Here is a 144179-nt window from a genome sequence, read left to right on the forward strand (position 1 = left end):
CTCAAAAAAGGGGAGTCCACCCCCAACCCCACCAACCCACCGCAGTACATCAAGTCCCATCAGGACTGAGCATGTCCTCATCCACTGAGGCCAGGCCAGGTAAACAAAGGAACTCTACTAGGTTTGGAACTTGATGGGCCTTTAATGGCTTTGCTTTCTAAAGGCAGGTCAGTACTGTACTGAGCTTTAAAAATATATAGCTGTATGTGATGGTGCACACCTGTAATCCCAGCACAGAGGCTACATCAGGAGTCTATATTTTTGTCGTTTTGTTTTGTCTTTGTTTTTCGAGACAGGGTTTCTCTATGCCACAGAAGCCTGGCTGTCCTGGACTTGCTTTGTAGATCAGGCTGGGCTCAGAGATTCCCTCTTAGTCACTGCCTCCCTCTGCTGGGACTAAAGGCTTGCACCACCACGGCCACCAAAGGGGGGCAAGACAGACCGTATTTATCATCTTTAGCACCAAATAATCAAGTTTTAGAGGGTACATTTGAGTAGAACTCTTGTCTAGCATAGAAAAGGCTGCAAGAAAGAGGGAGGGGGATGGGCAAAAGGGTGGGAGAGAGACAGGGGGAGAGGTTGTGTACCTAGGATTACAAAGCTAGGCACAAAATGGGTTCTAACCATTTAAATTCTACATACCCAAACACACCACTTAAAAGGCCCAGGTAACATTCAAACTTACAGATTTTTACGTTGATATATAAGAAAGAACAAATTGGCTTGATAACACGGGTGGATTTATTTCATAAGATTCAAGTGCAAACTTAAAAATCAGAACAAAGCTTTTCAAGAGTAAACACAAAAATCTAAGTAACAATCCTACAATCGTGCATTCTAACAGAAAGTACAAATATGAATACAAAATTTGTAACTACATTCAAAATTAAAATATATCTCTCCAGTTCCCAAACGCCACACAATCTTTAACCTGTTCTTAGTTTGTCACTGTAGAAACGTTTGTCATCTGCTACCAGGAAAATATAGGCAAAGATTACTAATAAGTCTCTATGAACAAAGAAATGGGACTCTCCCTCACTTGGAACTCTATGAATCATTCACCTGTATTTCATTTCTTTAAAGGTCATACAATCATACCTTCAGTCTACATAAAAAAGAATGAGTACAAACAGCAAGGAAACAAGACCCTTTCATGTAATTAAAGCAAAAATCATGAGTGTTCAACTTAGAGTCAATATTAAGCACAGCTTTATTTGATGGCTGACATGTAATAACTGTGAACAATTTAAACAGGTATAAAAATGGAGATCAAAATCTTTAGGCTCAAATACTTAAAAAGTCACTATGAATATGGAAAAGATTTCTGCTTACATAAACATGTATATTTCAGATGAAAAGTCAGGGGGCAGTGGTATCTCCCTGGTCCCTTAACATGTTTGGATTTTCATGAAGAATTAGCAGCACCCAACCTTAAGTGTTAATCACATGATTCTTAAGGACCTAGTCAACAGATAGGTTGGCAGTGTTCCAGCTTTCGGGAGATGGGAGTGGGTGGGGTGCAAGTATCGGAAATAAGATAGTATGCATGCACTCACATTTTAAAATCACCATTCCAAATGGGAAGCACATATTGGAAAAGCCTAAGAAAACCACCCTTAAAGGATAAACAGTGGGCCAGGAGTAAATAGAAGCTCAATAGTAGTCTACTTGAAAATGTCTTTTCACGCTTCAAAGGCAAGTTGGGAAGCATGAGAAATCACATATAACTTCAGGGGAAACTTGCCTCAAATTTTATTTTGCAGAACACTGAAAAGAAATGTTTACAAAAAAAACTTCGCTGTTGCTTATAATACCAGATGATTTTTTTCCTTATTACCACCATATACAGAACATTTAAATAATTTCTTTATAAATATTTTAGAGCACAAAGAACTCACTTTGTTGCAGTTGTGGCCCACATCTGTACAACGCAATGTAAGCAACATATATATATATATATATACATATATATATGTACACATGTGTATGTGTGTATAAAATGATTACGAAAAAGTGCAAAGAATAACAGTATTAAGAATTTTTGCTTTTTACAGTAACTATGGTTCAAGTGCGAATATCTATCAAGAATATATAATCCCACACTTTAACTGAAGATTTAAAAAGAAACCCACACTCCAAGTTACTGCACAGACAGTCCTTAATCAAGTAACTCTGCCCTTCTCCCAAATCTAGCATTTCCAGTTTCTAAACTCTTCACAAACAGGAAAAGTGGTAACAGTGTTTTCTTCCCGTTAACTTCCCCAGGCTCATCCAAAACATTTAATCACCCGTAGGTTTGAACAAGATTTTGAGGAAGTCGTTTATCATGACCCGCTTTGCTGAAATTAAAGCAAAATGAAAGGCTTTCTGAAATGCATACAACTGATCAAGAATCAATCAGCAACAGCAAACAGACCATAAATTACAAATGTAATTTAATACAAGCACATTTTAAAATCAAGCCCTGTTATCAAAGATAAATTCAGAGTTTAAATCTCTTTCCCAGGTTCAGTGCTATGCAAGGATCCTAATTCTGAGTATTCATGATTCCACGAGCTTTCTAACAGAAAAACAATGCATCTTGTTGAGTTCTGATTGACTTTCCATCATGTTCCTCCTGGTCTCAGGCTTTCACTAGATCACACAGAGAAAGGTCACTTTTTATAAAGTAGACTTTCCTCTTAGGACATTTAAATAATTACAGTTGCTGATTTTTAGTTCTCCAACACCCAAAGGAGCAGTTCATCTTCCCTTCAAATATATTACTAGATATTTTTTGGTATATGTATGTTGTTTTATTCTTAACTTCAGGGCACTGTAATTATTCACAATATTGCAATGACTCTATGTCTAACCTACATGACAATTATGATCTTAAAATACCTTCTAAGATACTGATTCCATATTACATTACAACTGATTTTTCCCCCTTCAAGATATGTGGTTGGAAGAGAATTTTAAAGCCCTGCGGCACTTAGGCTTTGAGTAGTGTTACTACATAATTCTGTCATGATTACTATGGAAACTTCTGAACTAGGAAGACAATAGACACCGGAAGCTGTAAATTTCCTCAACTATATCTACTCCAACTCCAATTTATTTTCTTTAGCATGAAGTATCTTTTCTTTATTAAAAAAAAAGAAAACAAGTGTATCTAAGGCTAAGTTTTAAAAAACAATTTCTGCTCTAAAATTAGTAACACAGCTAAAGGGGAAATGTCTTTTCAATATCAGCTTCACTAGACCTTTGTGAAACTAAGTTAAAGTAGACTCAACTATTTCAACCAATTTGGGTTGTTTTTTTTTTTTAAATATATCTTTAGAAGATACACCTTACATTCTAACAGAGAGATCAACAAAGGCTTAAAACTCTAGAACTGAAAAACCATCAGGCCACCTCCTGGGCAAATGTAAATAGGAGAGTTGCCCCCATACATTTTATTTGCCCCCATACATTCGCTCAATGTCCTTGAGATAATGGTTCTTCAGCTCCTTCCTCTTCAGCTTGAAGGCATCTGTTACCAAACCAGTCTCAGGGGTCCATGGCTCTGGGCTTAAGCGAACCTTGATTGGAATTTCAAATCGCTCCCAATTTCACTGAAAAAAGAAAGAAAGAAAGAAAGAAAGAAAGAAAGAAAGAAAGAAAGAAAGAAAGAAAGAAAAAAGAAAAGAAAGAGAAGGGCAGAAGAAAGGCAAGGAGAAAGTATAAAAAATGGGAGAAATGAACAGTAAAAGAGTTTTCATAATTGACTAGATGATGCAATAAAATGAAAGCTTTATTTATTGGTATATCAAACAGTTATTAATAACATGACTACCTTTCTCAGGTCCTGCAGAGGCAGTTTTGCTCATACAGACACACACCACACCTTTCTCTTCAGAACCTTTATACTGCTGTTCTTCTGCCTGGGATGTTTTCCATCCAAATGTCTACTAACAGCCAGATTTCCTCTAACTACTCATAACAAAAAAGAAAACTAGTCTGAAATTCTCTTTCTTTGTTGAGTCTTTGTGAGGTTTAGGTATCAATGTGACTATGGCCTCATAGAATGAATTTGGCAATATTCCATCCATTTCTATCTTTTGGAGTAGCTTGAAGAGTATCGGTATTAGCTCACCCTTGAAGGTCTGGTAGAATTCTGCACTGAAACCATCTGGCCCTGGGCTTTTTTTGGTTGGGAGACTATCAAAGATTGCTTCCTATTGGGACTCTAGATGAGAGAAGCATGGGAGAATAGCAAAGTAGAAGGATCCAGAGGGTCCTAGAAACCTACAAGTGGAACATTATGATAGGCAGATTTGGGCCCAGGGGTCCTGCTCAAACTAAGGCACCAGCCAAGGACAATACAGGCGGTAAACTTTAAACCCCTTCCCAGATCTAGCCAATGGTAAGAATATTCTCCACACTTGAGTGGAGAGTGGGATATGACTTTCTCACGTACTCTGGTGCCTCACATTTGACCATGTCCCCTGGAGGGGGAGACCTGGTGGCACTCAGAGGAAGGACAGCAGGTTGCCAAGAAGAGACTTGATACCCTATGAGAATATACAGGGGGAGGAAATCCCCCTCAGTCACAGTCAAAGGGGAGGGGAATAATGGGAAAATGGGGGGGGGGGAATGGGAGGATACAAGGGATGGGATAAACATTGAGATGTAACAAGAATAAATTAATAATAAAAAAATTGACAAAAAGAAAAAAAAGAAAACTAGGTGTTTTATCTTTGCTCTCTCTATATATTCATATATCATGACCACATTTCATTCAATATCTATATTTCCCTCCAAACAAATTATGTAATTATGAAATTAGGGCCTTTGTTTTACTGACTGTCACCCATAGACTAGACCAAGAGCCCTCAATAAATACATTAAACTATTCCATTAAAAATGAAACTTCTAGAAAAATATTCCTTAGAAGTTGTTTTATATCATCAAATGTAAACCAAGATGATATTTATTTGGTATAATGATAGTGTTTAAATGGTATAAGACCAGACACAGTACATGTACACACTGTGTAGGAGTTAGACAACTCAATATATGTTGGGAGAAATATAAGAAATTAAGAACATAAAAGCGGCTGCAGGTGGCATATACCTCTAATCCCAGCACTCAGGAGGCAGAAGCAGATGGATCTCTGTGAGTTCCAGGCTAGCCCAGGCCAAGGCTACACAACAAGTGTAAAGAATTTTTTAAAAAGCATAGAGTACTGGATCACATTAGCCTATTACAATAAGCTCATTCTTAAAACTCTGAAGGGCAGATGTGTTACTCTGCATGTGAGCTTCATTTTTCCATGGAATGACATAAATTAACGCTGTGCATATTTCCAAAGCTACGATCTAGCAGCCTTGGTGACATTAGAAACACCTTTGAAAGAATATAATGCTGTATATAAAAAATAATCTCTCATACTACTTAGTATAATGTTACCCCAAGTAAGGCCTAAACAGGAAGCAAAATACCATAAAGCTTGCTTGAGTTAACAATATCTACCGTAGTCTCACATTGTGACTCAGGTACAGAAAGGTACCTGAAATATCTGTTCTCTGCCTCACATCTGGACCTCAAGGAAAATCTCAAGTACAGATTTGCTTCCAAAAACTTTTGTCTCGTTTTACTTTCCCTACTTACAAAGGTCTAACTCTGGAAACACTGACAAAATTGATGCACCATTTCAGCTTTCCAATATCTCATCGTTACTAGCTACATTACTATTTAAAGTATAACAAAAAGAGATGCTTTGGGGGTTTCATTCTGAGAACTCCCCATCATTATTTCATAGTAAGGAGAGAAAAGGATAATCACAGCTTCATACAAGAATGAAGTAACCTCCAGGAATTGAGAAAGAAGAGAAATGAAGAACAAATAATTTTCCATGTCTGCTTTCTCTGAATAAACCTAAAAATTACACAGTATCACCTGCAGGTGGCAGCATATCAGTGTTTTTGTTTTTGCTGTTTTTAAATGTGTGTGTGTGTGAGAGAGAGAGAGAGAGAGAGAGAGAGAGAGAGAGAGAGAGAGACAGACAGACAGACAGACAGACAGACAGACAGACAGACATATATATGCAACCCATGAAAGCTAGTACAGGGAACTGGGTTCCCTAGATCTGGAGCTCCAGGCTCATGATTATCATCCAGTATCCAAATCATTTATATTTTAATTATGTATCTCACTCTAAGAACAGGAAAGTTATGGGGGGCTAGTGTGTCCTGGGATTTTTCTTCTGCTTTGTCTATTCGCGATTACAATGCAGCTTGGCTTTCCTTAGTTATCTTCATATAATTAAATACACAGTGATAAGTATTCAGGTAATCTACTTTATTAGCACCTCAAGAGAATGGCTAAGGATAACTGGAGAGACACCTCAAGTGCGCAAATTATTGGTTGAAATAGTTTATGAAATACTCTATTAAAGGACAAATCAGAGCTGGGCGGTGGTGGCGCACTCCGGGAGGCAGAGGCATGTGGATCTCTGTGAGTTCCAGGCCAGCCTGGTCTACAAAGTGAGTCCAGGACAGTCAAGACTACAAGAGAAACCCTGTCTCAAAAATTATATATATCAGAATATGTATCAAAGAAAGTTCTGGGAGCCTGGTGACAGTGACATAAAACTTACTTATAATTTATCAATAAAATTACCTTGAAGAAGGCATCAACACACATTTATATACATATGTACTTTTATAATGTGATTAATAAAAAATAAATTTAAAACTTTACATTTTACAGGGCTCAGGGTTCAGAAAGTTCTTGGGGGAAAATATATTGAGGTTGAAAAAGTATTATTATAAACTTTTAAAAACTGGAGTGAAATCTAAGTTGTCTTTTAAAATAAAAGAGGAATTTGGCTTCACTACTGAGGAAATGTCTGTGACAGAAATAAAAGCCACTTTGGCAAAGAAGGAAAAAACCTTCAAAAATGTCCATTCCTTTTGACTCTGAAATTCCACGTCTAAGAATTCACCACCAAGAAGAGAGCAACACCCAGGCTGATTAGATGGCTCAGTTGTTAAACTGCTTGCCTTGTGCGCATGAAGGCCTGAGTCAGATCCCTAACATCTACTTGAAAAGCTGGGGCCTGAGAGATGGGTCAGTGGTTAAGAGCACTGGCTGCACTTTCAGAGGTCCTGAGTTCAATTCCCAGCAACCACATGGCAGCTCACAACCATCTATAATGTGACCTGATGCCCTCTTCTGGCCTGCAGGTGTACATGCGGGCAAAGCACTGTATATAATAAATAAATTAATTAATAAATCTTTAGAAAAGTTGGGCATGCTGGTATGTACTTACAGTTTCAGAGTTGGGGAATAAGAGTGAGGGAGTCCGGGGAGTTCCCAGCCTAGCCCACTAAGGGAGTCCCAGGTGTCTCTCACTATGAGACTCCCTCCCTCCCTCCCTCCCTCCCTCCCTCCCCCCCTCTCTCTCTCTCTCTCCCCTCCCTGTTTTTCAAGACAGGGTTTTTCTGTGTAGTCTTGGCTGTCCTGGACTCACTTTGTAGATCAGGCTTGCCTCGACCTCACAGCAATCTACCTGCCTCTGCCTCCCGAGTGCTGGGTTTAAAGGCATGTGTAAGGTAGATGGTTTCCAAGGAATGAGCTCTGTCCTCCACATGCATAAATGCACTCACCTGAACATGCATGCATGCATGCATACATACATATAAAGCAAAACTGCCACACAAGAAAATAATTTTGTAGAAAAGATGTTACATTTCATTGAGTGGGGAAAAGTACTACTCACCTAAAAAATAGAACAGATTAAATACTTATATACTGAAAAAACTTAGACTTAAAGCTGATAATGAAATTAGGTAGCTACTGATTTAGAATTTGCTGGTGATATTGGCAAGTGAAGTGGATACATCAGAAGGCAATCACCAGAGTAACTACTTCTTTATAAATTTCTGTATTGTCCAATATTTCATAATTATAGCCAATTGATAATTAGGAAAATATTACTTTCATCTTTAAAATAAAACAATAGATTAAAAACAGGCCAATAGCTTTAAACTGAACAGAGGAAGTACAAGGTTCCTCTCTACTGTTCCTGGGAAACAAATCACCTAAAATAACTTCTTTTCTCGGGAGGCAGAGGTAAGAGGATCACTCCAAGTTTCGGGCTATCCTGATTTAATTGGTAAGCACTAGGCTAGTCAGGAACATATAATGAGATATTGTCTCAAGTAATAATTTTTAATGAAAACACTTATTAACTACAATGAAGTAAATGAAATGAGGAAAAGGCTAAAACAACTGCCAACCAGAAAGGATGCCAAGATGCATCTTCAATGGAAAGCCTAGGGCAGGGAGCCCGGAGCACTGCATGTCTCTGAAGACAAAGGAAGAAAGGTGACACAAAAAACAATACATTGATACTCAAGTCCTTTCTCACCCTGTGCTGCCCCTCCAGCACCATCCTGTTAAGTAGTTTACTTTTTGGACTCAAGCACATGAGACACAACTGAGATTGACAATAAGACTGCCAAAAAGGATTCAGTGAGGTTTTGCTCACTACATCTCCCCCACAATACTATGCTCTCTTTGGCTATCAGAATGTTGGCAGTCAAACCAAGAGCATCTACATAACAGATTAGAGAGGCTTCATTAGAGAAATGGAGTGGTCCAGGGTGGGAGGTGATGAACATGGGTAGCTTTTCAGTGAATCCTATGAAGCTTTGCCAAGTGTTTTTAGGTAGCCCTTTTAAAAATATGAATAAACACACAAGGAACAGCAGAAACTAAGAAATAGGAGATGTCACTGTTCTAATGACTATTCATTGCCCAATTCTTGACATCTTGACAAGTATATTAGGTAAACAAACCCTTTGGAATATATAAAAAGACTCATAGCCTTCACCAAGCCAAAGGCTAAGAATGTCATCAGGCCTCTAGCAGAGATTCCCCACTTGGCCAGATTCCCCACTTGGCCATAAACCTGTCTGATGTCCTCACTAACATGTTTGACAAGTGTTTTAAAATATGACTTTTTTATTTTATTTTTTTGCTCTATTACTATAGAACTTCAGCAAAGTGTTACCTCATTTGAACATATCTGAGGTAACCTAAATCTATGATCCAGGACCATGACCATTCTTGTTTTCCTCCAGAATAAACAATTCTCTATTCTCCTTGGGGGGCGGGAGACTTCAAACACAAACTAGTGAAAAAAGATACTGTCACTTTATACTGACTAAGCAAATAACCCAACAAGAGGACATTGCAATTCTAAGCATGCATGCCCGAAATATACATGGACCCGATTTCGTAAAATTCTAGTAGGTGCAAAGTGAGATTTACCCAAGCACTATAGTCGTCAGTGACTTCAGGACCTGACTCTCATTAAGTGACAGGTCATTCTAACAAAAATAAGCAGAGAAACAAATTAAGTGACATAATATATCAAAAGACACACTGTTTTTCCTCAGAAGTCCATGGAATGCCAAGATGTATTAAGACACAAAGAAAGTCTTTAAAAATATGGGGAGATTGAAATAATCCCCCAAATTCTATCTATCTGATCACAACAAAAAAAGACCACAAATCAACAAAGAGAGACTCCAGAGAACTCACAGAATCACCAAGATTAAACAATACAGAAAAAAAAGAACCATATGCTCTACTAAATTGGAAAATCTAAAAGAAATCAATGAGTTCTAAGTGTATATAACCTAGAAAAATTCATCCAAGATGAGATAAAAAATTTAAGCAGATCTATCTAATCTATCTATAAGATTCAATCAGTGACATTGAAGCAGTAACTAAAACTCTCCCAAGTAAAAATGTCCAGGTCCAGATAGATTCACTGATGGCTTTTACTAGATCTTCAAGAACTAACGCTGATGCTTCTCAAACTGGTCCATAAAATAGAAAGGGAGCATAGCATTACAAAATGCTATGAAGCAATTACCCTAATATAAAAATCAAGAATACAACAAAATAGAAAATTATAGACCAATCCAATAAACACAAATGAAAAAAAAATTATTAACACAAATGAAAAAAAATTATTAACAAGACTTGCTAACAAAATTCAAGATACATCAAAACATTCACCATGATCAAGTTAGCTTTATTTCAGAGATGCACTGTTATAAATGCATAACTGAACTCAAGGACACAAATTACTTTGTCCTCTTGATAGATGCAAAAATGCTTTGGGTGCTGCAGTGCACACCTTTAATCCTAGCACTCTGGAGGCAGAGGCTAGCAGATCTCTGTGATTTCGAGGCCAGCCTGGTATACAGAGTCAGTTTCAGGATGGCCAGGGCTATACAGAGAAACCTTGTCTAAAAAAACAAAACAAAACAAAAACAAAAACAAAAAAACAAAAACAAAAACAAAAACAAAAAACCCAAAAACCAAAACCAACCCAAACAGCTGGGCGTAGTGGCACATACCTTTAATCCCAGCACTCGAAAGGCAGAGGCAGGTGGATCACTGTGAGTTCAAGGCCAGCCTGGTCTACAAAGGGAATCCAGCACAGTCAAGGCTACACAGAGAAACCCTGTCTCGAAAAACAAAAACACCAACCCAAACCAAAGAAAAATTCTAACATGACTTAATGTTAAAAGGCCCTGAAGAACACTGGCTGCACTTCCAAAGGTCTTGAGTTCAATTCCCAAGCAGCACAGGGTGGCTCACAACCATCTATATTGTGATCTGATGCCCTCTTCTGGCCTACAGGTGTAAATGCAGCTAGAACATTGTAAGTACCAATAAATACATCTTTTTTTAAGGCTCTAAAGAAATTCACAATAGAAGAAATATATCTCAAAATAATAAAGAAATGCTTCAAAACTGAACTAACAGGCAAGATGTGTCCACCAGAGCAATAGTGGCCATAGGGGGAGAGTAAACAACTATCTTCTAAATGGATCTTAGGACAGCTCATTAGAAAGAATTCACTCCCAGCACTGTAAATCTGGTCAAAAACTTGTGCCTGGGCATGTCACAGGCTGTTGTTTTGCTAAACAGGCATGCAGACCAATTGCTTTCTAAATAGTTATGTCTCCATCCATAGACCTGAATTGCTCTTAACCTTACTCAGAGAAGTTCCTTTTTTCTAGTAGGCAGTGATAAAGGTACAGATTCAAAACTGGTCAAGGAACTGAGAAGTAACAATGAGTATTCAGCCCTAAAAGGGATGACTATCTCAAAATGCCATCCTCCCTGCCCAAGGCTCTAGGAACACTGTGGAAGAGAAGGTAGGAAGAATGTAAAAGATGGACGATGTGGTGAGGGGTGCCGTGAAATGTCTTTTGTATAAGAAATAGCTACTGAACAAATGAACTTACAGTAGCTATGGTTATGCCTGCAAAGGCCTATACAAAATCAAACCAGTCAAATCAATGGATGACAGAGGGTCTCACAAGGCCTCACCCTTAGGTTAGGAGGTCCTGGCAGCTAATACCTTTTCTTTGGGGGTGTGGCCACTGGTAGATTGCCCATGCTTCAGTGGTTGGCCCCACACTCAGGTACAACTGGGCAACACTAACTGGACTTAGTGAGTTATTAAAAGAGAAGAGGACATGACGTTGGGAGGGAGACCCATTGCTGGGAATGGTTTCAGGGGAATTGGAAGGGGATATGATTAAAATTCATTGGATATATGAATAAAATTCTCAAAGAACAAAAAAGTATATATCCTTCAATTGGTATGTTGATTTTATATCCACACACATACATGCATAACACTGGAATTGAGATTTTTAGAAAAAGAAAGGCTATTAAGAGTTGGGACAGAAATGTTTTAAGGAGCCTAAAGGGAGTTAGGTGGAAGTAGTAAGGAGTGGATATAACCAAGCATATATGCATGTACGGATTTGCCAAGAGCCGCCCTGTTCAGGAAGCTCACTAGGCATGTAGGCTGTCTAGGAGGTGATCTGGTGTTTGCAAGGTCTTATACCACGATGTACCCCAAAACTGCTTCCAGCCTCTGACATGCTGTCAGGAGCCATTGATTTGGGAAAGTCCAGGAGGCATGAGAGATCTCTGGAGGTGATCCGATATTTGCAAGGTCTGTATTGTGATGCACCCCAGAACTGCTTCCAACCTCTGACTACCCTGTCAATTGTGCACTGCTGCATGTCTCTGAAATCTGGCATTAGAGCCGGGCATGGTGGCGCATGCCTTTAATCCTAGCACCCAGGGAGGCAGAGGCAGGTGGATCACTGTGAGTCTAGGGCCAGCTTGGTCTACAAAGTGAGTCCAGGACAGCCAGGACTACATTCATGGCCAGCCCGGTCTACAAAGCGAGTCCAGGATAGCCAAGATTACACAGAGAAACCCTGTCTCGAAAAACCAAAAGTAAATACATCTGGCATTGGTGTGAATTGTTATTTTCTGTGTACTGACCAGCTCTGATTGAGCAAACTTCCTAGAGGATCTTATTGAAGATGTACTTTTTGTTATCCAGATGAATTAATCCCTGATTATGGAATTGCTGATTTGGCTCAAACAGTTTTAAAAGTTAAAGTTAGTTTATGGCTGCAATAAATACCTTTGTGGACCTCCAGATGCCTCACTAGGATAGCCTACCAGCAGATTTGTGGCTTCAGATAAGCCTCCACCACAGATGGCACCACGAATCCTGGTATTTGACCATAAATGTAGCCAAATTTGTTTAAACTCCATGTGAACCTATGTGGAATGAAGTTACCTATAGATGTCTGAATTTACTCTGTTTCTTAGAGTGAAAGACAGACAAAATTATTGTCCTGAGCTCATAAAGATCTAAGAGATAGCTGGACAATGTATAGTCAGGTCCGTCCTAACTGATAAGTTGTATACTCTTAACCTTAGACCCTGCCAACCTTCGTCATTTTGAACTCACCATGAACTTACGTAATGGATACATGGATAAGAAAGGTTTAGATTTAAAGCATGTAACCTGTTGTATTTTAGAATTCACCTGCTTTTGTGATTAATTGTACTCTTCTGACTATGAGGTAATTCCCTTTTCTCAGAAGTATATATATGGGCTACAATAAACGTGAGCAGGAGAACAAAGGAGAAAAGGAAGGAGAACGAGAGAGAAATGAAGGGGAACAAAGGAGAAAATGAGGGAGAACAGAGAAAAGATTGAGCAGCTTAACTTCAGTTGAAGTTAAGACGCCTGACTTCATCCACCTTTTCTTGTGGTCCTCTTCTCTTGAACGTATGTGTGTGAGTGGTTGATTTTCTATCTCTCTCTCTTACTTCTTATTTCTCTATAGGTTAGCAAATAAGTTAGCAGACTCAGGGGCATCAGCCTTCTACGGCTAATAAGCCTAAGTTTACACCAACTTACTGGAGATCTCCGCAAAGAGGCCTATCTACAGATCAAAGAGCCTCCTTTTACGACCCCGTGCAGTTTCTAGCCAGAAGCCGCTTTTACAGCCTCAGCCATAGGAAAAAAGGTGGTCAGTTTAAGTTCTCCTCAGCCGCAGTACAGCCAGTCCCTAGAGAAGAAACCTTGGGCTCTTTTCCCTTTCCTTCCTTTTTCTTCTTTCAGTCCTGATCAGTTGCCTGAGCCATCAGCTCAGGTCACCCAAGAGATAAAGTAAACTAGAAGGGCATCCACAATCCAATACCAGAGAATCTACCCTGGACCCTCTCCAGAGCACCAGCCGGGCATTAACACGGATTTTAAATGTAACTTACAAAATATTTATTATGTGATTTTTATGGGCTTCAATAGCTTAGCAAATTCTTACTTACTGGCATTTGCAGCTTCTCGGATTTCTTTTAATATTTCAGCTTCCATGGCAGGGTTATTGCAAATGTCAACCCAAGATCCTTCTACCCCCTTCTGTTGTGCCAAAAGGGTCAGCTTTTTCTGGTTAGGAACCACAAAACTGATCACATAGGACTGGTCACTGAAAAATTAGATATGAAAATAGAAATAAAAATGAGCAAAAATTATTCACCAGCCACTCAACTTAACAGTGCATTAGCGGTAACTAAATATACGTGTCATATGATACTAATAGAAAAGGAAAATGGCTCAGTTCTGCAGGCTTTAGAGTTAGAAAAACTTGGACAGAGAATTCATCCCACTGTGTACTACCTATGTGAACTTCTGGAAAAATTATTCATGCGAAATCTCAGTTGTTATGGCTCCTACATGAAGGAACCTGTGACATAGGTTAAGTTAGACACTTAGCAAGACATGGTGAACCACAATACATGAGTTACATTGTTAAATAAATTCAAGAACCGTTCATGTTTATTTTCCTACCCCCAATCAAAGTTCTATGAGAAGTTATATACATGCTTATACACAATCAAATTTATTTAATAATGTTCTTTTTAAAAAAAAACCTGTAAGTAAATGAAACACAAATCACAACTACTGTTTGGCTGGCCAGACAATGACCAAGCCTGATGACGCGAGTTTGACCTCCAGGACCCGAATGGTGATAGGAGAGAACTCCCACAAATTGTCCTACGTGAGTTCTTTCCAACAAACACTAGATAGATAGATAGATAGATAGATAGATAGATAGATAGATAGATAGGTAGACAGACAGACAGACAGACAGGCAGACAGACAGACAGACAGAAAGACAGAAGGATGGATGAACCGACAGAGTTACCTTTTGGCAAAAGCACAGATGTTGTCAATCAGTGGACAATTCTTCAGTGCCGCTTCCACTTTCCCAAGAGATACATATTCTCCTGCTTGTAACTTCACCAGATCTTTCTTACGATCTATAATCACAAAAAAGATGGATCCTCAACTTAAATCAGACCTTGGTTGTTGTCTCTCGGAGGCCTGCTCTTTTCTGAGGGGAGATAGAGGAGCAGGAGTGGATAGGGGGGAAGTGGAAGTTGGGGGTAGCTGGGAGTTGTGGAGGGAGGGAAAACAGTGGTCAGAACGTATTGTATGAGAAGAATCTATTTTCAGTAAGAAAAAAAAAATACAGATCCAGTTTGTTTATTTCATTATGGCATGCATCATTCTGATTTAATTTAAATTTTATTACCTTAGTCTTTAGTTACAAAGATACTTCATCTAAAATCTTGTTATATATACATTATTTTCCCATGCATATTGCTAAAAAATGCATCAAATATCATAAAGGATCCAGCAATCAGGTTTGTACAGCAAGAGCATCAGAAGTTCTGGGCCCGTGTGGTCTCCTAGTGGGTTCAATTTCAGTCTGAGGTATATACCAAGAGTCTGTCTCAAGTCAGTTTTCTCCAATGGAGTGTTACTGCGTATATCCACCAAACACCAGGACAGGTCCCATCCCTAGGAGTAGTTAGCCAACATACACACACACACACTCAACGGTATGGTATTTTTGTTTGTTTTCCCCTCCTTCATTTTTTGTTTCATTTTCATTTTGTTTTGTTTTGTTTTTAAGAGAGAGTGTGTGTGAGTGTGAGAGAGCACAAAGTTGAATGGGTAGGGAGGTAGGTCAGATCTGGGAGGACTTGGGGAGGTGAAAACATGATGAAAATGTAGTGAATGAAAAAAGTTAAATAAAAAGGTACTAGATAAGTATTAGCTAAAGGTTATACACTATACTTAGGCTGTAACACGTTATCATACTCCCAAATAGTACAACGATCTTCTACTCCTGATTACAGTGATGGAAAGGGAAGGAACAGAACTTTGGAGCATTAGATTAGAATGGGAGCTCATTCTCTTCATCCCATACCAGCTCTGTGATGCTTGGCATTGCAGTTAACATTCATATCAGGGATGATAATGGTGCCTACCTCAGAGAAACATGTCATAGTATCTTCCGTAGAAAGCACACTCAACAAATGCTAATTCCCACTTTCCCTACTTGACATTTTCTTTGTAAAGTGACAATGCTATAAGAAAGTACTGTCACAGGATGGCTCAACTTGAGTAATTATCAGCCTATTTAAAATCCTTTGTATGAATGATGTGTTGCCTACCAATAGTAATAGTAGGGAAACTGAGGAGTAGGAGGATGAGGGAGGAGGGTTGTGATCAAAATGGATTGTAGTCGTATGAAAAGAAAATGGTTTTCTAAAAAGGATTATGCTAGGTATTTTTCTAAAAGACCCTTTCTGACATTCTACTAACTCTAACTAATGGCTTCCTTTTCCATTTTAAACCTACAGCAACAGTGTGCACATGCATTGTATGTGTGCATATATGTTAGTGATATTCATATATTTGGAACACAATTGTTTACCTTTTCCAGAATGCACAAATGTATGGCTACATGCATGGCATTAGGCTTATAAAAATAATTCTCTAATACACACACACACACACACACACGGGGGGCGGGGAGGGAAATATACCGATGCTGGTCTATAAAGTGCCTGACATGAAAGCACGATGCCCTGAGTTCAGCTCTCCAGCACCCCCACAAAAGCTGAGCAGTGGCACGTGTGCTTAAGCCCCAGTGCTGGGAGAAGGGCATAAACAGGCAGATTCCTGAAGCTCATTTGCCAGGAAGCCCAGACAAATTGATGAGTTTCAGACTCAGTGGGATACTGTCTCAAAAGAAGCCAGGAAGTGATAAAAAAAGACACACAACACTTCAACCTCTCTCCGTCAGGTTTACCTATGTGCACATATGCATATGAACAAGCACAAATACCCCCCCCACACACACACACACAGGAGGCTTGTGAGTTCAAGGCCAGACTGCACTACATAGTAAGTTTATGGCTACCTTTAGGAATTTAATGGAACCATGTCTCAAAAGCAAGTTGTGCTGGCAGAGAAACAAAAAGGGCTTAGGATGTAGACCCATAATATAATACTCCTCTAACATATACAAAGCCCTAGCTTTGCTCCCCAGCAAGCAGGGATAGGGAGAATTATGAATATGACTATCAGGGGGAAAAAGTTCATCAGTTTGTAAATGAATCAGCAGCGCATTGTTAAAGATGAAGACAGATCTGCCCAGATGCTGTGAAGTCTAGCAGCAGATGAAGTGAGTCACTAGAACTATGACTCAGGGAATATAGCATTAAAAGACAGGCTAGACCCCACAGAGTGGCACTTATAGTGACTCAGGGTTTAAACCTTTACATGTTTACAGTGAACACATTCCTTTGGAGTCCTTTATGGAATTGTGTTTTGAATTAAAAAGTCTACTCCTGTAAGCTCAGTAAAGAAAATACCAAAGCAACACACATTTTCAAAACACTAGTCTGGTGCTGAAGACAAATGATCATTTTCTAACTCTCACAGACAAAAACATAAAAAGGAGTACCAGGAAAAACGTGGATGCATGGTCATCATTAAGAAATCAGGGGGAGGGGCTGGAGAGATGGCTCAGCGGTTAAGGGCACTGCCTGCTCTCCCAGAGGTCCTGAGTTCAATTCCCAGAAACCACATGGAGGCTCATGGCCATCTATAATGAGATCTTCTGCCTTCTTCTGGTGTGCAGGCATTACATGCAGGCAGAACACTGTATGTGTAATATGTAATAAATAAATAATATATTAAAAAAAAGAAATCAGGGGGAGAGCCCCCTATGCACCCACCCCAGCTCAAGTTGCATAAATACTGAGAGCATCTTCTTTCCCTGTGGCCAGGCAAGGCAGACCCGGCAGGCAGAAGTGATCAAAAAGCAGGCAACACAGTCCATAACAAAGACAGCCCCTGCTCCCATCACTAGGGGACCCTCATGAATCCTGAGTTTCCCATTGGCTACATCTATGTAGGGGGCCTAGGCTCAGTCCATTCATGGTACTTGGTTGGTGCTTCAGACTCTGCAGGCCCCTCTGGGCCCTAGTTAGTTGAGTCTGTTGGTCTTCTCTTTCTTACCACTTCCCCACAAGACTCCCTACACTTTGTCAAATGTTTGGCTTTGAGTTTCAGCATCTGGGAGTTAGAGGGAGGGAGGGTGGGACTGGGAGGAGGGAGGGGGCTACAAATTGGGATATAAAGTGAATAAATAAAAAAAGGAGAAGGAGAAGGAGGAGGAAGAGGAGGATGAGGAGAAGAAGAGAGAGAAGAAAAGAAAGAAAGAAAGAAAGAAAGAAAGAAAGAAAGAAAGAAAGAAAGAAAGAAAGAGGGAAGCTAGGTATGGTGACACACGCCTGTGATCTTAGCACTCAAGAAGGCAGAGGGAGGTGGCACAAAGATTCCAAGACAGCCAAGGCTGGGCACGGTGGCACATGCTTTTGATTGCAGCACTCAGGAGGCAGGTGGATCTTCGTGAGTTTGAGGCCAGCTTGGTCTCAGGACAGTCAAGGCTACACAGAGAAACCCTGTCTTGAAAAACCAAAGGGTAAAAAAAGGGAGGGGGAGAGGCAAGGCCTAAAATGGCATGTTTGTCACAGTAAATACTTATACAGAGTCCCATGGAGTTAAGCAAACAGATCTTTGGGGAATTGTTTTGTTATTTTTGTTTTCTCATTACTGAATCTGTTAGTCATTTTCCTAACCTCAAATACTGCTACTAATATTGCTACTGCTTAAAATGGTTTTGTCACTTCTCTGACATTTCACATTTATGAATGCATCTAAGGCTAGCAGCTGCCCTGTGAGGCTGATGCTATCTTTATTTCACAGATGAAGCTCAGACACTTTAGAAAGTTGTCACAAATCAATTTATCGGCCCTGCTGATGAGCTGACTTATACTGTCTTTCGAGTTCACTAAAGTTATAAAATTAAAGGAACTATACACTGACCTATAATCTGTAAGCATCCATCAGGATGGAATTCTCCAATATCACCAGTGCAAAACCACCTTTGTCCATTTTCATCCACAGAATAATCTTCTGCTGTTTTCTCTTCATTTTTAAAATATCCCATGGAGATATTCTGGCCACCAATCACGATTTCACCTCTGGGGTTTGGTTTATCATGCACTGTATAACCACCTAGAAATAATTTAATAATCAGTTATTATCCTAAAACAAAATGTATGTTCTTTTACAAATTCTTTATTACAATGATTTGTGTGTGTGTGTGTGTGTGTGTGTGTGTGTGTGTGCGCGCACGCACACATTCATGCATGTGTCCATATGCCACGGTGCACATAGGTCAGAAAAAAACTTGCAAAAGTTGGTTCTTTCCTTCCACTTTGTGGATCCCAAGGTCAAACTCAGACCATCAGGCTTGGCAACAAATGCACTTAGCTATTGACTCATCTCAACAGCTCATCATTAATTTTTGAAGTCTCTTTGTTACTCTTACTTTTACAGTGTATTTATGGGAAAATCTTAGTTTACATTTAGTCAGTTACACGAGTATAATAAGGGAATGATTTGAGGGACATCAGGGAAAACTCTGTGATCATCACAACTGAAAAGCTCCTACTCAAACCTTCCCATGACACGAAACTTCGCACGGAGGACATAATTAAAGCTTACAGCCCACAGGACTCTTCTGATGTACCTAATCTCAAACAGGAGCACTACTTAAAGCGGTTTTAATAAGTCACCAATGTGTTGTGCTAGCAACACTTCTCAGATTTTATGCTCAAGGAAGCTTCAGTCAAAGACAACAGATCGTTAAGTACTTAAGAAAGGTAATAGCATTAAGTCAGAGAGAAGGGGAGGCCATGGGAAATGGAAAGAAAGTTTACAAACTTCCACAGTGGCCAGACGATTACTCTCCAGTAGTTATTATCAACTCTCTCTGGCATGGTGAGGCTGTTTAATTGTTTGTAAATTTAATAATCCACTTCACTGTAATTAATGACTATTTATTATCTTTTATTATGCCTATCATAGGAAAATTGGTTTACTTTTGCTCCAGCTCTTTGTAAAAAGAATTATCAACAGTGTGTGTATAGCTCTGGTTTCATGTAAATGGCACATAGATGGGTCTTGACTATGGAAATCTGACTTGTCTATGGAAATCTGCTGGAGTCAAGACCTTGAGCGCGCTCCTGCCCACGCCCCCCCCGTGTGTGTGTTTTTCTGCCACCTGAAAATCCAGGGCTTCTCTCTCAGCCCCAATGTTATCACTAGCTGTGCTTCAAAAGGTGTCTCATCTCATCCCAACCCAGGGAAAGCTCCAGTTAGAAACTTTTCCCACCTTGCCATCAAGTATTTCCTAAATTGAAAATCACAATGGAGAAAATCTAGATATTTTCCCCAGTGAGTACAGGGAACAGGCAAAACCAAAGAGTCACTTGTTATGACAGACAGCTCTCACTTCAATGAAATACAAGTCTTGAGGCTCCCAGAGGCTTTCAGTACACCTAGAGTCACAAGAGCTTGTGTGAAACCCTTACCTTCCTGCCAGTCTTTCAGCTTAATTTCACAGCAGATAAGAGGAGCTCCAACTCTTCCAGTAGTATAGTCAGTAACTATGGGAAAAAAGGCAACAAAGCCATTAGTATATGATAACTCCAATGTGTCCACCCAAGACACTAGAAATACTGAGTCTAAAAGAAGACCAGAAGAAGCCATAAGGCCAGTGGAGAGTCTTCATTTTCCAGCATTTGGAGTCCTGTTTCCACAGTTTGCTTTTGCTTTTCAGGGCTGTATTTCAGATATTTACATTTGTTAAAATCTGCTACCAGTGAAGGACTAGGTCCACCATGATTGACCTAGGAGTCTGCCAAGACAGAATGCAATGTGAACTCCTGCTCCCTCACTCACTTTGTATCTCTGACAGATTACTTGTCTTTAGCTGCCACATCCTCGCCTATAAACACACCAACTCCATCTAGGTCCATGCTTGATCCTACTTGCTACAAATAAAATGTTCAAGGAATGACTGTTCTCAGGCATCGGCCCTTCCTTGGCAATCTGTGACTACTCTTAGCAATAATCACATCTCCACGGATGGCTTATTATGAGCCAGTATCATATTAAACATTGTGAGCTAACATACAAAGGGTCATGTGACCCAGCCCCTCAGAGGCTTTACCAACAGACTACCCAAGGAGAAATGTATGTGAAACGGTACAGAGAACACTTCAAAACCTCCTCTGCATGTATACATGATGACAGAAATGAGCTGAGGAGCTAAGAGAAGGGTGTCAGTCCTATCTGAGAGCCTATTACAAAAACCTGGCTCCATTCCTTACAAAGCAGCCTCCATTTGAAAGATTACCACTTGTCTTATCCCACAGGCAGTTATGAAATCAATAACTGAACCTTGAGTAGTCTCTAAGAGGAGTTACATATGAAATAACCAAGAAATATAAGATAAGGAAACTGCCACTGCGTCTTAGACACTGTGTCTCATGATAGTGAGAATATCCTTTATGGTTAAATGTCCTTGAGGCCATCCCCGCTGCATCAAAAACTAAGGTGACAGGGCATCTTCCCACGGTGTGCATGAACAAAGGGTCCTCCGAAAACTTTGGATTCACAAGAGCATTTAAGTTGTGGTTTTGACACCTCACATTGCCATTTTGTGGGCTTTTCTGGGCAATCATAGGGGCCAATTTAAAAAAAAAAGAGAGAGAGATCAGGGAGGGGACATGGGAGGGCGTGGAAGGATTAAAGGGAAGGGGGCAATGTTTAATTAAATTACAGTCTCAAAAAAAAAAAAGAAAAAAAAATATCACTCTACAATGACATGTAGGGAATGCTTACCTTATCTCCATGGATATGCCATTCACCTCAGATAATAGTCACAAAATTTGGGTTGCTAACCCCTCCCTTTTAGGGCTACATCCTCCATTCTGTATTTGGAGTACTTGCATTGCTTTCCTTACCACCTGTGCCTTTCATCTGGAGACTTCTATAACAAGTGCGACAATACTCTAGATACCAGTAAGACCAATGTAAAATGAAGCAGCCAGAAAAGATCTTATAAAAGTTGGGCAATAATGATTGGCTATGAGTAGTAAACAAAATGAATATTCCAAAAGAAGAGAAGAGAAATTACAGTGAGGTTCAGACCCAAGCACTATGTAAAGAGAGATGGTTGTCTTGCCTAGAGAGAAAGACAGGTGTGTAAAATAATGATAGATAGGCATGATTGTGCTAGATTAAGAACATCTTTAAAAATAGGTAAAAGTGTGTTTCGACTCAGCACATCTGTCAAACAGTGAATGGAATAGATGTGCCTTATAAAAGCAGAGTGGATGGGCTAAAGGGTTGTCATGTCAGAGCAACTAAAGTTCAGGTGACAACTTTGGTGCAAAGGGAAAGCTCAACCTCGTGAAAGAATAGGGAGATCTGATTGAAGATAAAGATAGTAAACAGTTTGTGGACTTCAAAGTTGATTAATGCTTGGAATGATTTCAAAGATAGGATAACGCTGGCACACACAAATAATTTAGCAATAGGTAGACAGTTTGGAATAAAGTTATTATTTTTGGACATAACCAATGAGATGCAGCAGTAATCACTTTCAAAACAGTTCCTAGGCTGTAGAGATGGTTTGGAGGTTAAGAGTCCTTGCTATTCTTACAGAGGACTCGATTTAGCTCCCAGCACTGATTTCAGGTGGCTTATATACAACTACCTGTAAATCTAGCCACAAGAGATCCAACATGTTCTTCTGGGCTCTGTGGACGCCTGTGCTAATATATGTGCACACATGGTTATGTCACTTTATTTAAATTTTTGTGCAATATATTTTGATAATACCTTCCCCTCTCAGCTCCTCCTCACCTCCCTATCACCCAATTCCAAAAAGAAAATCAAAACAATCAAAATCCTAGTAAGACAAAGCCCCATGCAAAAAAGCTTGCACCCCCCACTACACACACAAATAAGAGTATGTTTTGTGTTGGTCAAGGACTCCTGGGATGCGTCCTGCATCCTTCCTTGAGTTCAATACTCCACTAAAGAAAACATATTTCCCTTTATCATCTGGTATCAACTGGGTTGATACTCAATAGATATGCATATGAGCCCAGAAAATAGGACAACATGCATAAGACCTATACAAGTTCAAACCAGGAAAAAAAAAAAAAGATTCCTATATAAGCCAGTTGTTTCTCAACTTGGCAGGATTTTTGTGTGCTCAGGAGATATGTGGCAATATTCGGAGATATGTTTCATTGTCACAGTGTGGGTGGGCAAGTTACTACTAGTAATGTGAGTGTTAATACCATTACAGTGCACACGAAAGAACACAAAAGCAAAGAATTACATCGTTCAAAATGTGAAGACGGCCAAGGTTAAGTAAGATACCCTGCCTTTGCGAATTGAAAGTAAAAGACAAAGCAAGAAAAGAGAGATGTAAGAGAGCTACTTCACACCAAGAGTGATTATTATTGAGACCATGCTGTCAAACTGTCTACTTGTGTGCACCCCCTTATATTTGTGTTGCTCTCAATTTTGGTTAGAAAATCTTCTTTTGACAGTAGGTAATGTTTAATGCAGAAAATCATAAATGTTAAGTGCCTAGGAGAAGTCTACAGATGAGCCATCTATAACAGTGGTTCTCAACCCGTGGGTCACAACCCCTTTGACAAACCTCTACCCCCCAAAACATTCTACATTACAGTTCATAACAACAGTAAAATTACATTAACGACAGAGCAATGGAAATAACTTTGTGGTCGGGGGTCACCATAACATGAGGGACTGTATTAGAGGGTCACAGCATTAGGAAGGTTGTGAACCTTCTTTCATCCAATGCACAGAGGAGGGAGTGGAAAGAATATAAGAGCCAGTGGATGGGAATGTGTGTGAAATGCTAACTTCTGAACATGACATGGCTGTTGTACATATCAGTTCACAGCAGCTGTGCTTCCTATACCAGACCTGCACCAAGACTAAGCCAGTCAAAATTCCAAAGAGTCCTCGAGACCCCACCCTTGGCAATGGAGTTACTAGTAATTGACAGCTGCAGAGATAGGGAAATTCATTATCCTTTGGGAACATGGCCATCAATAGGTTGCCTATATCCCAGTGGACAATTCCATACCATATGAGCAACAGTAACTGGATTTAGGATTATCAATAATAAGAAATAGAGGAAGAAAGTGAAGAACCCTAGGGGAAGTTGGAGGTATGTAAGTGCTGAACAAAATCTGTTGCATTAATTATGAAATTTTGAAAGAAAAATTATTTTTAAAGTGCTTAAAGAAAAATTAAACCATCGTGACAGAATTACTAGGCTTAAAAATAAAGAGTATATATGAGATACTTTTAACTAAGTATTTATAAGACTAATGCTAGGAAGGTTTATAACAAACCCTGTATCATAAGATAAGTCCCTATTGCTGAAGACACTGCATTTCAGACACAGGGCCCAGAGTCCTCTAAGTTAGAACTAACCTGAATGTCTCCGTCCCTAAGGACTAGCTTTCATGGTACCAGAAGCTGTCACACTAGCTTCCAAAGGAATGAAGAAACCAATGCTCCGACCTCGCTAGGATGCCTGTGAACTACAGCAATGACCAACATGATAGGATAACTCAGGGAGAAGCACTGGCATGCATATCTTCCTGCTAACCAACAGTTCTCTAAATGAATCCAAGACCTCTCAACAAGAGAGAATCCATGCCTGGTTCTGGAAGCCTAGCCAAGTACCCAGGGCTAGTGAAGTCGTGGACCTTGCAGGACAGTCCACAACCATTCACTTACTAAGCCAGCATAATCCCTGACTACACTCTAAATACCCACAGGTAAGTATGGTTCTCAGCCTTCATCAAGGAAACTTTGCAACAGCCAGAGACTACAACCTACCAAGATGCAGGATTGTGGAGACCAGTCCCAATGTATACATTTACAAAACAATTCTTGCACCTAAGGCTTAAGGAACATGCAGGGGTTGGGTGGGGGGAGTGGCGCTAGAGGGGAGCCAGAAGATCAGGGAGGAAATTTGTTGTGAGATTCTGTCTCCTAGTTATGTCAGAAGCTGCTTCATCCATAAAGTCTCACCAACAAGACGGCCTAAACATGAGCTGAATAAGGATGACAACAGGCATGCCAAAGTGCAGGAAGCCTCAACCCTACACTACAAAGAACTACAGGCAGTTCTGGAACTGAGAGAGGTACTCTTCCCCAGGAAAAGCACACCAGTTAGATATGTAATAACAGATGGTTAGCCCTGCCCGGCATGGTGGAGCACACCTTCAATCTCAGCAGAGGCAGACAGATCTCTGTGTATTCCAAGCCAGCCTGATCTACAGTGCAATTTCCAGAACAATCGGGGCTACACAGAAAAATCCTGTCTTAAAAAAAAAAAAAGACAGTCAGGGTGTGTCTTGAAAAACCAAAAAAGGTGGCAAGCACACCCCTGTAATCCCAGCATTCGGAAGCAAGAGAAGCAGGTGGATCTCTGTGAGTTCGAGGCCAGCCTGGTCTACAAACCATGTCCAGGACAGGCAAGGCTACACAGAAAAACCCTGTCTCAAAAAAAAAAAAAAAGTGGCACATGTCTGTAATCCCAGTATTTGGGAGGCAGAGGCAGGCAGATATCTATCTGTGAGTTTCAAGTCAGCCTTGTCTACAATGCTAGTCCAGGACAGTCAGGACTACAAGAGAAACCTTGTCTTGAAAAACCAGAAGAAAAAAAGAAAGAAAGAAAGAAAGAAAGAAAGAAAGAAAGAAAGAAAGAAAGAAAGAAAGAAAAGAAAAAGAAAGAAAGAAAGAAAGAAAAAAAGAAAGAAAGAAAGAAAGAAAGAAAGAAAGAAAGAAAGAAAGAAAGAAAGAAAGAAAGAGGAAAGAAAAAAGAAGAAGGAGGAGGAGGAGGAGTCAGGCGTGGTGGCGCACGCCTTTAATCCCAGCACTCGGGAGGCAGAGGCAGGCGGATCACTGTGAGTTCGAGGCCAGCCTGGTCTACAATGCGAGTCCAGGACAGCCAAGGCTACACAGAGAAACCCTGTGTAGAAAAACAAAAATAAGGGATCAGCCCTGAAAACATGCATATGAGTAAACAGTATACAAAATAAGCCAGTTCTAATAGGGAATGAATATACATATAATATGCATATAATGAAATTTTTTTAAGCCATGAATTTGAAAGAAAGCAAGGAGAGGTACATGGGAGGGTTTAAAGGAAGCAACGAGATGGGAGAATATATTATAATCTCAAAAAAATAATTCCTCAGAAAGGAGTTATAAAATAACCATTTTGCTCTCCACAATGCTAATAACACATGACTGATGCTTACCTTCAGTGACTGTCCCAGCACCACATGATTCTGTCAGTCCATAGCCCTGACCAATAGGGCAGCAGAAGCAGACATTCATGAAGCGGTGTGTCTGAGGAGACAATGGAGCCCCTCCGGACAGCATCATACGGACATTCCCTCCCAGCAGAGCCTTTACCTTTTTAAAGAGTATCCTTGAAAAGAAAGGAAAACAGAATAGTCATGTTGTCACACATTATTCTTGATACCCGACTAATTTATAAACTGTGATGAAAGTTCTCGACGCTGTGGCTGAGCAAAGACATCTCCAAGTCATGATAGTAATGGGAGGGTGACAGAGCAATAGCAAAGAACACCTTCAAAATCTGCCAGAAAAGCACTCAACAGTTCCCCCAAATCCAAATGTACAATAATTGGGATTGTGCTCTAACACATGCTAAACTAAAAGCATTAGGTCAACTGCCTTATGAACCTTCTAATGAAAAATTCTACTGCTACACTTTCATTGTTATAATCAACTTACTATAATTCTATGAACACAGTAGAATAGAAAGACACACAGATAATAAATCTTGAAAATCACTTTTGCTATGTGTGCATACCCAGTGATGTCACATATCTATTGTACATAGTTTTAAACGTCAATGCTTTTATTCAAAACTGTACTCCAGTTTTTCTTCAAGAGACCCAACAAATAATTATTTACTACATTATTAAAAATAGTTTTAAAAAACTATCGAATTCAGAGTCCATAATCTTTTCACTCTTGTGTAAAAAAAAAAAAAATAGGATGTAGAATAAAGGATACATTGAGGTTGTAATCATTAGAGTCATATTCAAACTTTCAGATTTATAAAACCATAAAAATTTATAGGCACATTGACACATGCTCATGATGCCAGATTTTGAGAAGCTGAGGCACAAGGGCCATTTAGGTCAAGAAGTTTGCAGTCAGACTAGAAACTATCAGAATCTGGAAAATACAGGGCCTCTGAAATGTACTTACATATTACAAAGAGGTGCATCATATCCTTTTTTGATTTGTTCTAATTTATAGTCATAACCTATTTTGAATAGAGTTTTCTGGATATAATTCATCTCTTGAACCTTGCTCATAACATTCTTGTAAATTCTATCCATGATTTCCTGCAAGATAAACAAAGCATTCAATAATTTGAAAAGAATTACAACACTAAAGACAGTCTGAAATTGACGATACCTTGAAACATACAGCCTCTTGGGTCAAGGGTCTCCAACCTTCCTCATGTTGCAAACCTTTAATACAGTTCCTCATGTTGTGGTGACTCCCCAACTATGAAATTATTTTGTTGCTACTTCATAATTAATTTTGCTACTGTTAAGAATGACAATGTAGCGGGTATGGTGGTGCACGCCTTTAATCACAGCACTCGGGAGGCAGAGGCAGGCGGATCGACCTGAGTTTGAGGCCAGCCTGGTCTACAAAGGGAGTTCCAGGACTGCCAAGGCTACACAGAGAAACCTTGTCTGGAAAAACCAAAAAACCAAAAAAAAAAAAAAAAAAAAATCGCAATGTAAATATCTGATATGCAGGATATCTTCTATGCAATCCCTGTGGAGGTTGCAACCTACAGGTTGAGAATCACTGGGACAATGACAATGGACATAGTTATTTCCTCCATTACAGAACTCATGTTATGACTTGTTCACCACTTCTAGGTAACTAAAGATAATACATATTAGCATACTATACCCCATAAACATACACTACCTAAAATAAAATACAAACTTATTTTGAAAATGACTCAGCACAAGTGTTAAGATTTACTTTGGTTCAACATACTAAGTTGATCTAAAATCTTTAAAACATGTAAAGTGATTAACAGACCTCCAACTGGTCACCATGCAGAAAAAGACCATGGAATGCTCAGCTCTAAATGAGACTCTACTGGCTGGTTTTCTTTGCCAACTTGACATAATTAGTCAATTCGTGGCTGATACAATTAGCGATATGGGTGCTGGCATGCCTGGGCTGGTGGTCTGGGGTTTCTAGAAGAAAGCAGGCTGAGTAAGCCATATGAAACAAGCCAGTAAACAGCACTCCTCCATGACCTCTGCATCAGCTCCTGCTTCCAGGTTCCTGCCCTGTTTGAGTTCCTGTCTGGTCTTCTTTCTATGATGGACTACAGTGTAGAAGTTTAAGCCAAATAAGCCCTTTACTCTTCAACTTACTGTTTGGTCATGGTGTTTCATCACAGCAATAGAAAACCTAACTAAGACAGAGATATGCATGTACCACACACAGAGAGATCAGGGATCTTCACAGAAGAAAAGACAGAAAGACCCTAAGAGCCAGATGTAGCCAGTAACTTCAGGAAATCAATTTCCAGACACAACAGGGCAGGTGCATGTATCAACATACAGTGATTGTAACATGCAAAAGATCAGTACATGCTCAAACTAGGCAAAATCACAACAAGGATGCAGGGCACAAAAGCCCACTACCCATGTAGAAAGTATTGGCATGTGATAGCTGCTGGAGAAGGAGGGAGAGTCTGTTTTCTTTCATGGTGTGATCCCTCTTAACTCAACCATATTCCACGGTAGGTCCCATTCCCAAGAACAGGTGGGCAACACAAAATGGACTCAATGGTTTAAAACAAAACAACCAAAATGAATAAAAAATCCTCAAGGTTGGGTGGGTAGAAGAATACAGAAGGTGGCTCTGGAGGAGAGGAAGGGAGCAAGTTTGATGAAAATATATTGAATTATCCTCAAATAAATTAATAATATTTTATGTAAAAATATTAGAATGGAAAGAATTCATTTATCTCTGAGGGACTTTTATTTGTTTGTTTTTCTTTTCTTTTTTTGATTTTTTTTTTTTTTTTGATTTTTCGAGACAGGGTTTCTCTGTGTAGCCTTGACTGTCCTGGACTCACTTTATAGACCAGGCTGGCCTCGAACTCACAACGATCCACCTGCCTCTGCATCCCAAGTGATGGGATTAAAGGCGTGCGCCACCACACCTGGCCCAGTTTTTTGTTTTGTTTTGTTTTTCAAGACAAGGTTTCTCTGTATAGCTTTGGCTATCCTGGACTCAATTTGTAGACCAGGCTGGCCTTGAACTCACAGAGTTCTGGCCCTCATCTCTGAGTTTTTTAAAATAAATTATTTCAAATAAGTTTTCTTATTCTTAGATAGCAGCATAATACCTAACTATGCTAAATCAAATCCTTATACTTTTCTCTTTATGGCAGGGGTCTAAACAGTTTCCTTAAAATCTTATATCCTTGTTATTTAGGCATTTCTATTATACTTTTATTGAAACAAAAAATTTAAATATTAAGATTCTTGGTAACAGTTACTTACAAATTAGAGACAGAGCAAGGCTTGGGATATACTGACTCAGGCTAATATATACAAGATTTAACTAACAGAAAAGAGACTATCCAAAAAGTCTTGGACAGCTGCTGAACTCATAGGCCAGCAGAAAGTGAACAGGAAAAAAATCAATCTTTAAAGAGGGTCTTCAGTTATCCTTATCCAAACAACAATCACGGGGACTGGGAGGCATCTGATGGTCTAGATTTGTCTGTGAAGCTATTTCCAGAAACCACCTTGAATGGATTTCTTTAGGAAGAACTTTAGGAAGATAATAGGTCAGATGCCACCTTGATGAGGTGTGTGAGACTCAGCTCTGTCGCCAACTTGTCCCATAATCTTGGAGATGCTGACTCAGTTCTCTAGGATGGTGGAGGACTTCCTTAATTGCTTTTAATTATAAGATTAAACAAAATGATCTGTAGGGTACATTTCTACTTTAACTCAGTACTTTGAAGGTCATTTTCATCTTGAAGTTTGAACCATTATCAGCAAACACTCACAGGTATACCTTTCAACTTTGGTATTTCTATGATTTTAAGGGTCATCTCTGCCAACATTTCAAAGTAAAATTATTCTTAAGTGGACACATATACCTTAAAGTATTACATTTTAAAAATTGGAAGTTCAAACAAGAACTTGTTTAAGTGACCCTTTGCCTGTTGCATGCCTATTCTGAACTCACCGGAACAGCAGCCATAAGTGTGGGTTTCAGGACAGTACAATCACCCTTGCTTCCCTTCTTGATTTTGCTGGACTGTGTTAGTGAAAAAAAAAAACATATAATCAGGGAAATATTTTAGCAAAAAACGGGGGTAAAAGATCTATTCAAGTAATAACAACAACAGAATTTACACATGGGATTTAATCTTGTATTATTCCATCTATTGCAAATCCAAACAGTACATGGTTTGTATTTTATCCTGTTGGTGTATCTTCAAGCACATCTCAACCTTCCCTGGTAGAGAAACTGATGCAGGATAACAAGAGACTTGGACATTTTGGTGAACTGAAGATTATAATTAATAATGTCTCATCACATATAACAGACTGCACTTCCAAGAAAATAGCTACTTTTTTGCAAAGCTCTATTAAAACTCACTTATCATTAAAACAAAAATGAAAGTTATTTTTTAATTTTCTTTGCTTAATCAGTAGGTAAAGATGTATCTCAAAATGATCACTACAGACATCAATTAACATCACACAGAAATAACTTGACAATATTCTGGTTGGTAGCATAGTAAGGACCATGCCAGTGACCAAATGGCAACATGCACATACACACATCAATGTACACAATTTCATGCATAGCTAACATCTAGGATTTCAAATGTCAGATTAAATAATGTAAGATTGATAAAGTCATTTGCTGAAAAAAGTAGATGAAAATAAGAGTCTCCTACAAAATGATTTACTGGTTTATAAATTTAGATGAAGCATGTGTTAACCAGGCTAATCGGGAAAGAAAATTAGCTCAAGAAACAGCGAGATCCGTAAGAAGTGCCACATGGGTTTTTTTCTCCTCCTTTTCTTTTCTTTTTAAAAAAATTTTTTTAAAGATTTATTTATTTATTATTAACACAGTATTCAGCCTGCATGTGAGCCAGAAGAGGGCACCAGAACTCATTATAGATGGTTGTGAGCCACCATGTGGTTGCTGGGAATTGAACTCAGGACCTTTGGAAGAGCAGACAGTGCTCTTAACCTCTGAGCCATGTCTACAGTCCTCTCCTCCTTTTCTTAAATCAGTTTAAAGTGTGCAGTTTCAAATGTGCTACCTATTGTTGGTCTTTCTGCTATGGACACTAGAGATAAAGGAGAACTCTAGTCTGGTGTAAAGCTGAGGACTATGCTTGGACATGCTGCCCTGCTATCTAACAGCATTTTCTGCAAAGGTGCAAACATCTGGTATCTGTGCTGTGCAGCATGAGAGCAATTGGTTACATAGGTATGTGGAGTCTGAAATGTGGCTAAATAAAACACAGAAACCAAGGATGGTGGTGGTGCACACCCTTCATCCCAGCACTTGTGAGTTTGAGGCCAGTCTGGTCTACAAAGCAAATTCCAGGATAGCCAGGGCTACACAGAGAAACCTTGTCTTGAAAAAAAATTCATTCTAGCAATTTCTACTTAAAGATGTGGCTAGTGGCATGCGTCCAAAATAAATTTGGGGAAAAAAACTAGGCCTAAAAGCCACACCCCTTCCAAAGAACCAGTTGGTCTAGAACAGTATGTCAAGGGTTCAGTGAATATACTTTGTAGTATAAGACTCCAGAGTAAAATCTAATACATAAAGAAGAAAGTAATTATTTCAAAATAATTTTGAAATATGGGCTAAAGTCAATGCTAATACCATATGACCGAGCAAAGCTATGCTGAATACCACAGAGAACTTTTTACTGAATAAATAAACATGAACCAAAGAAAAATGTGTCACCTGGTCAGACAGTGTAAGTGGAGATGAATATCCAATCCTACAGCCATAGGTGAAACATGATATTTCTGCTGTCAGTTCTAGCACATGAGCTAAAGGTAAGTAGCCAATATATGTGTCCTTTGGTCTAAAACAAAAAATAAGGAGGCATATTAACCGCTCCTGAAAAGACAGTTTAAACAAATAATTATGAACTCTGTATTTCTAATAAAGCTCAATGATCCTCTCTTACCCTAGTCCAGGTATTCTTTCACACTGGCCTGTCATTCCAGCTATCAAATTGCTATGATGCATCATCACTCCCTTGGGTCGGCCAGTAGAGCCACTGGTATACATGACAATGGCCATGTCTGAAGGAGTCGGTCTATTTGGAGGAATGCTTGCTAAATAAACGAAAAAGCACATTTTCTTCGGTTTACAACATGAATTACTTGATCAGGAGGTATTTTCACTTTACCCATTGATACAGACTTCAAAATTACTCTGGATTAACAAACAGGAAAGATTGTTATCAAATTCCAGTTGACTGAAATAAAGATTTCAAACCCAATCCTTTTGGACCCTGCTGTTAAGGTCCAAGTCTGACATTGATGGATAGCCCCTGAGTTCAGTGTTAAAATGACAGGCTCCCTTCCTCAGCTGGGTTCCCTCTTCTCTGCCTAAATCGAAGAAACCCCAGATAGCCCTCAGGAAGACTACAGGCCCAATCTTTTCCCAGTAAGAAACCCAATCAGTGTGCACCTGGGGATTCCTAGAAATACCCTCCATGCTAATGAGGTGTCTTGGTACCTTAGCTTTCAACTAGCCCCCATACCTCTAACTGTACTTGAAGTTCTTCCCTGTGGTCCATAGAATAATTAAGAACTGAGTTCCCCTTCTTATGATAGGCCTGTATTGCTGCATGTAAATGAAGTATCCCTGGTACCCCTAGCCTCAGCGAATCAAGACACATTCACCCCCGAATAATGTCCCTGGTTCATGAAATAAACTCCTTCTCGTTCTAGTATTCTGCCATGACCATCTGAGACTCTGCTTCATGGCTGAATCTTCGAATTCGCCTGCCTAGCCACGCTTGCCTCTGCAGGTGCTGCCGGGCAGGCTCCTGTCTCCAGGTGGTTGGCTGCTCCTGATGCAGCCACCAGATTTGCTCAAGCCAAGTTGGGCTCCTAAAGCCACATGGCTTGGCTCAGTTGAAGCTCCAAGCTCCCAGCTGCTGCCTGGCCTGGGGCTGGCAGCTTAGCTAGAAGAGCTGCAACCTACAACTGTTAACACTGCCTGTTTCAAAGAGCTATTATACTTGTGGCGGAGAAAATCACTTTCTCCCGCACCCTGAGCTGAACCAAGTATCTTATGACATGGAATTCTCGTTCTGTGTCTGGGCCTTCTGGGAGACACAGATCAACACAATCCACCCTATTTTCAGGATGTTTAGCCTAAGCCCCATCTGACTAAACCTCTTCACAGTGATTTATACGGAACTGGGAAAGATTTCTAAGACTGAAAACTAGAAAAGATAACAGCCTGTGTAGACACCTTAGCTCTAAATAATGGTTTGAGGCCAGGCATGGTGGCACACACCTTTAACCTCAGCACTTGAGCGGCAAGGCACGTGAATGTCCAAATTTGAAGTCAGCCTGACCTATAAAGCAAGTTCCAGGACAGCCAGGGCTACACAGAGAAACCCCATCTGGGGGAGTGGGAGGAGGAACAAGGCATATCACTGAAATAAGCAGGCTCTAAGTTATATACTTAGACTATATCAAATGCTCCCACAGGTTGCTCATGAAGATCAACTTGAAGCAGCAGCAAGTGTGCACCTTATTTTGTTCTTTAGACCCCAAGTACCCAATATGACATTTATTACCTGTTTCTGAATAAACATGCAATATGTGTCCTCATACTAATTACCTACATGAGTAAAGTAGCACAGACTACAACACGTATCATAACTCTATAAATAGCTGTTTTTTTTAAATAGCTGTTCTTATGTTACATGATAATGACTTTTTTTTGTTTTTTTGTTTTTGAGACAGGGTTTCTCTGTGTAGCCTTGGCTCTCCTAGACTCACTTTGTAGACCAGGCTGGCCTTGCAGTGATCCACCTGCCTCTGCCTCTGAGTGCTGGGATTAAAGGCATGCACCACCACGCCTGGCATGATAATGACTCTTTAATCAAGTAAAGTAGTATCACAAAAATATATGGATCCTTTCTATCTAGAGACAAAATGGGTCTGCAGCAGTGTGGAGCCTGTGGTTCTCAAGTTCCCAGTCAAGCATGCATCAATCTTTGCAGTATGAAGCTAGGGATAACAGACCCTTCTCCACAGGTCACATATATTTGTACATCAAACCAGTAGAGGCACTGGTTTTGTTTTGGACTGTCCTTTCAAAGGAGGTACATTGAGATATATACTCTCCAGAGTGAAAAACAGGCATGCTTACTGGCCAGAACAGTAAAAACAATGAAATATTTGGCCCCAGTGCTTCTTTTCTATGATATAAATTCTAACAATGATAGTCTGACCATTGTTTTGAAGAAGAAGAAAAATAGAAAAACCCCTGCCTCATCTCTAAGCTAAAGTATGACTGCTGTCTTCAAGGAATCCAGCCAAGATTGTGTTCTTCAGGAAAAAGGAAAAATTCAGTCATATGCAGTTTGAATTAGCTTTTCTTTTCTTTCTTTCGGCTTTTTTTTTTTTTTTAACTAATGTGACATCTTTTATTAATCTGCTAAAATTAACAAATATGAACAACTGATTTACTTACAGTTTTCTGGCTTGGATCCCAACTCTTCTACTGATTGCATGCTGTGAATCTCAAACCCTTCAGGGTACTCTGCTTTATTGATAGTCTTATTATCCACATAAATGATATGTTTAACACAATTAATATCTAGGAGTGCTGCCTGTTGAACAGAAATGAAAGCCAGCTTTTCAATTTGGCACACTTTAAAAATTCTTATTAAGTGAAAGGACTGGAAAATGTTTACTAAGTAAATTTCACTATCAATGGTAATTACAGACAAAGTCAGGGTGCTCTACTATTGAAAATATAAAAAAATTAAATAAAACACTCATATCTTTAGAATCAAAACAACTAAAACCAAAACAATTAGAAATATCAACAACTACATTAAGATGCCAAAAGACAGACAATATAAAAATATGTAAAACTAGATAATATTTTAAACAGAACAGGATAAGACTGTAAGTATTTTTTCTTACTATTTTCTCTTTCTGTTTCTTATCATTCTGATCATATGCCTGTCTCTTGACATCTTAATGTTATTTGTCACAAAATGTGCTTTTGAAGCCTCTCTTAGTAAGCACAAAGCAAAAACCAAAGATAGGCAAGCAAAAATAAAAAGCAATGGACCAAAATACGTCATTGGAGTAAACCACTTAACACACAAGACTATATAAGGTAGGGAGGTAACACCTCAACAAAACTAGAAAACAAGCCACAAAATAGTTGCAGTATGGCATTTACATTCCAATAGTCAGCCAGAATGTACATAGATAAAAATTAAATGACAGAATGACTGGATGGATTAACATTACCAACTATACAGGACATATAAGAAACTCACTACATTTCTAAGGGCATGCCTATATTAAACATCAGATTAAAAACAGACTTTAAATCAAAACCAGTAAAAAGAAACAAGGAAGGCTATCCATTATATGATGATAAAGGGATTGAGGTCAGCAAAATGACTCAGTAGGTAAAGGCACTGCCTCCAAGCCTGATGACCCGAGTTAGATCTCCAGATCCTACATGGTAGAAGAACCAACTCCCTCAAATTGTTCTCTGACTTCTGCATTTACATGGTAGAATGTGTACCCCCGCCCCAGTAGGTAGGTAGGTAGGTAGGTAGGTAGATGATTGATAGATAGATAGATAGATAGATAGATAGATAGAAGATAGACTAAAGGAATCAATTGTGAAAAAAATTCTAAATATATATGCACCAAATATCTGAACATCCAAATATTTTATAAAACATAGATTCTCATTTCTTAACATACGGAACATACTTCCTGATAAACAATGAATAGGACACAGAACACCTTCCAACAAAATTTAAAAACTAAAATGATGCTGGGTGGTGGCGGCATACTTCTTTAATCCCAGCACTTGGGAGGCAGAGGCAAGTGGATCGCTGTGAGTTCGATGCCAGCCTGGATTACAGAGCAAGTTCCAGGACAGTCAGAGCTTTTACACAGAGAAGCCCTGTCTCGAAAACAAAGAAACAAAAAAATTAAAATCATGGCAAGTATCTATTCTGACTACAGTACAATAAAAATAGAAAATAATACATTTTACAAACTACACATATACATGAAAATCAGACAACCCAAACAATAGATCAAAGGAGAAATCAAAGGAATTTTTTCATTTCCTTAAATAAAAATGGAGACATAAGATAGAAAACATATAAGCTACAACAAAAGTAATATCAAAAGTGAGGTTTATAGTAATCAACATCTTCATTTAAAAAGATTACAATAGACCATCATTGAGTCTCAAAAACCCAGAAAATCAACAACAAATCAATCCAAAAATAAAACAGAAGAAAATGAAATAGACGTCAATACAAAAGATGAAGAGACCACAAATGAGTTTTTCAAAATTAAACAGGCCTGGGGAGATGACCCAGTCTGGGAAAACATTTTTTGTTTTTCCAATTGTTTCTGTTTTGTTCTTGGGTAAACTCCAAAAGTAGAGAAAACAGAAGCAAAAGCAGACAAATGGCATTGTGTGAAACCAAAAGGTTTCTGAGCAGTAAAGGAAAGAGTCATTGAAACAGGAAGAAGCTAAGGGGTAGGATAAAACACTGCAATCCCTACACGTGACATGATACAGATCCAGAGACTCAGCAACAAAAAGCCAAAGACCCCAAGCAAAAATGAGCAAGAGATCTACGTAAACATTTCTCAAAGGGAGACACATAAATAACCAAGAGATATATGGGAAAATTCTCAGCATCACGAATCATCAGGGAAACCTAAGTCAAAACCACATAAAATTTCACCTAACTCCCAAGATCCTCCAAAACTTAAAAATAAAATTAATATATGACCATAACAACCTTAATATTGGAAATCCCAAAGGAATGAATTATGTCATTATGTCAATGTCATTTATACTCTCATGTTCAATACTATACTACTCACAATAGTCAAGGAATGGATACAGGCTATCAGCTCATGAAGGGAAAAAGAAAACATGCTACATATACATTGGAATACTACTCAACCAGAAAGAATGGGAGCCTACCATTTGCAACAACTTGGCTGCAATAAAGATCATTGCTGTAAGTGAAATAAGCCAGGCACAGAAAGATAAAAGTAAGTAATGCATAATCTCATGCATGTGAAATGTAAGAAAACCTTATCAAATTGAAGTTGAGGGTAGAATTGGAGTTACCAGAGGCGGGGTAGAACAAGAAGAGTGGTAGGACAGAAAAGTTAATTAATGGATACTAAGTTAGAGCTGGGTGTGGAGCAAGAAGATATGGTGTTAGTGCACAGCAAGTTGGCTGTACTGATAATATATCATATATTTCAAAAAACTGAAAGTATACTCAACGTTTTTATCATAAAGAAATGAAAAATATTTATGGAAACATGTTTTAAGCTGATTTGAACATTAGACAGTGTAAGTATGTGTTAAACTAGCACATGATACCACATATATACACATGTATTTTATATGTTGGTTTAAAATTAAATATAAATTCAGAATGATTGAATTTCCCATTTACCTTCAGTTTGCTTTCCAGAAGTTCAACACTGGTAATCAGATAGGAAGCCTCCGATTCATTTAATCCATGAACTACAGCTTCTTTGCCAAGTGTGGCATATAAAGTCACAACTACATAAGAAAAAGTAAACATGAAAATTGTATATGTAACACTTTTGAGGATGGTATGTTACTTAAGCCAGGCCTTACAGACAACAGCACCATAGACACAAAAGCACTTTATGACTTGATTTGATTTCATAGTCTCCAGGTACCTCAAACTTAGCCATACAGAGTCCCAGTAATCAAATTGAGATACTTAAGGTCAGAAGGTCCTGGGAGAAGTCCTGTCAGAGTGTAGCCCAGCAACAACTTGCCTGTGGCATACTTTCATTAGTCATTGCTCCAAAGAATGGATAAGCCAATTTTTGAAATTTTCAGAATCTCAAGTCAGAAGATCAGCCACAATTAACAAGATTTTTAACATGATTTTTCAGTGGGTTCAATTTCTAATACCACTGGTGATGTCTGTACGTTACCTAGCGAGGCTGGTAGATAAATTCCAGAGGACCCACCGGACAACAGCACAAACTAACAGTAAAATCAGTTGGAATTGAGTAACATCTGCTAAATTTAGAACAGATGTGGAGATTCAGCTTTCCTCTGGTAACTAGAAATAACTCACACAGTAACGGGCACCTTTGTTATTGCTTGTTGAAGGTAGGCCATAAGGCTGTATTGTAACATTTTTGTAGCATCTATCTTTGTTTGAAATAAAAGCTGATCCCTACACTTAACTGCAGTAATTTTATTTCCTGTCTTTCTCTGTCTCTGTCTGTCTCTGTCTGTCTGTCTCTCTGTCTGTCTCTGTCTGTCTGTCTCTGTCTCTCTCTCTCTCTCTCTCTCTCTCTCTCTCTCTGTCTCTCTCTCTCTCTCTCTCTCTCTCTCTCTCTCTCTCTCTCTCTCTGTGTGTGTGTGTGTGTGTGTGTGTGTGTGTGTGTGTGTGTGTGTGTGTATACACTTATTTTAAGTGCGGAGGAACAAATCCATGGTCTCAAGTATATGCTATGAAAATGCTTTTCAAATTCAGCCCACTTGGAAACCAGAAGCATCTCAGAACACACTTCATATGTAAGCAGACTCCTCCCGCTCCCCTGTTAAAAGCACAAGGCGCTTACGGGGAAAGTTGTACTTAAAGCAGGTCTGTGCTGCGATCATCCACTCCGCCCTGGTCTCACAGAAAATGGCAATGGTGTTCTTTGGTTTCAGTCCCAGTGCCGTGAGTCCACTTCCGAAGTTATTCACTCTGTGGTTTACTTCAAGATAGTTTATCCACTTATAATTCCCAAGAATTAACTGTTAAAAAGTGAGACATTTTCCACTATCAATATTTATTCAAATAAGGAGTTAAAATACTACTCAAAACAGACAACTCTCAAAAAACCCATTGCATGAATACTCAGAAGCTATGAGACCTCTGAGAATTCACCCAACACCGGGATACAGTGTCAGCATTCTTAAAATGCACTTAATTTACGACAAAGTGAACAGTACCTCTGTCATTAAGAGGAATAAAAGGGACACAAATGTTTTACCTTCTTAAAAACCTTTCCATTTGGCTGCATCTCATTCTCTTCACTTAGGATTTCCCTGGTCCCAAGGCTGTCCTTCTTCCCAAACTTGGCTACAGCATGGTCAAACAATTTATCCAGTGTATCTGCTCCAGGGATGTCTATGACAGCCAGTGAGTCGAAGTGTGTGACAGAGCGATAGGGACTTCCAGGTTTGTCTGAAGTGGGCTTAGCTTTTATTCTCTTTGCCATGGCGTTTTTCTTCTTGGCGTTGGTAAGAAAATACCATGGAATAAATATAAGGGCACTATATATTGTTATTAACAAGTGGACAGGGAGCAATATAATGGTGAGCACATTTAGCTTAAGTTTCATTATGGAAAAGCGTCTAGTATGGAGCTTATTAGTTGTTATTCTTTGGCTTCTTTAAAGCCTTAGGTTTCTGGAAGCAGCAGCAAGAGGAGCAGTATAGCCAAGGTAGTTCAATTTTAGTGATACAGATAAAAGTTAGTAATCTTTGGAAGCCGACAATAAAGTACACCTGTAGGTAAAGACAATAAACCAGGCAGAGAATAGGAAAAAAAAAAAAACAAAAGAATATTAGCAAGTTGATAGCACAATTAATTTAAATACTCAGATCTTTATTAGTTTATATAATTGACTTGATATAGGAATATGAAGTAACTGGCATGAAATGCAGGCATTTTCAAGCTTAGTCATTATGGACATAAACTTTTTTTAGTGCAAGAATTTCTGAATTTCATTTTTTGTTCTGGGTAGAGTTATAAGAGTACTTTATATTCTTCTCTATATTAGGCAAGGACTTGCAATTTCATGATCTCATCAATGCATGAGGAAGGATGCAAAGAACACCCGAGGGATATTATCCTTACTTCTTTATTAAGGTAAATTTCTGAGATAATGCTGATCACCATCTTCTCCAAATGGGAACAATACAATTATAGTTATTTCTTAGTGACCATACTGTGCTCAAAACTGTACCAGGTGCCTGAGAGGAGTGTAGATCTGCAATAGTGTTAAGTCCTGGCTCTGGCCTATTATGAGTTAAGACACCTAAGGCAACCAGCATATAAGATAGATCTAGTACTTGGCAAATTGGGAGTTATTCTATAACTTTCTTCCCCCCCCCCAGGAACAGGGTTTCTCTGTGTAGCCCTGGCTATCTGGAACCCACTCTGTAGACCAGGCTAGCCTCAAAATTAGATATCTGCCTGCCTCTACCTCCCTGAGTGCTGGGATCCCAGGCGTGCGCCACCACACCTGGCTCCATGGAGTTATTTGCCTTGAAGCCTGGTTATATTGTAGGAACTCAGAACTCCCGGAAATGTCACCCCTAAAGCACTACCACTCAAAAGCACTGACATTTCAAATGACACTGCAATGTGCCAGGCAAACATCAGATGTCAGACGAATTTAGAGGAAATACAAAACGGCCAAGGATATATAGGATGGATTGGTGATAGTTGGATCTACACTGGACCTTAGTGTGGTAAGATGAGTAAGAAACTTAAGAATCACACAGTTTCAATATGTGCCCCTGCCACTACCTGACAATGCAACCTTGAACAACGTTTTCTGTTCAAACTAAACCAGTAGGCCTTAATTTTTTAAAGAAATTAATCCTTTGAAAACCCAGTGAAACATATAAACTCTACTCATATATTCATGAACTGATACATAGACGAGATTCCTGAAACCATTTGATGAACCCAAATCAACTTTTACCTACAAATTTGGGGCCTACACAGTATATTTGGAACTTTCCAACTTTAAATTCTGATGTATCCTAAATGTAGAACTTGCTTTCTTGGTCTCTCTGACAAGTCTATCTAGTCACTCACTTCTTCAAGTAAGTTGTCACATGTCTGTTGCAAAGCCAAGCCTTCAGAAACCCATCCGACATTTAACCGCTAGGTCTACAATAATCTTATCTTTATCTGCTTTCCTACATTCCTAAAACTATGCACCCTTCATTCTGTTACTCGATTACATCATCATCTCTATACAGCTGGGCTCCCAACTACAAGACTTACAGGTATCTGCCACTAGCTTTCTTCCAACATTTCTTTCTTATAACAAAGGTGTTTTGCTACTCCTTGATAAGCCTTAAAAACAGTCATAGACAAGCTATTCACATGCATATTTTTAAAAATTAAGGGTTTTTTTTTGTTTTGTTTTGTTTTTGTTTTAGACAGAGGTTCTCTGCATAGCCCTGGCTGTCTTGGAACTCATTCTGTAGACCTGGCTGGCCTCAAATCAGAGATCCACCTGCCTCTGCTTCCTAGGTGCTGGGATTAAAGGTGTGTGCCACCACCTCGTAGCTTCAAATTAAGTTCTTTAATGTGAGGTGGTTTAGGGAAAAATGGCCTCCATAGGCTCATAGAGAGCAACACTATGAGGAGGTGTGGCCTTGATGAAGTAGGTATGGTCTCGTTAAGGGAAGTGTGTCCCTTAGACCAGCTTTAAGGTCTAAGATGCTCAAGCCAGGCCCAGTGCTATATTCTCTTCTTGTTGCCTGCCAATCTAGATACAGAACTCTCAGATACCTCTCTAGAACCATGTCTGCCTACATCCTACCATTCTTCTCGCCATGATGACAATGAAATAAATCTCTGAACTGTAAGAAAGCCCCAATTAAATGTGTTCCTTTATAAGAGTTGCTGTGGCCATGGTGGTCGTCATAGCAACAGAAACCCTAAGACATAGTAATGGATTACCTAAAAAGTACAAAGGGGCATTTGAAATAAAAATGTACTTGAGTATATTCAATCCCGGGGATAATAGATGAAGACAAAAAGGCATGTCTTCAAATTTATACAATGTCCCTAAAGAACAGTATCACCCTACTCTCAAATGACAATTAGTCTAATTTAGGGCAGCGAATACAAAGAAGTAGAGAGTCTTATAATTTATTTGGCTATAAATAGATTGTATGTTTTTAATCATTTATGATATCTATATATAGTCTCTTGCATGCTGGCTTTAAGTCTTGGTAGGAGGGAAATGCCTTCTACATAATCTCCAGTGCTTAGTACAGAGACACACATGAATATTCTGCCCTTGTACTAAAATGAACCACTGTCTACAAACCAGGTGTCCTAGGCAGTGAGCATGCTTAACTGAGGAGCCAGGTGACCTCAGTGTCTACTATGAAGTGTGACTTTGAACAGGTGAAAGCTTGAAAAGCTTCATCTGTAAAATGGAAATACTAAGTTACCTACCTTGTCGTTTTCTTGGAGGAACACTTTGCCTTCCTTACTTAAATCCATGGGCAATCAGAATCAGCCTTTGGCGTAGTCTCTCAGCATAACTGTCACTCTCTCATGTTGCTTTACTGGCCCAGCTAAACCACAAGCTGGGTCAACCCAACCCTCTACCTAATCTGCACCTGTGCCCACACACTTTCATTTGCAGGAATGCATCACTGTGTTAAATGTCTCGCTAGATGATACACAGAAACCATACTGAGCTAGTGGACCCACTGTGTTACTCTTCGAAATGTCCTGCATTATCTTCAGACCATCATCTTATTCTCAGCTGCTGTCCTGATTTATTATTTTGTAGATAAATTAAGAATAATCTAGAATCAGCCTCCACAGGACCCCATCACCCTATGGACTCACCTCCATATGTCTATGGCCATATGCTCACTTCACTTCTGTGACTGGATGAACTGTCAAGGCTCCTACTTATTTGCCTGGGGATCATGCCTGTGGATGGTAGTACTGCTCTAGCCATTCTTGCCACTCTGCTGTTCTACTGGATCATTCCCATCAACATTCTTCTAACAGCCTAGCATTTATTTCATCTGAAAAACCATTCCTTCCACGGAGCGTGGTGGTGCTCACCTTTAATCCCATCACAAACAAGCCAAGGAAATCTTTAAAATGAGCTATCTGTATAACCCGTCCCCCAGTTCCCACATCTTGGTTTCTCTTGTACCCAGTATACTCATGTCTTCGTCCCCAGATACCACACATCTAAAGCGATCTGATCAGCGCCACCAATGACCTTCACACTGTTGTGTCCAAAGGTCAATTTAAGCTTCAGAGTCATTTCCTTCACCCAGAGCAGCTTTTAATACAGCTGGGTTTTTTTTTTTTTTCTTCACTTCACTCCCAAGATGCCAGCTTTAAATTTTCTTCCTATTCTCTGCCACTGTCAGTCTTCCTTCCTTGCCCTCATTTCCCTGACCCCTCCATACTACGGTGTCCAATCCTCTAATTGCTCCTCTATTTACACTCTCACCTGTGCTCATCTCATTTAGCTTCACAGATTGAAGTATCACGTAGGTTGACGATTCCCTTACACTTCAAATTTGTACAGTCAATGGTGCCACTGATCCTTCTACCGGTGGGTTTTACTCAGCCTTGCCTCTTTGAGTATATTCTCTGCTCCTCGGGTTTCTTAGTTCACTTCCTACTATGCCCTCTTCTGGCACACCGCTACAGTCCCTTATTCACTATATTATGACTCTGGGGTTTTGCTCTTATTATTCTTTCTGCCTGAATTATTCTCCTAAGATACCCGTGTGTAGTACTTCTTTGTCTATTTTCCATCTTTGATTAAGTAATATCTTTCTAGTTACACTTTCTCTAGCCACCTATTTAAAAACTACTCTTACAATAATATCCCCTTTCTTGCTTCATTTTTCTCTTTACCTCCTTTCAGTAATATACTATTGGGTCACATTTTTCATGTTTATTGTCTATGTCTCCATTAGAATAGAAGCTTTTAAGGTGATCTGAGGGGTTTTGCTGCTGAAACCTCACCAAGCAGAACAGCGCTTCTATGTGTCAACTATTCAATAAGTGTATTTATAAGAATATGTGGACCTTGTCTGAATTAGACACTGAAAATATATACAAATAAAATAATCTAAATATACGTAACTTTAGCTCTAATTTAAAAAATTGTGTTAAAATTCTAGGAAACATGCTGCTCTTAAAATTCTTGGTAATTAAAATGAACTTGAAAAGGTTATTGGTTACTTAATGGCAAATATAAAACTAAAATACTCTCCACTGCAGAGGATAAAGATTGGTGCTATAAGAGCAGGACGGTTGCAATGTTTGCACTTTGGGATTTGTTTTTTGACAGATGCCCCTTACAAAGGTATGCTGCTCTTTCCTGTAGGAAAAGTATACTGCACTCCCCTGTTACTAGGGTACAAACTGAGTTGTGTTTCCTTGAAGTCAGGTGACAGATGGCCTTCTGCTTCAGGATAGCATCCAGGAAAGTTAATTGTGCCTTTAAAGCTTTGCTATTCTGGGTAGGAATCATCTTCATAAATAATTACTGAGCATTTCCTGTTGGGTCGGCTTCAAGATATGGTCTCATTTAATTGGCCAGAGAAGGCCTTTACGGTGGTAACTTTACAGGTATAAGAAACTCAGAGACAGTACAGTTTGCCAAAGCACAGCTGAATAGAGATTAGACTGTAGCAGGCAAGTCTGTGTGCTACAGCTCTACCGTCTGCTTATACTGGACCTCTAGGTAGGTAAGAGTGACCAACCTCATATAGGAAGAAATACTAGCAACAGTTTTGAGCACTGACTTATCCTTCACCCAAAGGCATTGTATGAGACAAAAATAAAGGCCTTTAGATACCTAGCAAATCCTAAAAGGTTTAGTGAAGAATCGGATATATTTTTATTTACTTTTGTTCCGATGGCCAATTTAGTAAGTATATTTCATTCCAGTTACTTCAAATACCCAGAGACAGGTTAAACACAAAAAGCATTAGCAATACATTCAGCTCTAGGGCCCAAAGTAAATATTACATACTGATTAAGGTCTGAATTCTAGGGAAGAAATTTCTCCACCAGAAGCAGGTGACACAATACCAATTTCAGATGATTAATGCCAAAGATAATTCTTACAAAAGCTTTAGAAAGTGAACAAAACCAAGCCAGGATCAATGAATCTGCCACCAAAGTAAGAAACCAGCATCATGTATCTTATATACTAAAGCAGTGGTTCTCTACCTGTGGGTTGCAACCCCTTTGGGGGTCAAATGGCCCTTTCACAGGGGTCGCCTAAGACCATTGAAAAACAGATAGTTATATCATGACTTTTAACAGTAGCAAAATTAGTTATGAAGTAGCAATGAAAATAACTTTATGTTTGGGGGTCACCACAACATGAGGGACTGCATGAAAGGGTTGCAGCAATAGGAAGTTGAGAACCACTGCCCTAAAGTTTTATTAAAATGTTAAATAAGTTGAAAATTAATAGTCAACCATACAAATATCATTTTACTCACATTTTCAAGTCACATAATTTACGAGTAAGCTAAGTATCAACTAAAGAAAATTTGCCCATAGTTGCATCTGCCAAACACTAAATCATAAAATTATAAAATGTCAACAGATTGAATGGATAAGAATACCTGCTATATTTTTAAAGATTGTATTTCTAAATAGATGTTGCATCACCAAGATTTTTATAAAAGGGTAGAGTGCCTTATTTCTTTAAAAAAAACATTTCACACACTGTTACAGTCATTCTGACTTTGAAACTCGAAAATGCTCACATACTATGTTAAAAAATGAATACCTACATTTGGCAAATAACACCAGACATTAAGGAGATGCGTTAACACTCTAATTTGTTTCACAGGACTGAACTGAGATTAGCTACCAAGATCTCTTGCTATAAGATAATCTGCAGCCCCAAATCATTCCATGGGCTTATCTATTCCAGACTCTCCTGGTCAGTCTCGCCAAACTCAAATTGCCATACTGCAAACAATAATCATTTTAACCAATACAAAATAATTTGTATAGTCAGACTTGAAACTCAGTTATTAAAACTGAAAACCTGACAAAATAAAAATTTTGGAGAGAGAGAGAGTGGGGGGGGGGTGTGCGTGTGTGTGTGTGTGTGTGTGTGTGTGTGTGTGTGTGTGTGTGTGTGCACGCACATACTCCCCTTCACCAACATATACGTATAGCTAGTTACTGGTTTTGCTTTAAAGTATTTCAACATTACAACTGATGTTTGAGTGTGTCTCTCCCAGGATTAGCCAAACCCTTTTTACTTCATCACCTGGAGAAGCATTAACTCCTGAAGTCGCCATTCTGCCAGTCTCTTCCCAGCTTTTCCCAGGAAAGAAAGCACCCCAGCAGCCATGGTGAAGATGCTCCTTCATGCTCTAGTGTGAGCTCCCTCCCTCTCATAATGCCTTAAAAAGATCCCCAGCATGCATTACGTGTTTCATCTAGGTCACAGGTTAGTGAAATTGGGATCCTATCTCTGTATGTTGAAATGAGATATAGGAGCCAATGTTACTGCCTACACACTTCACATCTATACTGTGTAGGACTATATGTCTAGAACTCATTTTTAAGTGATAAGAGACAGCACTGATTTTTAAATATATTTCTTCAGTTTGTAATTGACTGTATGTAATTTAACCTGAAGTTAAGGAACTCAAAGGAGATATGCATTAGAAGTTGGTAGCAAAGCATGACATTACAATCCAACTTCATTAAACATAAAAACACCCCATTAAGTATTTAGAAAGAAGTAGCAGTGCTTTCTGGCTGTAAAAGGGAAGCAGGTAGCACAAAGACAATGACAAAGTTGTACAATGGCAGCTAAGCAATAACTTGTACAGGTTCCTGTACACAAAGCCTTGCTGCAAAAAGAAGTGACCTATTGCATGGATGTGTAGACATTCATTCTGTCCGTAAAGCCTTTGGTTCCCTGGGAGGATTTTCTCTGTTGGAACACATTTGTTTTAATTTTAACACATGTCAACCAAAAGGAACACATTTACAGACCCAAACTATAAAGTTGTTCTAGTGACTGTGTTTTTATTAAAGAAGAAATATACACAGTCAGTCTGTAACCTATGTACCTATTACCTGTTACCTTACATATTTATTATAATAAAGTATTACAAATAATGAAGAGTTGTCAAATATGAGTGTATGTTAAAAAAGAAAAAAATCTGTAGCCAGTAGAACTTCCCAAAGGAATGTCTTTGTGTTATAGGTAGACTTATACAATTAGATACACACACACACACACACACACACACACACACAGAGAGAGAGAGAGAGAGAGAGAGAGAGAGAGAGAGAGAGAGAAAGAAACACTCCACCTGCCCTCCCTATTTGACAGAGGTGGAGGCAGTCTGATCATCTGGTTCTCAGTTGGTATTGTTTTCCAGTCCTTTATACTGCTAAAAATTATACAACATAGTCTTAAACCATTTTTTATGGGGAGGCCAAACAAGTCTCTTCAGTAAAGCTGCCTAACCACTGTGATGTCTATTTCTCTCATGTTGCTGTTATTGTTGATTTTACAAACATGCTTTGATCTTCATTATCACATATATCTTATGAGTAAGACAAAAGAAAAAAGAACACGCTGGGTGGTGGTGGTGCATGACTTTAATCCCAGCACTCAGGGGGAGGCAGAGACAGAGGAAGATGCTTCGAGGCCAGCCTGGTCTACAGAGCGAGTTCTGGGACAGCCAGGGCTACACAGAGAAACTGTCTCAAAAAATAAAGCCAAAAAAGAAAAAGAAAAAAAAAAAAAAAGAACTCAAGCTGATAAATCTGTTGAAGACTGAAATCTCATGGGTAGTCAATGAGAGTAAAGGACAAAGGAGCACATGAAATAATTCCCAAACAATCCCTACTTTTACTTCAACTATTCATCATGAGTGCTTCAGACGTTGAAAAAAAAATGAATTCTTGACTGAAAACACACACACACACACACACACACACACAAAGTCAAGTACAAAAAAAAACATGAAAAGGTATTCTCAAAGTTAGCACTTCCATGTTAGGTCAGGAATATATCCCACTCTTTTGTTTCTTACATTCATGATGCTACCTGGCCCATGTTTCACCAAGGTGAGTGAGGCAAAGGCAATAAGGAAATTATTTTTATTTTGAAACCTAGTCTAAGATTGGAGCAAAGTTGTGACAATTGATGGAGAGCCTCCAAAGTGCCATAGGGCACTGTCTGAAAACTCCTGAACATAACTGGCCAGGTGTTCTGCTAACTCACTGATAATTCCTACTTTTCACCTTCAGAGTATTCTTTCTGCAGTTGCTATAAATATGTTGCTGTGTGTGTGTAGATTGGTGCCCAAGCATGAGAAAGAAGGTAGTACTCTCTGGAGAGATAACCATAAAAGCTTGATAGATTTACCCTCCACCCTACCCCCACCACACCCCTCCATGGCAGCAGTCTTTTTTCCAAGGGAAATGTGAACCTTAAGGACATGCTACGTGCTTTTTCAATCTGATATAGCATAGAACCCAAGGATACTGAGTTCCCAGCTAATTCTGGCCTCCTCTATGACCATGTTTAAAGTATCTTCTAAAGCAAACTACCAAGGGGCCATCAATTTAGGCATGTAAGAACATTAAGTCTTTTGAATTTCTCCATGCTTGGAAATCAGTCATTAGCATGAAGGAACTACTCCATCTTCCATTGCAAGTTCATAATTTAGTACAATGAGACCAATTCTCAAAAGACCAAAAATACTAGAGAGGCAACGTCAGAGCTGTTGAGCTGTCAAGTCTGAAACAAATGAGCCTGTCATTTCTCATCTGTAAAATTAGAAAGTTGGATTCAGATTTCAACACTCCAAAGACTAGTTTGGTTTGTAAGGATAAGGGTTATGACAGAGAGCTACTTTGTTGCTAGGTGTGAATGTTAAAAATACTCCTACCATTTACCGTCGCAATCATTTGATAAAATAAATACCTCTCCAAAATGAGGCAGGTATACCCTTTACATTGAAAATGGCTAGCATTAACAAGAAAACTCATGCTGTTCCTTTTTGCCATGCTTCATAGAGGTCCAGTAAAAATGTCTCCACTGGCTAACATTGGCCTAAAAAAAAAATCTACTTTGGGGAGCAACTGCACTGGATAATTTTCAATTTCTAAGCCTCACACGTTTTGACTTCAAGTGCTCTGTTGCATTTGACTCTCCTCCACATTATGGTCCAGAATAAAGGCCTCAGAGAAAGACAGTGCTGATATTTAGACTTCCGTACAGCAGATAGGTATTCACCTCCAGTTGAAAAAGACCTGATAAGGAACAAGAAGCCTCTGTTTCTGAGATGTGCATGAACTGCCACCATGAATCAGCAATTGTGTGCTTCCTATCCAGCCCATTTTACAGACAAGGAAGCCACTCAGCCTGCCAAAACAGCTTGGACACCTCAGTGCTCAAAACTGAAACTCCAATCTATAACTCCATCTTGGACTATGACTCAAAGAAAGAAATGTTCTCCTTTTACAACTGGGTGGCACATGGTTGAAGTTCTAGAAACTGCATAATCTAAACATGTGTTTCCATTTTACTTTTCCCAATATTTCCTATTATTTTGTTTTGGTTGGTTTTTTTGTTTGTTTGTTGTTTTTGTGGGTGTTTTTTTTGTTTTTGTTTTTTGTTTTTTGTTTTTGTTTTGTTTTGCAAGACAGGGTTTCTCTGTATAGCTCTGGCTGTCCTGGACTCACTTTGTAGACCAGGCTGGCCTCGAACTCACAGAGATCCGCCTGCCTCTGCCTCCCAATTGCTGGGATTAAAGGCATGCACCACTACGCCTGGCCCCAATATTGTCTTTTTAACATTACAGATATTGGTAAGTTTTTTTTCCCTCCATAGCCTCAAAGTGTGGATATAATTATACATTTTAAGTCCTGAAGGACACATACTTACAGATTTCTTCTTTCGCTTTTAAGAACAGGTATAGCTCCCGTGATCTGATTCTGCAGTGAGAGACAACATTTATGAGAACAGTGACGTGGGACAGGAAACCTTGCAAAGGAAAACAAGATGACAGCTCACATTTTCTGTGCACCTTAACTCGGGATAAAGCAGTTACCAAGGGCAAAACAAGAAACTACTAAGATGAGTGATTGATTCGAAGGAGTAACATTAGGAGCTCACATAAGTTAACTGAGAGGGACTCAAAAGAGAGACAGCAGCCAAAGCTCTGAGACAATGCCAACAAGCACAAGTCACATTCTTGGTGCTTTCTTTGCATGTTTGATCCCTTCATTATAAAACTAGCTGGTGTTAACTGGACCCATTAGCTTTCTACTTCTGTACTATGAGAAGTGTAAAAGAAAGAATGGCTTTTCTCCAGAGGGTGACAGATCGGCAGCACTGAGCATTAAGTTAATGTTTACACCACCATTTAAGCCTTGCTGTCCCATCTACTCTGCAGTAGGAAATGGAGATGAAACCTGCTCTTCAGGCCAGTAACTTACTGAGTCCAATGTCCTGCACCACTGCTACTCAGACCTTCACCCACTGAGCCATTCTGCTGCCCCATGATAGTATTTTTTTTAATATTTAAATGAAATTTCAATTTTTTAAAATATCATTTATATCATTACACATATATACAATGAACTACTCATAGCAAGAAGAACCATGACACAATCAGGAATTATATAAATATTACATTCTTAGTGTTTTGGCTATTTATATTTGACAGCCTTGAAGAAAGTGAATATTATCAAAGTCAATTGTATACATGTATGAAATTCTCAAAGAAAAATTTCCATTATTAAAAAAATAGTTTTTATGGAAATGTTTAACCAACAAGTGGTAACTTCTATTATATTTAATAGAACCTTTCCCAACATCAATTTAATATTTATGATACACTTCTGAGGAGGGAGTGCTGGAGCTAGTTACTGTATGAGATCCTACCTATATAAAAGTCACACGCTCTTAGACGGAGACCTCTAAGATCTGCCCTGTGGAGGAGAGCAGACAGCGTGGGCTAGGCTTATCCACCTTTTTTCCCCAAGTCTCTGAATAAAGTTGTTCTAACAATAAAAAATAAATAAAATAAAAGTCACGCTATTTGAGATGCTCTTCTTCTTACCAGTTTGGTATTAACATGGGGGCAGGAATACATAAATATATATTAAGTCCAAAGAGTTCCCAAGGTGAATGCTGTAGAGGAAAAACTTCAGCTTTGTATACAAGCCATATAGTTCTCTTATAGAAAAGTCTGGTCATTGCAATGTAAGAAGAAAAATCACCCAACCAAAACAATGTAAAGGTCTGTAGGTGGCAGGAAGAGGTAGGAGGAAAGGGGGTGGAGGGATATAAAAAAACTACCCACCACTCTCCTTAATTTAGAAAACAATTCCATCAATAAATATTTGCACCAGAGTCCTCTCCTCGGCAGATGAGCACTCCAGCTTTAACTACCTGCTCATCGCCAGTCTCCAGCCCTAAACCAGCTCTGTGCAAACTACAAAGGGAGAAGGGGCAGGACACGTGGCTCAGGGGGTAAGAGCACTTGGTGCTCCTGCAGAGGACCTGGCATCAGTTCCCAGGCCCCATGTGCTGGTTCACAGCCATGTGTAACTCAGAGTTAGGGTTCCAGGTGATCCAACACCCTCTTCTGACCTTCCAAGACACCAGGCATGTGGTAGGCAAACACACATGCAGGCAAACCACTCATATACATAAATTCAATAAAGCTCTAAAAAGTCGGATAAGGGAGAAAACATTTCATAATGCCTACAACCTTAAAAGCCATTTCTTTCATGCTAAGGAAAAGGGACTGAGCCGGGCGGTGGTGGCCTTAATCCCAGCACTAGGGAGGTAGAGGTGAGTTCAAGGCCAGCCTGGTCTACAAAGCGAGTCCAGTACAATCAAGGCTACACAGAGAAACTCTGTCTCCAAAAAAACCAAAACCAACCAAACAAACAATAAAAAGAAAGTAAAAAGAAAGAGGAACTGGAGGGTAGCTCAGTGATAGAGCCTTGGTTAGCATATGGGGCGATGGGTTTGATTGCCCAGTGTCAGAACACAGTCTAAAAGTGCAGTCATGCAAGGGGGATTCTGAGTGCTTGTGAGAACACTCCAAGAAAACAAGACAAGAGGTCTGTGACCTCACTTTCTTCAAAACCATGGAATTATTCTTGGAAAGTGTGTGCTCCTCCCAGGTTTAGCTGATAAGACGTTGTTATTCCTATGCCTCTGTGGGAAAACATGTTTTTGCTATGTGTGGCCTGTCTTTGTGACTGAACACCTGACTCATGTGAGTCTCCTTAACTCTCAGAGTAGAAATTGCCTGATTTGTTTAGACCTGCTCTCCCAGGTTCACCCAACTAGAGTGGGGCGATAGACCCTAGCCCCAAATAGGAAAATCAAGAATGTAATGCTGCCCAGCAGAAAAAAAAAAGAAACCAAACCCCAATTTCTAATTGAACCAACCAGTTTCCTATCCAACAGAACTAATCCTGAACTCTCCCAGTCCCTGCCCCCCAACAATCTAGTCAAATAAATTCAAAAATAATTGAACATAGAAAACCAAAGCAAATTATCACAAGCGGGTTCAATGTACAGATGAGGAGAAGCAGAGATGATTCTGCTAAAATCCTAAGGCAAACCTTATTCAGAATTGTCTTTTTCATGAATATATGAGTTGTTTTCCTATAAGGAAACTGACATGTCTTGGCTAAGCAAAATTTTCACACCCTGAAAGCATATCGTATGATTTGTTTCTACTAAATAACCTGGGATTGTGGAAAAATACAGTGTCAAAGGTTTACGATTATACAAGAAACAGAACTGACAAGTTCTAATTTACCAAAATACAAGGGAGAAAAACAGCATCCATAAAGCTAATGAGAGAGTTAACACATGAATTTTTCCATGAGATGCCAAAGTGTTACTAATACGTGGCAGTGATGTTCAACTTCAGATAACCTCATACTTGAGAACAGACTTCGAAAACAAACCATTACAGTGTTTGCTTTGGGCTCTCTCTCTCTAAGTAAATTAGTCTGTTAACCAATAGTTTTAAAACATTCTTTTAAAAGTCAAGTAAATACTAAGCTTGTGATAGCATCTGTTGGAAATGTTCCAGGCCTGAGCTGCTCTGCTGTATTTAATGTCTCAAGCATGTGTGTTAGGTTGAAAATAAGATGTTTCACAGCCAAGTGGAAAAATATTAAGGAAATAAGTACATTGTGTTCAAACCTATAAGAAATTTCAAGCCAGGCCAATTCAAAACAATACCTTAAGCCGGGCATGGTGGCGCATGCCTTTAGTCCCAGCACTCGGGAGGCAGAGGCAGGTGGATCACTGTGAGTTCCAGGCCAGCCTGGTCTACAAAGTGAGTCTAGGACAGCCAAGGCTACCCAGAGAAACCCTGTCTCGAAAAACCAAAAAACAAAACAAAACAAATCTCCTAGGCAATAATGGTGTTTTATACACATCTCATTAAGGATACTGCCAATCCTCTGTTAATAAATGCTTGTGAATTTTAAAAAATCCTATAGTGAAATACAGCATAAAATTATAAAATATTGATGTCAAAACAATTATGGTTCCATTATACACATGTTTAAGCTTTACATATTTGCAACATTTATACCGAACATTGTCTAGCTGCTTTCATATTTGTATGCTTTTTGTATTTTCATGCAAATTTAGTATCTTCCAATGTTTCCATAAAAATAAGAAACGTATACTTGGGAGCTGGAGAGACAGCCCAACAGCCAGAAGCTCTTAACTGCTCTTGCAAAGAACCTGAGTTCAGTTCCCAGCACTCATATTGGGTGGGTGGCTTACAGCCATCTGCAGCTCCAGTTGGAGGAGGTCAAACAGTGTCCTCTTCTGGACTCCAACTTGGCAAATGCTAGCATCAACAGGAAACATTTGTTAAGTTGAAACAAACCATGATGCATGGTCTCAAAGTACCTTCTCAAATATGTGTTGAGAAAATATAATATAAACATTAGTTATTACAAATACAAAAAACAAAACCCAGGCATGGTGGCACATGCCTTAGGGAGGCTGTGGTGGATGGATCTCTGTGAATTCAAAACAAGCCTAATCTACTATCTTTTTTAAAGATTTTATTTATTTATTTATCTGTTTGGTTTTTTATTATGCATGTTGTGCTCTGCCTGCATATCAGAAGAGGGCACCAGATCGCATTATGGATGGTTGTGAACCACCATGTGGTAGCTGGGAATTGAACTCAGGACCTCTGGAGGAGCAGTCAGTGCTCTTAACCTTTGAGCCATCTCTCCAGCCCACTAGAACTATCTTTATCTAAGCTCTAGTCATGTGACTTTTTATAGAAGTCTAGTTTTAATGCCAAAAGAAACTCATCGTAGCTAATAGTTCTATTACTACCTATTATTTTACATAACTTCTCTCCCAGGTAATTAGTACACAGCTAGATAAAGCTTTATTAAGTGTCTAAGCCACAAGGGGAGTTCTAGACTTCAACTGAGAGATATTGTGGATAAATTTCACTGCTTATGAACAATGTTAGGGACTACAGAGACAAAATAAGCAGTTGTTTTACCTTTCTGTGTAGCCCAGGCTGGCCTTAGATTTGCCAATCCTAATTCCCCAGCCTCCTGAGTGCTGGGACTACAGGCCACACAACACCTGAACAAAATATCAGAATGGAAAAAAGTGAACTCAGTTTAAAAGGGAACTCTTCTCAGGTACATCAGGGGGCATTATCCTAAGGGAACTGAGCCAGGCATAGGAGCACCACATGAGGCAGTACTATGTACAGATTCAAACATAGTCAAGTTCATAGAAGCAGAGGATAGAGCAGGGGTGTACTAGGATCTGAGGGAGAAATAAGGTCATAGTAGCCAAAGAACAGTTTCAGTTGTGTAAGATAACTCCTGGAGTCTCTATTCTGCAATATGATGACTACAGACAATAATACTGTCTCGCACACTTAAAAATGGGTGGAGAGAACTGTTGTAAAGTATTCTTTCAGCCATGTGCAAATAAGATGAGAGGAAAAATTCAGGGGGTGATGGGTTGGTTTATTGTACAGACGGTGGTGGTCACTTTATGGTATGTGCTTTATCTGTAAACTTACCAAGCTGTACACACCTTTAATCCCAGCACTTGGGAGGCAGAGGCAGACAGACCTCTGTGAGTTCGAGGCCAGCCTGGTCTACAAGGTGAGTCCAGGACAGCCAAGGCTACACAGAGAGACCTTGTCTCTGAAAACATATACATGTTCAACTTACTACAAAAGTTTTATTATTTATACAGTATTCTGCCCACATGTGCGCCTGCCTGCCAGAAGAAGGCACTGGATCTCACTACAGATAGTTGTGAGTCACCATGTGGCCGCTGGGAATTGAACTCAGGACCTTTGGAAGAGCAGACTGTGCTCTTAGCTGCTGAGCCATCTCTCTAGCCCCCATGTTCAACTTTTCTATGTCAGTCATGCTTCAGAACCCTTAAAAGATGGACTATTAATGATTATCTAGCCGTAGAAAAACTGTTCGTGGAGCTATGACAGCTGTCCAACTTAAAATAAACCCCAATGAGCATGTGCAGCAATGAGGCAAAACAAGTCTACGCATTTCCCGTTCAGAAGTCTCTAGAGCACACATTTTCTTAAGACAGTTAATTGGGAGGAGCTTGCTCTGCTACCAGTGGCAGATCCAGCTCGACTGCTTTGAGACAACCACTAACTAGCTGAGAGAAGCTTTTAATAGATGAGCAAAGTGTCATTAGATCACAATAGTGACCCAAAAGCTCCTAGACTAGAAACTGCAGACCAGCAGGCACTGGACTACTAAGTCTCTGCCTGGCAAGGGGATTCAAGAAGTGTGAGGCGAGGTGGCATAAACATTTAATCTCAGCACTTGGGAGTCGGGGGTAGGGGTGGGGGTGCAGAGGCAGGCGGATCTCTGTGAGTTTAAGGCCAACCTGGTCTACAAAGCGAGTCCAGGCCAGCCAAGGCTAACCCAGAGAGACCGGGTCTCGAAAAACAAAAACAACACCAACAACACCAACAAAAAAGAAAAAAAGAAAGAAAGAAAGAAAGAAAAGAACAAACAAAAGGAGGGGAGGTGGTGCTGATATGAACAAATATGGATCTCCCAAGCTTTCATTTAAAATATGAGTCAGGTGGTGGCGGCGCACGCCTTTAATCCCAGCACTCGGGAGGCAGAGGCAGGTAGATCGCTGTGAGTTTGAGGCCAACCTGGTCTACAAAGTGAGTCCAGGACAGCCAAGGCTACCCAGAGAAACCCTGTCTCAAAAAACAAAAAAAAAAATTGTTTTTAATTTATGAAAGATAATAATGCTTCAAGAAAGTGCCTGTTAATTAAGAGATCTTGGGTGAGAAAAATGATACAATCACGACTTTCCACACAATTTGTGAGTTTTTCTTTATCTAGAAGTTATAAAAAGTCACATGAAAAAAAGTCTGAATAGGTATAATTATAGAAATGACTAACATAATGAGCCAGAAGTAATTAGGAAGTAATCCTTTTAGGAGAATTTTTGCAATTTCCTCTGTAAACTATTGAACAAAAATATATCTTACAGCTTAAAGTCCAGCTGTCCCTGAAAGTGTCATTAGGGACGACCAGCTCTTTACAGTGTAGTATTTTCATACCTGTGGCATCTACTTCCACTTCTGCATGACGAACATTTTATTTAATTTAATAAAACAGGTAGGGCCAACTAAAATAGACTGCTGCCAACAAAGTCAGACAAAAAGGAGCTTTTTGTTTATAAAGACTGGACAAGTGCGATGGTACGTTCTTTTAATCCTAGCACTCCAAAGAGGCACAGCTTTAAATTCAAGACTAGCCTGGTCTACAGAGCAGAATTCCAGGACAGCCAGGGCTAGAGAAAACCTGTCGGAAGGAAGGAGAAAGAAAAGAAAGAAAGAAAAGAAAGAAAGAAAAGAAATAAGGGTGTAAGCGTATAAACTAGGAGTTGGGCAGTGGTGGCACACGCCTATAATCTCAGCATTCAGAAGGCAGAGGCAAGTGGATTTCTGTGAGTTCAAGGCTCGCCTGGTTTACAAAACCTGTCTCAAAAAAAAAAAAAAAAAAAAAAAAAGCAAACAAAACAACAACAAAAAGAAAAGAGTATAAATTGGCACATGTTTTATTGAAAGGAACTTGGCAATGTGTGTCAAGAGGCCTCAGCTCATTTCATGACCTGTTAACTGAAGCTTATACTTCTAAGAATGTTTTTAGGAAATAATGAGAGGTGGAGCTGCACACACAGATATACACATAAAAAAGAAAGTGAAATACAGCCACTGTGCTGGAGATAACAAGAAAATTTGAGAAGATGGCAAAAGGAGATTAGTAAAATAACGATGTAGTCATGGTATCAAATACTATACACAACCCCCCAGTGCACCATGGTTAGAGGATGGCACTTGTGGCTACGAGGAAATCAAATACAACACCAAATGGAAACGTCTACATTATAGGATTGTAGGCAGCTTTTTAAATGTTCTACTTAAATTTGTCCAAGATTTTTTTGGGGGGAGTGGGTGCTTTTCAAGACAAGATTTCTCTGGTAGCCTTGACTATCCAAGATTTTTTTAAAGCTTCCACAGAGAATTATGTTCTTTGTATCACTAATAATAAGCAAGTCTTTCAGTTATTTCTAATGTATGCTGGTGTGTGTGTGTGTGTGTGTGTGTGTGTGTGTGTGTGTGTGTTGACAGGTGACAATCAGTATGTCTCCAAAGGTGTTTGACCCTACTCAGAGGAATAAGTGATACTTAAAAGCAGTCAAGCCAGACAGTGTGATGCATGCCTTTAATCCTAGCACTCAGGGTGGCAGAGGCAGGCGAATCTCTGTGAGTTCAAGGCCAGCCTGGTCTACAAAGTTGAGTCCTGGAGAGCCAAGGCTATACAGAGAAATCCTGTCTCAAAAAACCAAAAAAATAAACAATAAAAAGGAGTCAAAACTTGATTTAATAGAAGTTGATACTAATAGAATCAGTAGCAAACTAAAACTGATACCAATAGAAGTAGATTGAATACTTCCTTCTTTTCTCTTTTGGGGAGAGTTTACAAGACAACATTTCTCTGTGTAACCCTGGCTGTCTGTAGACCACACTGACATAGAACTCAGAAATCCACCTGCCTCTGTCTCCCAGAGTGCTGGGATTACAGGCATGCACCACTACCACCTGATATTGTCATTTAAAAACCATTTTCAAAGCTGAATAAACATATTTTTCTTATTATAACTATAATGCTGTTTGCCTAAGACTAAGCATCCTTGCCATTCCCTGTGCTAAAATGAGACCAACAAAGGCACAGAGCTGTTGGCGTTCAGTGAATGCTTGCCTAGTAGGTCACGTGCCTCAGTTCCATCCCTCAGCACAAATAAATGATGGAAAGGAAAAAAACAAAAACCAAAAAAAAAAAAACTCTTTTGATCTCACATAAGTGAGTCACGCCCCCCCCCCCGAAATATTTTAACTACCACTAAGGGAATAGATGGTATCAAAAAGCCAACAATTATAAAGCGTTCCACACACAATTGGAAGTGTGATTAATTCCTGTGGATACCACAGTTCCATTTACCTTCCCTTTTAAAACACTCAAGAATGCAAATAATAGATGACAATTGCAGAAAACCTAATAGATAGCACATTATACATCATTCCATACTGATGACATTTCAAGTTGACCAGATCAGACCCCTGTATCTATGAAGCCTGTAAGAACTAGTCTTTTAATGCGTATGTGTGTGTATAATATGCACAGAGTGTCACTTTCCACACTGGTAACCAGAGGGTCTTTGAAGAGAGGGGATTTCAGTAATGAATGCTTTATTAGTCCTCTCTTGTTTACCATCCGGCCACTGGGAACAAATATTGACAACTTTGGAGGCTATCACCTTACCTAACACAGTCTTGCTTCAGACATTCCAAGCAAATGTGATCTCTTACCAATGTGCACTGGCTGACTTCACAAAACAAAGTAGGACGCAGAAAAGGCTGAATCATTTCTTTCCCTCAAAGTTTTCATTTCACAATGTTTCCGACAACAATCAAGTATCATTAAGTAATAGCACTTCCTGTAAGGCTGACAAGTCTATCAAAGTGCCCTGCAGTAACCTCAACAGGACCTAGCCGCAGGAAGTTCACTATACTGACAAGCAGGAAAGGACTACAAGTGCTATCACATTATTGTATTGTGTATTATTGCAATACACAAGAGATTGCTCAAAACATAACATTGTATGTCCACGTTAAAGGAAACTGCTTCTGTGTAACTGCAGAGAAGCAACACTTGAGAAGCTGTATACAAAAACATGATTCTGTAATCCCAGCACTCGGGGAGGCAGAGGCAGGTGGATCTCTGTGAGTTCAAGGCCAGCCTGGTCTACAAAGAGAGTCCAGGTCAGCCAGGGATACACAGAGAAACCCTGTCCCCCCAAAACCAAAACAACAACAACAACAACAACAACAACAACAACAACAACAACAACAAAAATCCATGATTCATCAGGAATGGGTTAAAGTTAGGGTGATCACATTTCCCAGCATGCCAAGGACTGTCGCTGAGTTGCATACCTGTCATCCCAGAGTAGAATCTAACTCCTTCTCTTTTGGAAAAAGATTCTTAGGATGTGTCTAGTTAGCTTGACATGGTGGTGCATACCTTTAATCCCAGCACTTGGGAGGCAGAGACAGGTGGATATCTGTGAGTTCGAGGCCAGCCTGGGTCTACAAAGTGAGTGCAGGATAGCCAAGGCTCTTGTTATACAAAGAAACTCTGTCACAAAAACAAACAAAAAAAAACCCATCTCTAGTTATCCCCTACTTTGGTTTCCATGTACAAAAAATAAGAATACATGACCACTGGAGCCAAAGCTAGCCTTCACCATATGAAAAATATTTCCAAGTACAAACTTCTCTTTGACTCCACAGTCATTTGTGATGTTGTAAGCAATGAGAGCACTAGCTATATGCCATTAAATTGTCCCTCCCTCCCTCCCTCTCTCCCTCCCTCCCTCCCTCTCTCTCTCTCCCTCCCTCCCTCTCCCTTCCTCCCTCCCTCCCCTCCCTCTCCTTCCCCTCTTACTCTTTGACACGTCTTCTGAAATCTACAATTTTAGTTTATGTACAATTGAACATTTATAATCTATCTTAAATCTAGAATAAACCTTTAATTGTTGATTTCAAATTAAAGTAAATTCCTCATCTTAAAATTTTATATTTTAAAATAAAATAAAGCAGACGTACTGGAAGGAATATCTCCATTTATAGTTTTTTTTTTTTTTTTTTTTTTTTTTTTTTTTAGGTCATACAAGTTTAAAAGACAATAGTACTTTTTTTGAAACTGAGTTCCAATTTCACTTTAGAAATCAGGGAAATAATGTTGCCAAATTAACTTTAGAAATCAAACAAAAGTTCTCCCTTTGCAAGTAATGAACACTTTGTGCTCTTTTGTTTAAAAAAAAATAGCCAGTTATAATTTCCAATCTACAGTTTTCTGGAAACCTCAGCAATGCAAATCAAATAATGCTTGTTTTGACCACCAGCCAAAGACAAAGGACTAAAGCAAATCTGGGTGTTTGTAAACTAGCGCACAGCCTATAAACACCAGCTGCTGGAATGGTAATGACCGGGGTCTCTAGTGCAGCCTACCAGTCAGCATAGCACGAAAGGAGCAAAAGGAGCTCACAAGAGCGAGGCTTCATCCATGCTTAAGGCTCCAATATAACTCTATGGCTCAGCTGAGAGGCAGCCTGCACAGAATGCAGGAGTCAAGAGACAACAACGAGACAGTCTACCTTCAGGAACTGCCTGTGCCACCTACTGGAGGTCCGTGACCTCTTAGCTCCAGTTACCACAACTGTAAAATGGAGAGAACAGAACTAGTGCCCACAGCCTTCGCCGTTATGGACGTACAGTTTCTCAAAAGCGTTAACTTTCATTCTTCACCTCCTTTCCAGGCACATGATCTTTCTTCTGCCACAAAGATTCTATTCTTCTCTTTTCCGCATTCCTTTATGTCCTAACTTAAGTAGTACTGGTAGAAATCCTTCTCTGGCTGCCCATTTATGTCATATGCATTTGACACTGGCCCTCAAAGCACCCTTAAGCTCTGCACTTACACTTCTGTTTGTGTTCTCTTACTTTGGGTTTCTCATTGAAGACAGAGATCTGGGCTGGAGAGATGGCTCAGTGGTTAAGAGCACTGGCTGCTCTTCCAAAGGACCCGGGTGCAATTCCCAGCAACCACATGGCCGCTCACAACCATCTGTAACTCTAGTTCCATGGGATCTGACACCCCCACATAGAACATAAAGTAAGTAAATAAATAAATAAATAAATCGACTATAAAACAAGATGATGGAAGTCATGTTTGCCGTGGTTAGCACCGTCACACTCAGTAGCGCCATACAGGAGCAGGGCAGGCTCCAAGTAGATGCTTAGTAAATGACAAGGCGGGTGACGGTGAGAGGAAGCCAAGGATGGATTTCTAAGCTACAGCTTTCATACTAGGTTGAAGTATGAGCCTCTTCACATATTTATAGAAGTGTTTCTTCTCACACAATGAGCTTTCCATTAAACATTAAACACAGGAAGTGTCACATGCTTACCATGTTCAAAGTATATGCTCTTTTTGTGAAAAGAAGCCTAACTTTATAAAAACAGAGAAAGCAAGAATCTCCTCAGCATGTTTGCACTTATTATTAATATTGCGTCCCATATTCCAAAGTCCTTATTTAAGTAGGCTATCAGAGTCACATTCTACAGCTAGCGTTCAGCTCCCTGAATATCAGCTGAAACCCTCAAGTACAAGTGGAGAAAAGAAATAGGAGGCAGGGCTGGAGAGATGGCTCAGAGGTTAAGAGCACTCTCTGTTCTTCCAAAGGTTCTGAGTTCAATTCCCACCAACCACATGGTGGCTTCGCAACTATGTAATGAGATATGGTGCCCTTTCCTGTACACATGTGGGCAGAATACTACATAAATAATAAATAAATCTAAAAAGAGGAAAAGAAACAAGAGGTGAAACCATGAACATAGAAGGACATAGGGAAAAAAATGTGTGAAATGGTGGAAAATATTGCAGCAATAATAGCAGCATATCTATAAACTGCCACTGGGTGGCAGCACTGTCACTAGCTACCCAATACAGAAATGAATCCTGGAGATAGAACTATCAGGCTGTTTTACAAAGCTTAAGCTGAAAGCATTCCAGTCTATTTCTATATTGATGGGCAGCACACTCAAATTCAAGGTCTTTAATCATAGGAATAGGTCTTAAGGATGTTATGTTAATCAGAGACTTGTGGAAGGTAGTAAGCTTAGTTAACACTTTGGCCTAAAGCTTTGTGTCAGCACACTACTGTAAGTGTGGAAATTCTCAGCGGAGAAAAGAAGATCAGAAAAAAAGTAGAAAGCATTTGCAAAATCCAGGGTGAACCACATAAAACTATGAAAGTCACAAATCCACTATATACAAATTTATTAAACCCCACAAGTGGTTCAACTTGGCGTACATAAGTATTAAGCAGTACAACTGCTGAAAGTTGTCTGGTTTGCTAAGTAAAAAAGCATTAGAAACACATATATGGTTATCCTTTTACTTAAAGTAATAAAGAATTAACTGAACAAAGAGATACAACAAAGTATGGTGAAGGAACAAGTTATTTTCAAAGAACAGACATGAAGCTGGGCGTGGTGGCGCACACCTTTATTCCCAGCACTCGGGAGGCAGAAGCAGGCGGATCGCTGTGAGTTCGAGGCCAGCCTGGTCTACAAAAGTGAGTCTAGGACAGCCAAGGCTACACAGAGAAACCCTGTCTCAAAAAAACAAAACAAAAACAGACATGAGATGAAGTTTATCAAAGAAAAAAACATATTAGTTATATTTAAGTGTAAAGGAGGGCAAATTTTAAAAATGTATTTAAAATGTTTGGCAGCCAATCTTTTAGGGAAATGCAGATTTTGTGTGAAATAGATTTATACTCTCTATAAAAACGTAGACAAAAGTATCTACTTAAAAGTGCTAAAAACATTAGTTGTCTCTGAGTAGAAGGCTTACCCACTTTATGTTTATAATTTTATCTGCATACTCTAAATATATACAGTACTTGTGGATGCTGTGACAGAAAACAGTGCTTGGACATACACAGGGAATTCTAATTTTCTCAGTTGCTTTGCCACTGCTACGTCATATACAATGCTAGTATTAGGCGAAACAGTATTAATTACACATGGGCTATAGTGCCAACACTATACATTAACTATGAGCTTAATATTGTTCCAAATAAAATATGTTCGTTTAAAGAAGTAAGACCGGTATTAATGTCACATTTTAAAATAGAGTATACAGTTTTTTGGGGGGTTGGGGGTGGGGTTAGGAGGGTTAGTTTTTGGAGACAAAGTTTCTCTGTGTAGCTTTGGCTGTCCTGGACTCGCTTTATAAACCAGACTGGCCTCAAAATTCCCAGAGATGCGCCTGCCTCTGCCTTGCCAGAGCTGGGATTAAGGTGTGTGGCACCGAGGCTTAAATGGTTTATTTTATAAGAAAGAAGTCATTTGGTTAAACTATCCCTAAATATGCATAAGAATATATAAACTAATGCTGGGCTGTGGTGGTGCACGCCTTTAATCCCAGCACTCAGGAGGCAGAGGCAGTTGGATTGCTGTGAGTTCGAGGCCAGCCTGGTCTACAAAGAGAGTTCAGGACAGCCAAGTCTACACAGAGAGACCCTGTCTCAAAAACCCAAAAAGAAAAGAAAAGAAATGTATATATACATATATATATATACATATATATATATACATGCAAACCAGCTGGACCCAGTGGTGCACTCCTGTAATCTCAGCAAGTTCAGGACAGCCAAGGCTACATAAAGAAACTCTGTCTCAAACTCCCTTCCCTCCACTCCCCCAGAAAAGAATATATAAACTAAATTCTTGAGCAATAAACCATCATACTTTCTAACATCACAACACAAAATTGTAGAGACAATTATATCACTGGGTCTTCCGTAAATATACACATGACACTACTGTGCTGTACCAAGATCACTGAAGCAGGAAACAGATCATTAAGAGTCTACTCATTTGGTTTTGTAGCCACCATAACATGGAGAGCTGAGAAAGGAAGGAATTAAAAGTTAAAGTATAGATAATAACAATCCTTTCTTTCCCATTGGGGAAAAAAAAAACTCCAGGGGCCTGGAGAGATGGCACAGCCCATAAAGAACCATAAAGAGAAAGCTAAGTTGTAAAAGTCATGCTGCTAATGCTCTTCCAAAGGTCCTAAGTGTTCAATTCCCAGAAACCACATGGTGGCTCACAACTATCTATAATGAAATCTGGTGCCCTCTTCAGCCTGCAGGCGTACACGCAGGCAGAGCACTCATACACATGAAAAATACATTAACAAAATCTAGTTTTCCAAATCCTTAGTAGTTGCAAACGCATGTGCAAACATTTATTCAGGAAATGTTGCATAAAAGTAAACTGTACTCTGCCCTAATAGAACTTGGTGCTCAATAAACAACACTTTAGGTAGACAGGAGCCTAATATAGATTAAAAGGTACGACAGGAGAAGGCCACATATGAGGCAATGCTCTCATCCCACATATATGATTACAGACTTTTTTTTAAAAGTTATTAATTATAGCCACCAAGTATCCAGTTATACCTGCTACTGCTATAAAAAGAGAGCATTATCTGGCTTGCTTAAAGTCAATTTTTATTTCTAAAGTTCATTTAAATGTCAGGCCATGAAAACACATGCATAACAAAGAATGAATATGAGGTTCTAAAAGAGCACAGAGGAACGAAAAATGCCATCTCAAAAGGCACGAACAGAAAGCTTAACTGACTAATCTCATATATTGACCAGCTGACTATTACAAACAACATTCCCATCTAGTTATATTATTTTAGGAAGTATAAAATTTGCAATAGGTGAGATTCATGGTAGTATTTATCTAAAGGAGGCTTTATCAGCTCAGTATTTAAAATACATTACTATAAGACACCAAAGTGCCAAAATAAAAGCTTAGGGCTGGGGCTGCAGAGATGGCTCAGCAGTTAAGAGCACTGGCTGCTCTTTCAGACATCTTGAATTCAATTCCCAGCAACCACATGGTGGCTCACAACCATCTATAATAAGATCTGGTGCCCTCTTCTGGTGTGCAGGCCTACATATAGGCAGAACATTATATACATAATAAATAAATCTTTTTTTAATTTTTTTTTAAAGCTTAGAACTGGGAGTCCAGCTGGATGAAGTGTAGCAGTCTCTGGCACTGAAAAACAAAGAAAATATAAATTAAGACAAATAAAAAATGAAGTGCAAGAATACTAAGGGATGCCAAACAAAGGCGAGGCCTTCTTCTATGTCAATGAAACACTGTTTAACACACACACACACACACACACACACACACACACACACACACTCACATACAGAGCTCAGCTAAGAAACAAACCTGCCAAATTTAAGAGTGTTGTCACTAAGTACTGGTGAGTACTGCCCATAAATCCCTAATACATTTAGCTTCTGCTGGCTCAACAATGAAAACTGCCTTTAAGACATTCCTTTACAGTTATGTCTGTGATTATTTAATCTCAAACATGTCGTTTTTAAAGTAGGCAGTGATTCACTCCTCTTTGCAACATCTGTAAGCAATGGCAGCAGCGGGAAAAGAAAGTAGTTTGCCCTTTCCGGTGTATAGAGCAATCTGCTAATCCTTCTTCCAAACCAAGGCCAAGGTCAGCAGCACAATGCATCATCTATTGCTCTGCTGCCTGAGATCAACTTGCACTTAAGATTCTCCTACCCCCCCCCCCCCGCCCCAGATTGATATTTTTTCGTACGATTGTCAGTGGTTGGCCTGCATGTATGGCTGTACACCATTTGTGTGCCTAGTACCCATGGAGGCCAGCAGAGGGCACTGCATCCCCTGGAGCTGGAATTACAGAGGACTGTGAGCTGCCGTGAGGATTCTGGGAACGGACTCTCTTAACCACTAAGGCAAAGATGATTTGAAAAGGGGAAAGGCACCTTCGGTCTCACAGCTTCCAGAGCCAACATGTCTGAAAGTAGAACACCGAGGTGAAGAGCCATGTGCCCAGTGCAGGTAAAATCCTGGTTATTCCACAGCACTGAGGCAGTGCCAGTGAAACCAGCGAGAAGGGGTGCACTCAGACCTGGCTGAGAACTAAACTCCAGGCAAGGCATCTATAACCTACAAGCCCTAGGGTTAAGGAACAGAAAGGGGGAAGGGGGGCTGGAGAGATGGCTCAGTGGTTAAGAGCCATCTTCTTCCAGAGGATTGGGGTTCAATTCCCAGCACCCACATGGCTGCTCACACTTGTCTGTTAACTCTAGTTCTAGGGGATCTGGTATGCTCACACAGACATAAAGGCAGGCAAAACACCAGTGCACATAAAATAGAAACTCTAACAACTAATTTTCCATCTTAAATTTTCCCATTTTAAAAAGTCACTCCTCTCAGCACTTGGGAGGCAGCGGCAAGCAGATCACTGTGACTTCAAGGCCAGCCTGGTGTAAAAGTGAGGCCAGGACAGCCAGGGCTGCACAGAGAAACCCTGTCTTGAAAAACAAAAAGTCACTCCTCCTAAACAAAAGAAATATTTCTCATGATTTTGTAATAAAATGTCACAACATCCAGAAAGTATCTTTAAAGATGTAAAATGTTTGTATCCTTAGCTAGGAAAGATGCAAAAGTGGAGAAATGAATGTCTGTTTAAAAAAAAAAACTGTAACCAATGTCACTACTCCCAATTTAGTTGCTTACAACCTATTAAAGTCATCATAGTTCCATTATGAATGTTATATGACAATACTCACTTTATATTTACATTTGCAGATTTTTACTGGAGACTCTGTTCATCGAGTTAAACACTGAAGGGCTTCACAATAGTCTAGTTAGCCCTACTTTGCTTTCTATTGCTGTAGTAAGTACCATAATCTAAAGTAACTTGGGGGAGGAAAGAGTTTATTTCACCTACAGCTTGTAGTCCATCACCCAGGAAAGTCAAGGCAGAAACTCAAGGAACTGAAGTAGAGGCCGTAAAGGAGCACTGCTGACTGGCTTGCTCCTCATGGCTTGCTCAGCCTGCTTTCTTAAACAACCCCAAACCACCTACCAACGGGTGGCAATGGCCACAGTAGGCTGAGTCCTCCCACACCAATCACTACTCCAAACAATCCCCGATTTGACTATAGGCAATCTGACTGGGGCATCTTCTCAACTGAGGTACCTTCATCCCCAAATGACTCGAGCTTGTGTCAGATTGACACAACTTGTTCTTTAAATACCGTAGCCCAAACTAAACTGCAAATTTCTGGTTTTCCAAATTCAAGGCACACCCTGAGTATAGGCCTTCACTGTCACTTCCTCCTTATCTTTGGTAATGACCTCATACATCATCTATCTCCTCCTTCCTGGAGGGAGTATCTTGAGCAATGTGGTCCTTGAATGAAAGACAAGACACAATCACAAGCCTCCCCACATTCAAGACTGCCCTACAAGGATAAATAAAACAAAGGCCCTACGGTCCTTACAGTTCAAGTCGTTTTGAGAAAAGCACCAGCTATCTGAAGTTGCTAAGCACAAATGTCCTCTTTTACTAAATTTTATCTTTGCAGCACTAGGCCAATCATTACAGAGGCGTACTTCATAGACCCAAACAAGATAGAAATGTAGGGTGACACAGAAATAAGGCAGGAACTGGGCAGAATATTTTTCTCACAAATGCTAGCACTACCACAATATGTGGAGCTCTTATGCCTATTTCTCCCTGACTATTATACTCCTATTGTGCTAGCGAACAAGTATTTTTTTTAATCCCACTATTTTGGACTCCGGGGCCTGACAATTACCAGTGATTCAGTTCTCCCTAGGTAAGTCCCAAAAGAACTGTAAAGAGAAAGCTAAGTTGTACAAGCCATGCTGCTAATGAACATGATAGCCCTCCAGAGGCCACAAGGCTGCAGGAGGGACCCCATTCTCAATTGCCCTCAGACACCCATGTGTGCAAAGGTACATGGGCACAAATAATAAATACAGCGTTCCAGGATCAAATCAGATATAGTGTGACCCCCAGCTCAAAACATAAATAAGTAAATACAGGGATAAAAAAAAGAAGGCAGGAAATTTACTTCGAAGGTTTTTGTTTCGCAACCGTCTCTTCTACAGCAGCCTGTACTTTAAGGGGTTCCCACCGGTAAGCAACTACAGTACCCACCCCTGTTACCTAGGGAGGAAAATAGAAGACATTCCTTACATGCCTGGAGTTGTGGGTAGTACCATACTTTATCTATACTAGTCACTCCTTGCATACACATCTCTATAATCAAGTTGAACTAAGCATTTTGGCAGAAAAAGAGATTACCAGCAACAGGGGCTAGGAAAAGAGTTATAATTTTCCATTTACTGTTTTTCAGGCTGCATGTGGGTAACTGAAACTAAAAAGTGAAACTGCAGATAAGAAGAATTCTTTAGAAAAAAATACTCTGTATAGATAATTTAATATTTAATTTCTTGGCAATAAAGAAAATGTTAGAAATTAATATCTATATAATAGTTTTAAAAACCTAATTGCATATGGAAGTCCTGGCCTTATATACTTGACACTAAAAAAAACCCTAAGAGTCTAAAAATTTTTAGGGGTTATTTTGAACTATCACATCCTTAGGAGATCTGTCATTTTGCTTTAAAATAAAAAAGCATAGCATGTATAATTGTATTTGAATGAAGACGCTAATGTCAACATTCTATTTGTGGAAATAAACACCACATGGCTTCCCAATTAAGGGTTGCATAACTTACAAAAGGTGCACCTGAGCCTTGTCTTTTCTAGGTTCCAATTATGGAAACAACTTGTTTCCAAGAAATTCTACTCTACCTTTGTGTCATGGTTTGAATGGGAATGTCCCTGATAGAGTCAGGTGTTTGAACACTTGGCCCCCAGTTGGTGACGCTGTTTCGGGAAGTGCCACAGCCTTGCTGGAAGTCTAGCACTGGGATGGGCTTTCAGAGGCAACTCACTCTCAGATTCATGTGCAAGGTTGATGATGTAATCTCTGAGCTTCTTGCTCCTGGGGCCATGTCTGCCCCTGGCTGCTATGCCTCCTTGCCGTCATAGATTCCTATCCTCTAGAAATATCAGACGAAATAAATTTTTATCATAAGTGCCTTTTGACCGTGGTATTTGATCACAGGCACAGAAAAGCAACAGATACATTGTGTAAGAAACTGGGAGTCATAGGGGAAGGGAGTAAGGGGAAAATGGGAGGGAGGGAGGAATGGGAGGATACAAGGGATAGGATAACCATTGAGATGTAACATGAATAAAATAATAAACTATATTAAAAAAAGAAGAAAGAAACTGTCTGGGTAGAGAGGATCCTAATGCTTTCTGGAACCATTTTGGTCTTGTCTTGGTATCTGATATTCTGTATCCCAAATATTCCACCAAAGACTTTCAAAGCATCCTAGACTAAGTTTGTAATTCACGAAATAGGAAAGCCTCTGGCTCCACCTCTAAGAATACTATTCTGCCTGGCCTACTTTTCTCTTCTCTGCTCTGCTTTTCCGAAGCATATTCACCTGGCAAGTGCTATGACTACTGTCCAGTTCTATCCTTCAGTAAAGCTATGGTTTCTCAACTATTCTTTTACCTTAGTTCCTGGCTCCATAGCTTCTGTGGCCATGTAGAATATAGCATCTTTTACTTGGATCACCCCACTGCTATAACATTACTGAGGCTTCTTTCTTCTCTTCTCAGCCATAACTGGTTTCTAAGCTCATTCACCAAGTTCCTGTTTCCTGTCTGACGGATGGTTTAAGCTTTCTGTTCAAATGAGAGGCAGAAATGACTTATGCATTCAAAGCACAAGTAAGGCTCACCTTCCCCTCAGCAGTAACAGCCCTGCTCGCTTGTCCAGGCTTTCTTAGATGAGTGATCCTGCATAAGCCTGCCATTACTTTTGCATGGTACTACGATAATGCGACCATACATTAAAGGCAATAAGCAGAGCAACCAAGAGAGAACAGGTATTTCAGTATACCTCTCCCTGCATTAGCCTCATCTAACACCACCAGAATTCACAGGTAACTTTTCAACACCCTTTCTTATTAGTCAATTAAGAAATACAGAGCCTTTAAGCTGATTCTCCAATAAAGTCTGTTACATTATTAACTGCATCTGTGAGTGGAAAATTCCCCTGATATGAAATCAAACTCCAAAAGGCCAAGAGGCAGAAAGATGGCCTTGGAAAATGGGCTGTTTCAATAACAATAACAACAACGAAAAGAACAAGTAGCCATGAAGGCTTCTCGTATGAAAAAACTTGCCCACATATAGTCTCTTTAAACAAAATGTCCTACTGAATCTGTGGAAAATGATTAAAAGAACAACAAAAAAAACCATGAAAAAATAATATAATTTACCTTAATCTGAGTGGCATCCTCCTACCATCCCAGCATTTGAGAAGCTAGGGTAGGGGGCCTGACATGCTTTTGAGGCCAGCCTGGACTACATGGTGAGTTCTTCAGCTGCAACGGTGAGAGCCTGGCTCAGAAACAACAGCAATAAAAATAACACGTTTGCTTCTAGGTCCCACAGTATAAACCCGGGAGTTTATAATGGTCCTTTTTTGTTTAATTAATGCCTCATGATAAAGCAGCATACAGACATGCATGCTCAAACCAATCAAATCGAACTTGGTCCTCTAAGATGTTTCTCCCAAGTCTCAATTTTCTATACTACAAACAGAGCTATCACAGGCAAAGATTCATCTAACTACAGATAACCTAGATTTTCTTTACTTTTCTAAGTTGCAAAATTGTCCTTCATCACAGCAACCTTAGCCACAATCTAGACACGGCTACTCTTAATTTCTTTACACAAAATAAGCACAAGGTTCAATTTGAATATTTTCACTACAATCCAAGGACGGACACACACACACACACACACACACACACACACACACACACACACACACAATCTTAATGACATTCTGTATATTGCACTAACACCTCATTACTTTAGCAATAATTTTGTATGGGGGGGTATGTGTGCATGTGTATGCAGGAACAAGCCCCCAGATACATGCAAAAGCCAGGAGACATCAAGTATCGTGCTGTACTCCTCTGCACCTTATTTCCTTTAGCCAGGGTCTGTCACAGAACATGGAACTAGGGTTGTGAATAGCAATCCAGTGAGCCTCGTGTCACCATCTATTCCCACCCCCCTCACTCCCTAAGGTCATTAAACCATGCCTGGCTCTTTTACATGGGAATTTGAATTCAGTCCTCATGTTTGCAAAGCATGCACTCTTAGCCCTGACCTACAACTACAATGTTAATATAGTCAAGGTCTGTATAGACATCCCCATCACAGCAGAATGCATACATGATGGTGGTCTCATGAGACTATAATGAATTTCACCAATTCCTATTGCCTGGAAAGGTTGCAGCAAAATCTCCTAGTCCCATTTGTAATAGTGTTGGTATAAGCAAGCCCATTGTGCTCCGATCATATCTAAACCACAGAGTGCAGTTACGTGCACTCTGTAGACAATGGACTCTACCACCTAGCTTTGCACAAATACAATCTGTGATAGTCACACAATGATGAAATTGACTAACACAATTCTTAGAACATAGTCCCATCATAGAACAAAGAGAAAAACTTTTTCACCCCATGGAGAATTTTCCACTTTGAAAATATAAATACAAGAATATAATGCCATGCTCAGATCCACTGTTAACTTTCTGATGTAGGTGCCTGCACATGCATGTTTGCATGCATATAGACAGCTACCATTCATAGATGCAAACATGTAATGGACAAGCATCTACATCAGAAGGTGGGTCCATGGGAGAAAAAGTTATGCTTTATCCAAATACCTGAATGCTCACTCAATACAAGCCATTGCGTTTGCTATATAATAATTGTAAGTACCCTCCAGTGGGCAAATGTTACTGATTAACTTACGCAACTACCAACAAAATAGCAAATAAAACTGTTAACTACACTATAGATTTATATAGAAGAGTAGGTTTCCTCTAAAACCACTCCCTTTTCCTCTAGGTTTAGTCATTCTGCAGTGTGTTATCAATCATAGCTTTTTTTTATTATCTATACACACGATAAGCTTTGTTTGCCTTCAGATTAGTGGAATCATGGTGTGCAACTGTTCTGCAACTCCTTTACCATGCTTTAGAACACCCGTGCCAGTTCATCTAGGTCTCTCTGATGGGGATTTTTTCCCCTTTTTCTTTGTTCTATGCTATCTATGGCACAGCAAAGTAATTGCACAAATTCTTTTCTGGTTTTCTGGACGTCACTATGTAGTTGGCGTCTAACTCAATTCACAGAGATCTGCCTGCTTTGCCATGAAATGCTGGAATTAAAGGCATGTGCCATCACACCTGGCAAAATATGTGTACGCTTTTAAATGAGAGGATTCAGGTATTCTTTATCAAAAAAAAATCACATAGTATGTGAGTCCCCACTTGCTCAAAATATAATTTCTAGACTGTATCTGTTGCAAAGTGGTTTGCATTTCCCCGACTAATTGAGTAAATGTGAAGATCTTTTCTTCTGTATTCATCACTGTATTTATCTATCCGGAAGATGCCAATTCACAATCCTTCATTGCTTTTTATAAATTCACATCCATATTTTCCGCACATCTTTCTCATGGGTCAATAAGCTCATTACATATTATGCTTATTATAGAAAAATCCTTTTATCGAATTTGAATTAGAACAGTTAACATAAAAAGTCAATTCAGGTGAAATACTACTCTTAATGTGTCACATAGTAAACATTTCAGGTTATCTTCATTTCATTTTATCAGTGGCAAAGGTACATTCACTCACCAAAGTTCTGGTATAGGGCCAAGAAGCCAAGATGCTGTTCTTGACTACAAAGAAATTTAAATTGAATTCTTAGGATAAAAATTTCAAGGACTGAAGATACTTGCAAAGCAATGAGCATGCAGACAATTTTCAAATTTCTGTATTTACACTAATTTTATAGCCGGGTGTGGTGACCCATGCCTGAAATCCCAGCACTCTGGGAGGCAGAGGTAGGTGGATCGCTGTGAGTTCAAGGCCAGCCTGGTCTGCTGAGTAAGTCCAGGACAGCCAAGGCTACACAGAGAAAACTTGTCTCCAAAAAAAAAAAAAAAAAAAAAAAAAAAACAAGTAAAATAAAATAAATTTTATAGTATTGCCCATACCTAATTACATAGCTACTATTTTTAGCGATTTATCAACAATTTAAAAACAGCACAGTGTCATTCATTACAATGAACCTAATATGCTCATCGCCAGTTTTAACAATTATCTATGTGTTGAGCTATGTTTTCTTCAACTCCCACTCCCCACCTCCATCGTTTACCTACCATATGATGGGAAGCAAATCCCACACACTGTATCTTTTCATTTGTTCCCGTAAGAATGCCAACTCTGCACCAGTTTGTAGACTATTAGGTCCTATACTTTTAAAACACTACATGGGAACATAACGCAGTGGTGAAGCAGTTGCCTAGCATGCACAAGGTACCAGGTCCCCATCCCCAGCAAAACACATGCATACACACCAACAATATGCACAACCAGATATATAGGTTCAGCATTAAAGCGTGTGTGTGTGTGTGTGTGTGTGTGTGTGTGTGTGTGTGTGTGTGTGTGTGTGTGTATGGTAGGTTTATAAGCACACTGACCAGCAGCTGCTCAGTTTTATAGTGTCTTTTACCAAAGACATGAACATCATCATTTAGTACAGTGAACCAGGTAGGCCGAAGTTTCTACAGCATATTTAGAAGCTATCCCCAAAGTCTACTGCTTGCCTTTTTTGAGTCAGTTATGCTGTTTTTATGTTTTTTCACAAACTTTTCTTAAATATGCATCTATGTTTTGAAAATATATTTAATATGCTTCTGTGTAGGATGGGATCCACTTCCTTCCAAATGTACAGCCAAGTGTCCCAACTTCAGTGTGACACTTAGGACATTTAAAAGAACTAAAGTGTCAAGTTAACAAAAGAAGGAAGTCGTGCAAACAAAATAATAAACCACAGTGGAAGTTCAATTTGGTAGCCTCCTACTATGTAGTTAAAGTTCACAGAGCAGTTTCTGGTGTAAAACTTTAGCCGTGCCTAGCTCACTCCTTACCAGTCTGGTTTGGAAGAACCCAACTGCATAGGCCTCTATTAGAATCGTACCAGTTCTCATACCCGGAAGCTGAAATAACCCACACCTAAACTACAAAAAGCAACCTTCCTAGTTCTCTAACCATGCCTTAATTCTACTACCAGGCTTGGTGAAAAGAAAACGAATGCAGTCCTCTGGGCCACTGAAATTCAAGCAAAGGCTCGAAACTTTCCTTTATAAAATAAAGGAAACTAGTCCCAGTTAAGGCTGCCTTCTCTGAGAGTTCGTCTGCATTTTTTCTCTCTCTAATGGTCCAGAGAGTAAACAGACTTGGGAGGCCACAGGGTCTCTGTGAATACTGCCAGACAATACATAAATGGAGCCATCTGGCTGGGTTCCAACTTAAGTTTATTTACAGAAACAGGTTGTGGACAGGATTTGACCACAGGGAGTGTTTTTCTGTCCCCTGACTTATACCGGTTTGTTCTTTTTTTTTTTTTTTTTTTTTTCTTTGTAGGAATTTGATCCCCTAACTGCACATTTACTGGAGCAGACATGGAGACATCAAAGAGACAAGTAATTACTGAAGTACCACCATAAAAAATGAGTATTCTTAAAATTAAAGACTAGTCCAGCAAGTTCTTACCATAATACAGGCACCCACAACTTTTAAAATGAGATAGTAGAAGCAACACCTAAAACTAATATTCACTGTAAAAACAGTTCAGGGTTGAGGTATAGCCATTGCCTAGCATGGACAATATTCTGTTCTATCCCTGCACCATACAAAATAAACAGGTAAAACAAAGGACAAGTAGTGTCTGCTGTTCCAGAAGACCTGGGTTCAGTCCTCAGTATCCACATGGCAGCTCACAACTGTCTGTAACTGCAGTTCCAGGGGATCTGACACCTACATACCAATGCACATAAAATAAAATAAAACTATTTTTTTTTAAAAGCTCTGCAGAAAAACTATAGTCTTGCCAAATGTTTTTAATTTAGAAAGTGAAACCCATTATGTGTCTGTTTAATTCGATGTTGCATTTGACAACTAGTAAAGTAGACATGGTACTTTTAAGGAGAGCAGCCATTTTAGTATGGTAAAAGCATGTACAACTAGATTCACATGCTAAGTTCAAAACCACATGCTACAGAACATACGTGAGCTCCAGAATTACTGAAATAGTGAATGCATTGCTTGCAGTGAAAAATAATGGGTATAAGGCAGAACACAAAGAGCAAAATTAAATAATGCAAGTATATAAGATCCCCTTGAAGCTGGGCACTTGTAGTCCCAGCACTCAGGGAGACAGAGGCAGACGGATCTCTGTGAGTTCAAGGCCAACCTCATCTACAAAGAGAGTTCCAGGAAAGCCAGGGCTGTTAAACAGAGAAACCCTGTCTCTTTTGAAAACAAACAGACAAACAAAAAAAGACTCCCTTGACACCAGAAACATAGGTCATATGTAAAAAAAAAAATATTTTTTTTCCTGCAAGCAATGTTTTTACTATTTCAAGTCCAAATTACAGTTCTGCAAAGTCCCTGCAAAGAGGCTGGAAACACAAGCCACAAAGTGAAAGAATATACTTTCAAGCTATATAACAACAAAAGATCGGTATTTAAAATAATTTTTAAATTAAAGCATCTTTAATAGTCAACAATTTCAAATAACCCAACATGAAAATAGACAAGAGGATGACAGCTATTTTACTCAAGCTCCTAGCAGTGGTCTGGTTGGTTGTCTATACACCAGTGGATAGCACCACACCCATGCATTCATGGTGTTCAGTGGATTATATTTTTTTAAAAAAGGAACATGAAAATGGGAGGGCTATATAGTGTGGGAGGGATGAAATACAAGAGGAGTGGGGAGTGGGGGAAGTAAGGGCGCCTACTATCAATAGCCAGTAGCATACATGTGTACCATTCTCAAAGAAGCAGTTTGAAAAGATGTGTTTTCACGGCTGACCATTAAGCACAGGAGAACCATCGGTGTGCTCTTCCCTGGAAAGGACCACCTTTCCTGCTCCCAGCTTTCCTCTTGGATGCCTGGAGTTTTGTGCAGGGTTGAGGCCTAGTCCCTGTCCACTTTGGCATGTTTGTTCATGTGTCCTCCTTGTTCAGCTCACATTTGAGTAGTCACATTAGTGAGATTTCTGATGTTACTAGGAGACACGATCACTTACCAAACTCCCCGATCCTCTCGCTCACACAATCTTTCCGCCAACAACCCCCTCTTGCCCTAAGCCTTAGGTAGGAGAATTTTATTTTATTTTTATTTTTTTGGTGTTTCGAGACAGGGTCTCTCCATGTTAGCCTTGGCTGTCCTGGACTCGCTCTGTAGACCAGGGTGGCCTCAAATTCACAGCAATCTTCCTGCCTCTACCTCCCGAGTGCTGGGAATGTTTTGTATCTATCCATTGGGACTGGAAACATAAGATCAAAGTTATATTATATGGACTCAACAGATTATATTCAAGTGTGTGTGTGTGTGCGCGCGCGGGCGCGCAAGCACTCACACTCACACTGTACCTGCAAAAATAACAATTAGTGAGAAAAAAGGCCACATTTTTGAAGGAGAATAGGGGGGAGCAGATGAGGGGGTTTAGTGAGAAGAAAGGGAAGGGAGAAATGTTGTAATTAAATTAAGGCCTTAAACCAGGCAGACCATGCCTTTAATCACAGCATTTAGGAGGCAGAAGCAGGCAGAATTCTGGTCTACATAGAAAGCTCCAGGACAGTCAGAGCTACATAAAAAGACCATCTAAAAACAACAACAAAGCACAAATATAGTAAACAACAACAACCAAAAAAAAAAAAAAAAGACCTAGTGTTAACAAATACAGATCATGAGACATTAAGGTATGGTAAATTATAACTATGAAGGGAGATAGCACTACAGAGAATCGGAATAGCTAAAGGAAAAAGTAACAACAATGCTAAAAGCTGACAAAGCCACAAATCATTCATATATTGCTAATACAAATATAAAAGCCCTTGTGGAAATCAGTTACTTTGAAACCTAAACATGCAACTACTATATAACCTGGCAAGTATATCATTAGGCAATTATCCCAGAAGTGAACATTTATGCTCATACATGGAAACATCAGAGGTTCTTTGATAGGTACATGGTTAAACATACATCTATGACATGCCATACGACTCAGTAATGAAAAGAAACAGATTATTGATTAAGGATATAAATCTCATGAATCTCCGAGGAATGATGCTAATGGCAGGAGGCAGTCTAAAATGGTTACAATCTTAGTATTCTTGAAATGACAAGAGACATGGGAAACAGACCAGGGAGATACAGGGAATGACTGTAAATATAAAAGGGCAACATAAAGAAAAGAAAGGAAGGAAGGAAGGAAGAAAAAAACAACAGCAGAGCCCAGGTGTGGTGGCCCATGCCTCACAGAGATCTGCCTGCCTCTGCCTCCCAAAAATTGCTGGGAGTACTTTAGCTAAATATTTTTATTTTATGTATATAGGTGTTTGTCTATGGACCACATGCACATCTAGTGCTAATGGAGGCCAGGAGTGGGTGCTGGATCCCTTTAGCTTGGGAGTTAAAGGAGTCGGTGAGCCACCATGTGGGTACTAAGAATTGAACTGGGCTCTTCCATTGCTCTTAACTACTGAGCTCGCTCCAGCTCTTCTGTATATTTTTAAAGTTACTTGCCAATTACAATTTTAAGGCAGTATGTTCACATCTTCTTACAAGTTTCTAATGGCCATGAGTGTCTAAAACTCAGTGTTGTACCCATACTTTCCTTTGGCAAGTAGAAATTAACATTTGTAAAACTGCTTTGAATTCATTTACTTCTATGCGTAGTAGCAACTCATTAAGTCAAGATGAATTAAGAATTAAGCATATCTTGTTTGGTTTGGTTTTTTTGGGTTGTTATTGGGTTTTTTGGGTGGTTTGGGGGTTTTTTGTTGTTTTTTTTGTTTTGTTTTGTTTTGGTTTTGGTTTTTGTGGGTTTTTGTTTTGTTTTGTTTTGTGACACAAGATTTCTTTGTGTAGGCTTGGCTTTCCCAGAACTACTCTGTAGACCAGGCTGGCCTTGGATTTAGATGTCTGCCTCAAAGGCAGAGATTAGCCTGCTTCTGCCTCCCAAGGGCTTGGGATTAAAGTTGTGCACCACCACCCTGGCTAAGAACAAAGCATATATTGATAGAAGCTAGTATATGCAGACCTTTGAGTTGTTTGTTCTAAACTGATAGAACAAGATTTGGCCACAGCTTTAATGTGGAGTGCACTAAAATACAAACAGAATCCAAGATGGGGTAGTTTTGTTTGCTTGGTTGGTTGGTTGTTGGTTTTGCTGGTTTTTCCAGACAAGAGTTTCTCTGTGTATCCTTGGCTGTCCTGGACTCCCTTTGTACACCAGGCTGGGCTTGAACTCTCCTGCCTCTGCCTCTGACGTGATTAAAGGCTTACGCCACCACACCCCCACCTGTGGCTCAAAATGGGGTATTTAATCAATCATCCTGCCAAACATAAAGCCATTTAATTTAGATATGTGAAAACTACAAAAAGCGCCTTGTTCAAGGTTTTTATAGCTAGACACAGCTGTGATTTTGCTCTTTCTCCACTTATCACATCTCTCCCCAACATAATATCAAAATCTCTGTATCTGATTTAGTTTTTAATTATATTTTTTAAAGAACCCACAAAGCGCACGCCTTTAATCCCAGAGGCAGGAGGATGGATGTGAGTTCGAGGCCAGCCAGGTCCACAAAGTGAGTCCAGGACAAAGAAAAAAAAAAAAAAAGAACCCACAAAGCTGAAATTACTCAAACTTTTAAATTGGTACGGTATACGCTTCTGGGCTTCAACCCCGCCCCCAAACAGGGTTTTCATGTGTAGTCTTAGCTGTCCTGGAACTCCATCTCTAGACCAGGGTGGCCTTGAACTCTGAGAGATCCACCTAACTCCGCCTGCTTGGAGTGCAGGCCACCACCCAGCTGGGATTTTTTTTTTTAATGTCAAGGTCTGTTATCCCAATTTGCAAGTATACTGACCATACAATGCTAGTTCCTCCATGGAAATGGCAGAGGGTAAATTCGAACAGAAGTGTGGCATGTTTTTGCACTTTTGCAGACTCAGCTGAAAGGATGAGCTAGTTTGCAATTTAAGGGACGAGGCCTTACATTTCAAATTTTGCTTGGCATGCTTAGTGGTGGCACTGTAAATTAATCGCCACTTGCTGATTTATACATCAAGAACATTTGGAAGCCTTGCTTGTTCGAAGTGAAAACAGAAAAACTAAAGTTACAAGTAGGCACAGGAAATATCCGTAGCAACATGTTACTAAGCATGAATTTAGAGGTCCAAGAAACAAAACAGGAGAAGGAACCTCGGTTATGCTTGAATCCAACTGCATGACAGCTGGGCATATTTTCACAGAAGAGGAAACTGAGTGGTTGATTAAACCATTAGCCAGTAAAGCAAACTGCTTGCTTCTTCAACAAGGTTCATTTCCCCTTAATCTGATCCTTACCGTCATTTCTCTTGAGTGAGGATTGACTTTTTTTTTAAGATGAAAAGTACGAAGGAACAAATAAATTTCAAAAGGATTTTTTTTGTAAGTCTCCAAAGGAGATGCTGGAGAAAAAAAGGAGAAATGACGTCTGATTTCAAATATGTAACCGGTTAGGCAATGAATCACATTCTCCTAGGTTTTTCTGTCTATAGACATCAGCCACAGTTCTTTTCGGTCCTCGAATGAGAGGAAGAGGAAGTGAATAAACCTAATATAAAATATACAGCACTTACTGATCGCGGGGGTGAGGATGGAAAAAACATGGGGTACATGTTTCAGCTAGGATCCAGCTGTTTGCTAGCATACCTAAAGGTATGGATGCTAAGAGGGTATCTATCGAAAGTTAAGGCACCCTCCTCAAATTCAAGAGAGCAGATGTTTCCAGAGCCAGAGAGACACCAGCACCACACACACCAGCGGGCGCCTCGACCCTATTACAGAGTGCCTGGGAGGGGACAAAATGGAGCTGAGGTCTAGGGGCGCCCTAAAGGTCGTTTGGAGGTCTAGCAGCCACTTGGTGTGCTCTTGTCAACTGAGTCCTGGCAAAGTCCAGTACCCCCGGGAAGAAGAGTTCTCCTGGCTCTCGTGGTACAAGGAGGTAAAGAGAAGAGCCAGGCGGGGTTCTGGAGGATCTGGGAGAGCATCCGAGGAGGAGATAGTGACAGTAGTTATTTCCCCCGAATCCAGGGAGTTCCGTGAGCCAGCGGCCGCGGCCGGGAAGCCCAGCGCTCCCCCTGACCTCCAGGCGGCTCAGGTGAGGATCCGCCAGGGATCGGGGCCCTCCTAGGCACGGGCGCAGCGGGTACTGGGAACCGCAGCCTCCCTAGCCCAGGATCACTTACCGAGGGTGCTGCCTCGCCCACCACCTCTCCGCCACAAGGTCCGGCCTTAAGGGAAAAGAGGCTCACGGAGAGGAGCCCGCGTGCCCGCTAGCTCAGGAGCTGCCTTCCAAGGAGGGGCGCGTCGCGGAGGCCAGTGGAAAAAAAAGCCGCAGCGGCGCGCGCGCAACCCGGACGATCAACGGAGGCGGGGCCCGGCGCGAGCCCGGAAAAGACGCGCCCGGAGGGGCGGGAGGAGCGGGGGCGCGCGGTGGTGTGGCTGAACCCGCCGAATCGCAGGCGGCTGCGGGCTCGGCCCACCCACGCGCCCGCCCCCGCTTTCTAAGGACGTCACCGCCAAAGAGGCGGAGCCCGGAGGAGCTGGCGGCTACTGCAAAGGAGGAGGGCTGCTGCCGGGGGGGGGGGGCGGGGGGTCTTAGGTCTCTGAAGGCTCCCCAGAGCCTTTAGCTAAGATGCTGGTCCCACAGTTCTGGGCAGAACTGCCCGCAAGGGCATGGCGCCAGACACGGTGGAGAGGTGCAGACCGGCCCACGCCCTAGCGGGCTTCCCAGGACTCCACCCAGGCTGAAAGTTCCCCCGAGGTCATCTTCCAGCTGCCCTTAGTAGATACCTATCTCTGGACTGCCTCGTGCTTCCTATAGAAGAGATCTTAAACCATTTGCTGGCTTCTAGCTCCTGAAAGCCAAGCCAAAGCCTGTCATTCTTTTCTCTTGCCTCGAGCTTTGTTAAGATCTCTTCTCCCTCTGGCTCTCATGAAATGTCTCCTGAAGGCAAGGTTTTGCACGTCACTAAGTCTAGGCTAAAGAGCCCATAACTGATAAGAAAAAGTCAGGGCAGTACTGTGAGATTGCATTGCTTCTAAGACTGTTCTTAATAAAAGCTTTTTTCCCCTCCCCAAAGAGTTAAGAAAATACTGCTCTGAATAAATTCCAGGGCCTATCTCGGGGCTTCAAGACAGACTGTAATTGCGAAGAAGCCACAACAAACTACCAAGAATATATTGCCAAAAGAAAGAAATGTCAACTACTCTTACAGTTCCATAATGTGTAAGGGTGGACTGGCTGTTTTTTTCTGCTTATTATGGGTGTTTTGCTTGCTGTTTTTAGTTTTCCTTGTAGAATGCCTGTGTGATGCACAGAAGTACACACACACACACACACACACACACACACACACACACACACACAAATTGTTCGCCTCAGTTTGCTGGCTTTTTTGTTTTTTTTTTTTGAGACAGGGTTTCACTGTGTACCCTTGGCTGTCCTGGAAGTGTCTCTATAGAACAGGATGGCCTGGAACTCACAGAGATCTCCCTGCCTCCTGAGTGCTGGGATTAAAGGTGTGAGCAACCATGCTCCATGAATTTCCGATTTTTTTTAACTTTTTTTTTACTTTTACATATACATTTATATTATTACAAATATATACAATAAACAACATACGCCTTCTCAAGTGTCTGATGGGGTTGAAACCAGATAGTTTAGTTTTACAATTAGGCTTAGTTGTTTAGGAGTTAAGATGTGTTTTGTTTTGTTTTGTTTTGGGGCAGGGGTCATTGAGACAGGGTTTCTTTGTGTAGCCTTGGCTATTCTGGACTCACTTTGTAGACCATGCTGGCCTTAAACTCACGGCGATCTGCCTGACTCTGCCTCCAGAGTGCTGAGATTAAAGGCATGCGCCACCATGCCCGACTAGGAGTTAAGATCTTTTTAGGTCTAGATAGAAGTTTTTAGGTTGATAAACATGAGAGATGATAGATATTGATTTACATTCAGAGTTGTAGACTCACCAAGATAGGAAAGATGTTTTCTCCAAGAATTTGGGACTTTTAAGAAGCACCACAAATGACATTGTTAAGAGTGCTTGGCTGAGAGCATAGACTTACAGTTTGTTTTAATTATTCTAAAGCTGTAGTGCTCTTATTTTATTTCCAACCGACCCACCAATGTGCATATAATGTGCAAATAAACATTGTCTCAGCACTCATGTGCTTTTCCTTTCTCAACCTTGACCTAGAAAGCTCAGGACTTCAAAGAACAAAATTAATTGTCATCTTTATTTTTATGAGATCTTGTTATAATTATTAGTTGGCTAATAATTACCAGAAACAGATAATTATTAGTTGGCTATATACTCCATGGGTACCTACAGTGTACAGGGACCGGTCATTGGTCCTAGAGTTAATACAAAAGAAACTGGAGAAACAAGCATCCACTCTTTTGACAAACTTAGAGTTTAGCTATGGAATTACAACCCATGTACCGCACAAAACCAGTGTTCCACATAAATCAACCTGTTTCACCAAACAGAAAAAGAACTGGAATTAATGAATACCCTTTCTAGTTTCCTTCCATCAGTCACATAGTGCAGACATTTTAAATGAACTCTTCTGAACTCAGTCCTCAGCTTACAGAAGTTCCTCCAGCTTTTCAAGGTGTAAATAAAGAGGGGAAGCTATCAGGTTTTGTTTATATATACATATATGTATGTGTGTAGAGCATAAATCAGATCAAGAAGCTACTTGTATTTTCAAAACCTTTATCACTTAAACTATTCATCAGTGCCCACAGTTCTGGTCTGGTCACCTTTATCATCTACCAGATCTTTTCCTGCACATTAAACCATGGCCAGGATAAAGAAGAAAGAAAAGCTAGCTACTTGTACAAGAGGGGGAACAACCAGGTGTGGTAGTGTACACCTTTAATCCCAGCATTCAGGAGGCAGAAGCAGGTGGAACTCTGTGAGCTCCAAGGTAACCAAGGTTACATGAAACTTGGCCTCTGGGTGGTGGTGGGGAGGGAGCACACCTTTAATCCCAGCACTCTGGAGGCAGAGGCAGATGGATATCTATGAATTCAAGGCTAGCCTGGTCTACAGAAGTAGTTCCAGGACAGCCAAGGCTACACACACACACACACACACACAAACACACACACACACACAAACACACACACACACACACACACACACCTGTTTCAGAGGAGGGAAGGTCTCAAAAACAAAAGCAAAACAAACAAAATATCTCAAAATGAAAACAAATATTTCCACAATACTTTTAGAACTGCTTTTTCACTTTTAAAAAGATATCTGTATGTATGTATGTATGTATGTATGTATGTATGTATTTTGTGTGGGGGTGCATATCTTGTTGGAATTAATTCTCTCCTTTGGGCAACCTGGGCTTCTGTGAAACGTGGCGGCCAGCTGGGACCAAGGCACTAGCATGACTATATGAAGGAAAAGGAGGGTTTTTCTGAAGATGAGGTGACTGAATTGGGAAAAAAACTTAAGTTTTGTGAAAAAGGTAGATGCCTTTCCCAAAGTTCCTGATAACTATGTGGAGGAACAGTTTCTTTAATAGCATTTAATAGCTTTATTAACAATAATGGAATTCTCAGTGTATAAAGATACATGGGTAAAGTATGACTATGAAGTAAACAAGGGTTTTTTTCTAGCAAGTTGAGGATCAACATAGACATTACCGTTGCCATGAAGTGTCAGTATGTTGGAGCAGATGTACTGGAGTTAGCAGAGACCATGGTTGCTTCTGTAGATGGCCTGGCTTCTGAACCAACAGTGTTTGACCTTTCCCCACAGCAGAGAGAGTGGCAGAGGATGCTGCAGCCATTCCGTTCCAGACATGATATTCAAAAATGCTTTTAAAAGCTCATCAACGGCACTGCCACCAAGGGAAGATGACTCATCGCTGACTCCCAACATGCGCAGAATCCATGGTCATCTATATGTCAATAAAGTAGCGGGGAATTTCCACATAACTGGGCAAGGTAATCCCACACTCCTTCCACCATGTGAGTTCTTGGGATCGAACTCAGGTTTTCAGGCTTCTCTGCAAATGACTTTCCCCAATAAGTCATCTCCCAAGCCCATCTTTTTTATTCATTCATTCATTCATTCATTCATTCATTCATATTACATCTCAATGTTTATCCCATCCCTTGTATCCTCCCATTCCTCCCTCCCTCCCATTTTCCCCTTACTCCCCTCCCCTATGACTGTTCCTGAGGGGGACCTCCTCCCCCTGTATATGCTCATAGGGTATCAAGTCTCTTCTTGGTAACCTGCTATCCTTCCTCTGAGTACCACCAGGCCTCCCCATCCAAGGGATGTGGTCAAACATGGGACACCAGAGTTTGTGTGAAAGTCAGTCCCCACTCTCCACTCAACTGTGGAGAATGTCCTGTCCATTGGCTAGATCTGGGTAGGAGTTCGATGTTTACCGCACGTATTGTCCTTGGCTGGTGCCATAGTTTGTACATGGCTCCTGGGCCCAGATCTGCTCGTCATACTGTTCTTCTTGTAGGTTTCTAGGACCCTCTGGATCCTTCTATTTCCCCATTCTCCCATGCTTCTCTCACCTAGAGTCCCAATAGGATGTCCTCCCCTCTGACCCACTTTCCTGGTAGGTGAAGACTTTCATGGGACATGCCCCTTCCATCTTTTATTTTATAGTGGCTTACAATAAAGTCATCTATACTCAGCAGTACTGTTCTCCCTATCCTATCCCCCTCTGTGCATGTGTGTGTGTGTATGGATGTACAATATTTTGCATTAATTCTTAGCTTACAGAAATTGTTTCGGTAGAAGGCATAAAATGTCCTTGTGCACACAGTTTAGCACTGGGGAAGCCAGGAAACTTTAAGCACACAGCTGATCTCTCCAAAGGCTGTTCTCTCAGAGTGCTGGAAGAAAACTGTAGTTCACGACCTGGTAATCTTTTGCTACTGTTGAGCCAGGCTCTGCTTGCATCCCCCAAAATATTATGTTTGTTTATTCCAGACTTTCCCAAACAAAACCTAAGCATTACCTCTAGGCCATAAAACCCATCTCTGTGAGAGATAGCATTTGCACTTTACAATAACCTAAGTGACTTCTTTGTTATCTTAGGACCAGGCCAAATCCTGACTCCCATAACCGTCATGTGTATCTCAGTCATTTTCCCTAGACCCTTATCTTGAGCATTGTTTCTAATGTTTCTAATTCAACAGAGCCATCTTGGTTTTTTTTTTTTTTTTTTTTTTTTTTTTTTTTTTTTTCCTTTTTTTTTTTTTCAAGAGCAAAACCAAGAGCCAGGAGTAGTGGCACAGGCCTGCGATGCCAGCTCTGTAGACTGAGGCAGATCTAAGTTTGAGGTCAGCCTGAGCTACAAAAATGAAAGCCTGTCTCAAGATCTTATCATATCTATTAACAATGAAAGGAAGGAAATAGTAGAGGCAGGAAGCAAAGGAGGGAAGGAAGGGAAGAAAGCAAGAAAAGAACTCTAAGACCTATGACCCCAGAACAAAACATTCGTCCCTCCCCCAGGCAGCTGTCTGACATCTTAGAGCCCTAACAACTTCTTTTGCCTTACAAGGATGGAAGATTGCTATCTCTGAGAGATGAAAAAACAGATGCGAATGAAACAATGTGTTCAGTCACAAAACTAACGAGTAATAGAGCTTGGAATTCCTACCACTCCCAGGGGTTTGCTGCGAAGTTCACTCAGTAGCATCCCACCAAAATTAAATTGGAAACCAAGGAAGAGTTAGGAAACTATAGGACGCAATTGTCAAGATTCCAAATGCAACATAAAAAAAAAAAAAATGAATGTACGTGATAGAAAAACAGAAAAGGTACTGAAGGGCCTCAGCCATAGGAAGGGGGGAGTGAAGAGGACAGTGGGATGGATCAAGGGACAAATATGAGCAAAATACATATGGAAATGTCCTAATGAACTTTGGATTCTAATGTGAATTTTTCACTTAAAAGCTTTTTTTTTTTTTTTAGTATAGGGAAATAAAGTGTCTCAAAGCTAAGTAGACTTGAACAAGGCTGCTCTGTTAGCAGACACTGCTATTTAGCCTTTGCTAGCTTTGCTCTTGTGTAATAAGAAGCTGAAATAGATAGCCAGGCTGCTCTTGGCATTAGTTATTTATGGAAGGACAGAAAACAACTGTTCTTCACCGACTATGCACCAAGTCTTAGCATCTTAAACTTACTTCTTGGGTTACTAGGATAATAATTTCCTCTTGGAGCCCAAATACAAGCAGCAAGGCTTTGTAGTAATATTTGAACGTAGAAATTACGTTAGGGTTTGCCATTAACAAACTTTATTTTTACAGGCCTGATAACCAGGCAAAATATTTTCTTTAATGGTGTGTATGGAGCAACTAGTGAAATCAGAAACCTCACAAGATGATCTCCTTGTGAAAAAAATAATAAACTAAGTGAGTTTTCTAAATTAGTCCAATGAGCCGGGTGTGGTGGCGTACGCCTTTAAATCCCAGCATTCAGGAGGCAGAGGCAGGTGGATCACTGTGCGTTTGAGGCCAGCCTGGTCTACAAAGTGAGTCCAGGACAGCCAAGGCTACCCAGAGAAACCCTGTCTCGAAAAAATGAAACAAAACAAAACAAAAACAAACAAAAACAGAAAAATTAGTCCAAGACAGGGCTGGAAGTGTAGTTCAGTAATACTTTACTTGCCTCGTAGGTGTAAGTCGCTGGGTTTGATCCCTTCTATCAAATAAAAAACACGAAAGTGGTCAAAGGTATACTAGTTATATATAAATGGCATTTTGAACATTACTTTACATTTTCTAATTATCATTTATTTTTATTCCAATATATTTCATTGTTGTTTAGGCTCATTGACATACTCAAGCAAATGGAAAGCCCTTTAATGCCCTAAAACAGGAATTTTAGTGCTGATGATTTGTATAGTGACTCTGGTCTTCCCAAGTTAATCTATTAAGGCACCAGGCTTTTAAATATATAATATTTTAATTAATTTCTGGAGCGTTTCAAACACATGAAGAATCTAATCATATTCAGCCCCACTTGCCCCTACAACTCCTCCTGAATCTACCCTCCACCTCTATCCCTTCTCCCAACTTCATGACTTCTTTGTTTGTAGGACCCACTAATTCCAATTTGTTCCCCCATTTATTCATGGGCTAGGACCACCAACTGGAGCTTGGTCAATTTATTAGAGGCCACAGCCTTTAAAAATAAAAACCAACAGCCAGCTCTCCTTTCCCCAGAATCTATCAATTGTCAATAACCCACCTCGACCCCGACCCCAAGGCCAGATTGACTGGCTGGAGCTTGTACAGACACCCACAGCTGCTGGCACCAGAGTTTTAAGTGAATTTCATTCCAGTTTCCCTTTTGAAACTCCTTTGATGTCCTTTTTAAAGCTAACTCCCTAGTCCCCTAAATAAATCTCTGTAGTGTTCCTTGAAAATTGTTTTAGCAACATTAGCAAAAAGAAGAAAAAAATCTGTTGCTCATAAATCCAGGGGGAGGGAGAGGGGCGAGAGAGGGAGGAATGGAGAGAGGGAGGGAGGGAGGGAGCGAGGGAGAAAGGGAGGGAGAGGGACAGAGAGAGAGGTGGGGAGACAGAGAGGTGGGGAGACAGAGAGGGCGAGGGAGAGATTGGGGTGTGCTGGAAGTCATCAAATCTGTAACAAAGTTATCTTTGTGTTTCTGGCCTGGTCTTATGAAATAAAAAGATCACCAATATTGTAACTCACTCAAATCCTTTATCCTTTCCCTCTAACCTACAAGAAGATCCCAGTAAGTCACATTCTTAAATGACCAGTAAAATGACATCTTTAAGTGTGCTTTACTCAGAGTCACCCACTAGTAGAGCTGGGAGGTCAATGAGACAGTGTAGTAGGAGGGAAACCTATCCTGGACTTGGACTTGGGCCAACCATCCAACATCAAGTCATGCAGCCTGTTTCTCAGCCTCTTCACATGCAAAGTCAAGATAATGATATACGTCACTCATAAGGCTCCTCGGAAGGAAGACTAAATGAAAATGGACTCATAAAATACCTGTTCATAGTATTTGTGTAGAAGTGGTGGCTATGAATCACTGCTGTGAGTTTAATAGGAAATGCACCGCACAGGGTCTTGTGTTGAACAAACTATGTTCCTTGCTGGTACCGTTATTTAGGGAAGCAGTAGGAACTTTAGGCCATAGGTCTACAAAGAGATTTTAAGGACAGCAAGGGATATTACACAGAGAAACCCTATCTCGAAAAACCAGAAATAATGAAATAAATAAATAATAAAAATTAAAAAGAAAGAAAGGAAAAGAAAAGAAAAAAGTCATTTATTGAACATTTACTATGTGCCAGCCAGCCACAGAAGTAAACACATTATACACATTAGTTCCTTTAACCTGCCGAGTAGTGGTGGCACATGCCTTTAATCCCAGCATTTGGGAGGCAGAGGCAGGTAGATCTCTCTGAGTTTGAGTTCAACTGGTCTACAGAGCAAGTTCCAGGACAGCTAGGACTACACAAAGAAAACCATGTCTCAGAAAAACAAACAAACAAACAAAAACACAAAAAAAACCTTTTAACCTTCACACAGATGTATAAGGTAGATAGGATTCTATTGGTTAGTTTCTCTGTTTTATGGCTTTCTATTGTCGTTGTAAAGGACACAAACTAGAGTCATGTGGGAAGAGGGGCCCATAACTGAGAAGAAGCCTTCATCCGACGCTTGTAGGCAAGTCTGTGGAGCACTGTTTGCGGACTGTTTCTTTATCTGTGCGGGTGTAGAAGTCAGAGGACAACCTTCCATCTTGTAGGCCTAGAGTTTGAACTCAGGTTGTCAGACTTGGCACCAAGTGCCTTTACCCACAGAGCTATCTCTTCAGCCCCATTCTCATGGTTAAGGATTCCTTTGGGAGGGCCTAGCTCACTGTGGATCTTGCCAGCTACGGGCAGATGGCACTGAGTAGTATTTTTAAAAAAGCAGGCTGGAAGAAAGCAGGCTGTGAGGCAGTGGCACACACCTTTAATTCCAGCACTTGGGAGGCGAGGCAGGCTGATCTTTGTGAGTTTGAGGCCAGCCTGGTCTACGGAACCAAGTTCCAGGACAACAAGACTACAAAGTGAAACTTTGTCGCATGGGATGAGGGGGGTGGGGGCAGGGGAAGCAGGCTGAGCAAGCTATGGGGAACAAGTACGTCGCACTCCTCCATGGCCTCTGCTTCAGTTCCTGTCTCCAGGTCCCTACCTTGGCTTTGTTTGGTAAAAGGTCTATGAGATAAAAGGAACCCATGGGTCCCCTAAGCTGTCCTTGGTGTTTCATTGCAGCAGCGGAAAGCAAACTAGGACACATGCATTTCTAAAGGGAAAAAAAATGGGCAAAACTCCTGGATGTTCATCAGTTTAAGAAAACATGACTGAGTAAGTATGTCTTAGATTATTATCACATAAACCCACCCGAAAGAGAAGCAAGGCCTTATTTCATAACCACTGACTTCTAGGAACTGAGCCGAGATCATCTGCAGGGAGCAGAAGCAATCTTAACGGCTAAGACATCTCTGCAGCCCCTAACATCTGCCTTCTGTATTAGACCCTTTTCACGAGAAGACATTCATACAGTATTTTGAAGGTGAACCTAAACATTTTAAGGAAGTCGTTTTCTAATGGCGGCTACCTAGGTAGGGAGCTTTCAGAATCTGTGGGTAACCTCGACCTTCTGAGAGCTCATTTCAGCATGAACACTCAAGATTTTTTTTCCTGAGGCCTATAAACAAGGAAGGCTTTAAAATAATTTGTGGGTCTTGTAGAGGACCTGGATTTAACCTGCGACATCCAAGTGGTGGTCACAACCATCTATAACTCCAGTTCTGATGTGGGGGTGGGGGTGGGGTGATGCTGCTTCCTGACCTCTGCAGGCACCAAGTATGCATGTGGTACACATACAAATGCACATGCAGGCAAAATAGTCACACACAAAATAAAATTAAGAAATCTAATAAAGATGGGCTATGTGGCACATGCCTATAATCCTCCTCATCCAGGGAAGCAGGGGCAGGCAGAAGCTGGTGGGAGTTCAAGGCTAGCCTGGTCTACAAAGGGAGTCCAGAACAGCCAAGGCTACCCAGAGAAACCCTGTCTCGAAAAACCAAAATAAAGAAAGAAAAAAATCTGATAAAATATTTTGACTTAGTTTTTCACTCTTAGGAATAGTGCTGCAGTTAATAGTCTTGTATGTGTGTCTCTTGGTATCTGGCTAAGCTTCTTTATATGCGAGTTGGATCTAGCTTAATGGTAATGCTTGTCCAGCCTGCACAATAGCCCAAGATTTCATCCTTACCCTTGCAAAATCAGAAAACAGAACCTCTTTGTAAGGAGACATCAGTAAGTGGAAATGATGTCAGAGAGGAAGTACATGCTACATTTTTAAAGAATTTGTCAAACTGTCTTTTGATAAAGCCTCCGCCAGAGTGTGTATGTGCCAGTTTCTTCATACCCTTTACAAAATTAAAAGATAACAATCAGAAAGGCTTGCTCATTTGATACTCAGAAAATGTTCCTTGCTGGCCAAGTAGCTTTCACATGTCAATACTAGAAGTCTAGAGACAGAGAAACAAGATTTTTTTGTTGTTGTTTTTCTTTTTCTTTTTTTTTCCTTTTTTGTTTTTTTGTTTGTTTGTTTTTGTTTTTGTTTTTTGTTTTTTGTTTTTTGAGACAAGGTTTCTCTGGGTAGCCTTCGCTGTCTTGGAACTCAGTATATAGACCAGGTTGGCCTGACACTCACAGAGATCCACCAGCTTCAGCCTCCTGAGTTCTAGGATTAAAGGCATGCCACCACACCCAGATTAAGATAGTCTTAAATTTTTCTACATATGTAATATCAGCATTTCATACTTCATATATATATATATACTGCATAATTTATTTATTCCCATCCCACTTGGTTGTGGGATATTTGAGTTGGTCTCTAAAATTTTTCCAGTGTTATAAATTGTACACTATAACTATCTTTGTTTATAAACTTGTCTTTCTCTTTACTTTTGGAACATTTAAAACTCACTGAATGAAATAATAGAATTTTTTTAATCCCAGCACTCAGGAAATAATAGATTTTGGGGGGGGGTTCTTTCAAGACAGGGTTTCTCTGTGTAGCCTTGACTGTCCTGGACTCATTTTGTAGACCAGGCTGGCTTCAAACTCACAGTGATCCACCTGCCTCTGCCTCCCGAGTGCTGAGATTAAAGGCATGTACCACCACTCGGAAATAATAGAATTTAAGGCATAGTGGTGCATGTCTTTAATCCCAGCACTCTGGAGGGAAAGGCAGGAGGATCTCTGAGTTCAAGGCCAGCCTATCAACAGAGTGAGTTCCAGGACAGCCAGGGCTACACAGAGAAACCCTGTCTTGAAACAAAGAAAGAACAACAACAACAACAAAAAATATTCTTCCTCTAATTTTCAAAAGAAAATAAAAACAATTTGTAATAATCTTTGAAGGGACTCTGGCCAGCCAGATCATGTTGAGGATGGGTCTAGTATTCCTTGCTCTTCTCTCTCATCCAGAAAGCTCCACACACCCCATCCTCCCTCCTGCCTCCACCCCACCCCCAGGTCTCTTCCCTTATTTGACCACTTCCTCCTCCTGAGGCTGACCACCAAGATCCAGCTCCCAAAGTATTGAAGTCCAGCAAGAAAAAGCCTCTTTTGTCTCACCTAATTAAAATGCCCAATTAAGCTTAAACACCTCATCCTAATGTGGGGCTTCCCCTTGTACCTTTATAAATTGCCAGTTTCCTATGTGCCATGTCTGTCTCCTCTCTGTCCAGAGCAACTACCCCTCTCACTCTCCCTTTCCCCTTTTTTTTCCCTCTCCCTTGCTCCCTTCTATTTCTCCCCCATCCTCATTTCCTGACTTTGTCTCTTATTCCCTGGCCTTTGTCCCTCTGGGGCAAAGAATTCTCCTTTGTGCTGAAAACTTGGTCCTGGGGCTTCTGAGCCAATGCTTTTCCTTTCGATCTTAATAATAAGATAATGGCCAATAAGAAAAAAATGTAGGGATAGAGAGATGGCTCAGTGGTTAAGAGCACTCACTGCTCTTCCGAGGATCCTGAGTTCAATTTCCAAAACCCACAGAGCAGCTCACAACTGTCTGATTCCATTTTCTGGTGTGAAGATGTCCTTGCAGACAAGCTACCCATATACATAAGATAAATACATTTTAAAAAAAGAAAACAAATTTACACTCTAATGCTGAAAAGTCTTATGTGCATTTTTAAATTAAACATATTAAGTTTTGAAATTTCCATCAGTCAGCCTGGCAGTGATGGCACACACCTTGTTTCAAAGCTAACAGAGGTCAATTCTTTTGTTTAAATTTGAGTTTGCGAGGTGTCCCTCCCATTCAAGGAGTACAATATATTTCAACATTATGCCGGAGAAACAGTGAGGAGACAGAGCTTAGCTAAACAGAAACCGCTAACCTTAAAAGACAGATCAGGTACAGTTTTGCCTTCCTCTCCTATCACTCTGGTTTCTGTTGGCTTACAGAAGTTTCTGCTGTTTGAGGACATGCATAGATTGACCAAGGACTGAGAGAAAGACTTTGCAGAATTACAAGAAAAGTGCTGATAGGAAGTATGTCTAGAAAAGAAAATGGAAGAATAGCCAAGAGGTAATAAAAATAATTGAAGATTGATAGTCAACAAATAATGTAAATGAGATCAATTCTCCCATACATTTATCTGATTATGACTTTCAGTAGCTCCTTTATCTGATGCATTGGGAGTTGAGGTAGAAGAAATAACATGATCAAAATATATTGTATAAAAATATTTTTAATTCCAAAAAAAGTGGAAACCTTGAAAATTAGGAATTGATCCTACCTAATGTGATGACCATGTCTATTATACTCAACCAAGATGCTCTTTTCCATTGGCAATTGGTGCCTTGTGAACAGTCCAGAAGATGCACTATACCTAGGAAGGATTATGTTGCATTTAGGCACAGCAAAGCATACATTTGTCTATAGTCTTGGCACTTGTAGCAAAGAGCTAATGGTGAGACCTACATTAGAAAGTCTAAAGAGAGGCCTCATTGCCAGGGTGGGGGGTGGATCATTAATATTCTAAATTTTTATGACTCTTCCTATAAGCAAGAAGGATTGGGAGGAAAGTATTTCAAAACCCAGTTCTTCCCTGGAGAGACCAAAAACACACCATTAGATCAAATGAAAGTCAAAGTGACATCACTTAAGGTCATGGAAGTTGTGGAATTAAAAGCCTGGAAAAGTTCAGTAGATGCAAAATATTGTATCTACTGATTCAAAAGTAGAAGGATGTCCTGTCAGATCCAGGTGACTGTGTCTGATAAACAAACATGACACATGTTGCATCAACATAGATTAAGAAGCCCAGAACAAAGGGCAGATCATCACTAATGCAACTGGAGCGAGTCACTCTGCTAGTACACAAAACAACAGGTCTTGGTACTTCAAAGTCTGTGTTCCTAAGCTCATGCTTTGTAGACACAGCTTTGACTGAAGCAAGTTTTCACTTACTACAAATATGAACAAGAAAACACACGCATTTGCCTTTGAGATGTGAAATGATTAACTGTAAACCTTTCAAATGGAATTTTGGGGGCTGTAGAATACTTTTAAAGATGGCGTCCAATCCAAGTCCTTTGTTCCTTTACAAAGAGACTCCAAGAGAGTAATTTATGCAAGGCTACCAGGTACTTATTTCAGAACAGGAATAGGAAACACTCATCTCAGCACTCTAGGCTTGACATTCATCACACTGGACCACATTGCCCACCTCATGCTAGTGGCCCAGAGCTTTCTCAACTTAACCACATTTCTGTAAGCACATTTGTTACAGTAAGCTTGCTTGGATTAAGAAAAAGAAGAAGAACAACAACTGGGCAGGGCTTAGTGGCACACACCTGTAATCCTCTGCATTCAGGGAGGCAGAGGTAGGCCACAGAGATGGCTGTGAGTTCGAGGCCAGCCTGGTCTACAAAGTGAGTCCAGGACAGCCAAGGCTACACAGAGAAACCCTGTTTTGCCGGGGGGGGGGGCGGGGAGAGCAGGGAGAAGGTACAGTCTTTTCAATTTATGTGGAATGTGTCTAAGGAGAAAAATACAATTTTTGTCTGTTTGTTTGAGACAAGGTCTCTCTATTTTGTAGCCTAGGTTGTCCTTGACCTCACAACTCTGCCTCCAGACTGTTGAGATTAAAAGCTTGGCCACCATGCCTGGTTAAGAAGGAACTTTTTAAATGTTCATTAAAAAATAGAGCAGGAATTCATGAAATTTGTGGATAAATAGATTGAACTAGAAATACTCATAATGAGTGAGTTAACCCAGAAGCAGAAAGAGTCAAATGGTATATCCTTACTTATATCAGGACACTAGCCCAAGGGGCATGTCCCATGAAATTCTTCACTTAATCAGGAAAGTGAGGCAGAGGGGAGGGCATCCTATGAGAGAAGCACGGGAGAATGGCAAAGTAAAAGGATCCAGAGGGTCCTAGAAACCTACAAGAACACTATGATAGGCAGATCTGGGACCAGGGTTTCTGCTCAAACTATGGCACTAGTCAAGGACAATACATGCAGTAAACTTCAAACCCCTACCCAGATCTAACCAATGGACAGGACATTCTCCAATGTTGAGTGGAGAGTGGGGAGTGACTTTTACACGAACTCTGGCGCTTCATATTTGACCACGTCCCCTGGAGAGGGAGACCTGGTGGCACTCAGAGGAAGGATAGTAGGCTACCAAGAAGATACTTGATACCCTATGACATATACAGGGGGAGGAAGTCCCCCTCAGTCACAGTCATAGGGGAGGGGAGTAAGGGGAAAGTGGGAGGGAGGGAGGAATGGGAGGATACAAGGGAAGGGATAACCATTGAGATGTAATATGAGTAAATTAATAAAATATATTTAAAAAATAGAGCCAGGCGGTGGTGGTGCCCGCCTTTAATCCCAGCACTTGGGAGGCAGAGGCAGAGGCAGGTGGATCACTGTGAGTTCGAGACCAGCCTGGTCTACAAAACGAGTTCAGGACAGTCAAGGCTACACAGAGAAACCCTGTCTCGAAAAACCAAAAACAAAAAATTAAAATAAAAATTAAAATTAAAAATATATTAAAAAATAGAATTCTTGGGAGATATAGGCAGGACATTTGTGCTTCTGTAAATATAATTTCCTATCACTGGCTTTCTAACTCTTGTTTGCATCTCATCTTTTCATCTTCTGTACCATATAAAAGAACTTGTGAAATTTCAGAAATACTCTGAAATAAGAAGTTATCTACATTGAAAATGGTAAAAAAAAAAAAAAAAAAAAAAAAAAGTAAAAAAGATATTCAACATCATTAGTCATTAGAGAAAAATACATCAAAAGGACAACGAGGGAAGGTATCATTTCAAAAATGTGAAACTAAGCCAAATATTTTTCCACTCAAATATCAGCAGGTAGCTGAACAACCAGATTTGTTTAACCTATTCAATGGAATAGTTTCATCCACAGAAGTGAAATGAAATACTGATCTACGCTATGTAATGGATTAGCCTGGAAAATAGTATGCTAAGTGAAAGAAGCCAGGCACAAAAGGTTACATAGCATGACTCCATTAGTAGAACATATAAAATGAATTCATAATGACACAATGCAAAATGGTAGATGCTAGGGGGCTAAGTGAAAGAAGAGATTGCCTAATCAGTAAGTAAGGAGTTTTACTTTGGGCTTTTGTGAGGGTTGTAGAATGAGAGGTTTTGGTGACTTACAACATGATGAGGATAATATGGAACCTAAAGAACTTCAGTGAGACCAGAGATTACAGGGTACTGGGATCAGATGGGTTTGGGACATTCTCCTGAGCTTCTAGTAAAAAGAATTAGGTTGCCCACTGTGGTAAATGGTGATCTTTTTTACAGGTCTTGCCATTTCCTGGATCCAAAGAGCTCCATGGCTTCTACTATACTCATGTCTTCTTTCAGCCTCCCAAAGACCATATATGCTTGCTATTCAGCCACTCAGTCTTCACAATACAGATATTTTAAAAAATGCCATGGACAAGATGCCAGGACCTTCATGCTTCAGCATGAAGTTCTCCTCCTCAAATTTCTCCCCATAGATGGGCCTGCTGCCAGTAACGTTATGGCGTGTGAAGTCACCTCGCTGGTACATGAACTCTGGAATGATTCTGTTAAAGAAGGAGCCCTTAAATCCAAATCCTTTCCCTCCAGTGCTCAGAGCATAAAAGTTTTCTACTGTCTTTGGAAGTTTGTCCTGCAAACAGCTTCATGAAGATACGGCCCAAGGGCTTGCCATCAGTCACGATGTTGAAGAATGTGGTGGGGTTGGCCATGGCCGCAGCACAGCGACATGGGACAGTGGTGGCAGCAAGCCATCTCTGCAGGCCCACAATACGGAATTTATAAAAACCTGAACAAGTTCTTCATTCACATACAATACCAAATGCAGGGTTTTGAGATGTAATATAAACAGCATATTACGTATTATGCTCCTAAATTATTTACCTCTAAATTCATAAATCATGTTTGAAAACTAATCAAATTTATTTACAAATGTCATTTTATTTTAATTGCTACCAAGCCTGATGATCTGAGTTTTATCTACCAGGACTTATACAAAAGGAGAGAACTTTGACTTCTGCAAATTACTCTGTCCTCTAACAGCGCACACACACACACACACACACACACACACACACACACACACACACACACACAAACACATAAAACCTAGAGTCACCTGAGAAGAGGCAAAAATCAATTGATAGGGCATTTTATTGATTCTTGATTGACAAAGGAGGGCCTAGATCACTGTGGGTAGAACCATTCCTGAGTAGGTTGGTCTAGGCTACATTAGAACAGTAGCTGAGGCTGGGTGGTGGTGGCGTACGCCTTAAATCCCAGCACTTGGGAGGCAGAAACAGGCAGATTGCTGTGAGTTCAAGGCCAGCTTGGTCTACAAAGTGACTCCAGGACAGCCAAGGATACACGGAGAGACACCATCTCAAAAGAAGAAGAGGAAGAAGAAGAAGAAGAAGAAGAAGAAGAAGAAGAAGAAGAAGAAGAAGAAGAAGAAGAAAGAAAGAAAGAAAGAAAGAAAAAAGAGTGGTAGCTGAAAGCTGGGCGTGGTAGCACCCGCTTTTAATTCTACCACTTGGGAGGCAGAGGCAGGAGGATCACTTTGAGTTCTAGGCCAGCTTGCTCTACAAAGCGAGTCTATGACAGGCAAGGCAACACAGAGAAACCCTATCTCATTAAAAAAAAAATAGTAGCTAAATAAGCAATGGAGAGGAAATGTTCCCCTATGGTCTGTGCTTCAGCTCATGCCTTCAGGTTCCTGCTGGGTTATAGTGTTTATCACAGTAACAGACAGTAAGTAAGGCAGGTAGGATTACCCATGAGGGACATGACACTGAGTCACTGGCTTCAGTTGTTTCGAAAGGCTAGACAAAATGGAAAATTGAGAATGGTTTTGAAGGTATGAGTGAAGGAGTCACAGAGGGCTGGAAGAGTAATTTCTTTTTTAAAAAATAATTTATTATTTAAAAATCTTTTGTACATCGGAACCCTTAAAACAGACAGTTGTGAGCTTCAACTGCCATGTGGCTGCTGGGAATCGAACCCAAGTCCTCTGGAAGAGCAGTCAGTGCTCTTAACTGCTGAGCCAGCTCTCCAGCCATGGAAGAGTAATTCTTGAACAATCGGTAAAAGTTGAAGTGAGTAAGAAAAAATATTGCCAAGGTTACTATAATGAAAAAGAAAATCACATAATATAGTGAGTCTAAACAGAGGGGGATGTTTTTTCACCCCCTCAGAGACATTTGACATTAATTGAAGTGTTTCTTCTCCCTCCTCCCGCCTCTCTCTCCAGCCCCACAACACTGAATTCTTATACAGCTCAGGCCAACCTGCCCAGGAATGGTTCTACCCACAGCGATCTGGGCCCTCCCAGATCCATTCAGATTCTATGAGGAATCAATAAAATGCCCCCCAGACAGGCTACAGACCAGTCTGACGAACTCTATTCTTCAGTTGATGGACCTATTCCCAGGTGACTCTAGTTTGTGTCAACTGAGCAAGTCTGTAAATTTGTCCACTGTAAGGTGTGAATTAATAGTTCAACTTTTTTTCTCATTTGGAAAATCTGCATACTGGCTATGAGGAATTTCTTATATTTTGTTGGTGTTTGCAATAAGTGCAGTTTAAGAATGATACAGTTGCCAGGCGGTGGTGGCACAGACCTTTGACCGCAGCACTTGGGAGGCAGAAGCAGGCAGAGCTCTGTGAGTTCAAGGCCAGCCTGGTCTACAAAGTGAGTCCAGGACAGCCAGGGCTACACAGAGAAGCCCTGTCTTGAAAAACAAAACAAACAAACAAACAAAAGAATGATACTGTCTTTCTATTAATGCTGCTTTGTGGCAAAAAGATAGTCTACTCATTTACGGATGAGAAGGTTTCAACTACAGGCATGAAATAGACTTCTTTCAAATCAGCAATGTCTGCCAAACCCAGCAATTTTCAGTCCATTTCCACAGCATTTTTTGCAGAGAAAGCCATCTTAACTAGGAGTTAAAGGTTTAACTTAACTTAAGGGCTGGTGCTCTCTGTGCAATGCTGTCTCTGTTTATATTTGTTTCCCTCTTTGATTTGCTCTTCTTTTCCCCCAGTACAGACAGCGTACTTTTCTTCCGAGTAGTGCATTGTCTGATAGGCTAAAGCTAGTACTGCATGCCTGTTTGAAATCAGTGGCCCTTCTTCTGTGCCTTTCTTTACCCATCTTCTCAAGACTGTAAAATGGCTGGGGTGGGGTGGGGAGCGAGATGGCTCCTGAGTCATCCTGCTCTCTGAGAGTCCTTCAGGCTATCTTGTCTAAGAACATAATAACTGGCTGTTGCTGTGATCCTTTGTAAATAACCCACTGCTAGTGTTTGTCACAGTCTCCCAAATCAATAGGAAAAGTCCTCCAGCTTCTATTTCCTTTATCCCCCCTTCATAAGGAGAGTATATCCTTCTACAAACACATGGTGCTTGGAGCCCCTTTGTTTCCTTCAGTTTTTAGTATTTCTTTAGTGAAAGTTGATGTCTGCAAATCCAGACTTTTGCCACTTTTAGATAATAACAATGGTTTTTTTCCCCCCATCTCATTTTCTTTGGCATGCTTCACTAAATCAGAAAAACAAACATTCAAATTTTATTTTTGAGACAGGGTCTCTCTATGTATTCATGGCTGTCCTGGGACTCCATATGGGGACCAAGATGACCTAAAACTGGAGGATATTTGCATGCCTCTGCCTCACAAATGTTGAGATTAAAGGCATGGACCACCATGTTCAGTTTAGATTCATATTTGTTGCATTGCGGCAAGTACCAAGAAAAATCTAGTAAACAACTGGGTGATGGTGCCACCTGCCTTTAATTCCAGCACTTGAGAGGAAGAGGCCGGGGGATCTCTGTGACTTTTAGGCCAGCCTGATCTACAAAGCGAGTCCAGGACAGCCAAGGCTACACAGAGAAACCCTGTCTGGAAAAACGAAAAAACAAAACAAAACAAAACAAAAACAAACAAACAAACAAACAAAAAACAACCCAGCAACAACAAAACAAACTACAGAACACTAAAAATGACAGGATCTAGTCTAAATTGATAAATGGCTTAGGAATACAGACATATTCCTTTGATTGTAGTCACGTGTCCAGTTGCCTGGTGGTTTGAATGAAAATGGACCTCATAGGTACATGTATTTGGATATTTAGTCTCCAACTGGTAGAACTGTTTGGGAGGGATTAGGAGATGTGGTTTTGTTGGAGGAGATGTGTCACTTGGGGTGGGCTCTAAGATATCAAAAGACAAATGAGATTCCTAGTGCTTTTTTTCTCTGGCTTGTGGTATGGATCAAGATATGAATTCATAGCTATTCCTTCACTCCACCATTATAGACTCTAACCATATGAACCATAAGCCAAATTAAATGCTTTCTTTCCTTTTTTTTTTTTTCTTGCTTGCTGTTGTTCTTCAAGACAGGGTTTCTTTGTATAGCCTTGGTTAGTCTGGACTCTCTTTGTAGGCTAGGCTGGCCTCGAACTCACAGACATCCACCTGCTCTGCCCCCAAGTCCTGGGATTTAAAGGTGTGAGCGACTACGCCCAGTAAATGCTTTCTTTTATAAATTGCCTTAGTCATGATGTTTTCCTACAGCAATAAGTAACAGACACATATTCAATACAGAATAATTTATTCAATTGAAATATTGGGAACAATAGCCTTATCATTTCCCTCTATCTATCATATAGGTGGAAGAAGAAGATTGGCATTCAGGGCTGATAATATTAGAATTTGATCTTAGCTTCCAATTTCTTTCTGAACTAACAAGTAATTTCTATAAGACCCAAAGCTGTTCTAGTCTGAGTGTGGCGCAGGAAATAGCCATAATATAATGCAAAGGGATCAAGAAAATAAATATCAATAATCCTGAAATGACTCACCAGTATAGGCCATAGAAATTTAACATATCATGTAAGATATTTATGGAGATAGGAATAGGAACACTAGAGCCAATTTTGATTGTGATAAAAGAGAAAAGTGTAATTATAAAATAGCTATCTCAGGGAATTTGAGTAAGCAGAAATGGTATTAAAACAACACCAATCCTGTGGCGGTCTGATTAAGAATGGCCCCCTCAGGTTAATATATTTGAATCCATAGTCATTAGGGAGTGGCACTACTTGACAGGAATTAGAAGGTGTGACTTTGTTGGAGGAAGTATGTCTCAGAGGTGGGCTTTGGAGTTCCAAAAACTCAAGCTTCTCTCTCTCTCTCTCTCTTTCTCTCTCTCTCTCTCTCTCTCTCTCCTCTCTCCTCTCTCTCTCCTCTCTCCTCTCCTCCCCCCCCCCCCTCTCTCTCTCTCTCTCCTGTGGATGCAGGTATAGAATTCTCAGCCATGATGTCTGTGTGCGGCCATGCTTCCTGCCATGCTGATAATGAACTGACTGAACCTCTGGAACTATAAGTAAGCCCAAATCAAATGTTTTCTTTTATAAGAGTTGCTGTGGTCTTAGTGTCTCTTTGCAGCAATAGAACAGTAACTAAGACAAATCCAAAGGTCATCAGAGTTGATTGTTTAGTTTCTTTAATAAATACATTGCAATTGCCCGTAAGAAATTCAGGAGAACCAGGCGTGGTGGTATACACCTTTATTCCCATCACTCAGGGAGGCAGAGGCAGGTGGCTCGCTGTGTGTTCCAGACCAGCCTGGTCTACAAAGTGAGTCTAGGACAGCCAAGGGCACACTACGAAACCCTATCTCAAAAAATAAAAAAATTAAAAAAAAATTTTAAATTCATGAAATCAAGCAGCAAACCAGAATTCTCCTTTAAAAAGATTTAAATAAAGGAGAGTAAATTTATACATAGTCTGGCATATGTTCCAGTGGTCTCTATTTAGCAATCACAAGCTGAATAACTCAGTAAGTAGCCTCTTTGTAGAAAAATATTGTACAGTCAAAGAAAATCAAAACTTCAAGAATTCTTTCTGAATTCAGGCTTTCCCATTCATAACAAGAACACTCCTGCATGAAAAACAAGTCAGGCTCTTCCCCACTTTTTCTTCTAACTGATTTAGTGTCTCTGGTTTTATGTTGAGGTCTTTGATCCACTTGGACTTGAGTTTTGTGCTATTCTGGGTTCTTTGTTTTTCCATATGAAATTGAGAATTGAACCTTCAATGTCTTTAAAAAATTGTGTAGGTATTTTGATAGGGATTGCATTGAATCTGTAAATTGCTTTTGCTAAGATGGCTATTTTTACTATGTTAATTCTCCCCATCCACGAACAAGGGAGATTATTCGATCTTCTCATGTCATCTTCAATTTCTTTCTTCAGAGTTTTGAATTTTTTTTTTTCAAACAAGTCCTTCACTTGCTTGGTTAGAGTAACTCCTAAATATTTTATATTGCTTGTGGCTAATGTGGAGGGTGTGGTTTTCCTAATTTTTTCGTCTGCATGATTGTCATTTGTATATAGGAAGGCTACTGACTTTTTTGAGTTAATTTTGTATCCAGCCAGGTGTTTATCAGGAACACATTGGCACAGGAGACAACTTTCTGAACAGAACACCAACAGCCCAGGCCTTAAGGTCATCAATTAATAAATGGGACCTCATGAGGCTGAGAAGCTTCTGTAAGGCAGGAAACACTGTCAACAGAAAAAACAACAGCCTATAGACTGGGAAAAGATCTTCATAAACCCTACATCTGACAAAAGTCTAATATCCAAACTATATAAATAACTCAAGAAATTAAACACCACCAAACCAAATAACCCAATTGAGAAATGGGGCTCAGAACTAAACAGAGAATTTTCAACAGAGGAATATTGAACAGCTGAGAAACACTTAAAGACATGCTCAATGTCCTTAGTCATCAGGGAAATGCAAATCCAAACAACTCTGAGATTCCATCTTACACCCATCAGAATGGCTAAGATCAAAAATTCAAGTGATACCACATGCTGGCGAGGATGTGGGGAGAGAGGAACACTCCTTCATTGCTGGTGGGAATGCAAACTAGTACAACCACTTTGGAAATCTATCTGGCACTATCTCAGAAAACTGGGAATAAGGCTTTCTCAAGAACCAGCTCCTTGGAATATACCCAGAAGATGCTCCAGCACACAACAAGAACATTTGCTCAACCATGTTCATAGCAGCCTTATTCATAATAACCAGAACATGGAAACAGCCTAAGTGTCCCTCAGTAGAAGAATGGATAAAGAAACTGTGGTACATTTACACTGTGGAATACTATTCAGCTATTAAAAACAAGGAATTCCCGAAATTTGTGGACAAATGGATTGAACTAGAAATTATCATAATGAGTGAGTTCACCCAGAAGCAAAAAGAGTCAAATGGTATATTACTCACTTATATCTGGACACTAGCCCAAGGGGCATGTCCCACGAAAGCCTTCACTTACCAGGAAAGTGGGACAGAGGGGACGACATCCTTTCTATTGGGACTCTAGGTGAGAGAAGCATGGGAGATGGGGAAATAGAAGGATCCAGAAGGTCCTAGAAACCTACAAGAAGAACATTATGATGAGCAGATCTGGGCCCAGGGGTCCTGCTCAAACTATGACACCAGCCAAGGACAATATGAGAAGTAAACTTTGAACCCCTACCCAGATCTAGCCAATGGACAGGACATTCTCCACAGTTGAGTGGAGAGTGGGATATGACTTTCTCACGTACTCTGGTGCCTCATATTTGACCATGTCCCCTGGAGGGGGAGACCTGGTGGCACTCAGAGGAAGGATAGCAGGCTACCAAGAAGAGACTTGATACCCTATGAGCATATACAGGGGGAGGAGGTCCCCCTCAGTCACAGTCATAGGGGACGGGAGTAGGGGGAAAGTGGGAGGGAGGGAGGAAAGGGAGGATACAAGGGATGGGATAACAATTGAGATGTAATATAAATAAATTTATGTGTGTGTGTGTGTGTGTGTGTGTGTGTGTGTGTGTAATGAAAAACAAGTCAGGAGCATGCAAAAGCACTGTGGCCCTTCTTCTGTACTAGTTGATGTGGGGCATATGAATAAGATACACTATTTGTATCTCTTTTATAGCTTAACACATAAAACAAGGGAAATGTCTATGCACGCGCGCGAACGCACACACACACACACACACACACACACACACACACACACACACACGATGGAGAGGTGCTAAGGAGCAGTCTAGAAGCACCAGAACATATTCCTCTAAAGGCTACAGTGGTGGAGAGCTTCATGGAAAAGCCTGAATTTTCGCTGGACTATAGAGAGGATGGCAGAACAATCATTTGGCAGAAGAGATGGTATGAGCAAGGCCAGATACTGGGAATGAACAGAGTACAGAGAAAAGAAGACTAAAACTCACCTCACAGGAGGAAAATATTCATACTGAATAAAAATGATTAGACATTTGGAGACTTTACAGGTTACAACTTAGAACAGAACTTTTGAAATTTAAACAGTGAAAGAGTAGATAAAAGGTCACCAGATTTTCTTATACATCTGATCATGGGTGTTACATCACTAAGGAAGTCTCCAGCCACTTGTTGATATGTGGAGGACTCAACTGAGAATGTTGTCTTTTAATAACACAGGGAGAAGAAATGGTGATGCAGAAATTGAACAGGAAATAACTAAAGTATGGCTTAAAATATAGCATCTATATTCTGAAAGCAAACCATTATTGTTGCCTCCCCCCAATTTTGATACTCTTTTCTTATGGACAACTTAAACATTGCCAAGGGAAGATAAGAACTCTTTGTTATTTGTACAGTTAATACATAATGAAAAGTCTACATTTTTAGCCTGCTGATACCTTACTCTTCAATATAGATGTCTACGTTTGTGTTTTCCCAAAGCCTAACAGATATTTTCTGGTTTCCTATCCAGCAAATAGAGTGAGTTGAAGTTGTCACATGATCCTAATAAAACACTGAACAAAGTGGGGAGGGGGTCAATAATGCTTGTTATTTTCCAGAAATGTAAGGTCAAAAGTAAATCCCTTGTCCTCAAAACTGAAGAGACAGGAAGACGCAGAGAACTACAACTATAAAGATGATCTCAAATGCCTTCAAGGGAATTCTTATAGAACAGGAAAAAAAATCTAAGTTGTATTTGATGGATTTCTATACATTCACTGTGGACAAATATATTTTTTGGGAACTCCATAAAATTAACCTTAGGAGTTTTATGTTCTCACAGTGAAGATGGGTATGGGAACCCTGGGCTTCCTGTAGGGGTGAATGGAAGAGTAGCTATTTTGAAAAAGGCCAAAGTATTTTGCTCCCTACAAGGCTCTTTACAAGGCCTGTCCTCAAGAGAAATTATTAGCAGAAGTTGACCTATTAGACTGTTATGACAGTCTAACTGATCCGGGAAACAGAAATACAAAATGTCTCCAACTCTATCCAATCTGTCTCACTGAAAATTGACGAGAAATGTGAAATGTATAGCCCAGGGGCATGGAACCATCAATAGACTAAGAGTTAATCATAATTCTAGAGAATGCTTCCTCTCACCATTGAACTCATAGATGTTCATTAACAGAGTTCCTTTCATGTTTGGATTTGAGCAAAAAAAAAAAAAAAATTACAAAATGTACTAATGGGCAAAAAGTAAAGTTTGGGAAACAGAGCAAGCATCACAACTAGATTTGTATATGGCAGAGAAATTGGAATGCTAAGATTGTTGATTTAAATTAACTATGACTTTTATGTTAATGGACCCAGTAGAAAGAGTAGACAAGTGTCAGTTACTGCTTTAATGCTGTGAAAAGCCACCATGACAAAAATAACTTTCAAAAATATTTTTTTAATTATTTATATAGCTTTCTGCCTGCATACATGCCTGCCTGCCTCACGAAGGCACCAGATCTCATTACAGATGAGTGTGAGCTACCATGTGGTTGCTAGGAATTGAACTCAGGACCTTTGAAAGAACAGCCAGTGCTCTTAACCTCTGAGCCATCTCGCCTGCCCCCAAAATAACTTATTGAAGAATACATTTAATTCAGGGTTTGCTTACAGTTTTAGAGGGTTAGTCCATGATTATTGGGAAGCAGACAGGCATGGTGCTGGAACAGTAACTTGATCTACAGGCAGAAGGCAGTGAGAGAAGAGAGATTGGGCCTGGCTTAGGCTTTTGAAAGCTCAAAACCCACTCCTATTGACACACCTCCTCCAAGAACGACTCACACACTCCAATACAGCCATACCTCTGAATTCTTCTCAAACAGTTCCACTCTGTGATGGCTGAGCACTTAATATATGAGCCAACTGAACCATTCTCATTCAAACCACCACAAAGAATAAGGCAAAATGAGCAGGGCTAGAGATGCTCATTGGTAATATGCATAGATATCATGGTGAAAGCTAGTTCTTACCTCTGGAACCAAGACAAATGAATAAATACACTTGAACTTGAATATATGGACAATATGAGAAAGAGATAAGATTCCATAGGGTAACAGAACTTATAGTATATATATATATATATATATATATATATATATATATATATATATATATATATATACATATACATATATATATAGTTTCTCAGAACAACTTACAGGCTGTGGTCCAGCTTTTCAGTCCAGGAGATTGGATATCTCAGTTGGTTTTCAATGTACACCGTAGAAATAGACTCTAATGCCAATAAAGGAATGGACTTGTCCTCCAAGGCAAGGACAAGAAGGCAAAAAACAAAAGCTTCCTCCTTCCATAGGCTTAGATATAGTTCTTATTATAGTCTTCCAGCAAAACATGTTGCCTAGGTTAGAAGTGGTCCTTCATGCCTCAAAAGATCAGGGTTAAAAGTACGCCTTCCTGTCTTGAAGATCCATGTTAGAAGTGGATAGTCCCACTCTGAGTTAAGCAAAAATCCATCGAAGGTGTGTCCCTCCATTTAGTCAATTTTAGATAGAATCAAGTTCACAATCAGGAATAGCTATCACACTGTTCTTTTTTTTTTTAATGATTTATTCATTTTTATTTTATGGTCATTGGTATTCTGTCAGCTTGTATGTGTGTGTGAGAGTGTCAGATGCCCTGGAACTGGAGTTACACACAGTTGGGAGCTGCCATGTGGATGTTGGGAGTTGGACCAGGGTCCTTAACTGCTGAGCCATCTCTCCAGGCTCCCATCACAGTATTCTTAGTAGGAAGGACACAACTATGGCAAGAATTGCTGTGCTTAAAGATATGTCAATAGACACATCCCAAACTGAAAAGTTAAGTGAAAAGTACCCCACAGAAAGCATAAAACACAATGTTTAAGACCTTTGAATCAGGGGTGGGGACACGGGTAGAAAGAACTTTGAATCCTGGTGGTGGTGGTGCAGACCTTTAATCCCAGCACTCGGGAGGCAGAGGCAGGCAGATCTTTGTGAGTTCGAGGCCAGCCTGGTCTACAAAGTGAGTCCAGGACAGCTAAGGCTACACAGAGAAAACCTGTCTTGAAAAACTAAAAAAAAAAAAAGAACTTTGAGTCAACTACAATGTATAAAATACAGCAGAGTATGAAAGAGAAAGGAACAGAAACTTAAAAAAATAGCTTAAATTCAAGCATGCTTGGTGTTCACCAGTTATCGTAGTGCTTAGTAAGATGAAGTAGCAGGGTCTCAAGTTCAAGGACAACCATGAAGGTATCTCAAAATGTCTTTAAAAATACAAGATTGATCTGAAGTATCAAACTATATATTCAGAAAAGTTAGAGAACCTCAGAAAGAATGAATATTAAATCAACAATCAAAACCACTGCAGCTAGGCATAAGATATTACAAAAATCAAAAGAAGAAGGGAATATCTGAAAGACAGCATAAGGGAAGAGGAAAAGTTCTACCTAACTAACCCAGCTATCCTGGGACTCGCCAAGTAGCTCACACTGGCCTCAAACTCAAGATTCTCCTGTTTCATCTTCCCAAGTCCTGGGACGGAGGTGTCTACCACCACTTTCAGCAGGAAAAAAAAACTATATATAGATTAGAATTGCATCTAGTTGTATAAGAAATTGTATAAATAAGCAATCTAGAATTATTTACATTGTGAACATTTCTTTCAAAACTAAAGGTGATACAACTTCTCAGACAGAAAACATTAAGGAAGCCTGTTAAAAGTGACCTCCTTTGCAAAAAAAACTAATATTCAATTAAGTTCTCCAGCGGGCTGGAGAGATTTTATGGCTAAGAGCACTGGCTGCTCTTCCAAAGGACCCAGGTTTTATTCCCAGCACCCACATGGCAGCTCATAACCATCTATAATAACAGTCCTAGTAGGCCTAATGCCCTATTCTAGCTTTCATCTCCAAAACAAAAAACAAAAACAAAGAAACAAAAGAAGGAGTAAGTGAAGGTTTGCTCTGCCGCCGTCCCTTTCCCCACCTCTCGGGCACTATATGTGATAAAGAGGTGAGAAAGATGGAAGCACTGTGAAGTGGAACTGGAAACATGGTGGCAGTGACAGATGTGAGAGAGCGTTCTAACAATAGACACAGATTCAGCCTACAAACACACTGCCCAGCTGTGGGGTCACCCTGGCACTGAGCAAGATGGAGGCCCAAGATGAGGAATGATTCACTTTTTGAAGTGGTCCTCCTCTAAGGACCACTGAGGACCATGCCACCACCCAGGGCCATGTCTGGGTCGGGGGTTCTGATGCGTGTGGTGTCCAGGTTGATGTCCATGGCCTGTCTTAACCACACAGGCCATGCAGATGGCCATGGACTATGCTGCCACTCGAAGCCATGTTGATGTCCATGGGCCATACTGCCACCCTTGGGCCATATTGATGTGAGTGATCTGAAGCCATGGTGATGTCAATGGCCCAGGCTACTTCTGAGAGCGTTGTCTGGGTCAGTGGTCCTACTGCAGATGGGAGCCATGCTCATGGCTTGTGTTGTGGTCAGAAACCATGTAGAAGCCCATGATTCATGTTCCAGCTGACTGCAAAGAGCAAGGAAGTGACTTTGGCAATGATATCAATGAATACCGATCCACAGTTGAGAAAGAGGGACAGGAAAGCTTCTGTGACAACCCATATACCTCCAGCCCCGCCCCCCCAAAGCTAAAATGGAAACCATCAAAAAGAACTCTTAAAAATTGTGATAAGGATATTGAAGTATAGCTCTCCACAATTGTTGGCTTCTAGAGGGGTATATAGTTATAGAAGGACTCAGTTTTCTTTAGGGGGTGGGCCACTGGGAGTTTGACTATGCTCCAGTTTATATATGGACAGCACAAATTGGACTTGTTTTTTTTTGTTGTGGTTGTTGTTGATGATTTGTTTTGTTTTTATTTTATTTTTATTTTGTTGGAGTGGCAGACATGGAAAGACTGGAAAGTGAGTGGAATCGAAATGAATTATGTGAAATTCCCAATGAATCAATAAACATATTATTTTGAAAAAAGAATAAGTGAAACTAAATAAAAGCTGTTCACAGCAGAGGCATGTGGATCGCTGTGAGTTAGAGGCCAACCTGGTCTACAAAGGGAGTTCAGGACAGCCAAGGCTACACAGAGAAACCCTTGTCTCGAAAAACAAAACAAAAAAAAATAGCTGTTCATAATCTTAATTGATCTAATAGATAAAACACTTGTTCAAAAATAATAGTGACAATGTATTAAATTATATTTGTGTATAATATATGTTTATATCTATGTATAATGCATAACAGTAATTATTAAAAAGGACATAAAGTATTTGTATTACAAATGAAACAGTGGGGGATTATTTGAAAGTGGCTTCAGGAAGGGTGGTGGTGCATCCCTATACTCCCAGCATTTGGGTTAATGAAGACAAATTCATGAGTTCAAAGTGTCCTCTGAGAGACCCCACCCAACGGGGACTCGGTACATATGCTGGGGCTCGCTGCTGGACTCTGAATGGAGTGTTGAAAGTGGTATGGAAAAATGAGGGGATAGAAAGACCCAGAGGGTTCAGGAACCCCACAAGGAGACCATCTAGGCTGGTGGATCTGGACCCAGTGGGTCCTGTATATACTGTTGCAGCAACCAAGAACAATGCATGGAGTGAATCTAGTCCCCCCTGTTCAGATCTAGCCAAAGCACAGCACATTCCCCATGGTTGTGGGGAGAGCAGGGACTGCCTCTGACATGAACTCGAGTGCCTCTGTTTTGATCACTTCCCCTTGGTGGGGAAGCATGCTGACACACAGAGGAAGTGGAGGAAGTGGAAGCAGGCTATCCAGATGGTCATATAGTGGAGGAGGAGGTCCCCTTCCGTCAGAAGTCTAGGGGAGGGGAATGGGGCAGAAGAGGGATGGAAGGTGGGAACAGGAAAATAAGAGCTTCCAGATAACAATTGGGATGTAATCTGCATAAATTATAATGAATTAAAATTAAAAAACAAAGTTAGCCTAAATTCCATAGCAAAAGTAACCCCAAGAGAAAAACAAAACAATTACATGTATAAGCACACAAATAAAAGAGAAAGAATGAGCTATTTATAAAAACCATGTTGCACTGGACAGTGGCACACTCCTTTAATCCCAGCACTTGGGAGACAGAGGCAGGTGGGTCGGTGTGAGTTCATTCGAGGCCAGCCTGGTCTACAAAGTGAGTCCAGGACAGCCAAGGATACATAGACAAACCTTGTCTCGAAAAACCAAAAAACAAACAAACAAAACTATGTTGCAAACTTTAAGAAAAGCACCCTTTTTTTTTTTTTTTTTTTTTTTTTTGGTTTTTCGAGACAGGGTCTCTCTGTGTGTAGCCTTGGCTGTCCTGGACTTGCTTTGTAGACAAGCCTGGCCTAGAACTCACAGCAATCCTCCTACCTCAAAAAACCAAAAATATAAAAAATAATAATAACAAATAAATGTTGAGGGCTGGAGAAATGGCTAAGCAGTTAAGAGTACTTGTTGATCTTGCAGAGGACCAGGGTTTGAGTCCCAGAATCCACATGACAGCTCAAAACTGTCTGTAACTGCTGTCCCAGGGGATCTAACATCTACTTCTGGTCTCTTTGAGCACCAAGCATGAATGTGGTACACAGACATACATGCAAGCAAAGCACTCATACACATAAAATAGTAAAATAAACTTCAAAAAGAAATTGAGGCTGAAGAGATAGCTTAGCAGTTAAGAGCACTGACTGCTCTTACAGAGGTCCTGAGTTCAATTCCCAGCACCCACATGGTGGCTCACAACTATCTATAATGTGATCTAACGCCCTTTTCTGGCCTGTGTGTGTATATGCAGGCAGAGAACTGTATACATAGTAAATAAATAAATCTTAAAAAAAAAAAGGAAATTAAACCTCAAAGAAAGAGTGGGAGACAAAAGTATAAATAAGAGCATATAAATAAGAGCAATCAATAAAAAATAGTAACAAATATAGTAAATTAATTCAATTATAGCAATAATTAATGGCCAATGTTCTAAGTACACTAATTAAGAGAAGTTACAAAACTTGATGAAAAAACCAGCCCCACCCCCACTATATTTTGTCTGTAAGAAGCCTACTGTTATATATATGTCATATATGTATGAAGCTACCAAAATGAAATCTGTTCCCATGCATGCTAACTTTAAAGTAAAATTAATTTAATACAGAGAACCTCTGTCTTGAAAAAAATTTAATTTAATTAAACATAAAAAGAACTAGGCATGATGGTGCACCCCTTTAATCCTAGCAATTGAGAGATAGAGGCACATGGATCTCTGAGTTCAAGGCCAGCCTGGTCTACAAAGTGAATCCAGGACAGCCAAGGCTATACAGAAAAACCCTGTCTCAAAAAAAAAAAAAAAAAAAAAACCCAACAAAACAAAAACAAAAACAAAAAAATAAACAAACTAGGAAATCTTGAAATTTGGAGGCAAATGGATAGAACTAAAAAAGATCATCCTGCCTCTGCTTCCAGAGGGCTGGGATTAAAGACATGCGCCTCCATGCCCAGCGATTTCCTTGCTTTTAATAACTGAATTATGTGAATGTACCACAGTTTCTTTATCCATTCTTTAGTTTAAGAACTTCTGGGTTGTTTCCAGTTTCTGACTATTAAGAATAAAGCTTCTAATAAAACATAGTTGACCAAATGTCCTTGTTGTATGGTGGAGCATCTTTCAGGTATATGCCCAGAAGTGGTATGGCTGAGTCTTGAGGAAGCACTATTCCCAGTTTTCTGAGAAAGCACCAAATTGATTCCCAACGTGGTTGGACAAGTTTGTACTCCCACCAGCAATGGAGGAGTGTTCCCTTTGCTCCACATTATCACAAGCATGAGCTGTCACTTGTGATTTTGATCTTAGTCATTCTGACAAAGGTAAGATAGAATCTCAGTCATTTTGATTTGCATTTACCTGACGGCTAAGGATGTTGAACACTTCGTTAAGTGTTTCTCAGCCATTTGAGATTCTTCTGTTAAGATTCTTCTGTTTATGGGCTAGAGAGAAGGCTCAGAGTTAAGAACACTGTATGTTCTTCCAGAAGTTCTGAGTTTAATTCCCAGCAATGACATGATGGCTCACAACCATCTATAATGTGATCTAATGCCCTCTTCTGGCCTGCAGGTGTATATGCAGGAAGAGCACTGTATACATACTAAACAAACAAACAAATAAATAAATCTTTAAAAAATTCTTTAGTTTAGATCTGTGCCTCATTTTTTAATTGGATTACTTGGTTTGTGGTGCCTAGTTTGTTGAGTTCTTCATATACTTTGGAAATCAGCTCTCTGTCAGATGTGGAGTTAATGAATGGCATAGAAATTATGGGAAGGGCCAAGCAATGTCTGGTCTAACTTGAGACACATGCCATGAAAGAAAGCCCACCCCTGACACAGCCTAGAGGGCCAGGAACCGGAGACTGCATAGTCCAGAGACCCAAGAAAGAACTAAACTGGGCTGACAATAAAAAATGTCAATTAAATCATCCCTAATGATTTTCCTCTCTACTTGCAGACAGGTGCCTAGTATCATCGTTATCAGAGAGACTTCACCTAGCAACTGATGGAAACAGATGGAGAGACCCCCAAACAAACATTAGATGGAGCTTGGGGAAATCCCATGGAAGAGGGGAGAAAGGATTGTAGGAGCCAAAGGGATCAAAGACACCAAATTAGTTTCACAGAATCAACTAACCTCAGCTTATCAGAGCTCACAGAGACTGAAGCTACAATCAGGGAGTCTGCATGGGTCTGCCGTAGGCCCTCTGCAGATATGCTATGGTTGTGTACCTTGGTCTTCTTGTGAGACTCCTAACAGTGTTAATGGGAGCTATATCTTTTGCCTGCTTTTGAGACCCTTTTCTTCCTACTAGGCGGATTGCTGTGAGTTCGAGGCCAGCCTGGGTCCAGGACAGCCAAGACTACACAGAGAAACCTTGTCTCAAAAAACCAAACCAAACCAAAACAAAACAAAACAACAAAAACAACAAAAACCAAAAAGACAAAACAAAAACGTGAGATGAACTAAAAGAAAGAAATGGTTTTGTTCCTCAGAGGGAAAATTCTAGCAATGAATGTATATATTTGAGAAGAACAAAGATTTTAAAACAGTAATTTAACCCTTCACCTTAGGAGACTCAGAAACAGACGATAGAATTAAACACAAAGAAAGGTAAAGAAATAAAATAATAAGCATTGATTAATGAAAATTTAAACAGGAAAGCAGAAGAACCAATAAAACCAAAGGCCAGGTCTTTGAGAAGATGGAAAGTTAGATGTGTCTCCTGATAAATTATCTGAAGAACAAAGATGAGCAAAGTGCTCTATTAAAAATAAAAAGCAGGGCATCACTGCACAGACTGCGCACATCAAGAGGACAGTAATGGAATACTACAAAAAGTGTGTGATAGCTTAGAAAAAATTGACTTCCAAAATGCATAAGAAGAAATAGAAATGTTTTTAAACCTATTAAAATGGAATCAGTAATGAATAACTTTCCAAGATAGTAACAGGCCAAATGGTGTCACCGATGGATTGTACCAAGTAATTAAGGAAGAAATTAATATAATTTTCTATACTCTCTTTCACAGGCTAGCTTTATCTCAATATCCCCATCAGACACACACTTACTGAAAATAAAACTATAGACTAATATCTCATATGCACATAGATATAAAACTCTTCAATAAAATATCAGCAAGTGGTATCAAAAATTATACACTACAGCCAGTGGATCTATACTAGATCTAAAAGCCTAGTTTAACATTAAAAAATCAATTAATGCTGGGCATGGTAGCGCATGCCTTTAATTCAGAAGACAGAGGCAGGCAGATCTCTGTGAGTTCGAGGCCAGCCTGGTCTACAAAGGGAGTCCAGGACAGCCAAGGCTAATACAGAGAGACATTGCCTTGAAAAACAAAAAAACAAAAACAAAAACAAACAAACAAAGAAAGAAAATCAATTAATGTAATCCATTGCCACAAAAATCTTACAAAAGAAAAAAATGAGGTCATCATATCAAGAGGTAGAGAGAAAGCAATTCAGCAAGTATGACTCCATGTGCAATAAAAACTTGCAGCATACTTTGAGTAAAGAAACTGTTCAAGCTCATAAGTAAGGCCTAATGTGAGCTGTTGACTTTGGACTGTAATGAAGCATCACTGTAGATTCATCAGTTGTAGCAAATCAACACATTGGAGCATGATATTAGTAGTGGGAGACTGCATGTAAGAACTCAGTACTCTCTGTTCAATTTTATTCCTAACACAGATCTGTTTGTTAAAAGTCTATTGTCTGTCTATAAGAGCGGAAAGCTAAATTTTAAAAAAATTAACAATTAATTATTTCAATGGCACAAGTAGATGACAATATTTTCAATGATTTACATTACAAATTCCAGTTGTACGACTGTGTTTATTCTTCTCATTACACTGGTATTTAAATTGGCAGGAGCACTTTGTTTCAATCATAGAACATACCAATATAAAACCTAGGAAGCTATCTGAACTTGCATATGGAAGTTTTTTTGTTTGGTTGGTTTGGTTTTGGTTTTTTGAAACAGGATTTGTCTGTGAAGCCTTGGCTATTCTGGACTCACTTTGTAGACCAGGCTGGCTTTGAACTCACAGTGATCTGCCTGCCTCTGCCTCCCAAATGCTGGGATTATAGGTACACCACTATGCCTGGCTTTCAATCAGTAGTTTAAGGAAGAATTAAAAAACTGAAAACCACCAGGCATGGTGGCACAAACTCATAATCCCAGCAGAGGAAGGAGGATTTCTGTGAGTTTGAGGCCAGACTGGTTTACAAAGTGAGTTCAAGATAGCCAAAGCTACACAGAGAAATCCGATTTCAAAACAACAACAACAACAACAAAAAAAAAACCTGAAAATGTCCGCTATTTAGAACTGTGTGGAAAAAAAAAAAGTATTGAACCAGTTTACTGGAACATAGTCGGTCCATCATTCCTTAAGTGTTTGTTAGGGGCCTGCTGTGTGCTTTGTGGTAATCACTGGGCACCCATGGTGAAATCTTGCCCTGAAGGAACTTGCATCTCATGAGTGGAGACATACAATAAGCTATGGAGACCCAGAACATCAGCCTGAGAGGTCATCTACTCCTTGGTATGAATGTACCTTCAGCTCCTGGAAGATAAAGGCTGGAGGATCTCAAGGTTAAGGCCAGCCTGGATATGTAGTGAATTCCAGTCCAGCCTGGAGGACATAGCATAACTCTGTTTCAGAACTACAGCAGCATAATAGAAAACAAGGAAGGTAAATGGAAGGAAAGAGGAGAGAAGGAACATGCAGCGAGTGATGATAGTGGAGAGGAAGAAGAAAAGAGAAACCTTTGCTAAAGAGTTAGTGATGTTGCCTTTGACAGGGAAGGGCAAGGGCTACAGCTCTTTTCAGCTGACTGCCACTCCATGATATTGATCTATAAATTCTTCCTCGGTTGTTGTTGTTGTTGTTTTCCTAAGACAGGGTTTCTCTGTGTAACAGCCCTGCCTGTCCTGGAACTCCACTCTGTAGACCAGGCTGGCCTTGAACTCAGAAATCCACTTGCCTCTGACTTCTGAGAACTGGGAGTAAAGGTGTGTACCACCACCACTTGGTTTATAAATTCTTTTGGGGGGAAAAAAGCCAGCCCAGCGCTTGGAGAACAGAGGCAGGCAGATCGCTGTGAGTTCGAGGCCAGCCTGGTCTACAAAGTGAGTCCAGGGCAGCCAAGGCTACACAGAGAGACCCGGTCTCAAAAAACCAAACCAAAACCAAAAACCCAGAAAACAAAACAAGCCATCAAGTAACTAAATCACACAGTGTTGTGACACTTTAGAACAGGCTAATTGGCTTAGTCAGGGAACCAAGGAAAGCTACCTTAAGGACATTTCTTGAACTTGAATACAGAAGATAAGTAAGAAAGAGCTGTGAAATATAGAAAATAAGTATTCAGTTCTAATAGAGAAATCAAAATATACAATATACACCCAAAGGGAGCAAAATGACCAAGAATGTAATGGTGAAGTGGCTGTGATGATCCATACTGTCATCTCAGGAGTTGAGACGGGAATATTGTAATTATGAGGCTGGCTTGGTGTCTATAATAAGACTCTGGTTCTGTTCTGTTTTTTAATTAGAGATGGCAAAGACTAGGCCAGGCGTGGTGGCACACACCTTTAATCCCAGCGCTCGGGAGGCAGGTGCAGGCGGATCGCTGTGAGACCAGCCTGGTCTACAAAGTGAGTATAGGACAGCCCAAGGCTACACAGAGAAACCCCGACTTGAAAAACCAAACCAAAACCAAAACCAAAAAAAAAAAAAAAAAAAAAAAAGATGGCAGAGACTGAAGGAGTTCAAGATAAGGTTGCAAAAACAAGCCTGTCAGATCATGCAGGGCCTAGTAAGCCGTACTAAAGAATCTTCTGTCTATGGTCAGAGCATGGTAAGAGGAAGCCATGATAGTTTTAACATGGGGCGGGGACACCTAGCATTCATCACAGAAAAACTGCCTTTGAGGCAGTGAGAACAGATTGAAAGGGAGTGAACATAAATATGGAAGGAAAAGGTCTAGGTGACAGGTGATGGTCCAGTGGAGTTTGTAGAGACAGAAAGAAATAAATGGATTCTGAATAATTCTAGAAAGTAAAACCTTTTAACAAACCACAGGTTTGGGGCTAGGGAGAAGGACAGGTAGATATCCAAGGATCCCTAAGTACAACTGCACAGAATGTCAGAACAAGCCTCTGAAACAGGGAAGGAAGCTATTTGAGTCTGAGGGTGCTTTGTGCCATCCTACAGAAGAGATCAAGTGTATAACCGCAGGTCAGCTGAGAGATTTGATTTGGAAATATAGGAGCAAGAGCACATATGACTACAATATGTAATTCAGCTGTAGATAATAGGGAGCTTGCCTAAGGATCAAGTACAGATGAAACTGGAAATACCTGAGAATTGGGCCACAGCCATTGTCATAAAAGAATTTTACTGACTCATGGAGTATTTCTCCACTTCTGGAACTTAGAGATCTGGAATTCTTTGTTCTCCTTGGTTACCCAATTTTTTGGAAGTGTCCAAAAATAACTCTCTGGTGCAATTCAGCACCTCATTTGTTGAAAGGGACAGTGCTAGGATGGTTACTTTCATTTTTAACCAACTATCCTTAGGAAAATGCCAACATACAATGGGTGGAGAATAAGGTGACATACGTTTAACCTGTGAAATGTTGAGCAAAGCAAAACTAGGACTCAAGGAGAGCTAAGATGCTACCATCTTTCAGAGTGGGGCATGCCAGTGTAGGAAATGGAGCAACAGTCAACTTTATGATCTTCAATTTTGTCCTCCTCAGCCAGCTCTTCCTCCTCCTCTTCTTCCTTCCTTTCTTTCTTTTTTTCTTTTTGGTTTTGTGAGACAGGGTTTCTCTGTGTAACAGCTCTGGCTGTCCTGGCTGGCCTCAAACTCATGGAGATCCACCTGCCTCTGTCTTTCAAGTGCTGGGACTAAAGGCGTGCGCCACCACTGCCCGGCCCAGCCAGCTCTTCTTTGAGAACAGAGCTATGCTTTTAGAGTGATAGGCAGGCATTATGTCTATGACTCTGCTTGGAGGAAAAATAAATAAATAAAGGAAGGAAGGAAAGGGAAAAAACCAGGGTCTCCTCCTTCTTGTTAGCTCACATGTTTATACACTTGGGAGGTAAAAGAAACAAGTTAGTAATTTGGTTGATTCAGGATGTTGACCCCTGAGTCAAAGAGTTACTCAATGATCTTTTTTGGTGGGGCAGAGGAGAGCAATGAGTGTGTTTAGAGTTAGGAATCTGAGTCTTGGCTAAATGACTCATGTGCTGAATGATTGTGGGTCAAAATTATACAAACTCCCTCTATTTCCATTTCAGCATGCCACCTGTCCTCCCCCACATCTTGGGAATTCTCAGGAGAGTCGGATGAGATCACAGATCTGAAAGCATTTTTAAATTATTTATTTTTATTTTTTGTGCATTGGTGTTTGGTTAGGTCCCCCTGGGAATAGAGTTACAGACAGGTGTGAGCTGCCATGTGGCTACTGGGAGTTGAACCCAGGTCCTATCTCTCCAGCCCCCTGAAAGCATTTTTAAATGTCAGGCATTATCATCCACCTTCTGAGAGCTAGCCTGTTTCGATAACTGTCACACCGTGCATGCATTAATTCATGTTCATTTTTTATTTCTGAATCATGTTTCCTATGAAACGGAAGACTTGTGAGCTAATTCAGATACAGGCAAGCTGTTTCCACCCGCACAGCTAAATAGCAAGATATCTAAATAACGCATTCCTAATTAATCATCAACTTCACAAATGGAAACGATGAACAGAAGTATAAAATGGAGACTAGTTTTTAATCACATTATAAACTCAAAAAATGTGACCAGGACAGTGAACCCCACAGTGTCGCTAGTTGCCAGCTGGCTCTTAGCCTCATCCCAACCCCTTCCCTTCTCCCTTAGGTCCTTCAATTCTTTCAGCTTCCGTGTTGTTCCTAGAAAACCTCAAGAAGTATCTCACCCCAACTCTTTTGATTGTTGTTGTTCACTTTGAACTCAACTCCCTGACATCTCTCTCCTCGTTAAGAGCTCAGCAAATGCTATGTGCCCTAACATGAGGCTTTCCCCAGCTCCCCACTGTGGCACTTAGTATCACCTGATACACCTTTTGTTGTCCTTGTCTTGCAACGGTAAGTGTAGAAGTTGTGTGTGTGTGTGTGTGTGTGTGTGTGTGTGTGTGTGTGTGTGTGTAGCCTTGTGTCTTCTAGGCAAACATTTTACTACTGAATATGACCCCAGTCCCTGTATTTACTTTCCTCTTGTCTTCCTAACAAGAATATAAACTGCAGCTGGGCAGTGGTGGCACATGCCTTTGATCCCAGCACTTGGGAGGCAGAGGCAGGCAGATCTCTGTGAATTCGAGACCAGCCTGGTCTACAGAGTTAGGACCAGGACAGCCAGAGTTGTTACACAGAGAAACCCCATCTTGGAAAAAAAAACAAACAAACAAAGAAAGAAAAAGAATGTAAGCTCCCCTGGATCAGAGCTTTCCCCATTGGATTGTTTCACTGCAATATGCTGAGCATTTAGACCACAGGCTGGCACAGAGTAGGCACACAATAAGTAGTTGTTGAATCCTACTTCTTTTGCTTGGAAAAAAAGTCCCACTTTATACAGTACCTAACAATTAGGAATCGAAAAGAATACAAATAGGTCATCAAGGAGCTAGCAAGACAGTTTGGTAGATAAAGGCACCCCTCACACCCAGTCTGACATAAGTTTGATATCCAAGACCAACACTGTAGAAAAAGACAAAGGATTCCATAAAAGCACACACACACACACACACACACACACACACACACACACGCACAATCACAATCAAAAATTAATTAAGCAAGTAATAGAATGGATCACTAAATAAGATATGTCCACTGTGTGTAATTGTTTGCAAAAAATATGGAGAGCCAGGTGTGGTGGTGCACGCTTTTAATCCCAGTACTCGGGAGGCAGAGGCAGGTGGATTGCTGTGAATTCAAGGCCAAGCTGGTCTACAAAGTTAGTTCAGAACAGCCAAGTCTACACAGAGAAACCCTGTCTTGAAAAACCAAAAAAAAAAAAAAAAAAAAAAAAATCAAACCAAAACAAAAAAAAAGCAAAAAACAACAACAACAAAAGAAAAGCTGGAGAGATGGCTCAGAGGTTACAAGCAGTGATTGTTCTTCCAAAGGTCCTGAGTCCAATTCTCAGCAACCACATGGTGGCTCACAACCATCTATGATGAGATCTGGTGTTCTCTTCTGGTGGCAGGCATACATGCAGGCTGAACACCATATACATAATAAATAAATATTTAAACAAAACAAAAACACTTAAAAATATGGAGAGCAACACTGGAGTTTTTTATATATTTTCACATAGCAAAAAAGCGCTTTATGCTGTCAATACAAAAAAAGCAAAGGAACTTTTGAGGAAATCCCCTATGATGAAAATTCTTGTAGTTTTACAAGCTTCTCTGTCATTAAAACAATACAAGGCGGACGGTGGGAATTGGGCAAATCATCTGCATGCTTCTTAAACTTGTAACCTTACCAAATAAAGTATATTTGGGGATAGTTACTACCACAGTCAGAATAGATTTTCCAATAATCAAGTCCCATAATAGACTACAAGAAGAAAAACAAAGTGTGCCCATTGCAACACAAAGCAGAGTGCAGAGAATGTGGAGACTTGGTGTTGTCAGTGCTGATTCCAAATCTAACAGTTCTTATTACAGAAAATCAAGTGGGAATTGTTTGTGACCATAAAGCAAGACGCCTTATCTGTTAGTAGATGAGATCTTGAGTTTGTTAAAGTTTAGATAATTAGGTTGTTTTTTATCTTCTGCACCTGTATCTTCAGATCATATGAACAGTTTGTGGAAAGATGGTCTGTCAGAATATATCATTGAACTAACTAGAGTCCATAATAACTGTGATTAAAATGTAGAAAGAAGCCAAATAAAGCCAACCATTGGTTTTGGATGAAGTCGTGACACAACTGCTCTGAAGAGATCTGTTAAATCCTATCAGAAAATTGAATTAAACAGAGTAGATACTGCAGTCATGTTTTAATCAATGGAACATGTTTTCCTTGGCTTTAAGCTTTACAGAATATGGATTATTGACTTAGTTTTAGCATTAATTGATTACTGCTTGCTTCTGTTCTGTTTTAAAGTAGCAGTGATCAAAGTTTTGAGATATTTATACCTTTGCTTAACTGGTAAGAGGTAACCAGATCCCCAGACTGTGAATCCAATACTCAAGAGCATTTATTTCCTTGCTCTGACAATGGCCTGGGATGGAATAGCACTCCTGGTAAAGACTTCTTTGTCTTCTGCCTTGTCCTCCTCCCTGTCATTTTACTTCCAACAATAACAAACACATTCATTGATTAAACTGTGTGGGTGGGGTACTTTACAGAGCACTAGACTTGAAAACCCCTTCTATATCTTAACCTCAGACTGAATGGTCCTGTTTTTAAAACTATACCATGGTAAATTGCCTTTATATTTAGAAATCATGAATATGATGGCTGTTTTAGAGAAAAGGCTTCATGCAGATTGGAATGCACATTGGTTAGAAACGTGGAGTCTTGTCTTGAGTGAGATTTCAGGTAAAATTCCTTGTCAAGTACTTGCATACTCAATGTGACAATAGTATGTAGTGTAATCTTTGTGTCTTACTATCTTAATATGTTTAAGCAAAAATAATAATGTTCTGTACACTACAGAGATGTGAGAAATAAATGACATAATCTGTCAAGGTGCTAAGAACTGAGCCTGCTGTACACTGGACATACTGACTAGGTGCCATAGATCAATGGCAGAAGGCTTGCTTACCATGTATGAGATGAGGGAGGGAGGATTACATCCAAGTACTGTAAAAAGCAAGGGAAGAAAATGAAAAAGAAAAGAAAGGCAAGGAAGAGAAAAGGAGAAAGAGAGAAAACAGACAGAAAGAAAGAATAAGCAGAAAGCACGAAAAACAAAGAAAATTCAGTTAGCTGTTATTGTGCAAAAGAGTCAAAAAACATTTCAGCTGTGCATGGGTCAAGTCAGACTACAGATCAAAGAGAATCTTTTGTGAAGATTGTCAGTTGCCTAATGTCACACACAATAACCATTTTATATGCTTAATTAACTAGAAAGTCCAGGGATATGTGGGAAGATAAACAGAGATCTGGGGTTTTGAAAATGCAGTTCTGGTATGAATGGTGCCACAAAGCCAGCAAATGAGAGATAGAGGAAGGAGGGACAATAGTTCCAGGTTATTCTTGGCTACCTAGTGAGTTCCAGACAATCCTGAGATATGTGACATGCTGTCCCAACAAATACATTCATTTGTGCAAACCTGGGATTAGTAAACATTTTCTCTGAAGAGGTTTTTCCAGTAAGACTTTTTTTGCAAAAACAAACAAAATTGGTACACGAGTTGAACCATGCTTTACAGAATTATTCTAGCTGGTCAAAGATCTAATGGACACTGTAGATGAGTTATCACAGAGAATAAAGGAATTGCAGAGGAGATACAGAGAGTGGGAAGAATTTAAGGAATGTAAAGATAAGAGAATTTCTCCACCTATGTTATCTGCAAAAGTATTAGAGGACTGCAACGACAAGAGAAAACATCTTCTCCTTCTTTATCGCACAATTGCAACACACTTATTATGGCCAGGTACTGTGCTATGATCTAATGCAGGGTAAAAACAGATCTAGTCCCTTCCTATAATTTATAATCCCATCAGGTGAGGATAGAGACAAGCATTGGTCAAATAATCACACGAGCAAATGCAAAGGTAAACCCATGCAAAGTCCTATAAGTGGCTTCCCTGAAAATGTGAATTGAAACCCAGAGCTGATTTTGTTCCTGGGTATATATATATACCCAAAGAAATCTAAGTCAGAAAGCTACAGAAATACTGTATCTCCATATTTTTTTGTATAACACTGTTCACAATAGACAAAATATTGAACTAACTTATATGCCCATCAAAAAATAAATGAAAAAATAAAATGTTACACACACACACACACACACACACACACACACACACACACACTGCAGTTTTAATAAGTGATAAAGGGAAAAAAGTAAAATTATATCATTTGAAAAGATCTGAAGGTCATCATGTTAGGTCAAATAACCCAAGTTGGAAAGCACAAATGTTGCATATTTTTCCCTTTGTTTCTCTCTTTTTCTCTCATGTGGGGAGAAGAGAAAGAGGTCCAGGTAGAGAAAGTGAGGTTGAGAAAGTTGGTAGGGAAGGTGGGTATCCCCAAAGCAAGACAGATACTGTATGTAAATATACACTGGCATCAGTCCAACATGGCTATTGAATTAGAACCAGATGTGTACATTTGAGAAGAATGCAATGTTCTTGTGCCTCATTTTTCCTCATCTGTAAAGTGAGGATAATGATGCTGAGGCTGGAGCTAGCTCTCTGTGAGCAGAAAGAGAACGGGACACATGATAAAAATTGAAAATTGCTGTAGCTCTGTGTCCATCGGTAGCCTGGGCTGTCCTGGCCTGCTGCTGCCAGGTTCTGGAAAGGGGAACAGAGGAACCCCTGGGATCAATGGTTCCATTTCTCCCAGGAATGATTAGAACACTCAAGGTGAGGCCTGTGCACTAGGTGAAGCTCTTGGTCTAACCTTGGGAGGTGGAAATGAGTTTTCCATTGGGTGTTACAATTAGCTTTTTAAAAATGAGATTGTTGGACTGGGTGCAGTGGCGCATACCTTTGATCCCAGCACTTGGGAGGTGGAGGCAGGAGGATTGTTGTGAGTTCATAGCCAGTCTGGTCTACAAAGTGAGTCCAGAACAGCCAAGGCTACACACAGAGAAACCCTGTCTCAAAAACCAACCCCCTCTCCCTCCAAAAATGAGATTGCTGGTACTAGACAGCAGTGGAAATTCAGGTGTTCCAAAAGGCTGTGTTGACACCAAAAGTGTTACAGCCCTTCAGTTAAACCACTGTGTTAATGACAGGGTTGCAGGCAAAAGCCCTAAGCTGACTGGAAGGCAGATCTGGTGAGATGCAGTTCCTGCAGGATGAAGGTCAACAGCTGCCAAGGCGGTTCTGCATGGAAGCTCACAGCAGCCAGGCCAGGCTGGGCTGGAGCTTACCTGACTGGAAGTCAAGCCCTGGCATTCAGCAATGGTTCTTCAGGGATTCCTTTCTTTCCCAGAATAAATGAAGAGTGTCGGGTAATCATGGTGGAGGAGTAGAGTGAGAGAGAAAGCATTTATTTCATGAATCAGGGACGTCATAAACCTTGAGCAGTGGGAAGGGTTTCGAGAATGTTTGAATGTGTTGAATTCACTGCTGCTAGGGGCACCAGGGATACTTCATTTACATGAGGCAACACATTCCTATTATAAGAAGGGGAACACAGCCAAGTGGTGGTGGTACATGCCTTTAATCCCAGCACTCACTCGGGAGGAAGAGGCAGGCAGATCACTGTGGGTTTGAAGCCAGCCTGGTCTACAAAGCGAATCCAGGACAGGCAGGGCTACACACAGAAACCCTGCCTCGAAAAACTGAAAAAAAAAGTGGAGGGCAGGGACACAGTCCTTAATCCTATGAGTAGATACAGGTAAAGGTCATTGGTTGAGAGCAAATACACCCAGACATCTTATTAGCATAGAGTGGGTGTTTCCAGGGATCCCCAGGTGCTTGCTGAACGGGTTTCTTATCAGGAAAGAGTTTGTTTTGTAATCTCCCTGAGGGCTGTGTGATGCTACTTGCAGGTTCTGTGGTTCCCCAGATCTGGTGGAGAGGGAACCATGCTGAGAAAGGGAGTCTGTAGTCTTATACCAAGCTCGGAGGCTATCCAGAATTAGCCAGACTTCCATCTTACAGCACAGTACTACAAATTTCTATATACATTACAGCTAGAATAGAAGCTGGGGTTAAAAGGAGAGCTAAAGGTTAAAGTTACAGAGTCTGGAATACCAAGGAAAAAGGCTGATAGCTGGTATGAGAAGCAAACTGACAAGATAGGAGGGAGAGAGTTCTTGCCCAGTAATTACAGGCTGGCTTCCCCAGAGCCTCTAAAGCCCTTGAGAGACATATAAGTAGCTGTTGTTCTTTAACATATCCTGACTTCTAGTGTGTGTGTGTGTGTGTGTGTGTGTGTGTGTGTGTGTAACCCATCATCTTTCAATGCTATTTTATTACAGTAGTACTGTTTTACTCTTTGGTCCAATTTTCCTGTCAAAGAAGGAAATACAAGAATCATTTCTTTTATATATAGTTGGACTGATTACTATTATTTCTTAGTAGTCTCACTGGTCAAACAAATTACTTGATCATCTCCTCTACTGTAGAAGCTTTGATTGTTTTTTTTTTTTTAAGAATCCAATTGGCTTTTCTTATTATTCACGTACTTCGCCTATGCTCCTGCAAGTAACCCTAATTAAATTGTTGATTCACACACACACACACATACACACACACACACAGGGGTGGGGGGCTGGGGGGGTGGAGTAGGAATGGAACTAGTTGAGAAGAGGATAGGTGATCAGCAGGATACGGGTAAGGGGAAATTTGGTCAAAATGCATTTGTGTGTGTGTGTGTGTGTGTGTGTGTGTGTGTGTGTGTGTGTGTGTTAACATGGCATAATGTAATTCATCACCAGGTATAATTAATATATGCTAATGAAAATTTGGAAAACCACACATTGGAAAACACAAGGTATTATATATTATTATAAAGTACTGAACATAAGCAATGTTTTCTTTCTACACCCAAACAACAAACTAGCTCATCTTTACTGCCTAGAATTAAATGCCCTCATCCCAAGTCCTTGGGCCCCAGAATGACTTGAGAAAACTTTGAATATCCTGTAGAAACCTGATGAAGCTTAGGGAGCCTTTATACCATGGCTTCCCTAGCTAGAGGGTCCAATTATGCTAATTAAAGAATTGTGAGGATCCAGGAAGTAGTGGCTCTTCAAAGGACTTGTTTGGATGTCTAGAATTAGACTTAGAGGAACGCAGAATGTCCAGGCTGAAAGAGGTGAAAGAGAGAGGGAGGAAAGACCCGAGAGAAATTGATTTGCTTGCTGTTTAAATCACAGACTTTTCCTGGACTAGACGTTTCACTCAGATGAAAACAAAGGCCAGCAAGACTTCAGGCAGTTAGCCCATATTAACCAAAAAGGCCTCCCACACAACCAAACGCTCTGGGATGGTTAACTTGGCTGACTTGAGAAACGCCTGTGATATTAGAAGAGCAAACCTCTGATTACATTAGTGAAGGACTTTCCAGCACTCATTAGATCATGAGGGTTGTGAACTAATGACTTCCAAATATGATGGCATTATTGGGAGGTGCTAAACAATAAGAAGTGGGTGGAAACCTAATGAGAATTGGTAAGTCATTGAGGACAAGTCCTTCAAGGCTAAATTCTGTGCTGGCCTCTTCCCTTTTCTCTGATTCTTGTTTTATATTTGTATTGTTTTGTTTGAGACAGGGTTTCTCTGTGTAGCCTTGGCTGTCCTAGACTCACTCTGTAGACCAGGCTGGCCTCAAACTCACAGAGATCCACCTGCCTCTGCCTCCCGAGTGCTGGGATTGAAGGTGTGCGCCACCACCACTTGGCTTCTCCGATTCTTGTTACTCTACCCATACTGCTTGTCCCAACAGTATGAATACTCTGAAACCCTGAGCATAAAAAGTCTTTCCTCCGTTGTTTGTGTTAGGTATTTTGTCACAATGACATGAAGAGTAACTAGTACATGACATTCGGTAGAAAACATATGTGAACAAATCCTTCACACACATGTACATACCCAGAAAATGAAAAGCTCAAATAATAGAGAAATGAAGTCAGATGATTCATCTGTAGCATATGGTATTAGGGGTGTAGGTGGGCAATAAATGTCACGAGAACATTAGCAGCTTCTACAGTATGCATGGTGGCTCTAGGCTTCAGTGGTGTTTTACCCACAAACTCTCCCTATGGTCAAAACTATAGAAAGGTTCTTCAGAAGCACAATCAAGGCTTTATACTGTAACACTGAACAAAGCAATGTAATGCCTTCAGACAGAATCCCTTTAACACCATCTTCTCAAAAGGCTATCTTCTCCTTGAAGGACTATTCTAACATTTCCCATTCTGGAGTCTATTTGAATATGTAGCTAGCTAAAGCCACATTTTCCAGGTGAGGCTCCCCACTAGGAAGTAGATAATTTTACTGAAAATGCATAAGACACACAGCAAGAGGCTGATAGCGACAAGAAAATCATTTTATCCCAATTGTTAAAATAACAACCCTTGCCTGGCATGGTGGCGCATGCCTTTAATCCTAGCATTCAGGAGGCAGAGGCAGGCAGATCACTGTGAGTTTGAGGCCAGCCTGGTCTACAAAGTGAGTCCAGGACAGCCAAGGCTAACATGGAGAGACCCTGTCTCAAAAAACCAAAAAAAGAAAAAAAAAGTGCTTGAGGCTGGGCGGTGGTGGTGCATGCCTTTAATCCTAGCACTATGGAGGTGGAAGCAGGTGGATCTGAGTTTTAGGCCAGCCTGGTCTACAAAAGGAGTTCAGGAAAGCCAGGGCTACACAGAGAAATCCTGTTTCAAAAAACAGAAACAAAAACATAATGTAAAATAACAACCCTCTCCACTCATTTCATAATGTCCAAGGACAGTCAGCGTATACTAGGTCAATAGTTTGAGTTTTACTCATCACTGAAGAACAAGAATGATTTTTAATTTAGAATGAGAGCTTTATATTTAATATTCTTTGTTTCATGCTCACTTCTGCCAAGGATTGCCAGATGGCTTTGGTTTGGGAGGGAAATGCCTTATCCATCACTCAGCTTTTTTTAGTGTAACAATATAATAAACCTCCTCCCATTCTTATTTCTCATGCCCTTTCTTTTCTCTCCCATCCACCCACCATCTGTAAAAAATTATATCTTGTAATTATTAAAATTATAAGTGAACAAAATAGACTACCTGTTGATACTCCCTCCTCCCCTAAACATCATGAAGCCAATTCTCCCATTCAAGGTTTAGGCAGGTATGGTGGCACATTGTTAATCACAGCACGAGGAAGACAGAAGCAGAGGAATCTCTGTACTTTGTTGGCCAGCCTGGTCTACATAGTGAGACCCTGTTTAAAAATAAAAAGACCACACCCCCTCAAAAAACAAACAAACAAACAAACAAGCATGGAGCCCGGTGATGGTGGCGCACAACTTTAATCCCAGTATTCTGGAGGCAGAGGCAGGCAAATCACTGTGAGTTCAAGGCCAGCCTGGTCTACAAAGTGAGTCCAGGACAGCCAAGGCTAACACAGAGAAACCCTGTCTCAACAAACCAAAACCCCAAAGAATAAAAAAAATTAAAAATTAACAAAAAAGGGAACTACAGGTAACTATGGAATGTTGAAAGGAGGAGACATAGTCTTCTTCAGGAAATTCCTTAATTATTTATCCAGTAGCAGTGCTCAGCCCTGCAGTAATACATAAAAGTCATGCTAAACAGACTAAACAGGTTATATGTATATATTTAGGTAAATGTATTACATATTTATATACATAAAGAACAACTAAAGAAATAGAGGCCATGAAATTGAAAGAGAGCAGAGAAGGGTTAGAGGGAGGAAAGAGGAAAGTGATGTGATTAGATTTTAAGTTTAAAAAATTAAATTATTTATTTATTTATTGGTTTTTTGAGAAAGGGTTTCTCTGTATAGCCTTGGCTGTCCTAGAATTGCTTTGTAGACCAGGCTGGCCTTAAACTCACAGTAATCTACCAGTCTCTGCCTCCCAAATGCTGGGATTAAAGGCATGTACCACCACCGCCCGGCCTAAATTTTTATTTTATTTTATATTTCTTCAAGACATGGTTACTCTGTGTTAGCCTTGGCTGTTCTGGACTGATTTTGTAGACTAGGCTGGCCTCAAACTCACAGGAATCTACCTGCCTCTGCCTCCTGAGTGCTGGGATTAAAGGCGTGTGCCACCATGCCAGGCTAAATTAAAATTTTAAGAGAAATGAAAAAAGTTTACTATCTGAGGAATTTTGGTTCTTCTATGTCAATAGTTTTCCCTTCATAACTGACACTGACTTGGTAGGATCTTCAAGTAAACATGGGACATGAAACTTGTAGCTTTAACAGACCAAGCTGAAAAACAATAAAGTCATTTCATTTCGTGCCAGAAAAGGAAATCTGGTGCCTCAATGGGGCTAGAGGCAAATTGTAAGCAGCCCTTGTGATCCAAATAGCTTCCATTTTGATCCCAAAGACAAAGCAGCCCAGAAGAGAGAGAGAGCAAAATTTGTTGTGAACTCTGCCTTGCAGAGAGACATGTTTACTAGGCACTGGGAAACAGTTACGGTTCCATGCCCCTCAGGAATCATTCAATCATTTTAATATGACCTTTTCTTTTTATAATTAAAAGACGTGGATTTAGCTGGAAGCAGACCTTGACAGAATAAAGAATGCCAAGAGGGGCAGAGACTGGAACAGTTAGTTATTTCTCTGACAATTATAAAGCTTTGCTTAACCCTGTCGCAAGACCATTTGGCACACTTTACTTCCCACTCTTAGGTACATTCTGAGCTCCAGGGCATCCTCTACTTCCCCCACCTCCGAGTTAATCTAGGACTTTGAATAAATTCTAAGACTTCTCCTACACAGAGACCAACTTATTAATTAATGAAGGCTAGACCATTGACTATGGCTATAAGTTTATGTGTGCTCTACGATTTACCTGGGAGACTCACATCTGTTTCTTAAGGATGACTCTATGCTATATTTTTGCTAGCCTCTGAATGAAAGAAAACACAAATACCCAATTATTTCCGTTACTAGAAGATAATGCAGTCTGACATATTAAAATTACCTATCTATTTGAGACTATTTGAAACTAAAAATTGAGGGAGAGAAAAGACAAGACAACACTGAAAGGACATTGCTTGCTTCACAAAACACTACTGTACTTATACTTTGCTACTGCTAAACTTGGAATTGTGTTTATTTGGAATCTTGAAATAAATATTTTTAAAATGTCAAAAAATGATGACTGAGTAATTGGATAAAAAACCAACACTCAACAATTTGCTGCCTGCCAAAAATGGCACCTCACCCACAGAGACATCGCAGACTGAGAATGAAAGTGTGGAAAATGATACCCAAAGTCCAAATAACAATTTGCAGTATCTAAACAGTAATGTTACAAAACAGATTTCTAGCCAAAAAAAAAAAAAAAAAAAAAAAAAAATCAGCCAGAAGTTATCTATTTATTGATAAAGGAAAAACTATCCACCAAGAAGACATAATAATTACAGAGAGGTCCAAGATGTGTACTGAACATTATAGTCCAATTTTAGAAAATAAATGTAAGCTAAAGGAAGTGATAGACACTAATATGAAAATATTGGGTGATATTATCCATACACATGCAACACTTGACTCTCATCAAGAGGTAGATCAGTCAGGCTGCGATAGCTCACTGGGTACTGTGTGCTTACCACACAACCATAAAGACCTGAAACTGGATCCCCAGCATCCATGTAAACAGCAAGCAAGTCATGATGGTGTATACTTGCAGTATGAATACTGGGAGGCAGAAGGATCCCAGGAGCACACGGGCCAGCCAGTATAGCAAATCAGTAAGCTCCAGGTTCACTGAGAGGCCTTGCTTCAAAAAACAAAGTGGAAGGGGGCCAGGAGCGGTGGCAACATGCCTTTAATCCCAGTACTCCGGAGGACTTGATAAAAAACAAAAATAGTCATTTTTGGTATCTTATCAGATAATAGAATAAAAAAGAAACCTGACACAACTAGAGGGCTGGGGAAATGGCCTGGTGGGGGGATTAAATTGCTTACCAGATATATTAGACACCTTTCTGTTGCTCTGATGAAATACTATGACCCAAAGCAACTTACAGAAGAAAGAGTTTATTTGGGCTTACAGTTCCAGAGGGACTGTGGGCAGAGTCTTACCCTCAGAGATTTTTAAAAAATGATTTCTCTAGTTGTTTGTTTTTAAAGATTTTCAGAGAAAAGAGAGAGAGAGAGAGAAAGAGAGAGAGAGAGAGAGAGAGAGAGAGAGAGAGAGAGAGAAGAATGCTGGTGCTCCACTCACAGGTTCGTTTATTCCATTATAAGTAAGACCTGGAACCTAATCCATGGGCTAGTACTATTCATATTGAGAATGAGTCTTCCCTCTTCAGTTGAAGTTTTCTGCGAATGCCCTCACAGGCACATCCAGAGGTGTCCACTGAGTCACTCTAACTCAGCCGACAATCAGGACTGACCAGCATATCTATGTCTGTTGTGGCACTATTTACAATAGCTGAGTCTAATCCCCAGATAAATAAAAACCCTAGCTGAGACTCCTTGCAGCTGGAGATATGGAGCCTAAAGTGGCCACTTCCTGCAGCCAGGTGGGACTCCCAGTGGAGGGAGGGGGATACCAAACCACCTACAAAACCTTTTACCCAAAATTTGTCCTGTCTACAAGATGTGAAGGGATAAAGATGGAGCAGAGATTGAGGGAATGGCCATCAATGACTGGCCCCACTTGAGATTCAACCCGTGGGACAGAGCCAAGCCCTGTTACTATTAATGATATTCTGCTGTGCTTGCAGACAGGAGCCTAGCATAACTGTCCTCTGAGAGGCTTCACCCAGCAGCAGATCAAAACAGATGCAGAGACACACAGCCAAACAATAGGCTAAGGCTCCAGTAACCTAGTGAAAGAATTGGGGGCAGGGGTGGGGGGGTGGGAGTGGGTGTGGTGGTGATGGAGGGCATGATTGAAGCAGGCAGAAGGTTCAAGGACACCACAAGAAGACCTACAGGGTAAACTAACCTGGGCCCCTGGGAGCTCACAGAGACTGAACCATCAATCAAAGAGCTTGCATGGGATGAACCTAGACCCCCTCCCCCATACATATGCAGCAAATGTGTAGCTTGGCCATCATGTGGGTCTCCTAACAATTTGAGTAGGAGCTGTCTTTGACTCAGTTGCCTGCCTCTGGATCCCTTTCTCCTAGCTGGGCTGTTCTGTTTGGCCTCAGTGGGAGAGGATGCATTTAATCCTGCTAAGATTTGATCTTCAAGGTAGGTTGGTGCCCATGGGGGATGGGAAAGGGGGTATGAGGATAAGACTGGGAGGAGAAGGGACTGTGATCAGGATGTAAAGTGAATAGATAAACAAATGAACAGGAGAAAGAATGTGGTATCGATGTACAAAATGAGGAAATTGTGGGGTTTTGTTTTTTTGGTTTTTGTTTTCGTGAGAAAATGGGTGGAAAGTTGTGTTAAATAAAACTAGCCAGAGACAGAAAATGTATTATATGTTTTTTTCTCATCTGTGGTAACTAAAATAAAAAGAGTGACAAGAAATTAATAGAGGAAGTACTAGAGAAAGGTAAAGATATGGGAGGGGGAGTGAGAGCCTGGAAAATACGGAAAGGTCAAAGGGAAGGTGAATATGACCAAACTAATGTGAGTATGTTTCAAATGTCAGAGTGACCCCTATTGATGGGCATTGTTAATCTACATTACAAATATTATTTGTAAAAGTATCACTTCATAGAAGATGTGAGTTTTCTAATAAGTGGGGGAAAAAAAGTGTTCCTTCTCAAAAGTTTGAGAAGCTGTGGGCAAAACACCATATGCTAGTGATGAACACTATGGTAAACAAAATGGAATAGTGAGGTTGGAGCTTCTATATGAGGTTTGTGAGAATTTTCTGCCTATCCCTCTGAACAGCTCTTTCCAGTAATGAGTGTCCTCATTACTGAGTATTCAGAGGAAAATCGGTAACACATCTCTCCCTCTTTCTAATCTGAAAGCACCTGAGACCTGGATTCCAGAGTCATAGAAAGCAGCAAAAACCGTCTGTTAGAAATCAGGGCTGGAGGCCACCGCTTGGAGGAATGACCTCAACTCTTTCTGGTACTTTGCCTCACCCTTAAATTAAGAAGTATTACCCACCTAGGGAACAAGCTTAGGCCTGTCCCACAAGCAAAGAAGGGATCACAATAAAAAACCTCAGGAACAACACCTGCAGACAGCAGGGCAGAGCAGAGCGGTCTCCTCATCCTCTCAAAACCATTGCTCAGCCGGCTCCCTTTTTCTTGATCAGGGTATGAAAGAGGGGCAAGGACACAGAGGTACAGTGGGTCTCTAGCATATGCTTCCTCCAGGAAATGGGAGAAACACAGGGTAGGTGACTGCTTATGTGGAAGGTCAGGTCTACGTATTGCTATTTGTATCACCTCCCGTAAATATATAATTATATTTTAAAGGATGAGCCACATATTCACACTTTTGAGTATAAGTGGAGCTTGTACAAGTGCATGTCAGTACAAACCCTTCATTAGGACTTTAATAAAATATCTTCTCTGCTCTTCTAGTGGCCTCAGTTTCTGCCAGTAAGGAATGTAAATACATGTTGATCATATAAAACTAATTATGACTTTCTGTTTTTTAAAAAAAAGTTGTGCTAAATACATTAATTATGCTTAATTAGCACATGATTGGAATTTCTGAATCTGGGTGGTGTACTTGGAATGAAGAGTTGCCTAAAATGGGTACTTTCTGCTTTCACCTGAATCCCACCTCTGAATATTCCGGTAAAAGTTTATTCTGTCAATCCTTCTCCAGCCTGGTCTACAAAGTGAGTCCAGAACAGTCAAGGCTACACAGAGAAACCCTATCTCGAAAAACCAAAAGAAAAACAAAATGAAACAACAACAAACAAACAAACAAAAACTCCTCCTCCCTATCACTTACATAGTTTAAAAAAGTCTGTCACCACCTAGATATGGCCTGAAAAGGGACAATGACTACACATTCTAGAGTCTTCCCTTAACTCTGGTAAACCTTCTTGTTTGTACTCTATGAAAAATTAACTTACTAAATTAACATAACTTATCCATTTTTCCAGTTCTGCTTTTGCCTTCTCTACTTCCATCATGAGATTATCAATGGCATGTGAGCAAAACCTGCTCATTTGCTCCAGCCCAGTGCAGCAAGAAGCATTTAATGACTACCTTGATCCCATAGATGATGAAGATTCAAGTGGTATTAAGAATGGCTTTCTTAGTTATTTGCATTTTCGTTTTCAATCTTGGATGATAAACCGGTTTTTCTACAGCTAACACCTGATTTGTAGCTCTGGTTCCAGAGTATCAATTCTCAACCAAATACTTTTCAACCAGAAACCAAGATTATACAATAGATGACTTGGTGTTTTGAGCCTCAGTTCTTCTACAGAGTATGTATGTGCTTGTTTGTCCTGTTCCCCCTCCCTCTCCCCCCCCCCCACCTCCCCTCACCCCCGACACTGCCTCTTGCTCTTTTGGCCTGACTTGCTTTTTGAGATTTTGGGCTCAAGTTATCCTTCTGCCTCAGCCTTCCAAGTAGCATGGACTACAGGTGTGTACTACAGCTATCTGCTCAGGGTAATTCTTAATGTATTTGTTCATTCATTCATTGCATACTGCCATAAGGTCAGCACAAATCTGCACTACAGTAAACTTTTTTCTTCTCATGCCTCTAAGCTTCCTTTTCTGCCCTTCTTGATTCTGATCCTCCTTTTCTGTGGCTTTAGCTCCCATGGCATTTCCAGGGCTTTCAAGAACTGCCTACAGGGCATCCTTCTTGAGCCTGTTATCTCTGCATTCTAGACATTATATCCCACTCGTGTTAGTCCTCTTTCGAAGGGGCTGTTGCATTTGAAGAACATTGTGGAGCTGGTTCTGAAGAGTAGCAGTATTAATGATGGGGGTGCAACAAAGAATAGAACATGGCAGGGACATCTGGAAGCAGTGGGGCTTTAGATCACCTCTCAGACAATATCATGTAGGTGACTGCATCCATGGGGGGGCCTATTTTATGTATTAATATGTGTATCACATCATGTAAGGAATTACAGTTTAAAGGACAAGCCACATATTCATATATTTGCATGTATGTGTAGCACTCATAAATGCATGACTGCACAAACCCTCTATCAGGACCTCAATACAATGTCTTGTCTGCTCCCACAGTACCCCTAGTTTCTGTAAGTAAAAAAAAAACAAATGTATTCATGTTGATCTAAAAAATATTAATTACTATTTCCTGTTTTATTTTAAAGTCAGCGTTAAGTATAAGGGTAAAGAAATAATGATTTAAATCTCTGGGTTTGTGATTCGTGAAATTGCTCAGGCTGGAATGTACTCACCACCACCTAACACTTAACAACTTAAAAACCCTGACATTTGATCTCTCTTAAACTCAAAATTACCCTGGCTTAGAGCAGCCCTCCCTGAGTGACTTTATTACATAAAACCAATCTCAAGGAGCTCTCGAGTAGTGGAGGAATGCAAAGGATGTTGCTGGCTATCTGTAACTCCCATCTTCAAAGCTATGGCCTGGTACTGTTGGCTATCTCGTCTTGTGTGTGGTTATTTCTGTAACTCAGTGCATAATCCTCTTCATTTATATTGTGATGCTGTACCAAACTACCACAGACAAGCATTCTGGGTAAACTATAAACAGTGAGCATTTCCTTGACTAATGGCTGTGGAGGATGGGAAGTTGAAGGTCAAAGGGCCACGTAGGGAGAAGGCCTCCTTGCTGCATCATAACATGGTAAAGAGCATAATTTGGTGAAGAGATTGAGAAAGAATAAACAGGAGTAGACACTTCTGGGATATCCAATTCCAGACTTTCATTTCATTTGACCAACTTTACCACTCTCAATGTTGAAGAGAATTATCTTTGGGGAGCTTAACTGACTTTCCTCTTATATATTTATACATAAGCATTGTTAGCTACTCATATGAACTGGCTATGGTGTCTTACTAGGTTTCTCATTAAAAATGAATTGAACATACTCTCTCATTTGCATTGCTTGGCATTGAATTCAGAGTCTCATACATCTTAGGTAAGTTCTCCATCAGTGAACTATATCCTTGGCTACTAAATAAACATTTTAGCAGCCATTCCTTTTTATATACTTGCATGAAAATTATGATTAACATGTATAAGCTCCTTTCAGGGAGAGTTGTTTTTTGGGGGGGTAGAACAAGTAGTTAATGGTTTCTGCTTACTGACTCTAGCACCACATTATCAGGATCCACTTCCAGGATAAGATAAGAATTCTTTTTTCTCTGTCTCAAAGGCTTGCCATAAAATAGAATGAGTCTTGGAAAAGAATTGTACAAAGTAAAAAAATGTCAAACGAATATAGTTTTCAATCTTTACTCCTCTTCCTAAGAAAATGTTGCCTGTGCTTTAAGACCTGACTCTTATTTCTACTACATAAAACCTTGTCTGCTTAAGTAGTTCCACTACTCTCATCCATCTCTGAACTGACAATAACTTGTGATCTATAGAGAGAGCAGCATTTCCTTACACTCAGCCCACGAGTGTTAGTCTAGTTTAGTCATTTTGTGTGGAGTCTTGTGGAAGAGTGAGATGAAGGATAGAGGGAGATGGAAGGGTCTAAGATTCCACAAGAAGACCTACAGAGTAAACTAACCTGTGCCCATAGGGGCTCAGAGAGACTGAACCACCAACCAAAGAGCATGCACAGGCTGGACCCAGACCCCATATACATATGTAGCAGATGTGCAGCCTGGTCAACATGTGGGCTGTCTTTGAATCTGTTGCTTGCCTTTGAATCTCTTTCTTCATTTTGGGCTGCCTTGTCTGGCCTCAGTGGGAGAAGATGCCAGCGTGGGTTGGTACCCCATGGGGAGAAGTAGGAGAGAAGGGGAATGGTGGGAGGGAGCACGAGGGTGGGGCTGGGAGAAGAGGAGGGAAGAGGCTAGGGTCAGGATGTAAGGTAAATAAATAAATAAATAAATAAATAAATGGGGAAAAGCTATATTGGGAATTAACAGGCCACTTTTGCTGATATGGAAACTAAGTAGAGAGAAACAGGGTTTCCTAAGCACAGAGTTGCTGCAAAACTGTCGTGAAAAAGAAGCTATGCTTTGCCAAACTGTCTTTCATAAGCAAAAGTAGCTGTGATCCTGAAGTGGAATCCATCATGTTAAGATGTGCATTTTATTCATGTTGACGTTGGTGCTTACTCGGAGGCACAGGATGGTGGAGGAAAAGGGGAATATATTTCAGTAAGCTAATTTGCAGTTCAGTTTGTTCGGTCTTAGCTGGAGTTGTTGCATGACATAACCTTGCCTTGTGATTAGTTCAGCATGTGGTCTCGTGACTTCGCTTTTCCATGTTATTAAAAAGTTGGTTGAAAAAAAAAACAAAGAAGTTATTTAATGCTTTATTTACTAATTTCATCTCCTCTGGTAGACTGTAATGTTTTTACTGGTCAGGGCAATGCTTGATTTCTTTTAATTCCTTGTTACACCTACCAATGGTAAGTCCCTGATAGGGTAAATTCTTCAATTAAAATGGAATCTTCTTCTGTAATAAGCACAATATTGAAGATGATGATAATGAAATTGAGGATGGTTAGCATAATCACCATCAAATGGGAAATTATATAGCAGGAAGCCTAGTTTCAGGATTATTCTGCTTTCAGAAACATGAGATTAATAGCTAACTCCTTTTTGTTTGTTTGTTTGTTTTTGTTTTTGTTTTTTGAGACAGCATTTCTCTGTGTAGCCTTGGCTGTCCTGGACTCACTTTGTAGACCAGGCTGGCCTCGAACTCACAGCAATCCTCCTGCCTCTGCCTCCTGAGTGCTGGGATTAAAGGTGTGTGCCACCATGCCCGGCCTCCCCCCCCCCCACCCCAAGACAGGGTTTCTCTGTATAGCCTTGGCTGTCTTGGACTCATTTTGTAGACCAGGCTGGCCTCGAACTCACAGAGATCTGCCTGCCTCTGCCTCCTAGAGTGCTGGGATTACAAGTGTAGGCCACCATGCCCAGTTTAGTAGCTAATTCTTATTGAACTATTACTTTATGTTTGGCACTGCTATAAATTCTGTATATTTTATTAATCCACTTGAGCCTTATAACAATCCCAGGAAGTGCCTGTTATTATCATTTACAAAATTATCTATTTACAAAAATAGAAATTGAGGCAATGAGAGATGAAATAATGTTCCCAGCTAGTGAGCGGATGCTGGCTCTAGAATTTGGGCTATTAACTATTAGGCTGGGAGGAAAAATGAGATGTAAAATAGTTTGAGGCATTCAGTAAGTTTTACATTTTTTATTTCTTATATGTCACATTTTTTAAAATGATGGTTACCATTTTAAAATGATGGTGTTTTTATGGAATGACAAAAGGTATAAGTAAAGGGTATGAAGCATTTGTCAAGGGAGAAAAATGGTAATTGTAGTGGTTTGAATAAGAATAGCACCCATAGGCTCATGTAGTTGAATGTTTTTTCACCAGGGAGTAAAACTCTTTGATAAGATTAGAAGGATTAGGAGGTATGTCCTTGTTAAAGGAAGTGTGTCACTGTGGGTGGGCTTTAAGGTTTCAAAAGCCCAGTCTGTCTCTTTCTTTCTGTGAATCAGGATGTAGCTCTCAACCACTTCTCCAGCATCATGCCAGCCATGCCTGCTGCCTTGTTTCCTGCCATGATGATAATGGACTAAACCTCTGAAACTGTTAGCAAGCCCCCAATTAAATGCTTTCTCTTATAAGAGTTGCTGTCATCATGTGTTTCTTCACAACAACAGAACACTAAGACAGAAGTTGATATCAGGAATTGGGGTATTGCCATGACAGGCCTGATAATGCTGTTTGTTGGAGAAATATGGAAGAGTTTGAGACTTTGGACTAGAAAAGTGGTTAGATGCTTTAAGTAGTGCTTAATAGGCCATCCTAGTAGAAACATGAAAGACAGTGCTGAGGGTGATTGGAACTATGGAGGCCCAGCACAATAAGTTTCAGTGGGAAGAATATTAATTGGGGGCGGGGGGTGTTGCAGGCCATTCTTGTAATATTTTGGCCAAGAATGTACCTGCTTTCTGCCATTGTACAAAAAGTCTACCTGAGATTAAATTGAAGAGTTTGGGATTAATTGTTTGGCAGAGGAGATTTCAAGATAGCCCAGTATTGACTCTGTCATGAGGTTATTAGTGGTCACTCTTATGTAGATTTATAATGAAAAAGAGCATGCTGAGCAAAGAAAAAATAGAAAATGTACAAGGTGAGGAGAAAATGAATACCAGAATGTGTAGTGGAGCTAAGTCCAGTGCTCAAGGAGATAAAAAGTTTAAAGAAATGCCTGAGGTTAAATGGAATAAACAATTAGTTGTCTCAAGGCAAGACTCTGCCCAGCTCAAGCTTCCAACCTATGAAAAAGAATCAAAGAAAAGCTTAAGTAAGCAGTGAAGGAAATTATGTGGCAATTTTAGCCATGTTAGAGTCAAAGATAGAAGGAAGGTGCTGTGGTATCTTTTTCTGCAGCTAAGGAAAGCCACTGAGTCCAGGCATGTGTCAGTAGTGTCCATGCACAGAGACACAGAGAGGACATTGTGTGAAGCTATGAAAGTGAAGCCTGGATTGCCTTGAAAACCTCAAGATATTAGAGATGTCCAAGTCCTGGGATACATGTTTAGGAAAGCTGTAAACCAAGTATAAAACCAGAGAGACAGACAGACAGACAGAGAGAAAAACACAGAGAGACACACAGACACACAGACACACACACACACACATACACACACACACAGAGAGAGAGAGAGAGAGAGAGAGAGAGAGAGAGATGAGAGAGAGAGACTAAAAAGATGAAAAAAAATTGGAGATCTGAACAGCACTTTGATATCAGCCATGAAGATGCAGAATTTGCAGTTTTTCTAGCTGAATTTTGGTCTTGCTTTGGTCCTTTATTTCCTCATTGTGTCTTTCCCCACTTCTCGAATGGTAATTGTATATTCTGTGCCATGTACGTTGTAAATATACGATCTGCTATTTTTATTTTACAGGGCATTACAGTTAAGAGACTGCCACAAGTCTCAGAAGAGACTTTGGACTTTGGCTTTGAAACAGTGTTTAGACTATAATAGGCTACAGGGACTTTTGAAGTTGGACTGAATCCATTCTTTGCATTATGATATGGCTACAAGCCTATGGGGGCTGGGGGTAGGATGTAGTGATTTGAATAAAAATGGTATCCACATGATCATATATTTGAATGCTTTGTCACCAAGTAATGGAACTCTTTGACAGCATTACAAGGTTTAGGAGGTGTGACCTTGTTGAAGTGTGTCACTGGGGGTATGCTGTGAGGTTTCAAATGCCCAGGCCAGGGCTCTGTCTCTCTCTGTCTCTCTCTATATATCTGTCTCTGTCTGTCTGTCTGTCTGTCTGTCTGTCTTTCACTCTCCATTTCTTCAGATAAGGATGGCATGCTCAACTACTACTCTAGCACTATCTTGTCATGCTGCCATGTTCCCTGCCATGATGGTAAACAGTTTTATAAGTTTCTTTTAGTAGGGATGCTATGGTCATAGTGTCTCTTCTCAGCAATCAAATAGTGACTGAAACAGACATTTGGTCACCTTGAGAATATGTGACCTTTGGAAATCCATTTACCTTCTTAGTAAAAGTTTGTGGAACTTTTGGCAGAGGCACATGGAGCACTGTGAGTTTAAGGCCAGCCTAGTCTAAACAGTGAGTTCCAGGCCAGCTAAAATGACACAGTTTGACCCTCTATCAAGAAAATGAGAAAGAAAGAAAGAAAGAAAGAAAGAAAGAAAAGAAGAAAGAAAGAAAAAAAGAAGAAAGAAAGAAAGAAAGAAAGAAAGAAAGAAAGAAAGAAAGAAAGAAAGAGGGAAAAGAAGTTTGTTATTTGTCTTAGTTAGGGTTTTATTGCTGTGATGAAACACCATGACCAATAATCAAGCTCGGGAGGAAAGGGTTTATTTGGCTTACACTTCCACATTGCTGTTCATCTCTGAAGGAAGTCAGGACAGGAACTCAAGCAGGGCAGGAACCTGGATGCAGGAGCTGATGCAGAGGCCATGGAGGAGTGCTGCTTACTGGCTTCCTCCCCATGGCTTGCTCAGTTTACTTTTTCATAGAACCCAAGACCACCAGCCCAGGGATGGCACCACCTACAATGGCCTGGGCCCTTCTCCCATTGATCACTAATTGAGAAAATGTCCTACAGCTGGATCTCATGGAGGCATTTCCTCAACTGAGGCTGCTTCCTCTCTGATGACTCTAGCTTGTGTCATATTGACACACAAAACAAGCCACTACAGTACTGAATGATATAATTAGTATAAAGTACATAAAACCATGCCTTCCACATTGCAAGTTCTTGATAATATTGTTTTTTATTTTAGATTATTATTATCTAGTTCTATACTTTTCAGAAGAGATAGCGATGAGTTATTATTTTCAGTATCTGGGATTTTTATCTACATGGAAGCTAACAAACTTACTCATCACAACCTCATAGATGGTGGCAGAAAACAGGAGGGTAGCCAGGCATGGCGGTGCATGCCTTTAATCCCAGTACTTGGGAGGCAGAGGCAGGTGGATCGATGTGAGTTCTAGGCCAGCCTGGTCTACAAAGTGATCCCAGAACAACCAAGACTACACAGAGAAACCCTGTGTCAAAAACAAAACAAAAAGAAGAAGAAGAAGAAGAAGAAGAAGAAGAAGAAGAAGAAGAAGAAGAAGAAGAAGAAAGAAAGAAAGAAAGAAAGAAAGAAAGAAAGAAAGAAAGAAAGAAAAAAGAAAACAGGAGGCAACTGTTTTGGGAATAAAGGAGCTTACTTTGAGCACAGTCAATAGCACAAGCATCAACATTTTTGCATTGGTTCCCCTTGCCCTCAAGTCCCATACAAATGATACATTGGAACCCAAATAGATGCTGAATTTGCAACCAAATCAAGGAACACAGAGCTTGGAAAATGTATAGCCTGTGCAGTAGGTAGTGAACAATCTATTTTTGTGTCTAGAAACACATGTTACCTACTCTTTCAACGTTACACGATTTTTAAAAAAGATTTATTTACTTTTACTGTATGTGTTGAATCCCCTGGACCTGGGATTTATGGTTGGTTGTGTGCTGCCATGTGGATGCTAGATGCCTGTACTGGCTAGTTTTAGGTCAAGTTGACACAAGCTAGAGTCATCAGAGAGGAAGGAGTCATGATTGAGAAAATGCCTCCATGAGATCCATAGGCAAGGCATTTTCTCAATTAATGGTCAGTGGTGGAGGGCCCCACCCACTGTGGGTGGTGCCATTCTTGGGCTAGGACCACTAGCCCAGGGTTCTATAAAACAAAACAAAACAAAACAAAACAAAACAAAAAAAACAGGTTGAGCAACCCGTAAAGTGCAAGTCAGTAAACAGCATTCCTCCGTGATCTCTGCATCAGCTCCTGGCCTGCTTGAGTTCCTGTGCTAACTTCCTTTGGTGATGAACAGCAATGTGGAAGTGTAAGCCTGCGTATGAAGCTGCATAAACCCTTTCCTCCCCAGCTTGCTGTTTGGTCATGGTGTTTCATGACAGCAATAGAATCTCTAACTAAGACAGAGCCAAACCTGAGTCTTTTGCAAGAGCAACAAGTGCTATTAACCACTGAGCCATCTCCCAAGGCCTGATTATAAGCTTCCTAACAGATCTCTGAGAAAAGGCCCAGCTAAAGATAAGTGAAGGCTTTGGATTCTTGGTATACTCATTAAAGGTAACACAGGGATATTTAGAGACCATAGCAGATTGTGTTTCACAATAACTAAATAATTATAATTAACTAGTATTATGAGCCAGAATAAAAGAAGTCTTCATCTATTTTCCCTATTTATATCCATATACCTCCTATGATATATCTTATTTCCTACACTGAATTTGTTCTTGTGGGGAATTGCTTAGTGAGTCTAAGAACAAAAAGAGTATTATCTTACAGCCTCTGGTTTCCTCTTTCTAGCTGCCGTCTGCTTTCTCTTTGCTTGTTTCCTTTTTTACTTCAGCCTGAGACACATGTGTTGCTTGTCTCTTTTTTCTCCTCCTCCAAATAGGCATTCTGAGCCCCGTGTGCATCAGATGTGCATTTTGAAAGGCATTAATTTTGTGGAACCTGGAGCGGTGTCTTATCTGCCAACACAAAACCTTGGGCCGGCAGCATTGATTTTTCCACATGAATCAGAATGAAGTATCAATTATTAAGCAAGCTGTGGCTTTTTCTAAAGCAAGCATGGGCAATTTAGATTATCGTAAATTCCAATGAACTACTTGGAACATTCATCTATATTTCACTCAGTTTTCTTTATGCCTGATGTGATGAAACCCTCAATATCCAGCAGAAATGCTAGTGTAGACACAAGAGTTTAGATGCTGATTGTTCATTTCTGAAGCATTCCATGGCAAAGCCTCACGTAAAAGGAGGCTTCAATGAACAATCTGGAGGTTCAACATTCAAAATCGCCACATTCTTCCTCTGAGGAAGGGTCCATGGCTGTATCTTCCGGCTTCAGGTAGCCCCAAGCATTAGTTGGCTTGCATATGCGGGACTCCAATCTCAGAGTTCATCTTTTTCTTTTCTTTCTTTCTTTCTTTTTTTTTTTTTTTAAGGTTTTTTTTGTTTGTTAGGGTTTTTTTTTTTTTTCCTTCAAGAAAAGGTTTCTCTGTGTAGCCTTGGCTGTCCTGGACTTGCTTTGTACTCCAGGCTGGCCTCGAACTCACAGAGATCTTGCCTGTCTCTGCATCCCCAAGTGCTGGGATTACAGATGTGTGACACCGTGCCCAACTTCAGTGTTTATCTTTACAAAGATACATACATCTTTGGGAGATAGCCCATATTGCGTTATGGAACTGTCCCACTCTACCTCTGTCTCATCTTAAATAATCACATCTGTAGTGACTCCCCTTTTTTCCAATATAAGGTCACATTTTGAGATGCTGATCAAGGTGCTGGGACTTTAGCACATCTTTTGGGAGGATACAGCTGAACTTATAACTTATCAACCGAGTCGGTTCACAGATAATAAAAATGAAACCCATGGTCACTGCTCTTCAAATCCCCTGTCATTCTAGATGTCGGATCCCTCCCTATCTTTTCACTTAAGAATTACTGGAGATTCCCACTTTGTCTAGCTCCTTGGACTTCTGATTTATTCTCTGTGTTGACTATGGCATCTGATTTCTCACCTTCCTGAATTCTACTCTGTTGGATGACCACTGCCCTGACACCACTCACAGTCCCAAAATAGTCTATGGGAGGCAGTCCCTTTGTCTCTGAACACTCTAGAATGAAGAAATATTAGGTTTGCACCTTTACTTCAGAGAAATGACTTATAATGAATCTCTTAGAATATATCTAAGCCACTAGAAGATTAATATAGACAGTGGTATAGTGTGCATCCAGAACGTCATCCAAAAGCTCACATACAGAAGCTTGGTTCCCAGTGTAGGAGTTCAGCATTTGGGTCTTAAGGGGTCCTGGATCATGAGGGATCTAATGATCAATGGATGTACAGTTTGAAGGGATACTGTGAAGT

General features: G+C 40.2%; 1 protein-coding gene across 9 annotated transcripts; it reads right to left on the reverse strand.

Annotated features, from left to right (window-relative positions):
- Positions 1-3134: 3134 nt before the first annotated feature.
- Acsl4 (acyl-CoA synthetase long chain family member 4) lies at positions 3135-80616 on the reverse strand. Of its 9 annotated transcripts, XM_051141992.1 has the most exons (17): positions 80448-80616; positions 49792-49841; positions 39097-39613; positions 38680-38857; positions 37524-37633; positions 34523-34661; positions 31989-32139; positions 31760-31883; positions 30005-30076; positions 26963-27102; positions 25978-26150; positions 20179-20253; positions 18626-18817; positions 14583-14697; positions 13701-13862; positions 12796-12802; positions 3135-3584 (listed from the first exon to the last, which is right to left on the reverse strand). In XM_051141992.1, exons 3-17 carry the CDS (start codon positions 39445-39447, stop codon positions 3438-3440), a joined length of 2136 nt encoding a protein of 711 aa, XP_050997949.1. In that variant the 5' UTR covers positions 39448-39613; positions 49792-49841; positions 80448-80616; the 3' UTR covers positions 3135-3437. The 9 variants fall into 9 exon arrangements, with proteins under 9 accessions (XP_050997949.1, XP_050997941.1, XP_050997948.1 ...); XM_051141984.1 differs by lacking the exons at positions 3135-3584; positions 12796-12802 and having other exon boundaries at positions 13674-13862; positions 49788-49841; positions 80448-80615; XM_051141991.1 differs by lacking the exons at positions 3135-3584; positions 12796-12802 and having other exon boundaries at positions 13674-13862; positions 39097-39333; positions 49788-49841; positions 80448-80614.
- Positions 80617-144179: the final 63563 nt, after the last annotated feature.

Source organism: Acomys russatus, chromosome X (genome assembly GCF_903995435.1).
Source record: "Acomys russatus chromosome X, mAcoRus1.1, whole genome shotgun sequence".
In the NCBI taxonomy this organism is placed as follows: domain Eukaryota; kingdom Metazoa; phylum Chordata; class Mammalia; order Rodentia; family Muridae; genus Acomys; species Acomys russatus.

Excerpts from the sequence above, each read along its gene's own strand:
- Acsl4 (XM_051141992.1), bottom strand. The coding sequence starts at position 39,447 with ATGAAACTTAAGCTAAATGTGCTCACCATTATATTGCTCCCTGTCCAC. Across the intron at positions 32,140-34,522 it reads GGGATCCAAGCCAGAAAACT|CAAGCATTCCTCCAAATAGA; the intron begins GTAAGTAAATCA and ends TCGTTTATTTAG. Across the intron at positions 31,884-31,988 it reads GAAAGAATACCTGGACTAGG|ACCAAAGGACACATATATTG; the intron begins GTAAGAGAGGAT and ends TTTTTGTTTTAG.